Source organism: Corapipo altera, unplaced genomic scaffold (assembly GCF_003945725.1).
Source record: "Corapipo altera isolate COAL_440 unplaced genomic scaffold, ASM394572v1 2b, whole genome shotgun sequence".
Taxonomy (NCBI): Eukaryota; Metazoa; Chordata; class Aves; order Passeriformes; family Pipridae; genus Corapipo; species Corapipo altera.
The window spans coordinates 26,287,326-26,409,221 of record NW_020884874.1 but is presented as its reverse complement, the minus strand read 5'-3'; the positions used below and the strand labels follow the sequence as shown (position 1 = coordinate 26,409,221).

Sequence of the window (121,896 nt, the reverse complement as noted above, 5' to 3'; positions counted from 1 at the left end):
TTTCACTGGCATGGAATCAATCAAACCTGAATTTTGATAATACACATGTGCATGATAAATCATGAGACTATCGCCTAAGGAGATAATTGGACTTTCACATTTCAGTCAGTTCAACAACAATGATGGAGTAAGAATGAGCATCATGCTCCTGCTCAGTGTCTGCTGAGAGAGCTTACAAGCCTTCAAGATATAAAAGAGGAGTATAGTTATAAAACATTATCAATGCTCCTTGCCACCATATTGAACATATGCATGCTTTAAGTCTCTTTTCTTAAAAAAAAAAAAGGCAGTAAATTAATAAAATCAATCTTTTCTACCAGAATGGTTCTTAACAGTGATTTAGTTGCAAAAATCTTTTTATTTGGTTGTTCTAGCTTGTGAATGAGGCCAAACAAGCCATTCTAAGTTTTATTCCTGATGGTAAACTCAAAGGCATTTATAAGAAATTTTGCACCCAAACCTTGCCATAAGCTACATCCAGTATAAAAAGTCAGTCACCCTGCGGACCCGAAACAGGAAACACAAAGAGCCACAGATACTTCTTCATTGCCTCACACTTCTGAAAGTATTCACTCTTACAAGTGAACATTACTTTCTCCACCATGACCTTCCTTTTCCTAAGACCGAGATGTAAGAAGGCAGGCAGGCTGCAGCAGCCCTGGGACCTGCACTCACAATTTGCCAGTTCCCAGTTAACTGCTACTCACCTCTGGGATGGCCTTCCCCTGCCTAGGAAATGCAAAATAAATATGACCACAGCCTGAAGATGGTTACATATTAAACTAGATGAGATTTCACAAAATGACTCTGTGTGTTCCATAGTCTTTGGACTAATCTTATAAACTTGAGCAGTCCTAAAAGTCAACAGTGCTACATAAATGTATTCACACACTGAAAAATGCTTGCAGGACCAGGGCCTAAATTAAATAGATTCTACAGATCTCACTATTGTCTGGATTTACAGCAAATGATCCATTTGACTTATGTATGTTCTTTTTTCATCATCATTATCTTGAAGAAGTATTTTTATTTACATGCATGACTGGACAATCTGTGTTTTGTATGAATACTGGCATTCACCCACAGAGTTCAATAAAACATCTTTTTCCCACTGCAAAAGATTGTCAGGGAGCAGAGACACACACAGCTCAGCCAGGCAGTCAAATGTCATAAAAAAAACCAAACAGGAAACCATGGAAGCAAATATTTTATAAAGGATTTGTATGCCAGGCTGTTATATATTATCTGCTTGTTGCAGTGTTACAAACAAGATAATTTATACCATTTGGAATATTTTTGCAATCTATCTGAGATAAGAAAAAAGAGGGGGTGGAGCAGACTAGAAAATCTAACCAGCGTTAGTCATCACTGACAACACCTCAGCAGCCCAGCTAGCTGAGTAGTTACTGTGGTGTCCTCCTACACAGAGTCATAGAGACAAAAGCCTGATAACCCCACCAGTCAGACTGCAAGTGCCAGCTGCTTACACGATACTGGAAAAAAAGGTTAAATAATACAGCAACACAACACTGTTAGAAATTCCAGATGAGGGCTAGCCTTTTGCATGGATCCATTTGAAATAAATCTAGAGAATGTGAAATGAGAATATGCTACATAAATAATACATATTTTGGTAGTCACCATCTGCATGCTCACACAGAAGTACTCATCTTGGCCAAAACCAACAGAGACTGATGTAGGATCTGCCAGGGTTTCCAATAGGAGATGCTGCAGTTTGCAGAAAAGCACCAGACCTCTCCAGCTGTACCTCTCACATCCCCATATGCTCTGTGGAGGGAAAAGGGTAAGGAGGCTCTATCAGGCACATACCAAGCAGTATTGCATCCAAGAGAAAGACCTTTCCCATATAGACCTTCTGACCAGTGCCACAGATGAAAATGCTGCCAGGCACCAATGCTGGGAATTCACTTGGTGCCAATCTTGGAGGAGGGAGGTTCAGTGGTGGTACCACACTGTGCCTGTTTTCACCTCACATGACGATAGTGCTGTGTGGATGGACCCCGCAGACATCAAACTTTCTCCGGTTCAGGCTATCTTTCTCTTTCCTGTGAACTACAATCCTCTGGTATTACAAATTCAATTCAGAAAAATCCATTTTTTCTGTTCATTCTCATGATAGTTTCTCAGGAGAATAAATGGATCCTTATTAGAAAAGGAATTGAAATAAAACATTTTTTAAGAAGGTTAAGTGGTGTCTGATAGTCTACAATCTGTCAAGTTAAGCAAACAAAGAGAGGGGGAGACCCTATCTTGTAAATAAGGCAATTACAAATCTAGTTTCTACACTCTGGAATGAGGCCAGGATCTAAGTGTGAAGGATTGAGAAGAAAATCTGTTGCAAATTCCTTCAAGTGAAAGTCTCTATTTAAAAGGCAGAGAATACCAGTTTTAGAAAGGTCATGAAGTCACAGCAGTTTTTTTCAAAGCACAACTCTAAATGTCAATTTGACCTCTTTCTAGAAAGGCAGACACAGACACAGCCGAACTTGGAGTGCAGCTTACACTAGAAGAGAATAGCAGTGATCAATGATAGGTTTTGCACTGAACTTTGTGTAGACAGACATGAAAAGAATTAAATACCTACTCAATAGGCATCATAACTTCAATGACTGTGAAAATTTATTGTTGTATATTCTCAGTTTAAAAAAAAAATCCAAGAGAAATATATGTCTTAAATAAGCATAAAGTGACAAGTTACACACAAGCTGCATCACTAAAGCTTTCACTTGTGCCTGGTTTTATCCGCTTAGTAAGGGGACTTGCTGTGTGGACAGGGAAATATGGCAACAGCAGACTCGTGTGCCTTGACTAGAGTTTTTAAGTCTAATCTCTTTGAAAAAGTTTTCAGCAAAGGTAAAAGAGTGAGTCTGAAAGACAGAGCTGACAAGCTGTGTCATTACATCTCTGATAAATATTATATGAGTAGTTTAAACAGAATTTAATACATGGATATATACATATACTCAGACATATACACATGTAAATACTTACATACTTTTATAAAGCTCAGGCAAATTCTACTGAAACTAGGAAATCAGACTGGAAAATCCAGTTACATTACAACTTTGCATTTTATTCATCAATTAAAAAGACTGTGGGTGTTGTGACTAACTCGCAGATAGTAAGGTTTACCATGGGGTAAACTGTTGCTTCTCCTGATTTTTAATTGGAGGTAAACTTTGGCACACTCCACTATAAACAAGTCCTGGCACTAAAAACAAAGAGACAAGGAATTGTTTCATGGATGTATTCCCATAGTCTATCAAACATTCACCACTTACATCGCCCAAATATATTGTCAAGGTGATAAACACACATATCAATAACAATAGTCTGATATTCTGCTCCATTCCTCATCACAGAGGCACCCAATCCTGTTTTCCAAGGTAAGCAACAGTGTAGTGTGCAACTGCATTCAAAAAAAACAAAAGATCTGGCTATAATTCTCAAAAGCCTTCCTAAACAAATATAGCATAACACTGTACCTTAATCCTGGCCTCCATTTCTATTCACCTTACACATAATGGCACATACATACAAAAGTGACTATGAAGTAGATACAGAATGACCTCGCAATACTTCACACACCTCCTATAAGATACCAGAAGGCCTCATGGCCTTACTGCAAGAAGGAAGGGTCCTGGCAGAACACTGATGACAAATTCTACAGCAAAGCTACTATAGCCCCATAGGATATGCAGGTAGACTCTAAAAGTGACCAACTGGAAAGGCTGCCACATTTCAGGCAGTACATATTTAAGCGTCTCCAGCTTACTCAAAATTATACTGTGGTTCAAGCAGACATGAAGAGACACAAACATCTCATTTGTAGTTTTATTGAAAAACATAGGTTATTAGTGATTGTTTTTTAGCTTATCAGGCTGCTACTCTCTTGCATTAGTACTTTGCTTTTCATGTATATTATTCTTCCCAAAAAAATTAAAACACAACGCCCTTAATCACAGGTTGTTCTCACTAATAAATTATCTATTTAATATGTTTATATAGGCTCTTTTCCACAGTACGAGTCATGTTGAAAATGCCCTAATTAAAATATTTCCATTTATTTGCATGACTAATCAGTACTTATCAGTAACGTGGCACTTTATATCTTCAAAGCACTGTAACTACATATAAATGGATTATCTGAAAACCTACCAAGAATATATTTTGAAATCTGATGCTATTGCTTCCTAAAATAACTACTGGCTTTACATGTGCACTGAATTGTAGTGAGGGCAATAGTGACAGGTCCAAAGAAGCATATGTGTTACTTATGGAAAGAATAAATAGTCCACAGAAGAGATAAGACAGCAGACCAGACACTGTTTCATGATGACATGGAAAAGCAGATGGCTCAGTCCTTTGAGTGGTAGAAGAGACACAGTCTATCCCACTTCCCACCCTGTTTTTTGTTGAAGAGAGCTGTCGCACTCATGTGCAAATGAAGTCCCACATCCCCAAAACTGCTCACAAGAGACTTGCCACCATTCTTTCACTTCTTCCTCTTTGGAGATTTCAACAGACTTGAATGCCAAAATATTCAGGGCATCTGGTGCTGCTTTCTGGAGACTGGTCACTGACAAATCGCACTGTGTGAGAAATTAATTTCTCAGTATAATTCACTCTGTGTGCCTTTCCAAAGTTCATATCCCTGAGACACCCACTGATTGAAAGAAGATGAAGGTGGGTACTCTTTTGCTTTGCAGTTTAACAGGGAACTTATGTACACAAACAAGACACTTCCAAAAGCATAGAACTAACCTGTCTGTCCACAAGTTACTTTCCTTTTTAAAAATTAAAGATTATATTAGAAATGACAAGGTATGGGAATGTGTCTTTCAACCCTATCATCTCAAAGGAAGGAGTATAAAAGAGTAGATTTTATAAATCTGTTGTTTTCATTTTCAAAGGCTAAACTATCTTTTAGATCTATCAAAGCACTTTCCCCTAAAACTCAGAAGTGTAGTGGCATCCCTAACACTTTCCTTTTATTAAGGAGAAAAAACCCATAGTTCTTCAAAATAAATAGTTATGTTTTTCCAGTGTTGTGCAAGTATCTCAGCTGAAGGAATGACAATCATAATTGAAGAAGATTATGATTTCATTCTAGATAACTACAAAAACGTAAAATTAGTAATTCTGTATGTTACTGCTCGCTATCCTTTTTTCCTGCGTGGTGTCACTGAACTGAATCTTTTCATGCATTTATTTGATTGCTTCAATCTCCTTTAAACATCAAAACTTTACTACAGTTATGGTGAAGTGTGTATGGTGACTTTTATCCAGAAGGGCCTGAAAGTTCTTGATGAACTCTACCAGAATGCACTTACATGCAGCCTACTCACATCTCTGCAAACTCATGAGGTTGTAGAGACATCAAGAGATCACTAAGTCTGCTCCTCCCAGCAGGATCAATTATACTCAGGCTATTCTCGACAGAGGCTGCCTAACCTGTTCTTAAAGACATCAAATAATGGAGGTTCCATAGCTCCCTTCAGTATCTTAAACCAGCGCTTAACTCTCCTTGACATTAGTTTTTTTGACCAAATTCAAGTTCTCTGTTGTAATTTAAGCCTATTGTCTCCTGTTCTATAAAAACTGGTCCTATAAATTTCTTACATAAATCTTTAATGTTTGTTCTTAAGACACCAATGCAGTCACCTTTTCTTAAGACTATGCAACATAATTTGATTTAATATTTCCTCAAAGGCCAATGTTTTCTAAGCAAGGGGGCTGTTTCCCCCTAATTAGAACTACCTGTACTTCAGGTTATTGCAGGCATTGCCAGTCCTAAAGTGACACTCATCAAAAGGAAGTGCCCCCCTAGTAGAGTCAATGAGAAGCTCTCTTGAAGAATCTGCTGAGAACAAGAGCCCTGACCCTTTTTTTTTTTCTGTGTTGGTTAGAAATAAAAGTAATTTGCCATCAGTTCCCAGGTAGTTCATTTCTCTTTCAATCACAGAGTCTGGTATAGATTCAAAAGAAGATTTGAATGCCTGCTGGTTGTGTTCCTCTTCAGCTTTAGGGGAAAAAAATAACCAATCACAAAGAAAGAAAAGTCAGGCTAACGAGATCTGAGTAAAGCCCCTCTGCATTGTTTTTTTCATTCTGCTGCTCCTTAGACCCTTCAGACTGTACTATTAAATACAATAGAGGCCAATTAAGTCCCTGACCCAGCACACTCAGGAAGTTACAACTGCAAGATGTGGCTTGCTACAAAAATTTTTTTTCTTACAATATAAATAGGTAAGACAGACTGTTATAAAGGGATAGATCATAAAAAACCCACTTCTTCACCAGTGTCAATACAAAGAAAATATCCCATAGAAAAAATAGATACATCCTATATGTAGAAAACTAAAGATGTAGCTGCAGGGATTATGTGTGGGGGTGTCTGCAAAACTATTGTTCCCCCCCAGCTCTGTCACCTGCCTGTCTCAGACAGACTCCCAGCTCATTAGCTGGGATTTTTTCCAGCATTAAACAGCCCTTCACTACCATTGAGCTTCAGCAGGTAAACATGTAAATTGGGTATTAAAAAGTTTACAACAGGGGCAGCACGAGAGATAAATTGAGTTACCATTTTTTGGCTGCTGACTGAGGCACCAAATCTCACAGTTCACCTCCTGATTTCAAGAGGGGAGCAGAAGGCAAAGAAGTCATCCAGTCTGAACGACCCCCAGCCCTAGCACAACTCCCATCTCTTCCCCATGAAGCACTGCTTCAAATACAACAAGCAAATCATGCTTAAAAAAATGTATAAAGCATTATTACTGTAAAATAAAACGCTTTATAACACAATTGCAACGTATATTCCTCTTCAATTCCCTAAATATAGTTTTAACTTACCACAAATTTAGCGATCTCTCAGGAAAATCATAAAGATTGCACATATGAGCCAATAGGTTTCCCCCCCCACAGAGACTCCTGTCTTCCTTTTCCTCCCCCACCCAAGCCCCGAATACAGGAAGAGAGATCACCAGCTGCCTGCTGAAGAAAACAACTACTGAATAGTGTGCATCATTCAGATGGCTTGGATGATTCAGCTTTTCCATGTGAACTTTACTAAGTGGCACACAAATGGTGCTTTGTGCATTTCTGAAACAAATGTGTATTTAGTAGTCCAAGTACATAACCCAATTTCTATTCGAAGAACAACTTTTCATCTTAAATAAAGCAGTGTATCTGTTACCTTACAATGGCTCCGGTTTTCAAACCTGTAGATAGTTACATCTCCCAGTGCTTATGTACTGCAGCACCTGCAGCCTTTAAAAATCCATTTTATATTGTTCTCAAAAGTTGCACCAAACAGGACAATGAAAAGAGGATCTAGTGACAAGCTCATAATTGTGAAAGCCACCTGACTTGATGTGCACTGGTTTTAGAGTGGGAGGGCTGGGAAGGAACAGAAAAGCCAGATGTTGCAAGAAGTCTGCTCTTCCACAATACAACAGCACAATAAGGAGCGGCTTGATCATAAGTTTCCCACAGTTACCTGCAGCTCATTGTCTGGAAACTTGTATAAGAATAAGCTTAAGAGTTTCCAGAGAGTAGGCTGAGATAAAAAACTCACACAAATGCAAAACACATACACATTTACTTGGTGTATTTTATGTTTAACACTGCTCAAAGATAAAGAATTAATGCCTGGTTTTACTTCTCTAATTTCCTTGGCCTTTACTCATTTGTTCAAATGTTCACTTGAGTCCTCTTCATCAACAAGATCCTATTTTCATTTCACCCCTTCAGTCATAAATCAGAAACAGCTCTTAATAAACTAACCAGATTTGACACAAAAAGTAGAAAGAAGGATCAGACTTAGTGCTGCATTGGACAGAACCTCTGGACAGACAAGCCCTGCTAACTTAGCAGAAGAAATGTTTATTTATCCTCAAGTATAAAAGCAGCACAAGCACGTTGAACACAACACTGCCTTCTGCACGCACACAAGTGTGATAATGCAGAAACTCCTCTAAGGTGCTCAGCAAGGGCAACTTGAGCAAAAAGAAAAGCTGGCAACAGACTGAATGGACTGGTCATCACTGGAAGTCACTCAAGACATATAGGAAAATTAACAGAAACATTGCTTGGCCTGGTGCTTTGAACAACAAAGGGGGTCACCTAATGTGTCACTTTTCATTAGGGCACCACCTGGGACTTTGTCTTAGAGGTGCAAGCTAGGCAAGAGTACTGGAAAGCAACAGAAAACCATGTTTTGGCAGCATCTCTTCTTCCACTAATGGTTTTTGTATGTTTTTTGTGATTTTATAACTGACTTCCACTTCCTGTTAAGATGTAGATCTGTTACACACATCCAACTTGAAAAGTTTGTATCAAACTAATCAGCTTGATGCAGCTCTCACCTCACAGCTCCTGCCCTGAGTCAACACTACCAGAGTTGGCCACCCTTGCCAAGATGTCTCCTCTCACAGCCAGCTATGTGAGCAGTAAACACTGAGTGAGACCAGAGGGTGCCCAAAATCTTCTACATTTTGAAAACATCAAATATTTCATTGCAAACTAGACCAAAAATTCCCATTTGCAGGAGTGACCCATGGGAGATGTCATGTCCTTTGGCTACCGTGGGTGGTCCAGGTTTTCTGAACTTCAAATTTCTGATGATATATGTTTTCAATCCCTGCAATTTCTTAATGGCAACAGGAGTCCATCTCATGACGGCTCCCCATCACGCCCCCTGCTCTTTGGTCAACCACTGGGAAAATGAGTCATGATACCAAAACCTGAGCCTCTTCTACATTCTGCTAGAGGCCTTATTTCCCACACACAGACCACATCCATTCCAAGGACAGCAGCCAGCCCCAGGCAGTAGCATGTCAAACACACTTCTTGTGGTCAGATTCACCAGTGAGCAAGCACCTTAGGGTGTCTGCCTCACTGCCTGCCTCAGATAGGCCCAGCTTACTGGTCCACTTCGCTTTAATAAAAGCCTCTCTGTGCAGCACCAGGTGAAACTTGCCTGTGCCATACCTGGAGCTCATGTGCTGCCAAGCATTTTTGGTTTTTAAACAACAGCTCCCTCACATTACCTCTGCGGTAACACTGTGCAACACATTCATCCCTCCACAATGTTCCCACACTTCCAGAAGAAGCCTTTTATTCTGGTGGGTTTCTTTTTGTTTGGGTTTTTTTGGGTTTTTTTTAGTTTTCCAGTCCCAGATTCATTTGCTATTCAAGTACACCCTTAAGCTAGTTCTGACCTACAACTCATTGGGACGACAGCCACAGCAATCAAGTACAGCTTATCGACCACAAGAAATGAAAACCAGGTGTATGAGCCAACACAGGCTCTCCTCTCTCCCTGCTAATGGGAAAAGAGTCTCACCTGGCTCCCAGCTCACCAAAAAAGCCACACTGGGAGAGGAAGGAAATCCCACACTTAACTACAAGGCAGCAGAAAACTGCCAGTAAAAATCCAGCCCATCCCTGAACGAAAGCTACAGAGCTGCCCGAGTGACAGCAGGAGAGGGCGCCATGGAGCCTGCTGCTTCCAGGGTTAATGCCCAGCCCCACGCAGCAGCATCCCGAGGGAAACAATTAGGTCCACTTGATCCTAAACATTCGTACTTCCTGTCTTTATTACTTCTAAAAACATACCTGAACAATTACTCATCTCCTCTGTAACCAAAACCAAAACCTTTCTAAACATGTGTTTTGAGAGGTGAATCAGAGGCCTGTCACTCATCTCCTAAGCAGGAAGAAGAGAAGAGAGGGGCTGCTGCTTTAGCTTCTGGATTCCTCCTTGCCCTCTTGTCCCTCCATCCCGCCTAGCCACTGCACAGACAGCAGGAGAGGGTAGGCAGGGAAAGACAGAAGACCTCTGTGATAGGTCTGCATCCATCTCTCCAGTGTGACCTGCAAATCCAGAGTTAAAAAACTCCAAGCAAGGAAAAAACACAGACTTTTCTTCCTGTCCAGCGATAAACCAATGTGTTTGGACCTAAAAGGCCAAGGACTGCTTGGGGTGGTCTAACCAGCTTCAAAGCAGAGTATAAGCCAACAGTTTACTAAGCAGAGAGGAATTCTTAAAAGAATCAAGAGCTTGGAAATACTGTCTTGTGGGCTGTGCTATTTTTACTGGAAAGCTCTGGCCAAAACTATCTCAGACATCAAAACAAACTAGATTATGCTATAAATATTAAAAGGATTTATAGCTCTTTGTTTGTGCAATAAATTCCTGGAAAGTCCCTTGGCCTTAGTGTAAGGAGGAGAATGTCAAAGAGGAAGAAGGACATACAGAAAGGGAAATAATTAATTTTGGACATCATGTATTTTCTTCTCATCCTACTCACTTATAGCAACTTATATCAACTTCTCACCAGACACAAATGGTCAAGAACTATGTCAGATGGTATTAAGACTTCTGCATATTCAATGGCACATTCAGTGGGCTTGGGGAAGACAGTCTTATGAGAAGCTGCATTACACCTAAGAAAGCCTTTGATCAGGTTCTGTGGAGACACATTTAAACACCACAGTTGCTCTGCAAGAATCTACAATACCTGAACTATAGGCCTCACTTCCTACTATCATGTAATAAAATCAAACAAATCACCCACGATGCAGCCACTAAAGTCTGGCTGATCTTTCACCTGAGTAAAAATCCTTAGTTTCATTATTATTCATAAAGTTGTTATTCACAAGGTAGAAAAAGTGTTTCTTCTTGTGTTTTGGTTTTGAGGTTTTGTTTGTTTGGGATTTTTTTGTTGTTGTTGTTTTTGGTTTTTTTACAGTTTAAAATATTATGGTCCATTTGTGACTACTTGGAATTATTAACATTTACACTGGAAATATGGGAGGATTTCCTGAGAAACATTTGTACTGAAAACAGCTAATGGGGGATGGAAGAGGAAAACCCATTATTAGGTAACATTGAGATACATGATTACTTGGGGAAAGAACATTAAATACATATATCAGTTTAGACTGTGGTATTTTCTATGCCTCTCAGTAAATATTGCCTGAACAAAAAAGTGCCTAAGCAAAAGTCACAAGGTCTGAGGCTCATTACCTGCAAAGGTGTTCCCAGAGCACATCTAAACACATGGCAGCTTGGCCTCATCAGCAAGCACAGCCCACTGCTTCATCAGGATCTTGTTGTGTTTGCTCCACAGGTACATTTCAACAGTTCCTACCTTGGCCCATTTGGCTACACTTATGGAGACAGGGGAAGGGAAACAAGCAACCAATCGAAAAATCAAAATCAAAGAAGCCCAAACAACTAACCCACTTTGCTGAAGATGGCACAGTAAATTGGACTGGGCTGTTCTCTGATTCCTTGGCTGCTGCCTAGCTGCCAAACTGCAGCTATCACTATGCAATAGATGCATAGTGAACTGTTCATCCTCACCAGAGTCCAGGGAACAAACAGGAACCACAGTCTTAAACTGATCCCAAGAATTCTCCCAATAAATCAGCAGTCTCCAGCACTAGTTTTATGCTTAATTCCTCTGTCTCCATATCCAGTTAATCAATCATGTATTTGCCTAAGACAAGGTATCTTTGTCCTCTCCCAAAAAAATATACTGGGCTAACTCTACAACCACTTAAGGGAGAAAGTCAGTGGCTTACATTACCCTGAACAACTGAGGTGGCCACACAGAGAGGTTTAAAAAGAAATGTTTACATCTATGCTATGTCATGCTAAAACAAACACATTTCTCACACTGGCGAGAACTGGAGGACACCCAAATATCTGGAGTTTTTACCTCCACTGAATATGTAATCCTTATTTTTCCTCCTTCTGGCAAAGTACGTGCAACAGATAGCTCCTCCCTCTTTCATATTTAGTATGTATAAAAAAGAAATCCCAACTCGAAGTAATACTGGTTCAGTAATACTGTTTAAAAATTTGACCTTCCACTTTTGGACTAAGTCCAGAAAAACCCAAACTAAGCTTTCGGATCACTGCACGAGGCCTCGTGGGAATGACACAATCTCACCACTATCACAAAAGAAGACAAAACTGATGTTTAGGGACTTGCCAGAGAGCTGGGTCTGCATTGTGCAGGCAACTGGATATTTTAAACCAGATATTTTAAACTGGATATTTTAAACTGGACTATTTTAAACCGATGCTGCAGCAGTGTGGGCAGTAGAATTTGGTGAAATTACATATTGACAGCAGCTCTTCACTGCTTTTGTTATACATATTACAGCTCAAGTACCATGTGTGGAACTATATATTACAACTTTGAATGACTGTTTCATATTCTAGCATCATACAAATGTAGCAGTAGAAGTACATGTGTGCTGCACTTGTGTGAGTTGCTTTCTTTGAGAGTTACTGCCATGCAGCTGAAACAGTGTTCAACACAACACAGACCAATATATGTGGCTTAGCCTGGCCCCTCTTTCTTCATTCTACAAGTTGAGTCCTTTTGGAATGCTCTTTCTGTATTTTAGTGTAAGTCAATGGCTTTCTTGAGAGCTCTTGTCCATTATAAAAACCTTACATTCTGCAAGGTGACAAAAGCATTCACATGTGATTGCCTCAAAGAGCACATGCTCCATCACCACAGCATGTGCAAAGAAAAACTCAGGCTACAGAGAAAAAAGAAGCTACAGCTGTACAGCAGGACAAAGTCAGAGTACTCCAAAGGACCTAACACTTCTTTCCAATTGTACACAAGTATTTCTAACTCACACTCTGAGGTGGTGCACTAGAACTTAAAGTGGAAGCTCGGAGAAGTAGCTCTTATTGAAGCGCAGAAAACACAAACAACAAACACCTTCCTTCAAGATACCAATCCTGCTGGCAAAGGCATTTCTGAATATGCATGTACACAAGAGCCCTGCTGTCCATCATGTGTAAGATATTCCCAAAATTGACTGACGAATGCAGAAAAACTCCTAGGGAAGCAAAACCTCCCAGGGAAGTAAAAAAAGGTTTGAGCTCAAAGTCTAAGTTGAAGCCTGATGAGGGGTTTAACTTGGTTTATTCAGGATGTGGCTGCAGGTATAGTGCAGTTTGTGAAGGCTGTCTGCTGACATAAGATTTGGACAAAAAAAATATGCAAGAAGAAAATTCTTTATCCTCTCCAACTATAAAACTAGTCTTCATCATCTGTTTCCTCATTTGGCTAAGTTTTAGATTTTTATTTTTTCCTCTCTTTCTGTTCAGTGAGCACCCACCTTAGGGAATATGTTGTTTTTAAAACAAGCCCTGCTTATGAGGAAGAAAAGGTTATCAGTTAATTGATTAGCATAAAATTAGTATAATACAATAGTCTGTCCACCTCTTTTGGCCATCCAGAATTCAAACACTGATTAATTTAATTATCCATAATAATAGAGGAAACACATTGCTTGAAGAATTGCCCTGAACTCTGTCTCTACAAGCCATTAGTATTCATATTTATGTCTTATTTCCTCTTGCACATTACTATCTAAAATAGTATTTTCTTGCAACAGTTATGTAAAGGAACACTCAAGGTACTGCCTTGCAAATACTCTACAGACTAAAACAGAAGCCTGCTCTCTATTTCTGAAGTACACCTTCCTCACTATACATATATGCAGGAATACTAAATATTATTTTTTATTTTCATGGGGTTTATGATCTTTTCCATTTAACTGTGTTGTTTTGCCTCTGTGACAGAGTATTCAGAGTACTGTGGAGTGCTGTACCATGGCAGGATATCTGGATATGTATGTTGTACTAATTAGGGAAGTCAGTTTAGGCATAGTTTTTGACAGAATAGATACATGTACCTTTGATACCAAGAGATAAGCCAAGTTTCTGTATAATAGTAGTTTCTAACTTGTTACCTACATTTTTTACAGGTTATGCCAGAAAGATATTGACTGTGATTTACTCCTAGATCTGTGGGACTTTTTTTTACCCCTAAACTATAGAGCACTCTTAAACTGTGGAAATCAGGACACTGGAGATGAGCAAAATTTCCATTTTAAATGTCTTGTTTAGACAACATCTTTGATCTAGTTCAGTAACTGTGATTTACTTTAAAACAGTTCAGTCAATTTGAGGTTGGACTATACTACATCACAGTGCCCACAACATGGCAGTTTCAGCCTTCTTCTTGGAGGCAGAATCAAACCGTTCTGGGGTTCAACTGCATCGCAGCAGTGTTTGGTCACATCTCTAGTATAGACTGCCATCTAGGGCAGTGGAGAAGAGTGCCACAAGATGGACATATTATAATCTGCTTTGATTAGAAAGGTCCAAACCAGCCCCCACCTAAATCACCACTCACAATCAAACATAATTAATTGAGAAATGAAACACCCTGTCTCTCTCTGCGGGGCTGTAGCACAACTTCATAAGCTTGTTGCAACAGAATGGTCACATGTTCACAGTCAGATTATAGTGTTAAAAACACTCATGTTATCACATGTGATTCCTGCCCCAGTCCAAAGTAAAAACTAGTATTTAACTCCCCTCTTTACCCACCAATTATTAAATACAAATCCTTCTTTTCAGCAAGACCAAAGCAGTAAAGGCTGTTGGCAATGTATCATCTACAAAAATAGTTAGTCTTATAATTAGCAGGGAACACAAAAACTTTTCATTTGACTAAGCTGTGCCCAGTACTGAAATACAGGAAGGTACAAACAGTATCTGCTTAAGTGTAAAAAATATATACAACTATATTTAACACTTAAATTACTTTAAACTTTTTTTAAGTTTGCATACTAGCAGTTCTATGTACATTCTCTTTTGAACAATACCTCTTTAATATCATCCTCTTTTGTTAAACAAGTTTTATTTTCCTCCCAAAATACCCAATGCTATTTCAAAATTCTGAAGGTGTAAAGATTTGAGCTATATAGAAAATAGCAAATGTCTTACAATTGTAGTGTATGATAGCACATATTTTTCATAAAAACAACACATCATTCAAAAACTGAACCATAGTAAAAGTTCTCATAAGTCCAACAGGACTGTCTTTAAAAGGTTACTTTGGTTAACAGCAAATCATTCTTAAACAATTAAGGAAGAAAATATATATTCTTTTACCACCTCTACAGATGCATTTCCTTGGCATGTTGTAGCAATCCATATACCTTTACAGACAAGCACTGCAGTTGTTCAGTGCTCTTTATTTCTACTGTGATTTCAAAAAAATAGTTTACATATCAGGTTGGATTGATTTATAATTAAATTAGTCCAATTTCCTAAAATCTCTGAATGAGAGAACTCTCTTCCTAAGCCTTCACAGAATTTCTGGTATCAGAGAAAGAATAGCAACACTATTACTTCTTCCTCACAAGGTTGATCTCACGCAGTATTTGCAACAGCATCAGTAAGTTGCACAAAACCATTGTTCCTCTGCTTATCTTTCCTGGTCAGGAGAGTAACGCAGTGCAACTTGTGCTGAGCTCTGCTTACACTGACACCCAGCCAGTCACACCAGTCTCTGAGCATTCAGACAACTAAAGTGCCACTGGACTTCATGGTAACACAATTCTTTCTTCTGAGTCACTATGCACATTCCAGGTCATGTGTGGCCTCTATCTCACTGAATTCTACTTATTTCCATGGGAATAAATGCCTTCAGCTTTTGGCCAGGAAGAGGAACTTGATCTTTATCTTTTTTCCCCTCCTTGCACTATGGTACCCTCTGCTCTGTCAAAAGTCATGAAAAGGCAAAAATGTAAGGTTCTCCAGGAAAAGAATACCGCATTAGTCACTATCCGTCAGTTAAGCTGAAAAGTAGCGAAGTCTGATCGATGAGCAAAGGCACTTGGTAACAGCGTTGTGGACAATAGTCAGTGAGTCAACAATTTCAGTCTTGTGATCCAACTGACCAGCAGCGAGGGTTCTGCAGAGGAGTGTTTTGTGGATGATGTAACCGACGATTTTTTAGCACCTTCCTCTTGAAAAGGAATTGTTGCACTGTTGTGGAGGTCTGTATTCATAAAACACCTGCTGCCTCGAATATAATCCGTTCCCTTCACTAACTGCTTGTCAGACACTGGCCTGGAGAGGGGGTACTGCGTGGAGGGGCTTTCTTCAATGATTGGGGGTATCCTTTCATTACTGAAGTACCTGCAGAGGACATCTTCACCTGAACAAACAGGAGGAGGAAAACCAATTATTGATGACTTCAAACCCCTCCATTAACACTTTCTATTTTTCTAAAAAATATTCTGGTTACACTTCAAATTCCCCAGATTTTGGTTATTTTTCATAATCCACCTCAACATAAGCAGCTATCAATAGATTCATAGCTGTTTGCTTCTTTAATATTTTTTTTAAGTAACACAAATAACAAGAAAATAAATCCATACACAGAGAAGATACCATTTGACTGTTAAATTCCAGATTCACACACACTAAAAACGCTAGTGCAGACTACCATCATGCAAATCATTATCATGGGTGAGACCTAGCAAACTGTCTTGTAACATGTTATTCAAAATGCTGAAGAGACCAGAGTTGAATCCATATTTTTCTCAATGTAACTCATGAGTAACTTAAAAGATACAAATATTACTCTGGACAAAAGAAATTAATTTTGAGAATTGGTTTTGACCAGTGATTTGTGATGCTTTCTCTGTTTTTACTCTTCCTTAGGCAGTTGATCATGGCAGTTGTTGCTAGAGGCATCCTACTGGACTAGGCAGGCCTTTGGATGTGATTCAATACAGCTTACATACAAGTCTTCAGCACTTAGGTACGTTTCAAGTATTAAAAAAAGTCAACAAAAAACCAAAAGCAAAACTAAACAAAAAAACATACACACAAAACCAGCCCTGCCACCTGGTGATTGCTCTGTTAGACTTGTTACATAGCTTGCTTCTAATATCCCTCCAGGTTTATACTGCTTATGGACTTCTATTTTTGCATTAAAATAATAGAATTCAGCATCTATTTTATGCAGAATTACGCATTAGCTTTCATAACTCATTTCAAGAAGAAACTACTCATCCTTATTTCCCACTCTAAAAGTACTCAAATAGCCCTTCAGATGCAAAAGGAGATGGGAAGAGAAGGACAGTGTAGCAAGTAAAAAAAGCCACCCAACCTAACACCCAATGTTATGAGCTTCTGTCTCTCCCATTCAGTGATGTCTGCAGAATATGTTGTTTTCTAACAGGAGTCACATTAAAAAGCAACTTCTAAAAGGCCCTACATTTTACATTTAGAGAACAAGCTTGCTTGTACAACAGCCTCCACAGTGAGCTAAAGAAACAGAAAGACTTATTAAAAAAGTAGTTTTACAATCAATATTAAATGCAGAAGAAAGGAAAGAGATTTGCGTAAGAACAATACTTCTCTATAAAAAGACAAGTACAGATCTGCCCTAGTCATTCTAGCTTACTTTTAATGCTCACAAGAATTCCAAGAGGGGAAAAAGTTTGAGTCCCAGCACTGAATAGCCTCACAAATTTCACAACTACCATCTGGCATTCCTGCTAAAACCAACAACTGTCACCTTGGATCAGCTCAGCAATATGCAAACCATAGTCCTCCGTTCCTAATTTAAATGCTTTCATGCAGTTCACCCCAAGGAAATTTTGGAGAGGAAGGGAAGAGAAGGAGGGATGACACCTAAAACCTTGCCTTTTCTCCCTAATCCTCGTGGCCTAGAGAAGCGTTCTGCAGCTCCTATCCAACTTCCATCAGCAGGCATTGACAACGGACGAGGTTTTCCTAGAGGCAACAGAGAAGGTTATGAGGAATTACAAAAGGTTAAGGAAAACAATTTTTAAATTGATACTTTTCACAATTAAACAAAGGGAGAGATACAGCAATAAGGAGTTCAAATTGCAGAGAAAAAATATTTGAAGATACTTCCACTGGTGGTATCAATAATAAGAGATCAATGTGCTGAGATTGAACAGCTTTGATTGAACACACTTGCTCATTTACAGCAGTGGACATAATGTTATAAGCAAAACACACATGGAAATGGCCATCTGTAGCAGCAGAGCCCAGCTGAACGACACTCATTACAGAAATAACGGCATTCAGGTGAAATTATTTCAGATGTGTAATTTCAATTACGATTTGCAGAGAAGGCCCACCCATCAAGTCTAATGAACAGTTTTCTAACACAAATCACTTCAAACTGATCAAAGCACTTATCAAAACAGTGATAACGAGAGAGGAGTAAACTCACCATAGGACTGTGTTTTTTCCCTCATCTTGGCTGGTAGGATATTTACTTCCAGAGGATACCCAGGCAACTGATCTGAATCAGCAATAGTAAACCTTCGTCTTCGACTCTCCTGATCCAGAAAAGAATTGGGAGACTCGGCTCCCTTGGACCCAGTTAATGGTTGACTGTGTTTGTTGCCTCCTCCATACACAAAACTCCCCTTTTCATCTCTGAAAGGACATGTCACCTCAGTTAGTAACTTAAGAGTTTAACACTACAGACATGACTAGGTTTGAAACACACTTCTAGCACCCAGTCATGCTCATGACAACTGGCACTGTGCTGAAAACAAGCTGGAAAAAAAAAACAAACCAAGTCAGAAGAGAAAGCTACCTGCCTTACGCCATATTTACCGTTAACGAGCCAGGAATTTAACACACAGAGTTTAGAGGTTCCACTCATGCAAAAGATTTTGATAAATGAGATCTTTCTGACCTGAGGGCATCAAAGCCCCTGATTCACTGCCTGCTCAGTATGCAGCTGTGAATCGGGAGTGCTACACAAATTTATCCATCTCTGTGTCATGGCAACACCTCTGAGGGACTATGGTTTTCAGTCACTGTAGGAGACCAATAACTGTCACTGAATATTTACCACTTTCTCTCTCCCTCCTTGAGAGTTCCAATCATAGATTCACAGTGTATATATATACACACATACATACATACGCGTGTATATATATATATACACACCTACACACATATATACGCATATATGATTTTGATTAAATTCTGCAGGAACTCCCTTCCCAGAGCAATCTCTCATTCCCAAGGCCAGGAACAGCAATTTTTAGAACGTGTCCCTGCAAGTACTTTTACAAGAGAAGCTACCCTCCAACTTAAGATTTGCCTGGTTTGTTTTTTTTTTTTTCCTTTCCCTGTACATGCCACAATCCTATTGCTTGAAGCAACCATGAGCCCAGTCAGGCATCAAAGTACACAGCTGGTTGCCTAAGCACATATATACCCCAGTATTCACAGCAGCCCCCAGCCAGCACGTACCACTTTTCCAGCCCTCCACTAATGGGAAGGAGCTATTTATGGAAATTCAGAGACTGCAAATAGGACTCAAATGTTACATCACAACTGAATGTCTGTGGAGAGCTCTCCTACACCACCACCACGTGGAGACTGTGCCATAGGGAGGGAAACCAAACACTGCTCTCTGCCTCCCAGCGTGGACCAGAGAAGATCCACACCAGGAAGGGAAGGGAACAGGATGATGGTGAGGGGAGGAGAGGGGAAAGCACCCACCACACAAATGCACCACTGTTTCAAGAAAAAATCAAAACATGCAGAGGTCAAAATAAATAGCCAAACAGACAGTAGAAGAATTGCCCTTTCTCCTCTTCCTGCCTGCCACAACTTCCCACATTTGCTTTCTTTAAAAGTCAAAGTTAAGTCCCCTTTCCATGCATCATCCAGGATAAGTTTTACAGCTCACACTATTATTTCCTTCCCTGTCAACAGAGATTCAGCTCTAAAGGCATCTGAAGCTCAATATAATTTTGTGCCTCTTTAGGAAAAATAAACAAATTGAGCACATGCATGTAACTCACCAATGTGCTTGAAATTTAATGAAGAGACTAAGACATTCATCTGCTAAAACTATATGCTTGTTATTATGCCAAAAGATTTGAGGGTTTGGGTTTTTTTAAAAGAACTGAACATGTGTAACCATAAAACCAGGGAGAGAGCATGTCAAGGTGCATCCAACTTCAGTAGAGACCCTACCTTGGAGAAACTCTCCTCCCAGTCCTGCCCCAAAGACTGCAGTAATAGAACCTCTGTCTCTGTCACAGCCCTTATGTGACAGGAGGCAAGTGCCCTCCCACAAGTCCTGCAGCTAAAGGTCAGAGTTCCTGTGCTGGGCTGTCTACATGTAACCTAAAGTGTTGGCACAGGCCAGAAAGCATGCCTGCCTTTCATGTCTTGCCTGAAAACTTTTTTTTCCATCACCTTCCAAGATCAGCTAGCAGGGTTCTGGCATGAGTCAACATGGACTTGAGAACAAACAACAGTTAGCCTTACCATACACACCACCCCCCGCCTGCTGGGTACACAGGTCTGCACTTTTATAGCTTACACCACAGCATAAAAAAATAAAAGTTGATGTATTGACTCTCCCTTCCCTTCAGTGGGAACATTCCTGTTTTAAACAACTTGCAAGTTTAACAATTTAATGTTATACGCATCTTAATGTGACATTCTTTTCTATCCTAACTCCCACAACAGTTACTTAACCTGCTAGAAAAAAAATTCAACAGTGAAAAAGTTACAGACAAAATTTACTTCTTGCTGCGGTGGATTTAAACAGAACCTGAGGTGACATCTGTTTGTGTTTTGGGAACAACTCTGATCTGTGTGGCACACAATCTTCTAGCAATAAAACCTATTACAATCCTGGTAGTGTATGCATTTAAGCATAAGTTTAAGCAATACAATTCATTCAGGCAACTAGAAAAAAGTCTGAGATTTACAGTTTCGTCAAGCTAATCTGCAAAGAGTTGTAATAGCAAGCCAGCTCAGAAACAAGTGTAATGAAGGAGTTTTTTGTTCAGTAGTGCATGTTTATTTGCATACCGAGGAGAATATGGAACAGCTGGTGGAGGGGGTATGTACAGATCCAAAATGGCTGGTTTCTCTTTCTTCAGTGAGGCATCCATGGTGCTTTCTGGTGACTGAGTTGAAGTTGGTGGAGTACTGGTCTGAAACGTTAGACAGCTATCAGATATCTGAGTATTTATTTATCATTCACAAAAAGAGAATTTAATAATCAATAGTACCATTTTCATCCCCTAGTGAACTATTATCTCCATGCTGTATGAACACATTAAAAACTCTTAGAAGTTACATTTTCCTTCCCCCCCAGTTTTGGATAGCTTTGCAGTCCCTCCTACAGAAGTCATATCATGGGTAATCTACTGCTCAAGAATATTTTGCTCTTTCCAGTTATATTTTTCCTGTAAATTCCAAAAAAAGCAACTGAGACAAAATGTCTTATTCTATTTTTAAATTCATTAAAAGAACATAATTTGTTTAAAAAATATATGATTGGCAAACCTTGCAAAGCCAGCCCACGCTACCTTTATTCCATACAGTCCAAGGCCTGAGGCATAAACAGGAATATGGTAAAGTTCACCATAAATTGGATCAACAGATATAACTACAGTCAGGGAAGCAAAGAAAAAATAGATTTGGCATTGCTCATCTTTGTGGCTCACCTCTCTATTCTCAGTATCTTGCCAGGCTCCTGTCTGTCTCCAGGAGAGAAAAGTCTTCAAAGATCCTTTCACCTTTGTCAGGCAAGAGAACTGCACTCTCTATTTTTTGTAAGGACTGTCCACTTAGTTAACAGCACCCCTGCACAAGCACCCGCCTTTTACTGGTCAGTGTGCAGAACCCCAGAACGATCAACAGCCTTCTCCAATCTCTCATTCCCCTAAGGAAACACTGCTTGGTATAGCCTATATGACAGCCCACCTCAGCTCTTCACACTGGTAGCACATGTCAGGCATGATGCCACAAAAACAAGACACAGGCATTGGTGAAAGGAAAGATGAGAAAAGTAGTCAAGTACGCATCTTCTACTCAGTTTGAGAGAAATCTGCCTTCATCGAGACTTGTCATAGCCACTGGTATTTCATAGGTTGATAAATTATCCTCACAGCTGTAGGGAGACCTGCATCGCAACAGGAGTAGGAATGGGAACTCTCCCTGATTTTATTCATTTCACGTAATCACTTTAAATTCAGTTTGGTTGTCTCTTTCTATAAGCATTAAGCCTTAAGTTTCCTAATGCAAAAGCCATTCCTCAACATGGTTATTTAATAATTATTAACACACTTCCTTTGTCTGCTCAGTAGCCAATCTGGGAATCGCCCCACGGCCTAATCTTATGTAAACAAGTAGTTTAAATGACTTCTTGAAAAACACTCCAATCCTTCAGCAGACTAAAAAGAGGACAAATATATGGAATAATCTAAGTTATTTCAGCAAAAACTTATTACTGTGCTAAATAGAGAAAGCCTTTATTGCTCCATGCTGATGAATTCCATACATGTCATCAGATTCAGCAGTTTCTCCTCAGATAAGTTCTCCCAGTGACACGTAGACTGATTAAAATGTTCAGCACACCTAGTCCGTTTGTGTACCAAGAGGGCATTATCTGTTTTTAAGGAAAAGAGAGGGAAAAAAAAAAGAAAAAGGCAAGAACATTTTCCTTTTATCTAGAAACCAGAAAAGGACAGCCATTTCACCTAACCTTCCTTGATCTGTAGTTAAACTTGAGCACCTGGGAGCATTTCTGGGATTTCTCTTTTTCGAGCTGCAACCAAGGCATTCCCATCCTGAGATCAGAGTGGAGCTGGCAGCCTCTCACCTGCACCAAGGGTGGTTTCCAGCGCAGGTTCTTTAATGGAGCAGGAGTAAAATGGAAAGAGCCAGTAGGACGTTTTTTAAGCAGTAGCCTAACTCCAGCAGGATTCTCTCTCAACTTTGCCACCAGATTTTTTAGCTGCCATCCAACCTGGAAGAGAATAAAGACATCTTTTATTTGGCATTTCTTTTCTGAAAGCAAACAAACAAGAAAAACCCAAATCCCTCAAGTCAAACTGTTTTAATATGAACCTAGAAGAGATACACGAGATCAAAAAGAGTCAAAATTAAGAAAAAAAAAGAAAAGCTTCTTTTTTGCACGGTTCTTCATTTTTGTTTCCAAGAAAGTTCTCTACTTAAGCTGTAAACTAAACTGAGGTATCAAGCAATGCTCTTTATACCTCAGTTCTAGTCCTAGGAGGATGCATGGATGTGTTCAAATTGACTATTACAGGGATTCACAGTGAACTATTTTTGCCATATTTCTTTCTCTCATTGAAAGGCATTGCTTACCTGTGCGAAGCAAAAATGTAATCATTATATCCAAGTTCCCAGATGCAAATGATTTGACAATCATTTGCAAATGACTGGGAGTTTTTTTAGCTGGTTTTATCTGCATTTCAGTGGACTCTAAGAAAGCATTTTAAAACTGGTCTTAAATACAACATGAAGGATTTTGATATGATGCATACAGCATTTAAACATGAAATATTGCATATTTATTTTATCAAAATATTCCAAAGAATAAAATCCGTCTGGAAAACATTAAAAAGCCTCAAATATTTCATAAGGAAAACACCAGAACCACCTCCTGACTCCATCCCCTCAGCACCTGTGGGGAGCAAGCCTTGCAGAGCAAGGATGGGAAGGTTGGTAACATTGTTAGTTACTAACCACAGTTTGCCGATTAACCTGGATCACTTCATCACCAGCATGAATCTTCTGAGAGCGATCAGCAGGGGACTAAAAAGAGGAAAACAAGAGTCATGTGCTTCAGCGCTTTTCATCCCTCCCATAACAACCCCCACCATGCTAAGTCAAAGGTTGCATCAGCAAAGCTCTTCAGTATAGATAATTTTCACATCTGCTCATGACTTCAGAAATGCAAATTAATTCATCAAATGGTACTTAAGTCATGGAACAGTCTCTACTTTTGCCTCTAGTTTGTACCTTAGTTTTAGACAGTAGTAGGAGAGGACTGAAGAGGGTTTCTGCCCTAACACAGCAACTATTCTAAACAGCTTTCAAATAAATGTACACTGATTTAAAAAAAAAATACATTAAGACTTTGAATGTATAGAACAAAGGACCAAAACCCGTCCAATCCACAAGACAGATCCATTGCACTTTTCCTTTCTGTTTCCTAATGTAAATAAAAGCTTCCAACTTTAACGTCAAACTGCTTGCCTGCATCAAGGTCAACAGATAAAAATACATGTTTGCACACATCCAGTGTGCATAGACAAGTATTTTTCAAATACCTATCTAATAATAATAATACACCTTAAAATACAAGTTTCCTGGAACAAAACCTAAGCTCTGGGGAACCATCAGCAAGGAAGAGATAAATGTGTCAATATTTACATTTATCAAGAGCTGGTGCAATGCACCAGCTATTGCTGCAGTTATTAAAAACACTCTCACTGCTATAACACACCAACTCTGACCAGCCTTGACAACACCCAAAGCACAAAGGGTACCAAAGCACAAACCTTGGTATGTACTGCACCCCGTCATAGGACAAATCCTCCACCCATTCCCCCCACCCCATGAGTAACCACCAGCCAGCAGTACAGCTCTTCCTAGTGACTCCAGCACTAAGCACTGGGATTAAGGACTCATCACACCTTTAGAGCTCCAATAACTTTCTTATGAGAAAGAACTAAGAACAAACAGTGCAATAAGGGAAGAAAACGTGTGGGAATTTATGGGAGGCTCCAGCTATCATGAGTAACCCCATTTCTTAATTGTCTTCTTGCTTCCTCTGAAAGGAAATGCCTCTGTGGAAAGCTGCATATATACGAGTCAACCAAGATCATGAAAAAATGATGGCCCAAAATCAAGTTTAGGAAAAAATAAAGCTCATTTCAAGTTGTCCTTTGGGTGACCAACAGCTCATGTGAGGGAGGGTGGGGGACCCTTGAACAGAGAACTCTTACAACAAGTGGCAGGTCACAGCACAGACACTTGGATCACATGTGAAAACAGAGGAAAGAGCAAAGTTCAGATCTAGGTCAATGTGATACAGGAAGTCACATGTAAGATGGCACAACTCAGGAATACTCTTGGCTGACTGGTACGAAACAGACTTCCCCAGTCCTTCCACTGTTCAGTACTGTCAGTTTAGGGATGCAATTCCACTGCATTCCCATACACCAGCTTCTGGGAATAGCTACTAAGATACCATTCCAAACCTATGAAGAAAACTGAGCTAAGACCCAGCCTGGGTCATCTAAACAATACCATGCCACCATAAAGACATCGGTTGTTTGCAGATCTCAGTCACTTCAAGTTCTGTTGCTCCAAAGGAAGAACCAGTGTTGATAAAAAAAGCAGACATTTAAGTCAACACTCGAAGCTACAGAAGAAATACAGCCCCAAAAGAAGATCGACATGCAGAGGCAGCTTGTCAGCAGTCAACATGACATTTTCATCGGATGTTGAAATTGCTGTCAAAGTGGGCCTGGTCTTTGTGGCAGATTCTATACAGTTATGCCATGACAGTAGCATAAAAGCTATAAAAGCTATAAAAGTTTTCACTCTGCACTCTGAACTGCAAGCACAGATATCCATGCTCTCCTCCTGGTCCCTGGACTTGGCAGGGGTAACAACTAGAACCACTGGTTCTTTCCTATCCACAAATAAAAGCATTGCTGCAAAAGCCAAGTTTCTCTGCTCTTCCTTCTTTCAGTCACTGCTCCCATACAGCAGCATGTTTGACTGATGCTGTGATCCACAGCATCACTTGCCAGCCTCAGCTTCTGGCTAGAGGTCCACTCCTTCCATGGTTACCCAGAAGCCTTCAATGGACTCACAGTGTACAAACAGAAGAAGAAAAAACTAATTGCCTACCCTACCAACTATTTCCTTCCAGCTGACCACTCTTAAAAGTCTTACTTGTTCATAGTCTTTCTACTCTGCAAGGTAATGTTGTGCCGGGACAGCTCATTAATTTCATTACTTATTACTGAATTTAGCACACTACCATCTAAATGTTCCCATTAGGGGAGATTGTCTTTGCCAGCAGAGAGCAAACACATTCAAGACTGTTAGGCAAGATACCATAAGGGCTCAGAACAGCAGATACAATATCTTATTAAAGTAATTATTTTAATGCCAAGCATTTGAACTAACTCATGTAACTTGCAGAAACTGGTTTAATTTGACTAACACTGAAACATGCAGACACAAAATATTTACAAATTATGGATAAACAAACAATGCATCACACTATTAGAAGCAGTAATACCATGCAAGTCATATGTAAAACAACAAAAACTACTAAGTCAAACTAACTCATCAAAGCTACTGTCCAGATAGCCTGAGTTAATCTACATTTACTTCACTTACGTTTTCTGTAGTTCCAGTAATTACATGCAATCCATCATAAGTTGATTTTATGTACATTCCCTAAATATAAAGAAAAAATGAAAAACAAGTTTAAAGGCAACATAAACCACATAATTTATCTGATTAAACAACTCTTGGCAATAGACTCAAAACATTATGAAAACCAGTTAACAATTCATACATTTTCCCTAGAAAAGTGTGTGGTCTAATTTTACATTAAACTTCTTCACAGATCACTTTTACTATAATTAATTATAATATTTATTATAAAATAAAACACCAAATATATGGAATGTGACTTAGAAACACTGTTTGATTGGTAATACCAAACACTGCTCGTTTTGCTGCCTTGTCAGTCTTTGGTCTCAAAAAAAACTTTATTTCCTTACTACCCAGTCTGCACTAGAGAATTACAGGTTTTACTAGGTAGCTACTAGTTCTCCCCATACAAATCTCACTTACACAGATGGGTTACAAATATTGCAGACATATTCTTTTACAGCTTCTCTTGGCAAGCCAATACACAGATTACCCTGTAACCACAATGCTGACATAAGCAATAAAAGCTCCAGCAGAGTGTCTGTGGCTCAGTATGTTAACACTGAGTGTGAACACAAGGACAAACTCAGATGAAGTGGGTGTTGACCATAAGAACACCAAATTAAAAATCACAAGCCAGCTATTAACTAATAATTACACAGATTTCCCCACAAGAGGTGACCAGTACATTGGTTCCATCATTTATGAACAAATACATATCTACTTTTCCTATCTACATCTGTTGTTAGAAGCACTCACACTGAGCAGTATAGAACTGGATGTTATTCTGGAGCTAAAAGCAGCTTAGCTTAAAAGTACAAGGAAAAATAGAAGATTTTTTTTTTTTATCCTTCCTATCCAGCCAATTCCTTCCCTGTTTGCCTGTTAGTTTCCAATGGTGTGCACCTACCTCTTCGTTTCTTACTTAGTCCAAGCTAGACTGACTTCACTTTGTTGTAGCTTGCACATTAACAGAGGTCCCCATAATTTCAAGAATGCATGACTAATTCAGTCAAATCCATTGGTCTAGGTAAAACTATACAGCACAGTAAGACTGTGCAGTTTTCTCTGTAAGTGTTCATCTCTTCTGCCTTCAGGGCCAGGGGGTGAATACAAATGCACTTAAGAATTTAAATTCCCTTCAACTCATTCTAACACATCTGTTTGCTAGATAGAAAAGCCACTAAGATTTCAAACTAAGTTTCGCATAACCAGTACTCAGTTAAGCAGAATCCACTGAATGAACAAGAGTCAGTCACTGAACATTTAAAAAGGTCTCATTCCTGCTAAAGGTAAACCTCAAAAATTCTCATTTTCTTCTCAGTCTTGCTATAAAAACAAATAAAACCACATCTTTCAAAACACAAACATCATTTCTCATTACCTTCTCCCTCCCCCAGTCCTACGAAAAAAATAACTAGATAGAGTAACCTGCAAAAATAAAACTACTAATTTCACAAGCATTTGTAAATTCTCCAGTATCCTCATTAAGACAAAAATCTTCAGCAACTTACCATTAAAAATTATATTTGGGATCAAACCTATTAACATGCATACCTGTCTCTGGCAGCCACTCCAGTACACCACCTGACCATTAACCTTTAGAGTTCCTCCCCATGCCTCTTTCTTTTCTCCATAGGTTATTACTGGTCTTGAAATAACTTACTATACATAAACACTTGCATTGGCTCACAAGACTACCTTATAAAACACTGGGGACATCAGGAGACTCCAGTTCTTACCAGGCCTTCCCCAGGTTTAATGTTGGTTAAGTGAACCTCCTCCAGACAGGCACACTGGCTCATCAATGGATCTGTAGTTGATCGAATGGCTTTATCACAAATGCCATTTAAAGTCTTGGCCTACAATGAGAACACACAAAAAACAGTTAGGAAAATTCTCCCCTGGCTTCTTCCTCTTCCATTTCTCAAAAGATGTAAAGGAAATGAGTTTTAAAACCACTGAAATAGCAGTTTCATTTGTACAAATCTATTTTACAGTATGTTTATATTCTTACTGTGACACAGTAAAAACAACTTGTTTCCATTAGTGCCCCCTCACCATCGCTAAACAATAAACACCGAAAATATAGCAAAAAATTACGTAGGGGCTTATTCGCTTTAACCAAAATACAACCCACTAAAATATTGAAACATTTTGATGATTCTTTGTGGGAACAACTGACAGTTTTCATGTTGTTCTTTATTTCTGCTATGAGAATAAAATTGGCCATGTGCTGGCCACTGACTTAACTGCACAAAGCTTTACAGTATAAGGTAGGACACCTAGAACTTAAGTGTTTCAGCAGTACTTCTTTCCACTGTGCCTCTGAACTGACCTCTTCTGGAATGCTTACGCAGGCAAGGTTCACATTTCCTTTTGACTGAAACATAACTGATCCTAAGCCAACATTATAACTAAAGGCTAATTCTGACCTTGGCGTGTGTGTCAGTATAGTTAGAGGCAGAATGGCTTTGCCTCGTAGAACATTTAACTATTAGAAGGGCTAATTAAACATGAGGGGGGAAAAAAGGAAAAAAAAAAAGTCAAAAAATCTATGCCCTCTCTACACCCACAAATTTCATTACTTCTCAAAGTGTATTTTCCGTCTTGACATTAACGGAAAGAATGCTGAAACTCAAAGTCAGTTGCAAAAGCTAAAAGGGGAAGGGAGAGAGGATTAGTACAGTATAGTAGTTAGTTATAAACAGTTTGGGAACCAGCAAGTCACCTTTCACAAGGGGTTTGAATCCTCCAGTCAAAGTAGACATATGTAATTACAGGATGGGGGGAGCTGTGTCATAGGAAGACAGTGAGTTTGATTACAATGGTCCCTGGAAACAATAGTTCCAATGTTTTCTGTTTTGTTTTACGTCAGATTTATAGAGCAGCAATAAAATAAATCAAAACAATGTTTGAGTGTGAATGTGAGGAACTGCTCAAACAAGGGAATTCCAAACAACAATACCTACTTCCAGAGTGGGTGTGCACAAATGGAAAAAGAAAGATGCAGAAAACTCCCTTTTACGTGGTCTCAGTATTTATGGACAAAATTATTTTTAGTTATTTTGCTGCTAAATTCCTAAGCATCTATGAGCTACCGGAAGGCCTTATCAAAGAGCACAGCCTGGTTCATGTCAAAAGCAGGAAGCGATGATTAACTGTTACAAAATATAAAAAGCATTCCATTACACTCTGCATTTGGTCACAAGGCTGCTTCGAACAACCCTGAAAACTCAAGCTCAAGTACAAACAGAAACAGAACTTCAGCTCTGTGGCAGGGCAGTTCTTCAACATGAAGAAGTGTAATAAGGCATAGTGTCTACTTATTAAGGTACTAATTGCACTTCACAGGCATAATTGGTTTATTTAGCCTATGAACATTTTATAGTACTACTCCTCCCTTGAAAATTTGAGACCTAAATCCTCTTGGAAAAATAGCTGTGGAATGAAATTTGAAGGAATACTTGACTCCATACTATTACACACACTACCCCATCTGTTCAAATTTCATTGATTTCCTTTACAGTGAAGAATATTCACAAAACAACCCATAGTAATGTTTACTTGCATGATATGCTTGTACATTTGGGACTGAAAAGCTGTTGTCAGTACAGTTGGAATAGGAGCAACTGAAATAAATGTGAATGCAAACAGCTGAGTTTCAACAGAAACGTAAACTTACCACAGTCTGGACTTTATCTTCCATGTCAGCCACAGTGCAATCCTAAAAACAAAACAAGAACAAAAGCCCTGCATTAACCAATAAATATGTAAACAAATTATCTCTGAAAATGCTGCAAAACTGCCATTTTTACCTTGAATAGAAATAGTTATTCATGCTGCAGGGATTAATCAGATTAGTTTCACCCAGCAGGGCTCAAATAGTTGTTAAGCAACTATTTTCTGGCCCGGTAGAAAGCAATAATAAACCTTGAAAACTAAGAGAATGTGGGATTCAATTACAGCAGCTGACTTTTCCAGAGAAGTAGAACCCTGCAGAACCATGCAAAATAAAGTACTCTCAGAAGGCCAGGCAGATGAGTTTGCCTTACACTGGTAAGGCATTCCTCTGTCCCAGGCATCAAAATGTATATAAAACATATTGTTGAAAACAGAATGGAAAGTGATTTTTTTAAAATATGCTATTGATTACATTCCTGAAGAGCAGAGGACTGCACACAAGGCATTGTTTACACAGCCCAGGTACAAAAGTCTTTGAACTAAAACAAGTTCATGTAAGAAACCACAGAAGTTATCACTGTTTTCTGCAAAAAGAGCTGAACTGGAGAATAATATTGTGCTCATATTAAAAAGTTAATACAGCAGATAAATAATGAAACAAGATTTATAGGATCTATAAGGAGAAAACCCCCAAGCCCCAAGCATTTTAACAAGGTTAAATTCCGGGATATTTGCCTTTGACGTTTGTATTGGGTTTGCATGTCAAGATTTTGGTAACAGGGATACAACACGTGTGGCTTCTAAGGGAGCTACTAGAAGCTTCCCCTGTGAAGCTTACCCATGAAGCCAGTGCCAACAACCTCCAAGATGGACCTGTCACTAGCCAAGGCTGAGCCCGTCAGTGATAGTGGCAGCACCTCTGGCATAACAGATCTAAGAAGTGGGGGAAAAAAGCCCTGTGTAACTGCAGCCAGAGAGAGGGGTGAGAATATGTGAGAGAAACAACTCTCCAAATACCAAGGTCAGTGAAAGAGGAGGGGCAGGAGGTGCTCCAGGCACCAGTGCAGAGATTCCCCTGCAGCCCATGGTGAGGCAGGGTGTCCCTCTGCAACCCATGGAGGTCTGCAGTGGAGCAGAGATCCACCTGTAGCCTGTGGAAGACCCCATACTGGAGCAGGTGGATGCACAAAGGAGGCTATGACACCATGGGAAGCCCATGCTGGAGCAGGTTTGCTGGCACAACTTGTGACCCCATGGGGGACCCATCCTGAAGCAGTTTGTTTCTCAATATTGCAAAGTCCTACTGCTCCTACTCATTCAACCTTAAAGTTTGCCACAGAACTTTAAGGTTGAGTAAGCTCTGGTCCTTGAGTCTTTATAGCTATCATTAAAGTCAACTAGAATCTTCTTGCATTCCTGCCTTGCTTCATTATTCACCCACTTTTATACATCATTTATGATTATGCAGACCACCATTGGTTCCATGAGAGCCATCCTGGTCTCTTCTCCACTATTAGAACTGACCATTTGTTCCTATAGTTTATACTCCAATAAAAAATACTTTTGAAGTCTAAAAGCCCTCCTAAAAATTTTTCGATTGTGTCTCTCTTTTTCACATTAGTGGACTCCTTGAGACCATTCTAACATATCTGCAGTGTCCCAGTACAAAATAGTGTTGGTTCTTCCCCCATTAATGCTTTTTCTTGCCTGTACCAATCCCATTCTTTACTATAGCTCCTATCAAATTGGCAGAGAAGTAGTTTGATGCCTTTTAAAAGGCTAGGGCATAGTATTCACCAACTTCCATTCCTCTGCCATCAAAGGCTGACTTAACCAAAAGATTAGACACCATTTTTAGCAGTTTTATTAATATATTCAGCAATCTCAGTTCCTGTAGCACTTTTGGGTGAACACCATCTGCTGCTAGAAACACTTATTGTTCTGCTGCACAATCTGCAAATCTGTAGCTGTAAATCACTGATTTTGTGCATTTGCACACACAGTGCCCAAGCCAGAAGGGCATCAAGCAGCAGGACAAACCTGTGCACCTTAGAATTTACAGTACCCAGACACTATCCTTTGACAATGATACAACTGACATAATTGGGTGTCATCATAGCTTGACAACTCATAGGATATTTCTGTCCTTTGACACCATCCCTTCAACATGGGGAGAGAATCACACATGTCACAGGACATGGTCCTTCAGAGTTTGAAGAATATATGGCCATGGAGTAATGGTGACGAGCAAGTTTGGCAGTAACTGAAGTGCGCACACAGTGCTTCACGGCCAAAGCAGTGGTATGCTCTCAGAACAGTTTTGAAGACAGGCAGTATTATTCAGAGAGCAAAAAATGTCATTTGCCAAGATGCTACATATTGCTGCATGTCCTTTCAGCTATTATCTGTACAAGTACTCCTCACACAGCTGATAAATTAAAGTTTTGAAAAATACTGTGGTGTTGGAGTAGGGGCAGAAGCAGCCTGGCTAGTGCAATTTGTATTGTAAAGGTGGCAACTCCTTCCATTACATGCAGCATTTCCCATCTGATGGCTATACCACTCTGTTGTGGGACCAGACCTATGAAGCCTGCAAGCACAGATGTAAAAATCAATGGAGCCATATTTTTGTTTAGAGTTAGCACTGATAACTGTTTATGAACATGTTGTTTGGAATGTGAAGAGCTTCAAATGCAGATCAACTATTTCAAAAACTAACCCTCTTTCTCATAAAGCTCAAGGAAACATAAGTAGCCTTTAAACTGCAGTCACTTCAGATATAACCAGCAACGAAATTGGGGTAGGAACAACAAAAAACTCCCACCACTCAGAAAAACAAACAACTGAAACTGACCTTCATGGACCTTCGAAGTCTAAGTAAGCTCTCATTCCCAGATCTGCCTTTCATTAGCACTCAGCACACAGCAAGAACATTACTTCCCCAAACACCCCCTTTCCTTCCCTTTTGGAAAGCAAAAAGAAATAAGCTGACCTTCTGAACAGTAGTAGTGAGATCCAAGCAGAGTTGAATGATTCTGTTCTTCATTGATGAAAAGTCAGCAATACCTGTAAATGGGGTCCTGCAACAATAGAAAATTCCCCTTAGATCAAAGGGACCAGCTTTTCCAATCCTATCCTATCAGTGAGGAAGAGCATATGAGAGTACACCCTGAAACTCTGACATTCACATGGGTATGAGGATACAGTTTTACAACATAAGTATTCCTGACTGCACCAAAACTGGAAAATGTCTATCCCTGTGGTAAGCAAGTTCAGAGAACAGAACCAGAAGAAATGGTCAGTTTTCCAAACTACAGTTCTCTCTACTTGCAAGCTCAAGTCACGCTGTGTTGTAAAAATCATACACTTGGCTTTGCCAGTGAGTAGACCTCTAATTTTCTGACTGGACAAAGAAAAAAAAAATTCTCTAAAAGAAGAAAAATGGATTTTCACATTTTACACAGAGATACAGTGAGATTTAAGAAGAATCATTGTAGGTAGGGCAGCTTTACAGCCTGTAGAGTACTACCTCAGATCCTCCAGACAGCTGCAAAAGCTAGAAGAGGGGTTGAGAACTAACAACAGTGGGTTTGGAAATGGACAAGTCAGCAATTTTCCTGATGGTGATTTACAGAAAAAATCTAGGGTGAGCTGCCAGCAACATAGTGAAAGAAGAGGTCCAGGTGACAGGTACAAGCTGTTAACGTCACTGCCTGGACACAGACCAATTCCTTGCTTGAGAGCAGGGATACTGAAGGATAAAAGTGCTTCTTGCTGTCAGCTCCTGTGCAGTACTCCTTCTCAGGAAAGCTAGCAAGGGGTTTGAGAATTTATGTTCATCTGTTATCATGGACTGCATCCCTGCCAGCACTTGACCTGCTATAGCTGTCACAAAACAACTCTGGTTCTTTCCAGACAAAAAAAGAATTAAATGTCAAAAAAACAAACAAAAAAAACCCACAACAAAAACAAACAAACAAACAAACCAACCAACCAAAAAAAATCAGAAAACAAAACAGGCATAAGGAGAATCTCTCCCACTGCTCAGTTTTCAAATAACATAGCTAAGGCCATGATTTTAGCAGAACATTAAAAATTCTTTTAGATAGGGACTTGCCAACAGCAAATAATTTATAAGGTGGAAGGGGAAAAGAGAAGAAGCCACATGCATGAGAAATGACCTAAAAGGGAAGACTCCTACTTTTATAAATACCAGTTTGTGTGCAATATAATAGTTTTGCTGGTTTTAGCAAGAGTGGAAGTGCAAGAGTAGATTACCCCAGATTAAATTTGTTCACTAGAGGCCTTCTGGCAACATGAAAAAAGGAGTGGCTGAGATCAAGATCTTTACACCCAGGCATCTAGGAACTGTCCTACAAGGAGAAGCAATTCATTAGAGTAGCAAACTAAAACATAATGATTTTATTCTTACCTGTCCAACCATGCAAGCAAGGCTTTAGCAGCACCAATAAGCTCTACCACAGAAGTAAGGAATTCGTTGGGGGGCTTGCGAGAGGTATTTCCATCATAATTTGAGTTTTTCCTACGGCTGCTGATGTAATTTTGCAGGTTGTTGGATGACGCTCGCAGCTTGAGAACCAGATTCTTCATGTTGTCTGTTTCAAGGCCATAGTTCTGAAAGTAGTATTATTAAGCATCATAAATAACCTCATTGAGTTCTCCTGTTTATTTATACAATAGGTTGCAAGCTCATACAGGATGAAAAGTCTGAAGATTCACACAGTTTTCTTCTGTTTTTTTGGCAAAAGTACCTTCTAAGATTTGTTCCACACTATAGCCACTAAAGAATACTTTTGCCAATACCACCCCCAGTTTCTGACATTGAGATTTGAGGACACAATCAGAATGAAGTCCCACTGTCCTAACACATGTCATTTACTTGTTAATAACAGGACTGTGTTGTTTTTATTTTTGTCAAAGGAAAGCCAGTACTGTTTTTTTCTTAAAATGTTTTCTGTACTGTGGTACATAAACACTGAACTAACATTTCATTCACAACTAAAGATAAGTTAAATCTGGTAGGAGATAAAAACATCAACAGGAAGCAAATGTAATTCTGCAATCAAAATCTTAAGTAAATAAATATTTGGATCACAAGTTTTCAGGAACTGTGCTCTTTTACTACAACAGTGCAATTATTTGCACGTTTGAGGACTGCATTAAGACTATACATACTAATTAAAACAATTTTTAGACATTTTTCATTCAACAGCATCTTTAAAAAAATTTACAAAACCTAAAAAATTCTAAGTCTTGCCTATAACTTCAACTTTATAAATTCAAATACAACCAAGCCACATTCCATAGGACTAAACCCCAATTATTTTAAGTAACGCATTGATCATCTCATTCCAAACATGTCAGAAATGCTTCTCTCTTCTGAAGGCAACTCAGTTTTGTAATCAAGAATTTCTTCTTTTCACTGTTAGTGTGCAAATGTATGAATTAGGTAGCAATATGTATTTATCTTTGCTTCTGAGTTATTCCACCTTGTAAAACTTCTATGTAAGTCTCAGGCAAGGCTTAGTTCTTTTAGAATGAAAATTCTTTCTTTTCTTGAGAAAAGGCAGGGAAAAAACCTAAACAAAAGAAAAAAAAAAAAAAACCACACAAAAGCAAAAAGACACCCCTACCAGAACAAAACAAACACCCAAAAATGCAAAAAAAGTCCTGCCTTTCTCTGTTCTTTTGCTGCTGCAGATTCTTGCAACCAACCTCCAAGTTCCATAGTTTAGTCAGCTCTACTATCTACCCTTTCCCCTTCCCACTCAAAAACATAAAACAACTAAAGAAAATTTTAATTCCATTCAATACCTAGTTTCCAGGGGTTCCCAATATGCAGGTTGAAGGGGAGCTCTGGAGGTTTCAGACCAACCTCTTGCTCACAGCAGGCTCAGCTGCGAGTTCAGAGCAGCTTGTTCAGGATTTCATCCTGTCAGGTCTTGAAAACCTCCAAGGACAAAGACTGTACAACCTTTTTGGGCAACTTGATTGACCATCTAATTGTCCTGAGAGTAAGCAAATGTTCCCTTATATCCAGCCCGAACCTCATTTCAACTTCTGCTCAAAGTCTCTCATCTTCCTGCCATGCAAGCCCAGATCTGTCATCCTGCCAGCTGTGTTTCACACCATGGTAGGTGCTGGGGATCTGCTGTTGGGCCTCCCTGGAACTGTCTCTTCCCCAGGCTGAAGAAGTCCCAGTCCCTCAGCCTCTCCTTATGGGCAAGTACTCCAGCCCTGACCAACCTGATAGCCCTCCACTGAGCTTGCTCTGGTTTCTCTATATCTTTCCTGTACTTAGGGCAGGGGGCATATTCAGACTAATGAATGACTAGTACAGGGTGATAATCACTTCCCTCCCTCTCCCATTAATCATTAATGCAGGCCAGGATGCTGCTAATGCACACTGCTGGCTTGAGGCTCCATTCCCTCCACAGTCAAGCATCCATAAAAGCGTCTGGAATATTTTAGATTTAAGTAATTTACAAAAGAGGAGACAATCTTTGACCCAAAGAAACACACCAGTGTATGGAGAGGTTTCAGCTACACAGCTACCTTTAAAATGCCTGCTATGGATAAGATTCTAGTGGGTGTAAGCTACACAAGTGCCTCCCTCCTCCACCTCAGGGCTCTTGGCAAGGAAGTGCCCTCAAGTGCAGCCAGGAGTAGGGGTTGAAAGGATATGTCCAATTCAAAAAAATACCACTGTTGCAACAGCAAAGGATATCCTTAAATTTTCCAGGATCACAGAAAGGGAAATATCTGTATTACTGAACAACTTTAAAGTACGTGCACACAGTCATGTGTGAACTTATCACCTTTTAATTTTAACAACAACAGCAAAAGAAGAAAACACCACAAGAGCATTCTAATGCATTTCTTGTAGTCAGTTTTCTCCTCCTCACAGAACATCACATATTAGTCTATCATTGAAGAAATACTTTTTCACAAACAGGTCTGGATGTGGGGCAAGTTCCTATGACCACAAGAAAGTAGTCACACATCAGAAAATCCCCTCTTAAATTAGGGATTTGAAGGACACTGACCCCTCCTTCCTTAAAGGGGAAGAAAATACAAAATACCTTTTCTGTGCAGAGGTATAACCACCTAATAACTCTGATCAGAACTTGAGTATGCATATAATTATCTCCAGGTCTTTCTGTCATTCAGATGCAGAAATTGTGCCAACCATCTGCAGGTATTTGAGATTAGAGACGGCACCACCATTTAAGAAGACACATGTTGATATACCAGGTAAGATTTTGGTTTTGGCCCTAAAATATTCACATACTCCTTATCACACCTCTTATTCAAATTCCTTATTTACACAGCATTTGAGTCTGGTGTGACTTTCCCAGATGAGGTAGTTCTTAAATAAATCTGTCTACCTCAGTTTTGAGGTAGACTTCATCAACACAAGTGTTGCCTCTATAGATGCAGGGGCTGCAGCTCACAATTGCAACTGGTCTACCCAACAGACTATCAAGAGCACGATCACAGCCAAGCTCTAACAGTCACCCCTCTAAGCTCTCCTACAGTTTCCCCCAAAGAGCCTACAGAGTGCACCAGAGATATGTAAAACAGCAGCTCATGCTCTAGGAAAGGTCCTGACTAAGCACTATGCCTATCCAGCACAACGGGGAGCATGCAGCTCTTCAGTATCAGGAAACCAAATTATCCAACTATTGATCAGCTCTGCTAGATGAACTCCCCCAGGACAATGCATCATCACAACCCAAGCCACCCCTGTTCCAGGGGCAAGGCAGTCTCCTCACTTGTCTGTTCTAATAGGACAGAAAGCATTCTGCCTCTTCATCATATAGCAATGCTTCTATCCAAGCTGACACTGTCTTGAACACCTCACACATCACCAACTATTTCTGTTCTTTTTTTGCTCCTTCACTTGCAGTGTCCAGTCTGTTGGAAGGGCTGGTCTGGGGATCTAAACCGTTCAAAGGAATCTAATCCCTTTTTACCTTTTTACTGGTTTAGCTTCCTGAAGTAGCTCACTTCAGGGTCAGGTGAGTGCAAGTACAGATCACTAATCAGAGGACAGGAGGTGGTGGAGGCAGCAGGTGATTTGGATTAATTTAACTTTTCGTGGAACTGTAGCCTCGACTCAGGACAGATAGGAATGTTGATATGGTGGCAGCACACCAAACAGCCTTCACAGTGACACACAGTCAAAGCGCAAAGCTCAGCAGGCTTTTCTTGAAATATTTTTACAGGAATGAGGCTACAATAGTTAACAAATTATTATTTAAGCAACTAAAAGGTTTTAGATGTTGCTCATGAACGAAAGAAACAGGTTACATTTTCCTATCACTCCTGATTTAAAACATCAAAGTTGCTTTAATCAAAACACAGGCTGAATCTAGCAGTCAAGAGCACCCAATGTCAAACATTCCCAGGTTATTACTCATTAACCTGGGGAGCCACATGCAGGGCTGGAGCGAGAGGCAGCACCCACACGTGCACCAGAGAGCACATGCACACAAGAGTATGCTCTTTCTAAGTTCCCCCACATTTAATGAGAAAAAGTAATCTGATCAAATAATTGCTCAAGGTCAGGCAGCCAGCATAAAGTAAATAAAAAAAGTAGCTAACTAAAGTCAAAAGAGCACAGCAGTTGTGTCAGAGCTGATTTGGGCTGATACAGAGCCCTCCCACTGCCCAGGGACAGCATCTCCTGCCCTTTTACAGCCATGTTCATATCCCACAATGTGACGAGCTGGATCTCCTGGCTGATCCAACCGAAAGCCTGTTCTGGGAAAAAGATGAATAAAACCAGACTAAATGCCTGCTCAGAAGCTGATCCAAGTCACTTCATGCCTATATAAACACTAGAGTTAATGCAAGGTAATGTCACAGTCACTCATTCTTGCTTTTTCCCTTTAAAAATAATACATCCTAAAGAATCCTTTGGAGTAACAAATCTCCTAATAAACAGCACTCAATTTGAAACCTCTAGAAAACTGAAATCTCATGAGGCAGTGCACAGATATCCTCTAACAAGGATAAGTCATCATGTGTGCATGTTTTATGTTGTGATGTTATATTTTGTTACAGTGCAAATATGCTGGCAGAACATTACTATGAGTGAAATTATCAAAGGCAGAACTATGTTCTTTTTTGTTTATGAGGTTTCTAGTGGTTTTTTTTAATTGTATAAAACTAGTATCTCTTAATTCTGACCTCAAGTAAAATCCACTGCTTTTTTGCTTTGAAACTCTCACATCACACAGTGTAGGTAAAGATTCAAAAATCAAATCCAAAGAACACATTAAAAGTGAAAATATTTGCATAGTTTCCTGTTAACAAATATAAAATAACGCAAGCATTAAGCCCCAAAAAGTTTGTTTTCTGGATTACCCTCCCTGTTTTTGTGGTTTGAAAAGTATAGTTATGTATGTTTGCTCCCCCCTTCCCCAAATACTTCGGAGTCAACTCAGAAATGTCTTTCTTCCATCCCTTGACCCCCACCAAGCAAATACTGTTGACAAAACGACAGAGGCACTCAAGTTGATCATTTTTTTCTCCCTCTGGAGAATTCAGATCCTTTGATACATCCTCTAAATTCCTCAAATATGTCTTCAATACCTGTTCAGAAAACTCTGTCAAAACAGCTGGAGAGCAACAGAAATGTGTGCTCAGAAGAAACCTTCACTTTTTAATCCCAGTCCACACTCTCCTCCCACCTCTTCAGGATGTTGTGCGTATGGCCAAGGCTATGAGGAGATGAGGGAATGCTGTTTCATCACCAAAGCAGCAGAGAAAGACAAATTAATTTCTCTTTCACACCATAACTTCCAGACACATGTTCACCTTAGCACTGACAAATAATATTCAAACCCTATAAAAACTAAATAAAAAACCAGGCGTATTTGGTGTCCTTTCTCAAGGAAAGGACTACCTTCATACTTCATGTATTTTTGTGACTAATCTACTGAGGCTGAAACAGAGGTCTGTAAGGTGAATGCCTGAAAAGAATTCAACAGGAGAAAGATGTTCCAAATAAGCTACCTAACTGCCTTTAGAACCACATGTGTTCTTGTGGTGTGAAGGAACTAAAGCACTGATCTGAAGGAAATTCATTTGGAAAACTGCCAAGGCAAAACTTGATAAAAAGGGAAATTCTTTTTGAGAACGCCAGGTCTGGGGAACTACCAAACCCCCCCCCCTCAGCCCTTCTCTGCCAAGAACAACTTTGAAAGTGTGACCTCAGACTGGCTCAGCCAATGCCACATTTCCACAGTGTGAGCTAATACCACAGTGGGGGTGCTGGGGGACAAAAAGGAAAAAGAAAAAAAGATAAAATCCAAAAACAGTTTCTTTACTTTCAAGACCTCAAAAGTCATGGAAATATCACGATATGTACTCACACATACCCTAAATGACACACATTCCCACTTTGAAAGAACTAACACAGGTGGAATCCAGAAACCTTTATTCGCACACAAAAACAAGAGAGAGCAAAATAAAAAACCTGGTTGTCACTAGAATTTAGCGTCCCCTTGGAAAGAAAATCAACAGTGATTTTATACAATTCCAAAAATTCAAGGGGAGGGACATCAATAAGATGGCAAAGGGCATACCTAAAACATGGGAATTCTTTCTCCACCTCTGAAAAAGGGAACAAGGATGTTTCAGCTGTAATATGCAATAGCTGTCTAATGCATTAACTTGAGTTGCATTTCACAAAGGATTTCCAGAAATGGGTCTGAGGTCAAAACTTTTGTCTACAAAGGAAATTAGAAGGAAATTGTAGGAGATAAAACACAGCTTTAAATTCTGGCAGTTGTCCAGCTTTGTTCACTTTATTCTAATATTTTTGAAATAAAAAAGTGCCTTCAGGAACTGCCACATAGATTACTTCAGTCAGGACTATATACAATCCATAGTACGTTTATTAACTCACCGGACCCCTTCACTTGCCCAACAGACTATCCCCTCCCACACCATAAACTGCATTTCAGCCTAATTATGTTCTTCTATTAGATTTTCAAGTAGATGTTAATTTTTGACAGATCAAATACGTAAAGGAAATAAAATATTTTTTCAAATATAAGAGCAACTCTTTGCAAAACATGTAGATCTCATTAAATATACTTCTTTCAGTACAGGCTATCTAATTTGTTCCTGGTCACAGAGTAGGAATGATCCTTATGGCACCTCTGCAGCAAATAAAGTATATCACACAGATAGTAAAGACTCTCCATTTTAAGAAGAGTATGCTCAGTGCAGCAAGCCTTGCCTAACAAAGCAAAGACGAGCCAGTGCTGGCCAAAGAATCATTGAGTAGGCCTTCCCACCCTTCCCCTTGATGTAATTATATATATACCTCTGGTGCTCACTGACAGTATTACATCAAATATGCCTTCAAGACTGTGTCAAAACTACGGCTTTTAAATAAAGCCTCAACTAGCGAGACAATCCAAAACATATTTATCCTCTACAGAGTGTTTGTTTTAAAAGTATCTGCAGTGATATATCATGAGAAAGACAAAGGAACAGTTTAAGTTCTGAATCCAATGAGTGTTCAACTAGACTGTAACTGAGGTAGCAAAACATCCCTCATTTCAAGAATTAATTTTTCTTTACTTCATATGTTTTCTACAGAATTGCCCTAAACCTATTTCAACTGATGTGAGGAACTTCTGGCTTCTGTCATTTGAACAATATGCCTTCTATCTTCTAAGACAAACTCACTCTAGCAATTTTAATAACTCTGTTCACTAATAGGAGCCACAAGACCTAACAATGCCACTTGGACAACTTCATTCGTTGGAAGTGCAATCAAAGGAATTAAAGTTGCCTCTTATTAGGAAAAAGTTAAACAGCTATTAATACAAAACTTGGAAGAATTAAACAAACTCTTACTGCTTCCTTTTATTGTGATCTGTAACAGAAAGCAGGGAACAAAGGTATTCTGGTTTTATCAGTCTCGCCTTGGTTATTCACCCAAAAAAGCACTTGAAGAAATACTTTACATGTCAGTTCACCACTTAACTAACCAGTGCACACAGGAGATCCACAGCCTCTAGAACCAGTTCCTGATGTCCAATCCGTGAGATACCCAACTCTTCAAGGTCCTGGTGAGAAATCTGTAGGAGTTGTTCACCATTAATCTTTTCTCGTTCAAATTTATGGACATATTGCTGCAGGCAATCATCCAGGCCTAAAAAAACACAAAAGAGAGAGAAAGGGACATCAAAACCAAACAAACAAACAAAACAAAAAGAGAGAAAAAAACCCCACCACCCTAAAAAAGGCAGAAATCACAAGTTCATACAACATACAATGCGAAATTATGAAAGAATCTTGCACTGCACCTAAGGTTGTTGCATAGAAGGGGTATAGAAACTGAGCATATAAGTGATGTGGAACTTCGGGTCACCTAAGTCAATGTACAACCTTCCTGCTCCTTGTGGATCAAACTCAGCAGTTAAGAATATGCCTCTGGTGTCTGCACAGGCAAAGTGACCAAAGGACATACATAGAGTCAGCTACCAGGATAACCCAAAACCCTGAAGGGCATCCAAAGCAACAACAACAAAAAATAACAACTGACTAAAAAAAAAAAAATCCAAGTCAAAGCAAGAACAAAGATCTTATCCAAAGCCTAGTTAAACAAGCAAAGCAACAAAAGCACAAAATGATGAGAAAGAAAATGAAAAAAATCAAAGGCAAAGCAATCAAAATGATGTTTGGCTCAAATCTCATTATTCCCTTGATTCATGAGACCCTGCAGCTTCCTGAAGCAGCCATTCCTTCCCCTTGCTAAGGATCAACAACACATACAAACAAGAAATCTAATTCATTTTTCTATCTAGAAGTATTTTTAAAACAGCTTAGAGTATTTTGTCCCAGCAACATCCCCCAAATCCCCACTTTAAAATGTGATTCTACAATCCTGTTCTCCGCAGTAGGTTTTCCCCAGTGATTACAGAAAGGGTTTCTGGTTTTCATCTTATTTAACTAAACTTCATGTGTTAATTCTGTTTTCATGGGTATTCTGCTCATTTCCTCTGTTGTTAAAGATGCTGTGAGTAGCAACAATCTGGGAGGAAAATCTGGATGGATGTGTTATTTTAAAGATGATGCAGTGCTCTTGATGCTCTGTTCCCTTTCAACATATTGGCTAGAGCAAAAGGAACAGACCCAAATAGATCTGTTTTAAAGAAATACACCATGTTCATTGAAAACAGTTGACTTGAACAAAAATTCAGATAACACATTTGACATCTACTTTGTATCATCCACAATAGCTACATTGTTTCACCATTCCATTAAAAAAAAAAAAGGCACAACATTTAGCTCTATAAAGGATGTTTATCCATTATGCTTGTTCAAAAGGAAACCACTGAGATGGACAGGATATCGAACGCAGCAGATGAGAAACACAAACAGCATCCTGAACTACAAAGAAATGAGAGCCAAAAGAGAAGCATTCAGTTCCACTCATGAAGTTGCAGTGGCAGTCTGGAAAACAAGTACTCCCAGCACGCTCTACCACCAAAAAAACATTTGACGCAGATCACAGGGGGGATTCAGACCCACATGAAATATATTCACTTCATAACAGCAGCATGAGCAGTCACTGCTACCTTGCAGTGCCTAGTCACAGCAGATCCGCAGACGATGGACTCCAAAAGGCATGGGCTGACTTAATGTACATCACTTGCCTTTCAAAGGCTCACCCAGAAGTTAATAAGGACAGATGCCTCTTTACACGTCTTGGGCAAGCCTAATTATCACAGTAAATCAACATCTGGCTTGGTGAGTTTGACTCTTTGCCATGCAGAGCTACCAGTGTACACAGTTTGATTTTTAAGCATAATTATGAATGGGAAAACCCGCATGTAAGATAAGCAGAGTCTCCCAGGGCTACAGTTGTTTGGGGACACTCTTGTTTCTTCCCATCTGTCTTGGCAAAGCCGCATAAATTTTGAAAATTGAGTCCACTGTTCTCTTTCCCACAGGCACCAAATTCTGCCTTAGTCTATACAAACTCTTTTCCCAGGACAAATAATAAAAAATATCTGGCCTTCATTGTTTAACAATTTATTTTTTCAAAACAAATTCTCAACCAAGGCTACACACAGTTCACATATTTGGCATTCCCAATTTTTATTGCTGCCTTGTAGACCACTGTTTCCCATCATTTGCCCTTGTAAGCCCATGGTTTCCATCACAAATTACACAAACACCTAAAATAAAACACTTCATTCAGCATTCAGTGTAGTTTTTAATTTTTAAGTTTTTTCAATGCAGTGTGGCTTTTGCCTACTATCCTTTGTGTGTTGACTCAACTTTCTAGAACCTCATTCTCTGCTAAAACATGAGACTGAAATGTATGTATCCTCCTGCAGAAATACAGCTATGGCTTTCAGCTTGCCTGTGCTTTTTTAATTCATGCTTGCCTATACCTGAAGGTCTATTAAGACTTGAAGAGCTACCTCTAATTTTTTTTTTTTAAATAAGAGTCCTTAAAAACAAGACTGACACTATAGGACTATATTTTGCAATATAAAATATTACAAAATTGCACAAATGTTGACTCAAAACAGCCACCATAGTGGCACAGTTGCTCAGTTAGACATTTATTTAAGTGACCAAACTACGCAAAGCAGGAAGTGAAGACAGACCCACAAACTCATGTTCACTGATGGTTTAAGATGAGCTTACTAACATTAGCGCTATTATGTTTACTAAGGAACATATGGTAAAATATTAAACATTTTAATTGAGATTGCAAGCACATTTATAGCCTATTGTTTAGTTTTCCATCATATGAATGAAATGTTTAAATATCACACGCAAACAAAACTTCAAAAAGGGAAGGGAGGAGGGAGGAAAAAGGACTCATAACCCGGTTCAAGAAATTTTAATAATATTTAAATAAAGTTTTAAAAGTCAGCATTCAAAAGTCACTAGTAATCTAAATGAATTGCTCATTTTTTTCCTTCTTCTAAACATCTATGTTCTTTCCATGTATTTTCTTCATGAACTTTGGAACCTCATGGAAATTTGGTATTGCCCATTAGCACTGTCTGGATATTTTTGAGAAACTTAGATGAACTAAAGACTATAAAAAACAAGTCTACATTACTTAGAGAGACACTTTCTTACATGACAGATCATTTTCAACAGTGCAATATTAGCATGTTCAAGCAAGAAAGTAGTTTTCTCTATTTCCAAAAAAAATACAGTTAAGACTGACATTGGAAAAGGTATCTATATTTATTTCCTTTACTCACTGACGAGCCCTTCTGAAAGCTTAACTATTCATTTTATGCTCAAAGTGTGTTTAAAAAGCACTTGGTTTAACTGCATGTGCAAACTCTTTATATTATTTCTTGCACATACATCAAAACCATGCATGAAAGAAGGTCCTTCCTACCTACGTAATTGCTAGAGAACGAGGAAAGGTGGAAACAAATAGCAATTGCTGAATGTTACTCAGGTTTTACAACACTAGTAAGCAGTGATTTTTTTGGGAAGCAGAGCGAGTGAGAGAGAGATTAGTCTAGTTAGTGTTATTCATACTGTGAACATCCTTCCAAGGAACCACAGTGTAACTTGAACAAAACTCTCTCCCAAATTCTGGCAAGTGTAGAGATGTCCAATAGATCCTAAGAACTGTCTAGACTTTTCTGTCTAAAATAACCATCACACAAAGCACCCCAGAAGACATTCAATACCTTGCATTCATGCAAAAACATTAGGACAGAGCTTACACATACAGATTTGCACTGATACTAATCTCAGTCTGTTTCCAAGATTAAGAAAGTTATTTTGTGTAAGAATTGAGAGCAAAACAACTTTGAGGGAGTTAAGGGGGAAGTCTGAGAGAGAATTAGCATTTCTATTGTTGAGAGATGTCAGCCATTCAGCCAGGAAGCATCTTGCACCCTAAGAACTAGAGAAGTGTGTTTTATGAGTTGTTAAGCAGTTTCACACCTTTTGCTCTACTTGTGTTGGACACTACCAAATAATTTACCTACCATAAAGCAACAGTTAACTAATGTCTTACAGTTACAGGTCAAAAACCAGCTGACTCACCATTTCTTTTTCACTCCCACCATCTCACTCTTCCTCACTCTTTTCTCTTGTGATACCAGAGAGTCTACACAGAGTCTATATACTCCAACATGGTGGGGGCAGAGGAGGCAGAGAGCAAGGAAGATAGGGCAAGGAACCGAGGAAGGATTGACTAGGGGAAACTAGAACGGCACAGCACTACTTTCTATTTGTTCAGGAACTTGAACAGATTCTCAGGATAGCTCATAAAATGTCAGAAGCAGATACAAGGAAGCAGGAGTACAAGCCACTTGAAGAGAGGAAGAACTCATAAGTACAAGACCTTTTCCTTCACGTAGCACTAGCATAGGAATCATTGCTCAGTGTCAAAGATAATAAAGCCTTATTATTATGATCACGTACCCTCCTCTCTGTTGGGCAATTCTAACAGACAGCACCTGGCATCTCAGTGTAAAACCGAGGTTCAACTACAGCTCTTATCCCACTGAGGGGCTCCCTTGGACCTTGGATAGCTGGTTAAGTAGGACTGCCAAAGCCTTTTTTGCCTCATCACCTTAAAACTGGCCTTCCCACCTAAGTTCACTCTTATTCTGGTCTCCTCTTCAGGGTCTACTCAGTTGCCACTTTTAGTATTCAAAGGTTCCTTGCACACATCAGCTTCAATCCATCCTTCCCAAGCTTCGAAAGATCATCAGTTCTATGAGAATCTTTGACACACCCCACTGTACCTGCCATTATACTATCATTTATATTCCACATCATTTTACAACGGTTATTGTAATAGCTTCCTCCCATCATTTTCTCTATTTCCAGGAGTGAAAAAAATTAATCAAAGAAAAAGCAGAAGGGAGTCAAGGCAGCAAATGAACACTAGCAAGAGAAAATAGCTACTTCATAAGCAGATGAATCAACCTCTGAGAAGGTAAATGAAAGTAAGGAGAAAGGGTCTGCAAGGCAGCTCTGAAAAGCTGAAGTAGCTCAGTAGGACAGCTACAGGGTGAAAGGAAATACATTAAAAAAATTCAAGAAGAAAACAAATATAACTTTATTTAATATAGAATGCAGTGGGAAGGTCATTACACTGTAACATCACAGATGCCATTCTCCTCCTGCAATATTACAGACAAACAGAACCAGCGATGACTTTAACAAAGGAATTCAAAGGTTTTTAAAAGGATGGTAAACAAAAATAACTCTAGAGCAGTCAGTGGAAACTTATTTCAGTAATAATTTGAGCCTAGGTGAGAACTGACTTTCTAGGATCCACATGCCTGATTGTTTCTTAGCTATCATGCTTCTTAGCAATTATCTGTCCAAAAGTTTCCAAAACAAAAGTTTAGTTATCAATTGGTGTGAGCCACTTTTAGGGGTCAGAAAAGAGTTCAAAGGTCTTAAGCTTGCAAAGCAAACAAAAGCCTTCAAGAGAACTTCTCATTATCATCTAGTACAAAGGTAAAAAAAATCTTCCTCGTTCCATTTTTTTACTCCTGAGTAATTTCGCAGATGCTCATAACACTGCCACCACGTGAAGTATCAATTACTGTCAAAAAAAAAAAAATTCAAGAGCAAGAGCTGCTTCTTATCAGCATCAAAAAATGTCTCCTATATAAACCAGACTGTTTATAAAGTAAGTCCTCTACCTTTTTGTCTAAGCATCTGCATCCTAATTAAGTAGGCACAACCTGTTGCCTCACCAAGCATTGAGTACAGCTTTGCTGAGGACAGGCATTGCCTAGAATAGCCAGAATAGTAGAGAAGTTTCTTGTCTGTCTCCCACATCACACCGGGATGGTACCAGACAAATTGCTGGGCTCTGCCTGCCAGCAGGGATGCAAAGGGCAGCTCTCATTAAGGTCACAGCAGGACAGCGGGAAATGGTGAAGCCTTCAACCTTGATAATGAGTGCTTTACTGTCCCCTCTGTAATCCCTCTGACTGACAGTTGCACAGAAGGGCTTTTGCAACATGTTTCTATTTTCAGTATTTCTAACTAACATATTTAGCCTGGAAAAACAGGCTACATACACATGCATTCACGTTACCTCAAAATAAATCCATTCATTCCATTCAAATCCATCCATAAATCCCTTAGCTTTTTTTTTTTTTGAACACAAAACTGAAAGCTTTGCCTTGTAATAAAAGAACTCCCGGGTAAATCTGTGTTGTAAACTATCCTGACCAGAAGGGCTACAAAGACTGTTTAACCTTTAGTTGCTCAGTATAGATACAATCTCAGACTGACAGGCCTTGTGTTATGCTACACTTTTTATCAGTCCTCCCTACAAAGCCACTGATTGAGACCATTCTGGCAGTACTCATTATCGTGGTCCAGACAGTAAATCTGAGAACAACTGTAAACTTTAGCACTTTACAATCATGAAGTATGATCAGGAAGAGTCAAAATAGCTTGCTGAATACTTCCAATACTCCAAAAGTTTTATAAAGCAAGACCTCTCTCTACAAAAGCCAGAAAAACCTACTCGTATTTTTCCTCACAAAATATTTTCAGGAAACTTAGCAGACATGGGGTACATACAAGAGAAGAAAATATTTTGTGGAGAAGGACACGATAAAGGCCTATAAAGTCAGAAGTGGCATAGAAAAAAACAGAAAGAATACTGTATATTGTCTCTTGCAATACAGGAATTAGAGAGAGCCAATGAAGCAAGCATGTAATAGGTTCAAACAAGCAATAAAGGAGTGATTCTTCACCCAGCAGTATGCAATGAATGTTCAGCATCCATACAGGTTCAGGGAAAGGTGAACAGGTTCATGAAAGAAAGTGCCACCTAAGTCATGTCTGACTCTGAAAGACTCAAACAAAAATGTCTGAAGGCTTGAGGAAGCCTACAGAAGGAAACGCAATGTGTCACCTTTCCTATGAGACTGCTTATCTTACCTCTTATTGCAAACATTCAGGATGGAACACTTAGCTAGCTGGCACAGAACAAAGAACTTCTACAGCTGTGCCACACATAGCACCATAATGTACATGGCAGCTTCCCTTTTAGTTACTTTTAGAATCATAAAATGGTTTCAGTTGGAAGGGACCTTAGAGGTCATCTATTTCCACAGCCTTCCTTGTCCCCTCACTGCCATGGGCACAGACCCCTTCCACTAAATCAGGCTGCCTGAAGCCCACAAGCTGGCCTTTTCCTGGAATGGGGCATCCACAGCTTCTCTGGGCAGCCTGTTCCAGTGCCTCATCACTCTCACAGTAAGGGTGAGGTCTTATCCTAGGACTTAAGAAAACTGTTATCTCTTTGCTAGTGAAAGCTGCTATCAGTTTTACTGTAATTACTATTTATTTACTGCAATAGTGACACAAGATTTTCAAAAAAAAAAAAACCCAAAACTCTGTATAGAGTAATTAGAGTTGGAGGGGTAGTGGGAAAGAAGAAAAAGCAATACACTGATATTGAATTGTGGTATCAATTTCAGCCAAGGACACAAGCAAAGCTTTTGCAGACTGGTTAAAAAAAATACAGCAAAAAATAGACTCTAGTACTAAACACTAGGAAATAGATCACAGTGAATCACACAGCTGCTCCCATGAGTTTACTAATCCAGCTTGAGATATTAACATCAAATGGAAAAATTGCACGAGTAAATTAACTTAGAAATTGTACCTTCAGCTGATAATGAGTGAACTTGCATCAGAACTCCAAAAATACATTTGACAAAAATGAATAGTAGCATACAATAAACTGGGATAAAAGCTATCCTGTAATAGCTGAAAAGTTAATGGTATTTAATTCGAAATTTTCAGCTAAAACTCAAAGTTGAAATTTCTTTCTTTTTAATAGCTCTATTTCAGGGAATTCGTGAAAAAATTAGGGTGAGGAAGAGAAACCCATTTCTACCATTTTCCATAGGAGGGCTCTTATTATGACATAGCTTTAAGGCTTCAAATTAAAGGCAAAATTAAAACGTAATGATAAAGAAAAGCAAGTCGTGATGGCATCTCATGTATCTAAGAAAAAAAAAAAAGGGAAAAAATAATCAGGACACAGCATAATAACATACACATTTAACCAGAAAATCCTCCCCTTATAAAGGAAACACAAGCATGAAGACAGTAAGTCAAAATCACCTCACTACATTGAAAAACAGACCACTGTTCCAGAACCAAACAGAAAGAAATGAAAGCCTGGTCCAACTGTACAGGGCATTCCCCCTAGACATGAAAAGTAAAGTATACCACGAAACAAAAAACCTATCTCATTATATTCCTGATTTTTAGGCAGGTGTCAGAACACAAATGCAGTCATGTTTTTCTCCAGCAGAACTGGACTGGACATCTGTGTCAAGCTATGGGGCCCTGCTGCACTACCTAGGACATAATCCCATGTGGTTTTGCTGCCATCACTCTCACTGGTATCACCCACTTCCCTGAGAGAACACAACAGACTCCTCTTGGGAATATTCAGACTATTAAGTATAATTTGGCTTCTAAGGTTGAAATTTTGACTCACCTGGAAAAAAGAGGGAAGACATGAGACACCCCCTTGTTCAGGAATTACCACTCAGCCCCAGGCAGCCAGACTCCACAGTGGTACCCCAAATACTCATCAGGAGAAAAAACGGGTTTCCAAGAAGGAAGAATCAGAACCACAAAGAGGGGCTCATATTCAAGGTCTGGTAGCATGATATCTTGCTGGCAGAATTTCAGCTATAACTCTTTGCTAATCCCAGCTACCACCATTACAAGACTGCTGACTGCAGAAAGATTAAGGATGAAAAAAGAAGAAAACTGATGTACATAATTTTTTCCTGCTGGCTTTGGTGTACATTCTCTATATGCATCAAGGATTAAGTTCCATATGACGAAGTAGCTTCACACAATGCAACACTCAGGTTTTGGTTTTCTCTTTTAAGAATCAGCTCAATTGACCAGTTATGCTTTGCAAAACCAATCTTTCCATGCTTTAACAGATTTTGTTTGGCAAACTAAATGAATGAGATGGAAGTAAAGCATATCCATATGTTCTGTGCAGACAGACCTGGCACTCTTAAATTTCAACAGAATGTGTGATGAAAGTCAACATTCAGCAAATGCATGCAAACACATTTATTAAAATAGAGAACACACCTGCTGCAGGCAGACAAACCCAAACAGCTTCCTTGCCAATACCATAGGATGTCTTCAGGGACACTTCTGACAACATCCTCCCCGACTTCACAGTAAAAACAATATCCTACTTGTGGCAAGGTGCAACTTGTGTTTCTCTGCTGGGTGCTGAATAAGCAAGGAAATATGAACCAAATAAAATGGTAGTATGTTGTAGCTCTAATGAGGCGGTTTAGTTTAGCCAACACTTACTGCTCCAGTGTCACTTAAGAACTACTATAAACTCCAAACTGAAACAAGAAAACATCTCTTTGCCCAATACACTAATATGTGCAAAGGTGTGCTTATTTATGTGTTGGTTGCATTTAAAATACTGGTAATTAAATGGGTTTAGAATGGTTCTCAACTGACACAGCAGCGCTTCAGCAAGCAAGCATGACCCAGATCTTGTTATTCTTTCTCACCCTAATTTTTTACTACTAAATCTAGCAATCAACTTATCCCACCAAAAAAAATTATTTTAAATCCACAGAGCTTGGCACAGCATATTGTAGTAGACTACTGCATTGGCAGTAAAAAAAAAAAATGCACATTTTTTTAATAATTTTTTTAAAATAAAGATTGTTCTTGAGCTAATTCATGCAAATTCTTTCGACAGTCATCATGTCCAGTGTACATAGCCTAATGTTTGTCACAACCTAATAAAATCATTTTGGTAGTGAAGACATAACTGACAGGGTCAGCAAATACAGAGCTTTTAGCACAGTAAAAGAATAATCACTCAGTGTGACTTTAAAGTCACATACACGCATTGTGGGAGGCAAGAAAGACAACTAAGTGGTTGTGTTGAGAGACAGATGCAACAGGACTTAAAAGGTCTAGAAGCACTGTCAGTTTCTTCCTACACCCTAAAAAATTCTCTTCTTTAGTGGCTTGCAACTGATAACATGACTAATCCAAAGATGTTGTTTAAACAGGGCATCAACAAAAGTTAGTTACTTTAGTACACCAGCGTAGAGTGGTTTCATTAATTCTACCCAAGCAATGAGTGCACAACGGTTTCACATCCATCAGGATATATTAACATATCCTACAGGCTATTAGCAACATACTGCATCATCCTCATGTACTGTGTCAAAATTCTGACAATGAAAATTTCACCAAAGTTTCAATGGGGGGAATATGTTCCACTCTGGCCTTGAAAACCACACTCCTCTTGGATGCTCACACGTTGTTTCCCAATAGCTCGAAGAAACACAAAATCTTTCTCCAGCAGAAAATAAAAGCAAGTGGTAAAATCAAAACTAATGCTTTTCTTTACACTAAGTACACTTTAAGACCTCCTGACCAATACATTTTAAATTGTACTCAAACAGGAATTAGCAACTTCCGAGTCACAACAGGTCTGCTCACTGAAAAATTGTTTGTTTCATTAAAGTAAACAACACCTTTGCCTAGGCTCAGTAGGGGTTTGACAGGAACGAAAGCACAGTGGTATCCAGGTACTGAAAGTTGCAGTTGAGAAGAATCTACACACTAGACCTTTGTCCCTCCCTCCATACAGTGCTAGGCTTTGTAGGGAATCCATCCACTTCATGTGCTCTCTCCAGTACAGAGCACATGAGATGACTACTTCAGAACAAACCACCATATTCATACCACAGCATTTGTCTCTTCGGCAGCTAGGTGGCAACAGGAACTGAGGTGGGAGAACAATCACCATTTCATCTTCAGGCTGATCCAGCAGCCCAACTCACTGTGTGAGTAAACAGGCCACATGTAAGAGGACAACACAACCTCAAAACATTCACTTCATTGGATCCCAGATGGCACAAGGAGATGCATAGTTGGTTACTGGAAACTCACTTTTTTTACCCAAAACTGAGGTGGAGTTAGCCCACACAAGAAATTTTTTCCAGCCACCTCATATCAACATCTTTACAGCAGAAGGTAAGCCACACAGATGCCCCTGTGCCTCCATCACTGCAATAGGACCTTCAGAAGCTCAACTTCAGCAGCAGCTTCAGTTAGTAAAATGGGCTGTAAATTGCGAAAATATGTAGGAGGACACAAACCAGTCTGCCATCTCTGTTGTGGAATTACTGCAGACAGAAGACAAGGGCAGAAAGATGCAGGGGAATGGGGGATAAACAGCAGAAAATGGCATAACTATGGCCAGGACAGCTCCTCTGTCTGAGACCTGACTTGTACCTCGTGAGACCCCACACAGAGTTCTTCATTAGTTTGGCTGCAGACCCCACTTGGACACATGTATTTCCTCACAATCATTGATAGCTCCAAAGAGAAACCCAAAAGAAATCTTACTGCTGCTACCAACAGATACAGATATTTTCCCTACACTAATGCAACCGCAGAGGAAATGCATTTCCTAGAATTTTCCAACTCACACAACCATGTTGAATGTGTTGTGTGGTTTCTTTTTTTATACAACTATTCTAACACACACATTTCACAGGAAAACTTTTACTCAAAACAAGCCTTTAAAACACTTTACCATTTTGCTTTCAGAAGTATAAATAGCACTGAACATAAAATAGTCCCAATGCTAGCTGTGGAGACATTCACAAGATTACAAGAACCAGATTTTGTTTTTTTAAGGGAAACAATTTAATTTGTTTTATTGTTCAAGTGAAATACATAATGTAGTTTAATCCATAGCAGGACTATGAAATTGTTTCAGTCCCCAGAGGCAAAAACTCTGGAAGCTGTGGAAATTATGGAATTTGGACAGTCTGTAAATCATGACGTATAGTTGAAGACCACCTCCTTAGTCTCACTCTTCCCACTATCCACTTCACTTTTCTCTCCTGACCCTTATCTCCTTCTTACTCATCTCAGAATCACAGAATGGGTTGAGAGGGACCACAGCAAGGTGTTCTAGTCCAACCTACCTGCACCTTGCCAGAAGACATTGCAGGTCCTCAACAAAAGTGGTGACAAAGCAAAAGACAGCAAAACTACGGGTGGAGAGGGGGTCTCATCATGTGCTCTGGCTGTGCCTGAGCATATTCTGGGAGCCATGTCAGTGCACCAGAGAAACACTGCAATTAGCAGGCTGGACAAACTCCATATTGTGGGCCAACCATACACCTTCCTTGGCACACTCGTGTACCCCATGACAGCAAATGACAGCCTGCAAGGCACAGCTTTGGGCATAGGTTTTTGGATATGTATCAGAGATGCTCTATAAGAGGAACCAGTCAAAGGATTGTATTTGGCACCAGGGACTTCATGAATATAAGAGGGCACTTTAATGACTGATGGGACATTGGTCAAAAGACAGAGAATGCCACAACACAGAGAACAGAGAGGAATACAGTGTGGTGTGGGACAGAGGGTTGCACAGATAGCATGTTAATACATGGCCCTACACGCACAAGTTAGCTGAACAATCCCATTTGACCTTCTAAATATTTGTTTGGAAGGGACGACACACAATGTAGATGAAGAAAGTCTCTGCAGTGTCAATACTTGACATTAACAATAAAGTCCTTCCTGCATAACACTGCACTTGCCATTTCCCCTGATACAAAATATTCAAGACACCAAGTGCATTTACTGCTTGAGTGTTCAAAACTGGCTATGCTGTGTTCAAAACTGGCTATGCTGTGCCACATCAGTATCCCAGGCTGCTGGTCAGACTGGTCTTCTGGGACCCAGATGTTATTACCATCATTTTGGATAATATGCGACATAATACGTATAAAGTGTGAAAAAACATTTCACTTCTTAGCAAGGGGTATGTCCTTCAGCATGTTCAACTCCAACCCTCACATCTCCTTGCTCCGGTTTTCTAAGTAGCAGACATATGAAGTTAAACTTTCCAAGAGGCAACTCCCTACCACTATACTTTTCTGTTTTCCTAACTTCATTATTACTATACTTTAAAGTAATTCACAACCAAATTTAAACAACTTTCACAACAGCACTAGACACGGGAGCACTCATGGACAACTTAATGAGCCATTTCCCTTACAGAGGCTTGGTATTTCAATTGTAATTTTACTGCATTCACAGTAACACACAGTTTATACCAGCATCATCACAAGATGAAATTTCAAGGTGTCAAAAATTCAAAGTTGCCTGAAGAGGAAGTGTTTCTGTTTCACAGAGAGTTAACCTGAGTAGAATAGTCACCTCTATTTCCACCTATGTTATCTTGCCTACTGACACTTCAAAGCAATGCTTCTTCAGCTCATTATTTTCATGCATTTAACTATTCTCTCTGTCTACATGGCATCACTGATTTCTTAGGAATAATCAATTTTTCTTTGTACTGAGATTTTTCTATGCCACTATACAGCTGGGTGGGGTTTTTTTGTTTGGTTGGTATGAATTTTTTTTTTCTTTTAAGAAAAATGTTACTTTTAAAGCTTGTTTTAGCAAAATATCTTCTTTTCTCTATGTTGACTTTTTTTATTAGGGTTGACTTTCATACCAAACAAATTCATCAATTAAAAAAAAAAACGAACCACCATTCCCATCCTTGTCTCAGTTAACACAAATTCAATAGCTGAAAGGAAGAGAACTGGTAGATAAAGGAAACCCTTAGAACAGGCACAACCTGGTAGATACCTTCTAAAACCCAACAAGCTATTCATGCAGAAAAAGTGTTAACCCAACAGCTAATCCACCTTGTAAGCACTATATTTCTCCTGCATCCCCAAAATTACTGTTCTCTATTTCAGTTTGTCAAACTTCACACCAGTCAACCAACAGCTGTACAGTAACCATGGGGAAGGAGCCTCTAAATTGGATTTTAAGTAAGACTAAATGGATAACTTTTGTGAAAGTGGTACATAAGCATTTAACAGTCCCAATTCTAAAAGAGTATTAAGTGAACTATCTCCTCTTAAGGCTCTGAGTTCTGTATTTGCAAAACAGATGCACTAAGGGACGAAAATCCCATAAATGGTTTGCATTCTTAACGGCTGACACAATTTAGTCCTTTGGGAGCACACTACATGTATACGTGCGTGTGGGAGACTGCATGCAATTTTTTACAATAAGGCCCTGATCCTGAACCTGTAACATTACTTTAAACACCAAAATTAACCTTTTAATGCTGTTGCATTAAAAGCAGTGACCAAAATGTCACTTATTAACTTTTGCATCACTCATAGCTTTGTGGTTCCTTCTTCCTAGCAAATCCAGTTGTTCTTCCTCACTCTTCTTAGTTGCTTTCTTTATAAATAAATAAATAAATAAATGCCACATATACTTCTTGTACACTTATGTTGATGCTTCAGACCATATCAAAGTTTCCTGAATGTAGAACCTGCTCTAGCTTCCCCAAGAACTTAATCACAAGGATATTTCTATTTAGCTGAACATCAGCAACAGGAGATAACTCTTCAATGCAATGTCCCTTGTCTAGGTTATGAAGGCATATGAGAGAAAGTGCAAGAGCAGGGAAGGTATGTCAGAAGTCTCTGAAACACATGAAAAACAGACTAGAAACAGATGGATGCAAATGCTGTCCTAAAAACAATGGGTGTAATAATTTTTACACCCATTTTTTAAATCTAATATGCTCCACTTCCCAATTTCTATTTCTACGGTCACCTAGAAATTAATTTCTTATTTTTCTTCTACTTGCTGCTCCACTACTTACATTTCAAATAGCACTAAGTTTAAAAAAAAAAAGTCAGGTATCCTCTTAATGCTCAGATTTTTTTTTTTGCAAATCAATACCAAGACTATAAGTAATGAGAAGCAGTAAATACAAGGTTTTGTGTGAAACTGCGTTCCTTATATATCTCTGTGACTAACATTATACTTGAAGAATGGGTTAGAAAGAAGAATTAAGTTATATTTCATCAGCGTTGTAAAATTTTCAAAGCCTTGCTTGTCTGAAATACTGAATATTGGAAGAAACCTAGTCACTTTATCCTAATATTTGCATTATTTTTTAAAAATATCATCCAATGGGCATAAAGGTTGTTTGAAACTGAAGGGTACGGAAGCTTAGAAGGAGCAGTTTGCCCACTAATAAAAAGATATTATGTCCAAAGAAGAAATATCATCAGTTTTATTTAAATGTAGTTATTTGTTTGTTTTGACCAACCTAAAGTTGCCTGAGTAGCCTCTCTCCTGGATGAATACTGTGTCTCAGGTATTACTGCACCTTATTTCCAAGCTACCTAAAGAGATCAAATAACCTCTTTGACTCCACAGCTTGGACTTCTGCAAGTTGATCTGCCTCATGATTAGTACTGTGAGGCAAACTCCAGTCAATGATCAAATTTTCAAACTTCCAAACCATAAGAAACTGTTCACTGTGCCCAAAGTACGTATTTGGAAACAAATTCAGAAGTAATACATTAGCGTGATACTTTGTAAGGGAAGAGAGAACACGCAACCAGGTTGATCCTCTTTAACCTCTGAGACTATCCCTATTTGTTAACTGTCCAGAGATGGACTTTTAAGGTGGTGATCTATGGAAGCTTATTTGATCACTCTTCGTCTTTATTCTTCTCTTACAGGCACTGTAGTGACCTTATTTACACCCAAGTTAATCATTATGTCTTACAGAGGGTGGGGAATGGTGAGTGAAGGGAAGGGGTGGGGAGGACAAAGAGGGAAGGTTTCTTTTCTAAATTAAAGGCATTAGTGATATTTAGAACTTACTGAAAGAGCAAAGAAAGTGTCTCAGACAGATAATCTCTCTTTACCCAGAACTGGCTTCACGACCCCAAACAGAGACCACTACTGAAAGAATAAACACCTTCCCCATGTTCTCTCCACTAAAACTTCCTGAAAATGCACCAACTCTAGCAGTGCTCTCTGCACAAGTAATGGAGAGTCATAAGAAGAAAACTGTGAAGTAACAACTTATTTATCAGCCTGCAGAAGAGGAGGCTCAGAGGAGACCTCATCACTCTCTACAACTACCTGAAAGGAGGTTGTAACCAGGTGGGGGTTGGTCTCTTCTCCCAGGCAGCTATCAGTAAGACAAGAGTGCATGGTCTTAAGCTCTGCCAGGGAAGGTTTAGGTTAGATATTAGGAAGAAATTCTTTACAGAAAGGGTAATCGGGCATTGGAATGTGCTGCCCAGGGAAGTGGTGGATTCACTATCCCTGGAGGTTTTTAAGATGAGACCAGATGTGGCACTGAGTGCCATGGTCTAGCAACCACAAGGTAGTGGATCAAGGGTTGGACTTGATGATCTCGGAGATCCCTTCCAAACCAGCTGATTCTATGATTCTATTTGCTTACTGTCACCACAGAAGCCACTGGGCACTCCTGTCTTCTGTTTACTATTAGCTGGAAAAGAATGAGGGCTCCGCACACAAGGGTTAATGCCATTAAAAAAATTAAAAAAAAAAAAAAATTAAAAGAAGTTTAAAAAATTTTAAAAATTTTTTAAAAAATTAAAAAAAAAAAAAGTTTGCTGCTCTTTGTCACTTCTATAATCATGTTCTTTACTGAGGGAAAAAAGTCCAAAACCCTCTGAAAACTTATAAAACAGCCATGAGACAGTGAGACTACTCCTACCTAAGACCAATGTGACAGAATATCACCTGGCAAAGATCACATTAACAGGAAAATACCAGAAATAAAGGGAAATGTAGCCACAAGAGGAAAGACTATAAGATAATATTATTGAAAGTTTTCACTGGAGACATTCATCCAACAGAGGCCATTTAACTGACCTTTAAACAGTCATGCTACTTCAACTGCAGCAAGCAGAAAATTTTTTTTGCATTATTTTCCTCTCTTACCATTTATTTCAAATTGACAGAAGTAGCAGTATCTCAAAAGCAAGCAATCCACAGAAGGGCATTATGAGTATATAATAAACAGGGCAACATAGAAGTCGTCTTATTCTGAACATACTTTCTCTAGACATCCCATCCCATTTCACTCGTGAAATACAACATTTATTTTACTCCCAATGTTTTCAATTCAGATAGATATAAAACTGTCATCAACCTCTTGGTCTGCAGATACTAAACTTCAACTACTCTTTCCCTCTCTCAAGCACACACACTAATCCTGCTGAAAAGATGCTGGAATGAGAGCCACAGATACCAAAACCATGTATTTACTTGCAGACCAGAGCTGACAGCAACAGTTCAATCCTTCTTCCTAGAGGGGGAAACTGGTCAGGCCTGGAGAGCTTACGGACAGAGGGGTCAGCCAGAACCCCATCCACCTCGATGCCAAAACCTCCAGCAAGGGAAGCCTTTAGAGACGACTGCACAGCAAAACTTCCTGGCGAAGCAAAACTCAACTTAAAAAACAATCAACCTATCCCAGTTGGAGACAAAAAGTAAACCTTCAACCCATTTTATCTAGAGCTGGATCTTCCATTAGTCCATACATCTCATTACCAAGCCTCTGCCCATCTGCTTTACTGTTGAGAAGAACTTCACAGCAGCATGGATAATTACTCTTCCAAAGGAATAAAATGGAAGTAAGTATGAGCACAAAATTCAATCACATGCAATATTAATATTATTATTAATCACAGTATTCACACAATGACTACAGGCAACACAAAAGCACTGTCCCCTTCAAAACATGCCTCCTAAGGTGACTGCCTCCATGGCTTGTCAACTGTAATAGGTTATGGATCTTCCAGGAGGAATATAGGTCAACATCTTTGCAGCAGGAGTAATTTTTATACTCATTATCAGTCTTTGCTGGCCCTGAAACAAATACCATCCTTCAACAGGTCAAGCACAAAGTTACTTAATTTTCCAAAAGCAGTAACAGTACACTCTATATTACTTGTGTGTCTAGCACATGAAGCCCGTGTGCCCGATAACTTTATGTGCTTAATACAAAGTAACAACCCCTTGCCCAAGGCCAATATGTAATTAAGAGCTTGCCTTTTAAAAGTTAAAAGGTTTTTGTGGTTGAAGGAGTAGTTCATTAGTCACAAGAACTTCTTTTCTTGAACTCCAGCAATTAACACTCTGTTGCCTGTTCCCACAGTAGAAGAAGAAGAAAGATTGCAAAACTGCCTGCCTCTTGACTCCCAAGGAGAAATGGGGTGATGCCTTTAATCTGGTTTGGCTGCCTTCTCCCACCACCATGTGGAACTGTTTTGGCTGATTGCAGCAAGGTCCATTACTCACAGCTGCCTCTCCTTTGTGTATGCACCCTTGCAAACTCTGTGATTACTGCTACACCCATGAGTTTGTCAGGGAAGAGTCTGCTGTAGCGCAACAGCTGATGTAGTTGCCAGATAGCCAACCATTTGGATGACAACCTCCTACACTGTTATGAAACACGGATGTCTAGCATCTTACAATCCAACAGTCACCAGGGAGGAATACATATAGGCACATGAGAATTGCCAGCCATCAGCACCTGCTAATGACATTAATATGTCCCAGCAAGCTGAATGACATTAACAGAAAAATGCTGATGGTGCATACATCTTTCTATCATGGACAGAGTCACTACTGAATTCTCCTAGGAGACACTGCCATTACTTGGAGAATACATTACTTCACATTAAAAAGCTCCACAACATTTGCATCAGGAATTTTTATATAGCAATGAAAGTCCTTTCCAATGTGCCAGGATGTACAAGGAGCCTCAAGACCAAATAACAGAAATCCCAACTCTTGTCCAAAAGGAGCTCAAAACAAAGAGAGATAAACATAAGACAAATAATGACACTCAAACCCATTAGACAGGCAACCACTTCACTACACCAGCCATAGTCCTTCACCTGCAAAGGGCTATAGAGACTGATGCCACCACAGCTGACAGCTCTGGAGAGCTTCACAGCAATATGAAAAGGATTAAGCTTAAAGGTGTTCCACTAAAGTAGCCCTTGGGTTCCCAATAACAGGTAAGGGAGGATGTGCCAGGCAAGGCTAGGAGAAGGCCTAGTCACAAAGATCTCTGAGAGCAAAAGCAGCCAGTATACATTTGAGGCAATAAAGGTAGCAGTAGAGAGGGGGGAAGAAAACACTGATAAGATTAACATATCTAGCTAGGAAAACAAAACACACTGATAATGTTGTCCCAGTGACAGGAGAGACCTGCCTTGAGGCACCCAATACAACAGGCATTTTAAAGCACATCACAACTGAGACAAAAAACAAGGTTTGTCAACTGAGCAGTCAAGCACCAAATCTTGCAACTTCTCCATAATTTTATTATCACTTTAAACATCTAAAGCAATTGCTTCAAACAATTACCTGCCTGACACATTTTCATTATTCCACATTGCCTTTCAGCCCTAGTTATGAATCTACTTCCTAAAATAGCAGAGATCTCATCAGAGCTCAAGTGCAACACCCCAACCATAATAAAGGCATCTTAAGATCATCAGAGGCAAAGCTGACCAAGGGCTCTGTCTGAATCACACGTAAGTCTGAAATACCATCGACCAGACCAGGAGCCCTGCCCTGCCTTCTTCCTAGACATAAAGAACAGAGGAGGGCAGAGAAGAGCCCCAGCCACTCCATCTGACATCCTCATTTTTTGTGACGGTGAAAAGGCAAGAGTGTAAGCAGACAATCTACCCTCCTAATAGGGTGGCATCAAGATATTTCTGACCCTCTGCTAAGCTCCAAGCAAGTCTCCCTGACACTTTTAAGCCACAGCAAAGCACCATCAGATATTTGTAGGGAAGTCAATCAGTTTGACTGATGGATATTTGATGCTTTCTCACAGCTAAACTGGGTTTGGTTTTGGCCTTTTTTTCTTTTTTTTTTTTTCAAGATCTGTTACAGAATATACTTTTTTGGTGCAGCTTCCAGACAGTGCATAATTTCTAGGTGCCAGAAGCATTCCTAGGTGCTATGTATACATGGCTAACAAAGCTGCCAGGGGGATGCTGCAGGTAGAACAAAAATAGTTTAAATAGTTTAAATCTTAACAGAAAACTAGTTTTCAGAAGTTAACATGTTTTTGAGAACACCCCATGACAGGAAGGAATATTAAAGAGCAAAATATATTTCAGTAAAGCCACAAGAGAGAATTAACTAAGTTTCCAGATATTATTTCAACACTCTCTTAACCCTTGGAAAACTGAGGATGATATTGGACAATAAAATTATATGCATTATGCTCAATTATACATATTCTAGAAACCACACAATCCATTCAGTATTCTGCAGCAACCAAGACATATTAATTTGAGCAAACCTGTAAGTGTACATACAACCTGACAATCTTGGAAATTATTATTTCTGTGAATGACAGCTCAACAAAAGTCTCCAGTCATGCCTAGCATAGGACTGCCTCTACTGAGAGCTGGAATTCCTCTCCAAATATATCACCTTGAGAACACAGTACTAATCTTACATTAAAAGCTGACACATGTTGCTAGTAGTACACATTTGCCACATCCCATTGCCCAATTGTCAATTGGCTTGTTTGAAGAGAGAATTTCATACAAAGATGCTAACTAGCTTGGAACCTAGACACCATGATGGGGGTCTAAGAAGGCAAAATATTAAACAGCTTCCCAAAACATACAAGACTAGTTACTTCACCAAAGGTTTGCAGCAACATCAATAGAAAACAATTTTCCATTTCATTTCCCACCATGAGTAGCACTCTAAGATAGGGAGGGTTCTGCTGTAAAAAGATCCAAAGTAGACCCAGAAGACTGTACCAAGTGTTTATAAATATACCATAAAGATCTAAAAAGTATCAGCTACCCCCAATTCTACTATAATTGTTAGATGCCTCCTTTTCATGCAGTAATATGTGTTGCTGCTCATCCTTCTATGTAGCATTACAAGGTGGCCCACTGATTGAAGACAATGCACTAGAGCTATACAAACTAGAAAGGTCAGAAGTCATCAGTTACTATCACACTGGCATCTGCTATAACTCTCATGCAATTTTTTAAGAACTATGTGTTAAAATATACCAAATTTTTCATCAGATGATGAACAGCACAAGATGTAATTACAGCTCTGCAACATAGAGATTACACTGATTACATTCAACAACTCTTGTATATCAGATGCTTGTTGACTAATAGTATTCCAACAACGTTAAATGCTGCAATACTCTTTTTCCTCAAGCAAGCATACACATAATTTTTAATGAACCCCTGCACCCCAGCAGTTCTCAGGTGACTGTTGGAGAAAGGAGAATCCAGTCAATACAACACTGAACCAGGATCCGCAGGTTTTCTTCCTCTGCTGCAGACGTCATGGGATGGACCCAGCTGGAAACCAACACACTTGAAGTCCCAGGATACTTAATAGAGACCTACTCACCAGAGGATGATTCAAGTCACCCTGAAACGGGCACTGAACACAAGATCTGCTGAGCCATTCTCTATGCTCCAGAGACTATAACAGGAGCACAGACATCTAAATTAATCATGTCTTAATCCCCATTTGAATGTCATCCACTGTATGAGCAGTGGCAAATCACTTTCTTTCACCACAAGCCCCACAATGCAGAGCCATAAGTGGACTCTTGAAATAGCCCAAACAGACGTTTTGGGACTTTATAAGCAATGCAAGTGCATTAGGAGCTGAAAACAGCCAAGACAATCACACTGATACAGTTTCTACTACATAGATAACCAACTTCAGGTTAGTTGGACCTGTACTATGTAAGGTAGGTACATCCCAAATTTCTCACAAATTTTTATTTTTAAAATAACAGCAAATTCCTACTGAGAGATGTGATGAAAGAATAAAGACTCTAACACCAGAGACTCTGTGATGATGTGTAAGCTTAAATCAAGACAAGAATTACATAAGGCACCAAAAGAACATTTCATCAACCTTCAGAAGCTTTGTTTCTCAAGGCTCTGCTCCAGTCATCTTGTCCTGATATTTTAAAACCTGAATACAAGTACAACTAACCAGAATCCTACCAGTCAGCATCACTCTGGTACACATAGTCTCATAAAGCAGTAAGGAACAAAACATTTAATAAGCATGAAACTATCATAAGAGCAAGCACAAAAACAGATCCCCCCCACTACTCAAGAGTACCTACTGCCAGCAAGTACCTGCCAAGTAAGCACAGCATCCATCTCAGTCCATTTTAATGATCCAGCTTTGGCACTGCATCATCAAACCCACACCTACCTTTAGAAATAAGCAATGAAAACTCACTCTCAGTCAAATACCAATATCACATGTTCCTCCAAGATTATCTTTAAATTATAAACATAACAGAGGGCAAAATATGCTCCTAACTTTTTTTTTAATGTGGTGATGCCTAACATTATGATGAGGTAAAACATAAACCAGCAAGAAATAAAAATGTTATTGGCAGGTTTGATTTCCAAGTTCTTCTTTCAATCACACATAGATTTATCTAGTGTCATTGCCTGAAATAGTGTGAGTTAAGAGAAAAGATGAAGGATTCTTTTGAAATACAAGGAAAGATGACAATATTTTTATGTTGACACAGGGATTATATTTCACAAGAGGTGAAATATACACCCTCTGGTAAATACAGCCCAAGTCCAAATACTACATGAAATACTACAAACTTTGAAGAAAAAAATACAAACACACAGAATTTATAGCATAGTTATCTTTGGTCTCTTCTTTCTTCCACAGCTTGCCTGAGGAATGCCAACAATTTAGTAAAATCTAATGTTTTGCCATAATACTTTTAAAATTCTGTTTGGTGAAACTAACAGAATATAAACAGAACCCTACACTTTGCAAAGGATGGGTGAGTGAAGCATATCATGACTACAATACATATCATGACTAGAATAATCGGGGGAGGAAAACAAAAATAAAATAAAAATTTCACCAGGTTCCCACCTTTCCTCTGCAATAGTTTCTGGGCACAACTCCATCCCCTGGTCCCTACACATGTTTTCAGGACACAATCTTCAGGCACGCCTGAACTTGTTTTTAAGAGCCCTCCTTACTCAGGGCAAGTCCTACATACTAGGGCTGGGGAGAGGAAAAAAAGTCTTCATCCCTTATTTTTCCCTTCCCCCTTCCCCTCCCCATGGCCAAGCATACATCTTCTCAGCAGTGCAGTGCTAAGATACCTGTCCAGGTACAGCGTTCTGCCTCCTGCAGCAGTAGGATAGCAGCCAACTCTAAATTAAATTTTCAAGGCACTGAAGTTATGATACTGCTGTCCCAATGAAACGAACTGATAGATTTTCATTCTTTTATTTACATGTGTACTTGTCACCAAAGGGTTGCCTTTTGGCCATCACAGCAAGGACAGAGCTCTTCCACAATGCTAGTTCAGGAGGAGGAAAATAGTACTGCCAAGACCCGCAGCTCAGAACAAAGCATCTTTGGCACAGGCAATAGCAGCAATATCACAACAGAAGGCAGAAATATTCTCTTATTAGATAGGGTCTTTTACAAGCTACAGAAACTAGAAAGCCCAACAGAAGCCCTTAAATCAGTCTGCCTCACTGGCCCACTAGACTTGTAATATATCCAAAGGAGTCAAAACCTTGAGCCCTGTCTTTCTCTTCTGGCTTCGAAATCACCTGTATCAGATGAGGTATCTTTTATTTAATGACAAAATGGGCATATTGCAGACCTTTTCATAAAGCATTTACCCAGCGAACTTCATTTCAAATGAACAAGACTCTGTGAGATAAAGAAAGATAATGATAAAGGATGGCAACCTAAGCAACATTCATTTTGCACACACAAGACAGAGGCATCAGGATGATTAGCCTAGAAGCATGTACCAACACTTGCTTTAGCAGAAGCCTTACCCTTAATGAGCACTAATTAAGTTCTTCCCTTTGATCAAGGAGCAAGATAAGATCACACTTATGCCACAGACCTTTGACTGCAACAGCACACCATACACCTTGCTTACCTACACCTAACTACTAGTATAAGAAACAGTCAAAAAAAAAGATTGTCCTTACAGTGATAAAAAACATTCTTCATATAAAAGGGTATTTCAGAGAAACACATGTAAGAAACTACTTTAACACAACACGGATGCAGTATTATAACAGAATTCAGCCAGATGCTGAATGCATGACTTTAGACCAAAGTTGAAGGTCAGTGACTTGATCTCACCAAATCAAAAGCAGATGTTTGGTTTTGTCCGGCGTGTGTGATATTTATGGTATTATGAAATGCAGCTAATTTTCATCAAATATCTATTTTAATAGGTAGTGAATGTTTAAAGCCAGTGCAACAGATCAGGCTGATTCAAAGTACCTCCCGCAGATCCTCCAAGCTGCGAAATTTTATTGCTTGTACTCTGAAAAGTTGGAGGTGGGCATATGGAAACCTACAGGCAATTTCCTCATGCAGAGAAAGCATGGCCCAGAGATCTGAACGAAAGGCTCAGACTCCAAAGTCATCTCAATCGTGTAATGAGAGCTCAAATGACAAAAGGACTGTATAGCATGCCTAACATCAGTCAGAGATACGCGGTCAAACAGCATTTTTATTTTAATCTCCTATCTCTTATTAAAGTCCTGTGAAGAAACACACTAAAATCTTGGGCAATCTCACGACCACAAGCAACTGGGTGCTGAAGAACTACCATAAATATCTGAGAGGTTGCTGTAGAGGCCCCAGTTCTATTAACTCCTCAACTGTGCCTTGCAATCATCAGTGTCCCACTAACTCCTCCTTTTGACAGCACTTATATATTTGGGGTATGTGGAAGACAAGGCACGACCTGTGTGACACCATTAGGAAAACCACTATCATCACTTCTATGGAAAAAAATGAAACTATAATCAACTTTTTCAACTTAATTCACAGAGGCACTGTTTAGACTTATTCATTAACACACCTTCTGCGTGAAGCTTCCCTATCAGTGAAAATGTTGTTCTAAGCTGATACAGCAAACTGAAGGCCGAGCAGTTTTGCCACCTCTTCTGCAATTTCCTGTCACTAGTCATCATCTGTTTAACATCCATAGAAGTAGCTCTATTACTTAAATCAAGCAATCCAAAAATTTAGATTAAAGAAATCAAAAGGAACAAACACACACTACCCAAAAAAACCCACATACTTCTGAATACTTGATAACAGGCTATAAGCATACATCACTCATAATTGCAAATCATCAAGTACCATGTGTTGGGTAACAGTTTTTTGCTTAGGTCTTTTACTTAAGAAAACAAAACATCATTACAAATTCCAACATACTTTTCATCCAGTGTTCTGTACTTTGTCTTTCCTTAGCTCTTGCAGTGTGCTAAACAGCATAAAAACAGCGAAAGGCATGATTTGCTTTCAAGCAGATTTACACGCTGAAAACATGGGGTCCCAGGTGGAAGTACAAGGAATGAACACATAACAAGAGTTCCGAAAATCTGGAGCAATATTTCATCAAACATGAGGCTTCTTCTACAGAAATCTCCAACAACAGATACAAATTACTTCCTGTCCCTCAAGGAAAAGCTTTAAAGAAAGAAGGAAAAAAGCAACCTACTCACTGGCCAATCTCTGCACCTTCAGATAAACAGTTAGAAGAAATGTCTCTTCATGAGCATACCATCTTACAGCTTTTGTCGGTTAATCGTGAGCAGGCATCTCTGCTCTGAACACTGCATACCTAAAATTTATTATCAGAGTTTCACTACATTCTTCTATAAAGTTGCAATCAATTTTCCACTAATGCCCATTGTGATTTTAGCATTTAAAAAGTGTTGCTTTTCCAGATATTATCCTGACAGTATTCAACTTTTAGACTTTCTGATATTTAGTTAAAGTAGTTTGAACAGCAACTTAATGGCAAATAAACAGAGCTGACTGTGAACATGAAAAGATCAAGGGGGGGAAAAAATCACAACCCACAAGCAGCTCAAGAAAGTGCAACACAGCAAAAAACACGAAATCATGACCTAAACACGTGAACACAGTGGCCAACTTTGATTTAGTTTTTCATATGCATTCACTGATCTGAACAACAATGTATGAATAATTTTAAGACTGCAGTAATACAAGCTAGTTGTGCAAGTTTTTACTTTGTTTCAGCCCACAAATAAATATAAACAGATCTATGTAGTATATTCACCTTCTGCTAGTAGAACATTATGGGCCAGCTAGATTCAGAATTTCAGCTCAGATCTGCAAAGAGTGGTTATTCAATGCTATTTTCTGTTCTATTTAACAAACACTCATATAGAGTATTTTTTGAGTAACCAAGAAAACAGATGAAAGGGATTCTTCTGTTGCCCCAGTTATGGGCAGCTCTCCCTGCTGTTCCCCACTGAAAGGAAAATACTCCTGTATTTAAAAATAACCAGGAGGTTTCTTAGTGTTAGATTTTCCCAAATAATTTTAACCCCACAGCATTAATTTGAGAGTGCCTAAAAAAAAAAAAGGAAGGCTAAAAAAATAAATCCAATCCTAACCATCACCCATAGCTGTTTCTAAAATCCACCTATGGTTTGCAGCTCCCAGCCCACACAGTTAACACAACTGACCTTGCTGAAATCTCCCTGGGTAAGCAAGATAGCTCTAAAAAAAGAACACCAGGCCCTCACGATTAATTGCTAACTATTAATAAATTAGCATATTTTTCCCTCTTCTCCCAGGCATACCTATAAGTGTAGTTGTCCAACAGCTTTACCAGGAATGGAAATCTGAGTATTTCATGACATAATAGATGCAGGAATAAGTAATGTTCCTGAACTACTAAGAAAGGGAATAACTGAACCTGGAGTGCAACAAGGAGGCCAAAGCAGACGCGTGATCCCCAGCCAGCCGAGACTACAGCTACAGCAACAAAGGCCAGACTGTAATGGAGCCTCACAACAACAGAGGCTTCTAAACCACAAGCGCGTCAAACTGTTCTTACCGTGTAAAATTTGGCTTGAAGTTACAACTCACATAAGTATGTGAGGCCTGGGGGTAGGGGGAAGAGACAGATCAGGCTACAGCAAACAAAGAGGAGGCACAGGGATGTTCTCTAGTAAGAGTGACATTTCTCACACAGGAGGCTCTATGCCAAATGCAGCTTTTGTCTTCCTCACATCTTTTGAGGAATGATCATAGCTGAGGGGTTTCCAGCAGCCAGGGGACTCTGAGATCTGAAAAAGTTTCTCCGCATCATCAGATCCCTCTGTCTCCTTCAAATTCTTGCTGCACCAGTAAAACTAAGTCACTTTTGTGCAGTGTACTACAGATGTCCTACAACTTCCATGGCCACTCACCTGCTCCACAACCACCTGAATAACTCCTGGAATACCTCTAGAGGAATTCAGGCTTGTGGGCACTCAAGGGAGTGCTGCAAGATACAAGTGAGGGCTTCGAGTCCCCAGACATCTTAGACTGCACAGAAGCAAGACCACAGGTCAACTGCAACACCATCCAGATGTTAGCTTATACCTCAACAAGAACCACCAACTCAAAAAAAAAATCAAGACCCAAACACATCTTCTCATATAGTCAGGAAAACACTGCAGACAATATTGTTTAAAGAGCATAAACGGAGTCAGAAGTAAATCATCACAGCATCCTAGGCAAATACGTACCTTTTCAAGGCTAAATATGACCTCAAAATACTATCTGAATTTGTTGCACTGGAAGAGAAACCTAAAATGACATCATCACTTCTTCCAGACAGAAATTGAGGTGGTGCTTAAAAAAAAAAAAAAAAAAATCAGGTACAGTTTTCAAACATTGATGTTGTAGCTAAAAAGTTATCACATCCTTGGTCAAAGCTTGATAAATCCTTCATGTACAAAGAAAATTGCTACCAATAAAAGCACAACTCTTCCCCTGCAGCTTCAATTTAACTAGACCAGTTGCACAGCCCACTAGTGACCATATAGTGCACTGTGCCAGAAAAAACACCCTTGTTCACAAAAAATAGCAGCACTCTAGTCTGAGTTAGCAAGAGAAAACAAGCAACTGTGTTTTGTATCAGTTCTTGTTGGTAACAATGAACAGAGCTCTTTTTATTTTAAACCTGACTACAAATATATATTTATGTGCTGCTTACTAACTTTTGATAGGTTCTATTTTAAATTCTACATAAATGCTTTTTACAGTATTTTCCAAGGAGTGAACAGCTCAAAATCACAGAGCAAAACTCATCAGAATAAGAATTACCTTGTTAAAAAAAAGTTAGTTCCAAATGACTAAATAAAAGAAAGAAAAAAAAAAGGTAAGTTGACCAAAAGCAAATAAGCTGCCCAGAAGTAGTTATACAGCCTACTTTAGGATTTTACTTTCAGGGGTTTGTTTCATGAACAGGGGGAAATTTCCATACTTTTTCTGGTTTGGAAAAGTTATTAAAAAATAATTTATCAAAGTTTGACTGTAAAAAGATTTGGAAGGAAGGGAAAAAACAGGTCCTAGACAAATATTCTCAGTTTCACAATGAACATTAAAACAGATTGAGACCACTAATTTTCACCACTCTCTATATTTCTCCAAGATATTTTTTACCATTGTATGATAAGCAAGAATCATTATCTGCAAAACCAATCTCCCTACTGAGAGCTGGCATATCCCACCACAGTTATTTACGTCACGCCCCTAAAAAAGATCTCCATGGTACCACAGCACTAACTACTGGTAGTGGATATCACCAGCCAAACACTTTACCCTAGAGTTTGACCAGTTCAGTGAAGATCACGGTATCACTCTTCAGAGATGAAATGTGCCAGAAAGCAAATGGCATAAGCTCCCCTCCAACCACCTTCAGAATTAAATGTAGTAATCATAAGGTAAAATACAGAATATTGGTCTTCGTCAAACATGAAATCCAGTGGTTGTGAACTACATAGTAAAAAGCTATTTCAGATGAAAAATAAACTATGAAACATTGTGCTAATAAGGCTGTTAGCTAGCTATTAAAGTGTCTATTTTAATGTGCAGAGATGAAAGCAGAACCATAAAGAAAAACTTTCCACACCTCATTTCTTTATTACAGTCTTGCCATGCAGGGAGTGACATAAAATGACTCTGTGCACCAAAGAGGTCACAAGCTTACCCAGAAACTGAAAAACAACAGCACAAACAAAAGTCATCAGCGGTCTTCAATTTATTTCTTTACATTTCAAAGGACACGTGTTTCCATTAGTCAGAAGACCCACCTCCCAACTAGGGCCAGCCCTCAAATCATTCTCCATAACACTAATTTAGGGTCCAGCTAAAGAGTTACCTGTTCAAGGAACCTGTGAGTAAAACAAATTATGCAAGAAAGGAAGCCAAGCATGCTTAAATATAATAAAGGCTTTTAAAATGATTAGCAGGTTTACTCTTTGATCTGGCAAGCTAACCAACTTTCAGCACCCAAGAGAAAAAAATACAATGAGGGAAAAGCTTTACATAAATATTGCACATACCAAAGCAAAAGGCTTATTACATTGGAACAATGCACTCCCGTTTAAACCAATACCAAGCATAAAGGAAAAAGGAGAGAGATCTTTCTCTGGAAGTTATTGATATGTTAACGCATAACTTCACAGCACGTTTGTGTGGAATTCTCTCCTCACAAAGGCTACTTGGAAGGTCCCTCACTGGCACCGGCTCCTTCACGCACATGTGCACGTTCTCAGAAGGGCTGGGAGTATCCATCTCTCCCTGTCTGAAGACATGAGTCTGCTTTCCAAATTTGCCTCAGTTTTGAGCCGCACTACTGCCAAGTGCTGACCACAGGCATGCACTCCAATCAGCATTATGGTCCTGAGACAGAACAGTAATGGCTGCTGTAAGTAAATGCCGCTTCTAATGCGAGGAAACTTTCACCTCTGAAAACATTCCTAACTTCTCATCAACTTCAACTCCAGCAACGCCTGTGAAAATACTTTGTGTAACGTAAGAGGATCATGCTAAATCTAGTCCTACAAGAAAAGGAGACGTACACTTAAGAAGTCATAAATCCCTCACCTAATTCATAGCTTTATTTCCCTTTTGGTTCATTCCCAGTAGAGCGGGAACTGCAACAGCAATACCCCAATCGGCATTCGGAAAGCACTAGCAGGGTCCAACCAGCACTGACAGCAGGAGGATTAACCTGCCTTCAAAGAGAGACCCGATAACACCCAACGCCGCCGAAATCCCCACGGCAGGAGCGAGGACCCCTGGCCCCGCTGCCTCCGTCCCACCAGAGACTCCGGGGCCAGGACGCAAGGGGGGGCAGGCTCCACACATCGGTCTCGCTGAGGCTTTCGCAGCTACGTCAACACTGCGAACAAACCTCGAAGCAGAGGAGGAAGTTTTAGTAGGCGGGGGAGGGAGAGACACAAGCATACACGCGAGAGATGAGGGGTGGGAAGGACGGACGGACGGACAGACGGACGAAGGGGCCGCTATTTAACTCTCCGAGCGGGAGTCTAGCGTTTCAATCCCATCACCGTTAAACAGTATTAAGAGTTCTTGCTTACTTGAGCTACTTTAGAAACTTTCAGCTTAACTTACAAACCTGAAGTTTTTTCGAACCGTGAATGGGTTTTGCTTGAGAAGCTGAAAGCTGACTTACGTGGGGCTTTTCAGACCTAAACGCCTCTATGATTCCGCGATTTTACCTGCCTGAAGGAGCACAGTTCCCCCCTGCCTATGCAAGCAGGCTGGCCAGCATAAGCACAGGAGAAGGGGACCGAGCCATGAGTTAGGACCCCAGTGTACATACGCGTACCTCGAGTCAGCCATCCTCCCTGCAAAACTCGCTTCAAAACCTTCCCCTTTTCCCATGTCAAAAACAAAACCAAAACTAAACAACAACAAAACCACAAGGCGAAGCAGGCACAAGCGCACGAACAGGTATGGAGCCAAGGCAGGAGGGCGCGGAAAGTCGCCGACTCCCGAGCGCCACGCCGGGCAGTCCCGGGGCTCAGCCGGGGGCGCGGCCGCGCAGCCGGGGCCGGGGCTGGGGCTAGCGCTGGCCAAGGCCCCGCTGGCCCCGCCGGGCAGAGCAGCCGCGGCGGCACCGGGGCACCCCCGAGCCCACCGCCGGAAAGTTCCCCCGGCGCCCAGGGCCGGCGCCCTCTTACCCTTAGTCCAGTCCACCACTTGCTTCGGGCTCCACCTGGTCACCGGCTCCATGGCGGGCTCAGCCCCTCCAGCAGCAGCCCCCACGACAGACCCGCAACCAGCCTCCTCCGGCCGCGGACTCGCCCCCTGCCACTCTCCCATCCCGGCGGCGCCGCTCCGGGCCGCCCCCTCCCCGGTGCGGCTCCTCCCGCCGGCCAGGGCCGGGCCCGCCCCGCTGCCGCTCCGCCCCCAAGTGCTGTGACCCGCCAGCCCTGGGCCGGCTCTTTCCTTGGGAAAGTGCCGAGGAGAAACTTCGTGGGCTTCCCGCTCCAACAGGTCCGGAGGAGCGGCGGTTCGGGAGTCTCCCGGCATCCTGCCCCGGGAGCGGCGGCAGACCCGTGTGGTGGAGCGGCGGCCGGGCCCTTCACCCCGCCTCAGTGGTGGCTCTGAGTCACAGCCTTGTGGCAATTTTAGCAGCAACTGAAGACTGCCTTCCACCACGCTTGTCCCAGTGTTGGCATTTGGGGTTTTTATTTCTGAATCCCTCTCTTAAAAGCGTCTTTGGGTGTGGAGGCCGTTTCACCGTAAGAGATTACTTCTGTCATGCTGCTCTTGGCTGGGAGCTGCATTAAGCCATCAGCTGTATCTCAGGCTCGCTTTCCTCAAGGGAAATGTGTCACTGTGTCCTGGCCGCCTCCTGAAGCCCATGTAAGCCTCCACTGAGTGCTAGCCCCTGCTCAGAGGTTAAAGGGCTGACTTCCAAACTGTGTACCCAGCACACCAACCTCCACCGTTCTGTACCACTGAGCATGTAACTCTGCCTACAACCACTTTTCCATTAACAAAGCAGCGAGAGGAGACGTGGAGAAACCAGTTTTTATTGGGTCTACCACAATACTCTGGTTCAGCAGCAAATTCCAGCCTGAAGCCCTTTTGTAACATGCACGGTCTCACTGCTCCTCTTCCTCAGCGGGAAAAAACAGAGTAAACTCTGCTGTGACAGTAAGACTGCGAAATTTTAACTTGGCAATATTAGAGACCGAGGAAGCAGCTGGGATTTCAGCCTTTCCAGTATCACATTGTTTTCATCATTTCTCATCTCTATCCATCTGTTATCCCTAGTCATGTACTTGAAATGTAAGCTCTTTGGGACAGCGGCTGTCAGTTTTGTGCATGGCTGTGCAGCACCCAGAGGTGCAGTGCCCAGCTTTCCCACCATGGCACAAACAGCTGCCTTCTGACACACACTGCTGTGGGCTCCTGCACGGAATCAGGAAGAGTTTTAATTCTAGCTCTAGTTTTGGGAATTAGTAGTTTAAAAAAAATTATCTCTTTGCATGTATATCTAAAAAATAATAATTTGTTCATTCTTTTTGTTACATGGTGATTGAAAGTGTAATTTTAGTTCTTTATTATAAGGTCAACTCATTCTAGCTGATTTATTTATTTACTTTTTAGTTTGTGAAGTATAAAGCCTGTCAGATAACCTCTCTGCCTATTTGAAAGATTAAAATGCAATTCCTCACAGCTTTAATATTGGTGCAACAACCAGAAGTTTCCTAATTCCTCATTGAATTGTGTGCCGTTCATGCTTAAAGAACACCCGAAAAGCAACTCTCCCCCCTCTTAGAGGCCTGAGTAAACAGATGGGCCTTGCTGTGTGCCCTGCTAGAGGTTTCACAAGGGTTAATGTAACAACGCTTCAGTCTTAACTACACAGACGCTTCCCCGCTTCCCGACATGGCAGGTTGGAAAGCAAATGTCTCTCACCGTTGGTGTTTGGAGCAGTCATCTGCTGTCATCCTTCTCTGTCACACATCTTGAGCCAGTCTCTCTGCCTGATTTGGATCAGATAAGTACCATATTTACTGAGTAAGGCATGCTGAGATGGTCACTTGCTAGCAAATTGCCAATCCAACAATTCCATTATTAATTCTTAATATTTTTTGTAATTTTCTAAACGACAAATCCATTTATTTTTTTTAAGCAAGGCAACATTGCAGTGACTCTCTGTTCTTTTATTACATGATATCCTCCCATACCAACTGCTTTACAGCCTGCTCTGGACACATAAAATGGGACTGACAGGGGAAGGCAGTGTGTCAATGGTTACTCAGAGGGATTTGTAGCTATATTGCTTACCTGTGTTACTTTTTCCAAACCCAGACTGCAACTGCCTTTGAGTTGATTTTTCTCATGATTTCTTCATCTCAAACTTGTCTTTATTTGAGATGAGATTAACTAGTAGTCAATTGGCATGATGCAATTAGAAGTTCCGTTTATAGAATAAGGTATTTTTGTTAAAAAAAAATACTCATCGAGAAAAGCAATAATAATAAAAAAACCCCTCTGTCTGATTTCTAGCAATGCCAAATCAAAAAATAACACTGTTCCTTTGCAAGTCTTTAGATGCTCTGTGAGTTAGTCTATGAGTTCTGAGCCAGTATCAACTATTAGGAAAGATGTCCATTCCCTTTCCCTGTTTGCAGCCTCATGTGGAGTTCATTGCTGTGCCAAGGACCAGACTACAAGCTCACCAGAAGTGCATAGTTTTTCTTTTGTTACAATTTTGTAGTGGTAAAAGTGATTTGATTTGAGAAGGAGATTCAGACCAATTGTTTATTGACTCCTTATTTTGTTTTTTTCCTTCTCTTTATTTCCTCTTTCAGGACAGGTTTTCAAAGGGCTATCGGGCTAGTTTGCATGGGCAGCCTGACAACACAGAGCTCACCACGGACCAGGATCATGGTTTCAGAGTCACAGACACAGCACCCTGCACTCTCCCGTCACTCCAGCAGAATGACAAAGTGTTCATAAATCCACAGCCATACCCTGTCAGGCTGGTAGAGGAAGTTACACAGTGTTTGTCACCTTCAGGTTTCTATCCTGGCGGCTGATTAACAAAAGGAGGTCAGGTGATTCTTTATAACAGAAAATCTGCTGGCATAAATTATCCTTTCAAGAAAAAAAATTTTAAAAGTGTATTTGAATCATTGGGAAGGCTTAGATTCGTTTCAGCAGCTGGGTTGACTCTAGTCTGGCTTAACACTGCATTTACCGTTTTATCTAAACACAGTCTTGTTGACCCCTTCTCTTAGGCCATACTTTTCAATACCACCAGCTCATCACATAGATTCAAATTTTGCTTGATAGATAGGTGGTCACATTCTTGACAAAGTAACCAAAGTGGACAACAAGGATGGTATTCAAATTTTAAACTAGCTTGAGGGTGAGAGACTGTGGTTGATCTAGCACAAAGACCTGCTGATACAGAGCGAACACACCAAAATTCCTTGAACAGTTTACAGTTTAGTGAGTTTGGACTGGGTTATCTCTTCACATCCGTTGCTGCTTGTGTCTCCTGGCTACTTCATTGCAGTCTGCCTGTTGCCAGACTTACTACCACCCACCAGAGCTATGGCTCAGGTCCCATGGCATTGTACATATTTACACAGGCAGCAGCAGCACTGCACAGCTGCAGAGCTCCCTGCCTGCATGGATGCAGGTTTGAGTCTTAAGCCTCTTTCTCTGAGAGGTAACTGCTGTTACTCATCTCTAGAGGGATGAATAAACAAGTGTTTAGCCAAAGGTCGCATACCAAGTTCAAAAAGTGTGGTTTCTGTTCAGGGCCACAAAAAGTTATTTTTATTACTGAATCAATTTTTTTAGAGGGGTCAGCATATTGCAGTTCATATTTTTGAGTGGAAGAGATGATTATGCTGTTTGGCAAAGCGTGGTCTAAGAAAGTTTTACGCTACATTACATTACATTTTCATTACATCATTCGTGAAAGGCTTAAGATTTATTATTTAATATTCACAGATGAAAGCTGTAAAAATTGACAAATTTAAAGTATCAGGAACAAAAGCCAATATATGCTAGAAAATCCACCGTTTACTTCTATTGACAATCCACAGATGAGCAGTTAGGCCATCATCCCTGACCTTTTGTAGCTAGTAATTCTTCAGAGTCCATCAGACTATTTTCATTACAAAAGAATTTAAGATTTACATATGACTTTCCAAGCATTACCTTAATCACACACAGGGCACAGAAATCAGTAGGACTTTTTAGACAAGAGAATTTTACCCTACATAACTAACTGAAAGCTTCCTGGTAAGGTCAGTGAGTATTAAAGTTCTCTTGGAAATTGCAACAGGTAACTTAACTGAGTCAGAGTGAGTCAGGTTCAGAACAGGGTTTGGTTCTATCAGCACGTAATTAAAAAAATTCACACTAATGGAAAACTTTTGTTGCACAAGAATCAACACCCTACTTCTCTCCTTGATACTGGTATTGTTAGTGATGGATCTCTTCTATATGTGACAGCGTGGGAGATCTTGATGTAGCCTGATGAGAGAAATAGGTCTGCCCAGTCCTATTTTGAATACAATGTATTCAAAGGGAGTATTTTTCAGCGGATTGGGTAAGGAGAATAGCTGAGGGGGGGTCTTCTGGGCTTGAGCACTTACTTTGGAAAAACAGTGTACTGGCCATGGCTTCCAACTGTGTGCTAGAGAAAACAGACTGACCAAGGTGTAGTGTCATTTGATGTAATACTCTAATGAATTCAGGATGATTTTGATAAAACAATTAAATTTCCCCTTCAGTAAAACAAAAATAGTAATTTCAAATCGGACTAAGTGTATAAAAAGTCTTGCCCTGAATGAAATACTGCTTGCCAAGAAAAGGAAACATGAGAAAGGTATAAATTCAGGCCCCAGGGTTTGTGCTTGTTCCCTTGGTGACCTGGATCAAATATTTTAATCTCTGTATTTTCATCTCTTCACCAGACAAAGGTTAATAATCTTACATTGGTGACAAATACTCTATTTTTATTTGCCCAATATATCCTTTTAAAATAACTGAAATAGCTCTAACAATAAAAATAAATTACCAGCTCAAGTTACTGAAAATACTTCTAAGCCCTGGAATATTTTTAGGTAGAAAGGAGTAAGAAAAAAATAGATGAAGAGACAGATGCAAAGAGTCAGATGCAAAGTGGTTCTAATGACTTAGCTAAATTCATTTAACTTTATGTGTATCTACAGCTGGCCATAATACAACACATATCGAATAAAGAGGGCTATGGTTATGGCTGGTTTATCAGTAACCAAAGTTATGTTAAGAAGACCTACATATATTGCTCTATTTATAATATCTCTATCAGATTTATTGTATATTTATTATTTTTCCCCATAATAAGGTTCCTGCACTACTTGTTTCCTAAGAATAGAGCTGTATTGAATCCTGTACTTGAATTGTCCCTGTTTTCTTCCATTCAGTTTTAAAACAACCTACAAAAAGTTCCTAGTTGGGTGAAAGTTGCCACTGCCTGCTGCTATTAGTGTGTATATATATATGTGTGTGTCTACATATATGTTTGTATATATGTACATTGATCACACTTTGCTAAACTGAGAAAGGAGAAAGGTCTTCTCCTGAAGTTTTTCCTCAAAGCAAAATCCTATAAACTTTAAGGAGTATATTTTCTTCCTTTAAGAATTAAGAAATAGGACCTGAATTGCCATATATTTTTGCTTTTAATCCACTACGTGATTTTATTAAGTGAATCTCCAGTCACTGCACAGAAATCATTTCCTCTACTGCACCTTGTGCTAAGGTAGCATGTTTTAGAAGAGGATCGCAAACCTGTTTTGCGAAATATAAACGAATTAAAAATGTATTTTATAATTAATAGAAATTAGGTTATAAATTTATTTTGACCTGCCTCAGGTCCCTTTACCTGGCTAAGAAACTATCTGACTCTAAGGCAAGCAAAGCACAGAAGTGATTTGTGTAAAATTACAAAACTCACCTATATCAATGTATAAAGTGAAACTTAAACTCAAATGACAATATTTGGGTACAGAGAAAAAGAGAAATGATTTTACCTGGTCCTAATTTCGCTGTCCAAATGACACGCAAGAGGAAAGATTTGTCCTGAACAGTTTGGTCAGGTACAGAAGATTTACACTCCCAAACAACTGCTGTGAGTTTAGCACTAGCAAGGAGAAGTTTATGCTAGTAGAGCAGGGAAAGCACTTTGCAAAATTAGCAGGAGCAGCACCTGCCCCACCAGCTGCAGATGTTTGTCCAGCTGTCATCTATCACAGGCACACATAGTCTGGTTCACCCTGCCTCTTAGGCCATAGTTCATAGTTTTCAGTACCAAATCTGTGTGCCACCAGCTCACCAGCTTAGATCCAAATATTGCTTGACAGATAGATGGTCACATTCTTGACAAATTAACCGAAGTGGACAACAAGGATGGTATTCAAATTTTAAACTAGCATGAGGGTGAGAGACTATGGTTGATCTAGCACTGCTGATGCAGTGAGAACATACTAAAATTCCTTGAATAGTTTAGAGTTTAGTGAGTTTGGACTGAGTTCTCTCCACATCAGTTACTACTTGTGTCCTGTGGCTGCTGAATCACAATCTGCCTGTTGCCAGACTTACTACCACCCACCAGAGCTATGTCCCAGATCACAGAAGGACACAGAAACAGAATCAGACCCATTGTTGCCTGATACCTAGAAGGGTGGAGAGAGAGATGTGGTACAGTCCAGGTGAAGTAGACATGGCAGAGCCAAGTTCCTGGTTCAGGAGTAGAGGAAGAGGCTGAAGCACCATTCAAGCACCACACTACTCCAGGCTGAGGAAGAGTGAGGAGAGAAGCTGCGACAGCCGGTGGTACAGGAGGAGAAGGGGCACCAGAGCAGATGGGATGTCCTTACCATTCCTGAAGTGACACAAGGATGGTGGAAACTTCCTCCTCGTCCTGCTGAAGGGCTACATGTGGGCCAAGGCAGGCAAGGCTGTCTCTCATATGTCAGTAGTGGCATCCTCACAGCCTATTCCACATTCACCTGGAAACTTGCTCAAAATAAGTTCTAAGAGCTATGGATTTACAGAAGGAAAACCAGAGTTATTCCTACACAGAGCACACTGATACTTCTTTGTATATACTATTTAAAGACCCTGATTCAAGAAGCCTATGTTCTGCCTAAATCACACTAACTCTTCCTCCCCCTCTTACTTTAATCTTGAGACATGAGGAAGCAATAGCCAAAGGGACTTAAAGCCAGGCTGGCTGAATGTGCGCATGCAGCAGTGGAACTACGAACTAGAAACATTTTTCTTTAAAAGCTATGTGGCCTTAACAAGAAGATAGAATTTCTTACTCCCTTTTGCAGTCTTCCTCTTGCTTCTTCTTTTTCAAGGATGCTAGGTACACAAATATTTGAATCTGACCTTTTTTCTTAATAGCCTAAATTTGTCTGTGCACTCTGAAATGTAAGAAAGATGTAATAGCTCTAGTTGCTAGAGCTTTACTTGAAATAGAAACTATTTTTTGGAAGATAAAAAGAGTAATAGGAAATAAACAATTAATTTGAATATCCGCTTAGCTTTAAATATAATACCTGAAATCTGAACAGAAGGTTTCATTTTTATTTATTTATTTATTTTAGTTATCATGTATTTAAAACTTTTAAGTAGAATTGGCAGCAGTATCACAGTTGGTTACTGTAATTAAGAGAATCCAGCTAATCAGGAATGAAAGACCCCAGTAAACTTGAGCAACAGTTTCTCTAGAAAGCTGAAAATCAAGCTACTGTTGTAGTATCTTTTATAGAATTCTCAAATCTTCAGATCTTAAAACACGCTGCAAACATTAGTAAGCAGTCTCACAAAATACCTGTGGTCTTGTGGTTAAGACAGCACAACACAGTTTCAAAAGAAAGAGGTTCAAAGCCTTGCTCTGTCATAGCCCAGCTCATGCAAGACTAAGAAAGACTCTGATCCTGAAGTGCTTTATGATTAGGCATGAGACTAATTCTGATAAATTTAGTGAGAAGAACATGCTTAAATGTTTTCAAATTAAGGGAATTTAAGGGTACCTTTGGGTTCAAAGTCCCAACAACCCTCCTGCAGCTGCTAATAGCCTCATCTCCAACTGTCCATTGGAGCACCTGAGGAGCTTCCAAAAATAATTCCACATACTTCTTGCAGAGGTAGGATCTGTGGCAGAGGATCTGCTGGAAGAAACAGAGCAGGGGTAGGAGGGAGAGCAATAGTATCATAAAGCATGACTGTTTAACTACTACCACAGCTGTCTTGTCACACATATGCCCAGGCCCTCAGTCTACGCTTGGCTAAGCTCTACAGAGCAATGACTATCTTTTGACCAAAAGCTTTTCTGGGTTCAGGTGCTAACTTTGTTCACTTTCCTTTGGCACGTGGGGATTCTGAATTAATAGGCATATTCAGAGTAGCTCTGATCAAACCAGTTAGGTGAAAACATTGGGGCTTCATCCACCAACTGGGTGAGCCGCAACCTCACCCAGGCTGTGGGGCATCTCAGTTCAGCTCCCTGCTTTGCCCTACAGGATTTCGATTTGCTTCCAGGGCCCGTTTATAGTTATAGGTTTCACCTCCCCAGTCTAGCCCTAGCAATATCTCTTAAAGGACTGGCTCAGCTAGTTCTCCCAAAGCTTTCTAGATTTCGTGGCTTATAGCCTGTATGTGGCCAGCTTCCCTCACGTGTTGTCTGTGCAGTCTGAGGAGAAAGCACATGCCTCTTGTGGCCCTTGCCCTTTCAGCAAGTGCTGTTGGTACTGGCAAAGTACCGCTATTTTAAATCACAGATTGAAAATGAAATGGTAAATCACACTCAACAATTTGCTTTGAAAATTACAGCTTTTTTATCGTCATTGCTGAGAAGTGTATACCTGTCATTCCTCCATCAAGGAGCAGCATTGAAATATTTCCTGTACATTCACCACAAGCTCATTCCTTTAATAAATTACTCCATTATGTATAATGCTTCCTTAGACTGTATATTACTCTTGCTTCTGTAGCGCTTACTCATTGGTTGTGTTGAACCTGGGGTGCACAATGAAGCCCCAGGGAAAAGAAGGAATGAGGAATGGAGAGGAAAAAGAGGTCATTTAATCCCCTGAAAATATAGCTTTCAGAGACCAAATAGTAGGTCTGTCCTTTGAATTAGTGACTGCTCTGAAAGCAATAAAATCACAAACAAATGTTGGTACCACAAGTGTTGGAAGACCTTATAAATCATATGAGAAAAGTTAAAGCAACTATATGACAATAGTCCTTCTTTAAACATACTGATTTTCAAAAAAAAGTTTACAGCCTCCCTTCTGGACGGTAATCTTCATAGCAGAAGTCTAACAAAAACTTTTGGAAACTGCATTCTGTAAGTATTCTTTGTCTCCACTCCAAGGATAGTTATGTTTCCTTTCCTTTGCTTTCAGGATTTTTTCCTCAAAATTTGATAATTTAATTAGAAAGTGTAGCTACAAACAAGGAATTCACCAGACTGGAATTGCAAGTTTCTGCGAGAATCATGCCTATAGTCATCTTTTACTAAAAGAGAACTTTGTTCACCTCTTCCTCAGTAATGGCATCCTATACATGAAGCTGGAAAACTTGAGAAAGGTACAAAAAAAGATGCCAGGGCATATGAAAATTTGAACATAACCAAAAAAAAAAATCAAAAGTCATGGAAGCAGCTTTAAAGCAGCAGATTCAGTGGACAGAAATTAGGCCAATACATCAAATATACGTTGTTTGTTGTTGATGCCTGAGGCCACAAAATTATTTAGAGTCTTTGGCTTTCTGTGTGTACAAGATGATGTCAGAAACCAGAAAATGAGCTGATGTCTGTTCTTCAAACCCAACCACTAGATGAGTGGGGTTGTTGCTTTTAGGTATTTAGTGTTTTGTTGGAAGTCTGGCACCTCTCACATGCTCCTAGAAAGAGAAATAGCACTACAAGAATCCGAATTTGGCTCTCAGTTTTTCATCCCTCACACACAGACAGAGCTATTTGCAACATACTAGTTTGGAACCTACTTTTTTATTGTGATTTAGGTTCAGCTTATGAAACTATATATTTTTCATGGTCATGGGAAGATGTAGAGACCAAAAGTCCTAACCGAGTAAAGCACAGAAAGATATGGTGTGATGAGCACAGTGGGAGCCTTTGTCACAGGTTCACATCAAAGCTGTTTTCGTTACACAGCCTTGCCAAAGCACCACAGCCCTGCAATGTACAGACAATTATTTGTAAAGGCCTCTGCTTATGTTTTTCCCAAAATGACATACCATTTCAAGGAAGCAGAGGGGAATTGGTCCAGCCACTGGGAGATGATCATTTTATTACCAAATCCTATGTGAGCATCTGAACGTCAGTATTCAAAAGAAGTCCAAGAGAAAGACTGATCTCACCTATGGTCAGCCTTTCTTCATGGCTCCCCTCTCTTTCTGAAGTCAAGGGGAGAGATCACCAGCTTGCAAAAGTGTTGTTTGGAAGGGAGTGGAATGAATTCCTCCTCCACTGGTTTATATACAAAATTTCTGTCAACAATTAGCAAAATTTGTTCACTTAAGACCTTCCAGTGTTCTTGAAATACTTCTCTTTAATTTACAGCTCAATTTGGGACATTTTCTGATGGTTTCAAGGGAGAACTAAAGAGATTTTGATAAAAATTTGTGTAAGAAGAAAGTGAAGCTGGTGTTCCTCTACGCTCTTGTGTTGTTTATTCTGTCCTCCATGACTGCAAATGGAAAGAGTGAGCAGATATCTCAAAGGTGAACACCTTCAGTTCCCTTGGGACCAAATCAGAGGTAATTTTAACCATGATCAAAAAGATACTACCAGATTTAAACACTAGAAGTGGAAAGAGCATATTTCCTTGCAGGATTCCCATTAGCTTTCCAGGGTCAGTTGTGGATATGGAGGCCAGGAGCAGCTTCTCCAGTCACTGACCCTTTGCATGGTTAGGATTTGCCCTATAAAGGCCTAATAGACACTAACATGAATAGATTCTTAATTCACTGCCTACAGCAGGTTTGTATGAAGCCTGCCTCCTCTGGAACCCTGGCAATTTCCTCTGCAGTGGGTGCGTCGAAACACAAACCTCTTCTTAAAAAGGTGAACATATATACTGCACATGAAAGCAATCAACAGAAACCTTTTTCCCTGAAAAAGCAGAAGAGACGCAGGCAGCACTGTGCATCCTTTGTTTATGTTCTGAAAGGAGCCAAATTCAATGGACAAATAAAACACATATCCCAAAGGCTTCGTGACTCCCTTTCCATTCAGTGTCATTGTACTGAAAAATTCTTCTATATAGCAAAATTTTACTATTTTTTGACAAAATTCTACCTTTATTGTGATCGATTGCTCTGGTTTTATTGCACTGTTATATGTTTGGTATCTCAATCTGTAGTTAAGGCTGTTTAATGTTTTTGAACAAAATAGGTTTAGAAATGTACCACTTGACTGGTGAGGCTTGAGGTTTTTTCTATCTCTTTAATTATCTACTAATAGACAGAGTTTCACAGTACCATATATTTGGCTGTTTATGACTAGGCCCTCTGTTTCCTGTCAGTTGAATCATGGAGTTTTCCCACTAATTTTCTTGTTTTGAAGACCTATGCTTAAAAAAGAAAAAAAGAAAAGAAAACTAAATGTGATCCAGAGCAACACAAGTCTGCTAGTTTTGCTGAAGTTGCTGATTCAACAAGGTCTCTCAGCATTTGTAAATTTGGGGGCATGCCAGATGGAGTTATTTTTGAAACAGTATCACTAGTCATACCTTTAAAGCTATACTTGTGTGTAAGTACTTTGTGAAACCAAACCTAAATCTGTGGGTTAAACTGAGATGACTCATTTAAGGGAAAACATCATATATGTGAAAAATATTCTCACTTCCTGATAAGTCATCAAATAGTAGCTTTTATTAAAATTCCAAATATGAACTTCACTTAGTTGACCATACAATTTTAAGTCAAGAAGCACAAACCTCAATATCATTAATACAAGGTGTAAGAGGATTCAACCCCATAAGCAGAATTAAAACATGACCAATGTAAATTAGAGATATCTTATTAACTTCTCAAGGGAAGTCCTCTCATGGCTGATTAATGAATTTATCTAACTTCAGGTGAACAAACAATTCTGGAAATGTAAGTTCATAGCTTTAAGTGACGCAGGCCAAGCAGAAAGTATTGATGCCAGACAATTTTTCCTTAAGTCCATGAATTCTGTAAACATAGTGTAGTGTTGGGTGTTAGGTGCTAAACATCCTGAAATCTTCATCAGCAGTTTGTCCATTGGCAGGTAAATTTTTCAGATGGTCTTTAGTTGATCTATTATGTTACTCCTAATTGCAAGTTCCTCCTCTATATCTTTTCTTCTCTGCTGCTTCTGTGTGAAGAAAGGTAAAGTCTTTAACCGTCTTATCTATTAAGCAGCTGGCACAACTTGTGTAAACAATTCTTAGCACTGCATTTGAAAATGTTTACAAAATTGATAAGGCTCAAGTGGGCATTTTACTCTTAGTATTTATTTTTCTATACAAAATATTTCAGAAACAAAAAGAGGTAATGCAATCCCAGCTCTTTCTGACTACATGTTTTTTCCATGAATGCCATTTACAACAGGTAGCTCTTCCTAACATTGTAGCTGCAGGAACAAAAAGTGCAGATGAACAACAGCAACAATAACAATAAACACAAAATGGAACAAAAAAAACCAAACCAAAACAAAACAAAGAGAAAGCTGCCTGTTTAAGTAATACTGTCTTCCTCTGCCAAGTAAACCAAAGTCTCTAATGGCTGTAATTTGGGGCTATTTTTCACAAGCCTCTCTAAAAAAAACCAAAAGTACAGGAATGTGTCCGTGGAGCTAGTGGGATTTTGAGTTTAATTTATCCTTTCTTTTTATAGCAGAACAATAGCATTTTATTTCTTTTACCCTCTTCAGTTCTTTCCTTATTTTTTTTATTACCTTTTAAAATTCTACTTCAGAAGATTTGTTTATAAGTGAACCTATGGAGTCTTTATAGATATTTGGAACCTTTGAGTGACTTCTTGTTGATGTATTTAACTGACTGATCTAACAGAAATAAGATGAAATCTGCTGAAACTCAGATAAGTCTTCCCCAAATATATACCACTACATTAAATTTTCCCATAGTCCATTTAAACATTCAGTGTTCTTGTGCTTGTACAGGCAGTTTTGAAATATCATGTGTGGTTTATGGCAACTTCTATGTAGAGTCCTTGGGGTATCTAGATTCCTGTCAAGACTATCCTGGGTATACAGACCCTTGTTAAAATACTAAGCAACTACTGTTTCTGAAGATCAATGGCCTTATTTGGATCCCTTTAAATTAACTAAGCCACATTTGGTGCTAATCTCAGATATCCCATGTTGGTCTTGGTATTTGCCAAAATCCGCTGAAACTTAGCCAAAACTGTAAGTAGTGATTGTGACATTTGCTGTCACAATTTGGGATAGTGCATACATCAGTATTTCAAATGCTGAAGTAAGGATATTTCATAGTAGTCTCTGATGACACAAAAGAGTGTTTTGTATAGAAAATCAGTGAATGATCTCTCACTGATTTCAAAATAAAAAAAATTAAATTGAGGAATTTGGACTTCAAAAGGTAGTTATAGCCAAATAACCAAGTTATTAAGAGTTTATATTGTGAACTAAATGGAGCCTCTGAATATTTTGGGAATCTTTAGCTATCATTGGTTAATTATCTTTATGGATTTCCCACTTATTTATCTTCCCCATTTAACTCTTTAGTCTTCTGGTAGCTGGCCAATAAGTGATATTAAAACCTTCCAAATCTATTGAGATTTTGATTTCACTTTGTCTGTGATGTATTGCTTTTGTGGCTTTAACTGTGGTACAGAGTTTGCTTCTATTTACAATCTTTTTCAGCATGATTCTCCAAAGGGCCATGGCAGACCTTGAGGATCAGGACGGTATCTACATTCGTACTGATGGAAGCCTTTTCAACGTAAGACAACTGAAGGCCCACACTAAGACAAATCATCTTGTCCAAGAGCCGCTTTATGCTGATGACGCTGCCCTCGTTGCCCACACAGAAGCAGCTCTGCAGCGTTTAACATCCTGCTTTGCAGACACTGCTGAGCTCTTTGGGCTGGAAGTCAGCTTAAGGAAGACAGAAGTTCTCACTCAACTGGTACCTCAGGAAGTCTTCCATCAGCCCCATATCACCATTGGCCAGTCAGAGCTCAAATCAGTCCAGCAGTTTAATTACCTAGGTAGCATCATCTCCTCGGATGGTAAGATTGATGGAGAGATAGACAACAGGTTAGCAAAGGCATATAGTGCCTTTGGAAAGCTCCATAAAAGAGTTTGGTGAAATAAACACCTGAAGAAAAGCACAAAGATCAGTGTTTACAGAGCCATTGTGCTGTCTACTCTTTTATATGGTTTCAAATCATGGGTCATCTACCGCCACCACCTGTGACTCTTAGAACACTTCCATCAACGCTGTCTCCATACAATCCTAAACATCCACTGGTCAGATTATGTGACCAATACATCTGTTCTAGAACAAGCAGCAGTCACAAGCATTGAGGCCATGTTGCTGAGAACACAGCTGCGTTGGGTAGGGCATGTCTCCAGGATGAAGGACCACTGCCTCAATAAGATCTTGCTTTATGGTGAACTTGCCACCGGCTGCCGCAAGAGAGGAACCCCGAAGAGAAGATACAAGGACTCCCTGAAACAACATCTCAGCCTTGACCATATTGATCAACATAACTGGTCTACTCTGGCCTCAAATCGGGAGGGCTGGAGACACACCATCTATAACGCTGCTGATGCCTTTGAGAACGCACACAGGATCACCCTTGAGGAGAAAAGACAATGCAGAAAGAATCGTATCTTGCTGAATGTACCACCTAAGGAGTCTTTCTGCTGTGCCTTTTGCAATCGGACATGTCTATCTCATATTGGCCTTATTAGCCACCAGCATACTTGTAACAAATGTGGATAGAGCCTTTCCCAAATCTTGGTTCACGAAGCCTAGCCATGACAGAGTTTGCTTAAAACAGGAGGTGACAATATTTACCTCAGTCTTCTTGGTGGCTTCAGCAGGGACATGGCAGATCTTTTTTAGGAGTTATATGTAAGTGACAGCATCTCTAGTCAGACAGTTCCTGTGCAGTCCTGATATGTTCTTCTTATCCAGAAGTCTGTAAAGGATTGATCTGTTTTTATTTGTCTAAATATCTGGCTATTCACACACCTCAGAGAAAGAAAAAGAAAGAACTTGAGGCAGACAAAGTATCTCAATGACTCAATCAGGGCAAGCAATGTATATGCAATCTGTACTCAGCTTTGAGGAGCTGGATGAACTTATATTCATTTTTTATATATTTTCTCCATACATGTTAAAAATCAGTTCAACTTGACTTATTCCTCTTCCTTCAATATGACTCACAATTTCTTAAACACTTTACTTTTGTAACCTGCAGCTTGAAAAGATTGTAACACCATAATAGTTCCTGATTTTTGTGGGCTGGTGTTACTTTTATTACATAGTGCTATGTGCCAGTGGTGTATTTGAGCTGATACAGATAGCCTAAGGTTACCCTGTACCTCAAGGTATTCTTCTAACCAGACCAAGAGAGCCACCAACTGCAAGAACTTGCCTAGCATTGCAGTAGAGAAGTCATGTTTTCCTGAGGGTGGAGGTGTCTAAAGAAGAAGGCAGGATTGTTCAGTTTAGGTTAGTACACTGGAGCTGGTACTGGTACCTGGTAACATTTGTGTGTTTTAGAGAAGGAAATGAAGGCTCATGGGGTTGGTGATCACTGTAAAAGGGTGTTCTGGCTGCCAGGGACAGCAGGAGAGAGGAATGGAGAAACTCTAGGAAAAAGAGCAGCAGGGTCAATGCACTAAAGAGTGTAAATAAAAAGCATGTAAATAAAATCACAAATACTGCAGAGTAAATTAATAACACCTATAATAGGGCACCTGGGCCCTGCAATGCCTGCTTTTTGGCAACTTAAATTTCCATGTCTCTCAATAGCTGCCCTTTGTCCTCCAAATCTCAAGCAAAGATAATGTAAAAGTTAGCCTCCAGAAAGCTCCCACTCATAAGGAGTATGAGGAGTGAACAAGTTACCCATTTGGATTACATCCCATAATTCTGAAAATGTGTGAAAAAAAATCTACAGAGAAAGAAAGGAAAAGAACCACAGTAAGAATTTGCTTTTTGATAAAGTAGATAATAGAATAATGTTGTCTTTATCCTTGAGCATTTGTCTATATTCAGTTTTTTCTCAAAGGTCATTTTGTCATATTGGGCTCAGCAATCCTGTGAAATATAATTAGCTTTGTCATTTGATGCGAGACAGAATGTGGTCCAAGTTTAAATAGAAAGACAATGTCTTTTATCCACTTTTTTTCTCTCAAAATGCATCAGCAGTGTTGACACAGACCAAAATCTGTACTGCCAAATAAATACATGGAATTCCTTATGCTAGTGGAAACTGAGCAGGCAAATTCTTATCCAATAAATTGAGATGGACATCTGTATCACATGTATATCAGCAGAGAAGAAAGAAGATTCATATAATCACAATGTCACATATATTTTAGTAAGAAGAAAGAGGACTTCGGTTCATCTGTTTTATTCTGACGTTACAAACATGAAGATCATCTGCTGAAATTAGTCCTTTTAGCAGAACATCAACTTTATTATTTTTATTGCTAAAAGATATTTCAAAAGCATTATTGCAAAAAGCACTTTGAAGTCTCACTGTCATTAGCAAAAGTTTGGTTTCCAAAGGAAAGAAAAAATATAATGATGATCTTGTGAGGCAAAGGTAAGCTGAAAGAATATGTCCCTTTCACTGAATTATATCACCATACTGCATTTTGATTTGTCCTTGCATAGACTTTCACCTTGGGAACTCAAGGAAGTTCACGAATAACTGAGTGGTAGAAGGAATCACTTTCAGTTCCTTTCACTGAATTATGTCATGATACTGTCTTTTGGTCTGTTTGTCCTTGCATAGAGTTTCATCCAAGGAGCTCAAGGAAGTTCACAAATAACTAAATGAGTCTCAGAGAGTAGAGAGAGTGATAAATATTGACTGATTCATGCACAACCGTTCAAAAATCAATAGCAGAGAAAGGCACAGAGCTCACATTTTCTGGCTGCAGCAACAACCATGTTGCTGATTCACGAACACACTGGAGATTATGCCTGGTTTCAGTGTGAAAGTTCATTTTGAACATCAGGTGCTCAAAGTAGAGAAAATACCTAAGCACATTTCTGAATCATGATCTAACTTAATTGACTAGGGAACCTCATGAACCTTGCACCGCAACAGACTTCCTCACCCATTCAGTCAGCAAAAAAAAAGCTTCAGGCTCCGGCCTCATCCAAGCGCAGTCATGACTTCAAGAGACCAAAGAAGACAAATCATCTTTCTTTCATGAGAGTGGTCACCATCTGCTGATGACTATAGGTAATGGTTTAAATTAGGACGTTGAAGTGCGTCTCAGCCCTAGTTCAAGCCTTGTTCGCTCTGGAACAGCCCAGGCACAAGCACTCAGGAGGCATGGCAAGTTTGCAGCAGATTAGATAAGCTCTAGAAAGGTCCAGTGGATGGCTGGTGGGGGGACACAGAAGGGGAAACAGGTTTATTCAGTGCAAGGCATCTGTCAGAGCCTTAAGTGAAGACTGGAAACAGGGAAACTGATGATAGTGTCAGTCCCAGAAGTGCCTCACAGGGTGCTCTATAGGTTTCATACAGTTAAAAAAACCCAGTGAAAAATGGGCTAAATAGTGTTCTAGATTCCTAGCATCCTATACAACTGTCTTGTTTTAAGCTTCAGTCTGAACTTTCCACTTGTGTTCTGTTTTTGTCAAAATAAAATTTCTACGGTGATATATGCAACGCAGTTCATTTAAATCAGAGATTAGTTGGTAGCGGGAGCTGTGAAGATCAGTTTCTTATGTCTGTGTATGACATGTGATTTATTTCCTCTGTAACCAGTGTCTGATCAGAGCAGTTCCGAATTTCCATCATCTGTCTCCCATGTGGCATTTTCTGGTGGCTGGTATTACAGTTGAGCTCCTTTAGAGAAACTACCCTTAATAGGGGCACAAATTTTCCTCTGCTGTACCAAATAACTTCAAAGAGACTTTGCACGTAGATGAGAGGTTTATAACAGAGACTTGCATTTTCAAAAGTACTTACCTGTCTTGGTCAATATTTTATTTTCAATCATCTGCCAAAAAATCAGTTTGAGGGTTTTTTGTAGCAACATCTGGAGTAAAGTCAAGCAGCATTCTGATGCTATGACCTTACAACACTACATTATAATACTAAATACTAAAATTCTTCGTGTTCTCTTAAGTATTGCCTATTTACAAGAACAAGCTAATTTTGTGAAGACAAAACAGGTCTTTGCATGTCATAGAAGACTTATTTTAAAATTTACTCAGTTACATGGATCAGTTTGCACCCATTTCCATAAAAAATAATTGAAAAATATCATCAGACAATTTGCTCCAGATTTGTAAGCCCTAGGGAACTAGATTTCAAGGGGAAAAAAAGGATAATGAAAGTAAGTAATATTACAGATTACACTGAGCCAAATCTGTTTCCACTCTGTTTCCAGATTTGCAAGTGGAGGGGGAAGTAAAGAGTTTCCTTATTTAATAATTATTTAAGTCCTAATTAGTTTCAGGAACCTAAGGAAGGGAGTAAACTAAAATCCTAGACAGAGAGGAATTTATGTAGACATTTTCAGTAAGGTTACTAACAAACACGAGTAAGCATTGCAGGAAAAGATTAATTTGTGTGATGTAGGTAGAGGACCTACTTCCAAAGCCCTTCCAAAGCTTCCAAAGCACTTGGGGAAGTACCCTCTCATATCTGCAACTATCATGGCTCTAGTAATATATTGCTGCTACTCCTGTACTAACAAACAGCACTGGCAATACTCTCTATTTTGTTTTGAAAAGACAGTTATTATGCTTACCTGTAAAAGATCCACCTGCATCCTACAGCAAGAAAGTCAGAATCTACACTGACACGCTGTATAGCATCAAGACAAAAGAAAAAAGACATCAAATTCCATTTTTTTAACTAATCTGAAGACGGCGACAACAAAATATGTACCAGTCTGCCTTGGAGTCCACTACATTCATACAAAGGACACATTGACCAGGCTGGCATAAGAAATTAGAAGAGTAGTTCTATCTTCACAACAGCTGGAAAGGAAAAGGCTAGGCTGACATGGTGGTTTAGTGAATTAAAATTTTACCCCATTAGACCCCAGTGGTATAGCTGGGTCAGCACTATTTTTGCTGTCAAGTCAAGTCATGCCCACATAACTTCTGTTTCTGGGAAGGAAAAAATATTTGCATCTATTCAGCTTCACACCAAGAAGCAAAAATTCCCATGAAAACCATGAATGACTTGTTGACTGACTTTAGCAGCAAGAATGCCTAACTGTGAAGTCAAATGTGTTGCACAAATTTGTTTATTTCTCCAGGTTCACCCTGATTTCATTTTGCATTATTCCCTGAGGTGGACAAAATTCTAAAGTTTGAAAGTAAAATTAGGGTCAGAGTAGTATACACAGTCGTTTGCATATGGATCCAAGTTTCACAGAGTGGAAATCCCAGCTGGTTTGAAAACAAGATAGAAATACTACGAGAACAGATTATTTTTTGACTATTGGGTGTGTTTGTTTTATCTCCCTGGGGAGAATGTGGGTTCCCTAAACCACACTCTGAATTTGGATTCTCTACCAAGAAACCCTAGAGAGGAAATTCTAAATTATAGCTTTCTGCTAGCTGTATTTGGCAGCTGCATCTGGGAAACCAGCAATGTCTGGGGCTCTCCCTGAAGCCAACAGGATTTCCGCAATGGATTGAAGGGATTTCCCACCAGGGCTCAATGAAGATGTTACCAGTATAAGTTATGATGGACAACTCTTATTCTAAGCATTCTCCCATGCTTCTGTCTTACAAACAAGGAAAAGCCACCTAGCTCATTTCAGGAAGAACAAGCACAATGGCATTGATACAGGTTCATGTATACCTGATCAGACCAGGTGTAGAGATGAAAGGCTTTAGATAGATACTATAATTTCCCTCAGTGATTGTGCATCCTTTCTTTATGTTCTTCACTAAATACAATGAAAGTTGGCAATATTTCAGCTTGACACCTTCCCTTCAGCAGTTTTAAAGAAACAAATGCTATTTTATTTCTGATTTTAAAGGGACTTTGGGTAAATCAAACGCAAAATTCCAATTAATTCAGAAGTGCTCTGACACATCTCAGCTTTCAACTTGTTGAAAGAGAAGCCTCGATGTTGACTGGCTACCTCAAAAAACTACTGCCCTGTAGACTATTTTGTCATTTGATTTGATACCTGATAACTCATATTTTTAGGTAGCATATTCACCTGCTCTTCTTCATAAGATGTGTATATCAAGAGAATCACAGAATCATAGAATCAGCTGGGTTGGAAGGGACCTCCAAGATCATCAAGTCCAACCCTTGATCCAACACTGCTGCAGTTACTAGACCATGGCACTAAGTGCCACATCCAGTCTCTTTTTAAAAATCTCCACGGACGGAGAATCCACCACTTCCCTGGGCAGCCCATTCCAATGTCTCATCACTCTCTCTGTAAAGAAATTCTTTCTAATATCTAACCTAAACCTCCCCTGGCACAACTTGAGACCATGCCCTCTTGTCTTGCTGATAGTTGCCTGGGAAAAGAGACCAACCCCCACCTGGCTTCAGCCTCCTTTCAGGGAGTTGTAGAGAGTGATGAGGTCTCCCCTGAGCCTCCTCTTCTCCAGGCTGAACAGCCCCAGCTCCCTCAGCCTCTCCTCATAGGACTTGTGCTTGAGTCCCTTCACCAACCTAGTTTCCCTCCTCTGGACCTGTTCCAGGACCTCAGTATCCTTCCAGAGGAGAGACCCTGCCTTTCCTCTAAGACTGTGTGATTTTTTGAATTACTTATAAGAAAACAGGAGCATGACCGTGAGTCATCTGCTGGAGAATAATGAACGATAATTACATACATCAATATAATCATCAAGAAACATCACCTGTTTAAAAGGTAAGTCAAACTCAGTCACAGATGGAGATTAGAGATGAAAGGTAGAAATCAGAGGTAAGTAAGAAGATTTCAGTACATAAATTTGCTTCACTTGAGCTCATTTCTCTCCGCTATGCAAGCTAAAGGTTGCCATTGGAGTGGGGCTGTCGCTCTGGACACCTTTGGTATTCTTCTGAAACATCTGGACCTCTGCAGTGTGATCTGCCACAGTTGAACACCCTGCAGAGCCACGGGAGTTCTCCTGCAGATCACCACACAGTACATGCATCCTCAGTGAGGTGTAGGCTGAAGTTTTACCTGAGAGCTGTTGCCATGTGATAATCTCTGTTTCTTCTTCTGGGAAAGAAAGGTCTGTGGGTCCTATTTTGTGGCAGAAGTCTCATTTATTTGAGCACAGATGAAAAGCTGAATGAAACTAAACTGTGTTTAGGAGCATTAATATAACATGAAAATCAATCAATGAAAACATACAGGAGTCAACTTTTACTTATGCTAGTTTGAAGTTAGTGAATAGATCAAAGCTGTTAAAGTAAAAATTATGACCTACAAAGACTAATGATAGAGAATAAGAACCTGTACAAAACCAAATAAAACACCTGCCTGAACTTGAGGGTGGCAAGGGAATTACCCACAATGAAACATATTTCCTGAAACATGTTTACATGAAAATTGCTTGGGGGTTGGGAGCACAAAGTAATTAGCTGAAAAATAACTAGCTGGGTGAGGTCAGAAGATCTGTTTGTCTAGTCAATGTTTTAGGTCCAATGCAATGGGAGCAGAGGAAGGGAAAGGAGGGCACTGCAGGTAAAAAAAAAATAAATTAAAAATAAAAAAGGAGTAAAGGACATATTTTCTTACTTTCCAGAATCAGTAATACCCCATAAAGCTACAGTGCTTAAATTATTAGAGCTGATCAAGGATCAGCTGTACATTGTACTCTCAATACATTTCCAACAGAAAATGCAGTTCCCATAAAACTGTTGCTTTCCAGAGGAAAACTATATTTAAATATAATTTTGGAGGAAAATAGTATTTTGAGTTGTTGAACTGACTTGAGATGTTTCATTTTAAGTCAGTTAGCTAAACTGTTTTTCCTTCCTATGGCAAATTGCCTCATATGAACTCTAGACCAAGAACCTTGCTGTCTTAGGTCTGTGCTGCACGCTGAGGTTTTACAACATCTTCAGTGATGCAAAACAGCCATTACCTGACTGTATGACATGGTGCTTTATAGAATTCACTTGTACAGAGTTTTTCCTGAGAAGTATAACTTAACTAGAAAGTTTGACCCTTCAAAGTGGAATGAATGTCAACTATCATGAGGCAAACACAAGGTTCAGCTGCACCACACTGTGTTGGTTACATACCATACTGAGTGTTTATAGGCTGGAGTATTACAGGAATTATGATCAGAGCTCCTGCAACACTCAGAAAAAACATCCATAAAGTTTCTGAGATTCAAACACTGACTGTCACATATGACAATAATGGTCACATGACTCTGCCCTTTCAAGGCTGAGTTGAAGCTTTTCCCTTGTGAGTTTTCCTAGCAAACAACTTTATACAAGAATATGTTATCCTAAAAAGGTAGCCCTGATAAAGGCATTGATGGCATTTTAAGAAACATCAGTTGCAGCCTTTTTCATCCCAGGCAGATGTCACATCATTTTTCATGCAATGCTGTTGTATACACCCCAGTCTCCTGGAGTGTTGTAAGCTTGCAGACATTTGAGCAATTTCAGGCAATGTCACAAGAGGATAAATGACATAGAAGTGTGTGATATAGGTGGCATTTCCCATCTTCTAGATACTGCTTTTAAGGCCCAGCCATTCTTTTACTGACATGGAATGAAACTTTTCTTTGCATACTGTTCCCTGCCTACAACTAATCTAGTCTTTATTATAGGAACACATTAATTATTCTTATAGTCTTTACTATACAGCACCTATGCTCTTACACTGAAGTATGTGTTTGGCAAAACATCATGAGAGGACAGCAAGTCTTCTTCATCCTTTGGTGACCACACTGTCAGCATTTTTCCAAGCAACCACACTGGAAACAGGTCTCTTCCCCCCTGTTTTTGGCCATTTCCAAATGTCTGCTTGGAAACCCAGTGATTCCAGGTGCAAGAGCTAATCTCAGTGAAAACTGGTTATATTTTCTTTCTGAAGACTAGACAGCAATGCCATGGCTTAGCTAGAAGGAATGAAACTGCTAGCAAAGTCCCACTAAGGAAAAAAACCATATGCTTGAACTCCACTGACTTAATTTTAAAGCCTTCTTACTGTCCTTGAAGGGAAACCTTTCCTGAGCAGGGGTTTGATACTTTAACTAACTTACATTGCTGAGCTGGGTTAATAGGCTGCATAGAGTCCCTGGAGATGACTATAGGCTGTGAGTTTAACATCCTTTCACCATAATAGAGGTCTTCTTAGAAGCTGACCCCCTTCATCACTATTTGTGGCTATTCTCCCCCATTATCATGATGCCATGTATAGGGAGAGTGCACAGTTAAAGAAAAACAAATAAATGAAATTGCCAACTGATGGCAAAAATCCAGCCCCATGTCACCATCTGCTAACCCCACCCACTGATAAAATAAAGTCCTGGCATTTTGCCAGGAATGCTGGCATAAGAAGTGTGAAATTAAGTATTTCTGGCTGTGCACACTGAAAGTCAGAAAATCTGGACCCTAATGGTAAAAAAGAGGAAATGAGTTAGCACCCCAGGGACTTTCCACTAAGAACCTTCTGTTGTAGCACCTGGAATTGAAACCTGAGGAGTAAGGCTAGAATCATCCCAGGAAATATTATGGGCTAACCCAGGTCATATGAAAGGAGGGACGCTCCGAGTCCCTGAGATTGACACCAAAAAAGGTTGAAATACCTTCCCTGAGTTCCTGGAGGAAATCAGTTAGATACAGGGGCAATCAGTAGTTTACGTCAGTGAGAGCACCTGGGGGTTAAGGCTGTGGGAATTTGTGGTGGACAAGGTCATCCACTTCTCCTTTCACTTTTGGTGTAGAGTCTATCCATAGACAGAGCAGATACCAACTCTGTCTCAACCTGCAAGGACAACAGCTGTGTCAAAGGGCAGACAGGACCTGTAACTCCACTGTGACAGTCTGCAGGGACAATGGTAGCAGCCTTTCACAGCAAGTCTCACAACACCAACTAGGTCAAGGCAAATGCCCTTAGTGCAATGTCCTGTGGTGTCAGCTCCGGCTCCTTCAGAGGGGAAAGCTGTGAATGACTTTGTGCATTGCTTTTCCTTCCAAGTAGACTTTCCACAAGTAGTGACAGGGATCATTCAGAGCCTGCAAAGGCACAAGCAATCCCTGTTTCTGCATCACTTTTTTCTTTTGATAGCCAAGCATCAAACATGAGTAGAACCCCAGAATATTTTTTCTATCCATCTTTCACTCTGCTGTTTTACATCACTGTAAAAAAAAGAGCAATCAGACCTCCCATTTCTATTCCATGTATGACAATCATCATCTAAACAGAAAATGTATTTGATACGTATAGGGTTCAGCTATCAACTTTATTTTGCACTAAGAAGAGCCGCTTTTAGTTGTTACCAGGAATGTGTGTCAAAGGGGAAGGAACCAAAAATAGCTCTGGACGCAAAAAAAAAGAAAAAAGAAAGGCAGCACCATAGCTGCTATTCTAGCAGCACATGTATATCTGTTAACCTTAAGGACTTGCCAACAGTAGGGGCACGTTTTAACTAGCTATAAAATGAATATGCCTATGGGCCAGATTTTTATCTTAGTTATAAGTATGTAAAACAGAAATAAACTTCTTTGAAGTTGTTGGATTTATTTTGGATTTAAAGTACTCTGAGATCAAAATCAGAACTGTGTTTTAAATTGAGATGAGCAGAACAATGAAAGAGGCATAAGATTCAGATGGCAATGAATACAACAAGATCTCTAGCATAAAGCTCAATTTTTCTGTGCACAGTGTAATGAAGCAGGGGAACATGGCTGGCTAGATGGCTAGTATTACTACATAATGTAGTTAGTATATAAATTATTCTATGCAGACACATACACTCTTACATGCTATTTCCCTGGCTTGCATCTTCATGAGTTTCTTTGTTCTGGAAAACAAGTAATAAACCAAAATATAAAAGTGAATAATATGTATCCAAATACATACATATTAAATATTTGGAAGCATAATGATTATTTTTTAAATCTCTTTTCCTTATTATGTTCATCATAGACTACAGAAGACAAACAAATACATATCTTTTCCTTCTTCTGAAAAAAAAATTCCAAAGCCTCTCTATTCCAAGAACCCCAGAAATATGTAAAATTCTGGTATATGTAAAGGGAATGCCTTCAGCCAGCATTTCAGAACATCATAGTACCAACATGGTGTATGCCTTTTGCTCTTTCCCATAAGAAAATAAAATTAATTAATAATAGGAAAGTACTGATGATCAGTGAAGCATCCCATGTAATACACTGACTTTGTCAATGTTTTGAGATAAATACAGAAGCTAAGACGAACACATAGAAAAGACCATAATTAACAATAGGTGAAATGAATTTTAACATTCTTTTATATAATAATGATATATAAAAGCACCCAAACAAAAATTCTTTGTTAAAAAATATACCTCTTTGACTGAAATTCACACCTCTGGTTATTTTGCTCTTTTAGAAAGAAATAGCTGAGAAGCTGAATATTTCTAGTTCATTTAATGGCATCTGAATATACACAGTCCTTCAAAGACAGGCTTACTCTGCTAAGGAACTATGGACTCAGAAAAGCATCTTTTCCTCTGATAAATGTACCTGACTCCTAGACAAGTAACTTTTCACTCAGCTTCCCAAAGAAGAAGCTTGTGGCATACAGAAATAATGACATCAGAAATGCAGTGATGTCCTGTACCTAATGCACATTATTTGTCAATTCCCAGTGTCAATTCCCAGTGTCAATTTGGGTACTTTAAAAAAAAAGTCTATTGAGGAGATACAAAACCATCCCGGCAACCAGGTGGGTTGTTTTTCATTCAAACAGCTGCCATACCCTTATGTTCTGCCAGGAAACTTCTATTGGTGGGTACACTACTTTGGAGAAACTCAACCACAAAATGCATATTGTTTTGAAAAGTTCATATTTCTGCTGTTCGCAGGCAACTGGCCATGGCACACACTGTTCGTAAGGAAACATCTGTCTGTGGGTTTTCACAGTTGCAAGCATTTTAAAGCATAATAATGATTCTAAGAGCAGATAATGAAGTCACATGGAAAATTCATGTCATCGGTGAAATGTCAACATGCTGATGCACAGGAAGACAGAGAAGAACATCCAGCCCAGTAACTGCTTTGTGTTTAAAGGCCAGAAAGGTACTTCTGTGCAGCAGAGAGGTTCTACCTCTATTTGACAGGTGTAGGGGAAAAAAAAAAAAAAAGCTCTTAGAAAAGGCAAATAATTTGTAGGAAGATTTTTTTTCTAATATTGACCTAGACAGTTTTGACCCAGAACAGATAGAAAGAATGGTAATTATACAGTCAAATTCTTTTAGCATCAACTGTACAGCATTTACACATCTCGTGTGAATCTGAGTCAGTGAAACTCAGTTTTGGAAAGTAAAAACACTTATTCCAGATTTTGACACAAAGAAACTAGTGTTTCGGACAAATATTTTTTGGGCTCTAGACACAGGGGTGCTAAACACAAAAATGTGAATGGAAAAGTAATTCTTCTGTTTCAGTGTGTGACATGCACAGCAAAGCAAAAATTCAGCTTCAGCAACCATAAAGTTGTTAGACATTGAAATTAAACCACAGATCAGCAGAGTCCCCAGTTTTTAACTGCACACTGGGTGTGTGAGACTTGCAATACTATTGCCCACCCCTCAGCCCACAACCCCATAAGGGGAAGTTGAGTTCTGTTCTTAAAAATGTACTGAACATCTATGTTAGATGCTCCATTCACCTCTGGAGTCAACAGCAGTCCAAGGCATACAACACTTCACAAGGCTGAGCCCTTTAATAAAAGCTTCCTCCAGATTAACAAGTAGCAGTTATGCATCTAGTTACAGTCATGAACAATTCATGCACCTAGAAGAAATCATCAGAGAAAAGCAGTGTAATATTTAAATGGAACAATATCTCTCATATATATATATATGTATATATATTTTATACAGCAAGGAAATCCAGCATAACCCATGTCTGTGACTTATGTTAGACATATACAATAGACATGCATTCTAATTAAATATGGCAAATAAAGAAAATATTAATTCTTGATTCTCTAAGTTTACACTTCCGTAGTATCTTCAGTCACAGAATAAGGCTAGGTTATAGCATTCTACTGCCACCATCCCCATTATGACTTTATTCAGTCTTAGAGATTTTCAGTAGTCTCCATAAGAAATATGAGAGCATAGATAATTTAACAAAGATAATTTGAAGATGCAGGGTTATTTCTGCAAGGAGGACTGGTTGATCTGTGTACGTGTGGTGGGTTGACCTTGGCTGGACATCAGGTGCCCACCCAGCCACTCTATCACTCCTGTTCCCAGCCGGACAAGGGGAGAGAGTAAGGTGGAAAACAACTCGTGGGTTGGGATAAGGTAGTTTATTTAAAGTGAAAGCAGAGTGGAAGCTTGCACGAGCAAAAGAGAAACAAAGCAAAAGATAGCAGGGTTTATTCTCTACTTCCCATCAGCAGCAATGGTCGGCCACTCCCAAGAAGCAGGGCTTCAGCACGTGTAATGGCTTCTCAGCAGGCAGTCATTGGAGACAACGAATGTCCACCTTCCCGCTCCTTGCCTTAGCTTTTATATCTGAGTTGACATCATATGGTCTGGAATATCCCTTTGGTTAATTTGGGTCAGCTGGCCTACTTGTGTCCCCTCCCAGGATCCTGCCCTCAACTGAGGAAGAAATGTTACCGTGCTGATGCTGTGCTCAGCAGTAGCCAAAACACTGGTGTGTTAACAAAACCCTTCTGGCTGCCAATGCAAAGCACAGCACTGTGAGGGCTGCTATGGGGAAATGAACTACTGCTCAGCCAGACCCAATACAGTACAGTAGGGGTGCTACAGCTACACAGCAGCAACTGCATAGGGCAAGTACAAGCACAGGTGGAGGAGGGACTGTATCCCTTTGGAGCCATTTGATATAGGGATATCTGACTGCAGAGTGAGAACATAAAATTTACTGCAATGGCCTATTACACTGTATTTACAACTAAACCGCATCTGTAGTAATAATCACCATGGTACGAGTGCCCAAATAGAGTGATGGACATTTGAACAGTCAAAAAACCAAAGACCCTCAAGTGCCATGAGTGCATCTCTCTCACAGCCTAATCATAATCTTGATCATTTCGAAAAGCTTTGAACCTCAGAAGCAAATTGTCAAAGTGCAAGAATCTTGTTAAAGTACATCAGTGTTGACACTCAAAGGGTGATAGCAACAATTCTTCAACACCCACCCTGGCAAATCAATCAGTGCCAAACCATTTACCTCCTGTCACCTCTTTCCCAAGTTAAACATAGCAGAACAACTATGAGAACCCCAGGAAGGTGACAGGGAGTGTTGTGGGACACATAAGGTTTTCAGAAATATCCATCAATTTTCTAATGACTTCTCTGCCAAGAGGTGATCCTTACAGTAGCTGCTAATGTTGAATATCTACTTCCATGCTTTACTGATGCTATCACAGCCACACGGGGACATACAGAAGCTGCAGAGTTACATTACAATCTTAAGAAATCAAATAAGCTGGCACAGCAACATACTTACCTGAAAGCTCATCAACTTGAGATACTTCAGTTTGAATTCTCTCACTATCACATGAGAGAGCTTACAGGCAAATTAAACAGCGTGGGTGAGTGTTGTGTATCTAGAGGATTGCAATCCCTAAGCCGTATAACATTGCCGTAGAAGAGGACCTCTACTACAAACACACTGTCTGTGCATAGCCAGAAGTTACCACAACTAGATTTCATTGTTCTTTCTTTCCTGCCCACTGAATAGTTTCTTAACATATCAGATTATCTTGAACTACAAGTACCTGATAACAATAACATACAGGTAGAGACAATATTTAGACAGATGCTAAAACACCTTTTTGTGCGTTGAAAACCATAGCAAGTACTGGCATTCTTCCTCATTTAGTAGAAAGGACACATAAGTAATACCATTTAAGTGGAATATATCTTTTCAACCCCAAAGGTGGTCCAAAACAAATGAAACTCACTTGAAATATAGTTGCCTGAGGTTGTAAGCCAGATTCAGCACATACCAAACATAACAAGAGAAAAGGTGGGAAAGAACATAAGACATTATTTTATTTTTTTTCTCCTTAAAACTATTTATTTGGTTCCTTACATATAAGCTAAACTGGATTTTAAACCTGAATCTTACCAGAAAGATTCCCAGCCACTACATCTTTCTCAGAAGATTGAAAGGCCAATGTGGCCATGCTGTAGGTAATAGAGAGCAAATACCCCCAAAAGTGTAGCTAGATTAAAAAATTATTCTTACATCTAGGGAGCTTCATCACTGTACACCTCTGATGTAGATACGGAGTAACATGAACAGGTATTTGCTCAGTGTAGTTGACCTCTTCTAAAACCCTGGAAAACTTTGATATCTGTTTGGTTCTTAGTGAATTCCATTCAATGAGGAAAATACAATACCCTGCCCTCCTCAAATACACACGTCTTACTTCCCTGGTATTTATTAAGAGTTCATGGGAAAAGAAGACTCTTGGGTATACAGTGAATTAGAATGAGACAATATCATAAAGGGAACTTCAAACAGGATTATTTTAAAGATAGTCCACTATCTGTTTTTAAGTTTACAGCACTGCAACTCAGTGAAAATGAATTGTCATTGCTTTTACATGAAATAGCTGAAACTGGTAAACATTCAACATTCATCAGGAATTTAGTTGTTGTAAGTAGCATGTATGGCCAACAAGTGAGGGTTAATTAATTCCACCTATAATATACTTCTAATTCATTAACTCAAAATAGAATATAAACCATTTCTGAAATCAAAATAAAAGTAAAACCTTAGTTTGTACTCTTTACCATAAACATATGACAATGCAAAAACCTGTTGAACAAAAGAAAGTAAAAATAATTACATTTAGGTCTGCTTTTATATATTTTCCTAACCTTATTGAGTATATTATTATCAGGTGCCTCTGCTATCAGCCGTGATATTATTCCAAGGCAGAAACAAACTCCTTCTGACCTTTTGCTAGGATTTAATGTTTAGACATAAATCCTTAAGGATTTGTAGAACAAGCTGTCATTTTAATCCATCATGATGCAATTTGCCTAGTGTCTGAAGAAACTTTACCCGTTTCTTTCTAGGTGAAGTAAAATATGGTGACCGTCACGTGGGAGTGGAATCTCTGCTCACTTCTGTTGCAAGAAAATTCAGATTTGGATGAACCAACCATCTCTTCATATTTTTTCCTATATACTGCAAAAAAGGACAGTGCCAGTCCAAGCAGGTTTGTCAGTAGCCTGGACACAGACTTATTTTTAAGACTTTAAGCAATTGCAAGGATCAACAATAGTTAGACTAGTGCACCCTTGCACAGATAAGCACTGGCTTTCACGAGAAGATCAACACAGGATGTAGAAACAGAAGCCCAGTGTCTCAGTGTTCTCACTTACACAAGGGCACTGTACCAGACACATCACCCATTGTATCAACTGTGGCTTCTCTGAAGCATTCTTATACAATTCCTACTGAAAAAAAAAATGTTATCCATGTCACCACTAAGATTAAAATTCATTTTTCTATTCCTCATCTTTACATTTATACATTTTGTTTGTGAAATTAAATGGATTAGTAATCAGCCACATTTTATATATTTGTGACATAGGGAGCCAGACGCTGTTCTCAGCTCTGCGACTTAACTTTGAGCAACTCTTGTAGTCTCTGTCCCAGTTCTTGCAGACATCAAATGATGACAACAGCTACTTCCCTGACAAGAAAGTTGTGAAATACTTTTCATTAATGTTTGTAAGGTTTTAGAATGTCATGTAGAAGCTTTTCATACAGATCTTTTGCAGGTCAGTATTATCACAGTATCAAAGTCCTTCTCCTTTGCAGAACCTGTCTCATTAAAGAGGCAAAAAATTACATTCAGATGTTAACAGTTGCATTGGAGGGGTAAGAGAGGATGATTCAAGTAATAACATTTTTGCCCTTACGCTTTCAAATGACGATTTTACAACACTTTATTGTCTCAATCACTGAGGGGAGAGCCTGCCTATGGAAGCAGATGAAGCAATAAGAAACAGTGAATTCCTCCCTCGGCTCTATGTTTGAGAACAATTGAATGTCCTCTCATTATGTGGTGATAACTGTTCACCCCATGGACTCAGGAAGAACCCTGGAAAATTTAGGTTAAAAAAGTAACAATTGTCTGTGAGATCTTCTTCTTTTCCCACTTCCAAACAGTGGCTGAACCCCACATCTCTTCATGGGAGGAGCAGGGAGGCTCTAGTTATTCCCAGTACAACTTTCTGTGTTGCTACTTGAGTTCACTTCACAACAAAGGTTTTTTGTGTTGAGAAGGTCACAAGTTCTTCACGTGCTTGATCTATGGCCAAGCCAAGTCTTTGGGTTCAATGACTGCAGAGGACTATAACCCTTTCAAAGCAATGAGACACTTCCACATAAAAAAGGTACTTGGAAGTGCTATGCTCGAGTCCAAGGTTTGCACACTCTGCAGTTTGCTATCCTACTCCCCGTGTTCTGCTGCAGGAAACAGGCATGAAACAAATAGGTTCATTCACAGCCTGACAAGTTGAGGTCTGTGTCCTGAGCTCTACCCAAAATCCTCAGCTGAAAATAAATACTAGGATGTGTCTCTTAGTGTATTTTTTTTCTTGTCTTTTAACCCCACAAGTATCACAGGACAATTGGAAGGATGATTGAAAATGCCATTATGGGCTTGTTTTGAAATGCAATTTCCATCTGTCTCTCTCTATTTTTTAAAGGGATTTGTAAACCTCATCATCTCTCAATTACAATGGGCCGGTAGAAAAGTTAGGAACTGAAATCTGGGTGATCGTGGTTTTCCTCATCTGCACTGTCAACCGTGGGGTGTGCCTGACTCAGCAGCGCCCTTCAGCTCCTTGTCTTTCTATCTGACTTGGCTATTCAAATGACAGGTTCGTTGGAGATACTGGAAGTGTGAACACTGTTGAACATAATACGGCCTCCATTAGCATCTTCAGGAAATACTGTATAATGTATATTAACTATTTTGCTAGCAGTTCCCGAACACCACCTAAAGAAACAGATTGAAGACTCTCTATTGGATATGAGTGTGTATCATTTCAGTGAGGAGTATCTGAGTGAATATGCTTTTTGCTTTCCTTTAGTAGATGCCCAGCAAGGGAAAAAAAGAGAGTTATTAGATAGTTGGAAGGTGAGCATAAATGTAACCCCTTTTCTTCCTTAAAGAAATACAGTATCAAGCATAGCACCCTTGAATCCTGTCTTCCATCCTCTGTCACTCAAAGAGGTATCTAAAGCCCCACAAGCCACTGCCACTGGATGGGAAGTAAATCTGAGCTTCCCACAACGGGCCTGATCTTATAAAAATGTGAAGAGGCTATATCAGCTTGTTCATGTTCTGTCCCCCTGAGCTACACTAATTAAGAAAATCAAGTCAATAAAATTGACTAGATTCTCAAAGGTGAAAAAAAGAATAAACTGGCAATTTCATTGCACTCAATTCCCTTCTCATCTGTCAGTGAAAGGATGGGATGTTTCTAATGCCTATAAATAACATGACTAAGTGTGCAAATGCAGGCTTTACAGACTGCAAATAGGAAAAAAGGACCTGCAACAGCCGAGATAAAAACGAGTCACAGGATGAATCATATCAGTGGCTGTGGGAATGGATTTCAGGATTTTTATGAAGCTATGTGACCTGGCAGGAGCCCAGGTGGGGTGAGGGAAGAGCTGAGATAAAGAAGATTTGATTGAGGAAGACTTCAGTGACGTGTCTAGTATTATATATGAAAGTGGGAGAGGTTGGAAATAGATTTTTAGTGTCATTGTCACAAAGGTGGCAGCTAAATCTATGGGAATAACTAAAGTAATCTTACTTATTCATTTATCTACCCATACACGTACACATCCTTGCTGACTTCCTACTTAATGTTGCGGCCAGGGAAGAAACACTGAATTCAAAGAGAGGCTATTTGTATTTTATTTCTAATCCAGCTGTACCCAAGAAGTGCCAGGAATCTTGTGAGAAAGGCTCCTTTCAAAAAGAAATTGAGCTGTAATTCAGTGTGAATCATGGTCCTCCGAAACTTCCAGTCATTCAAAAAGTACATTTTTTGCTCACTCAGGCAGCATGGTAACTTAACCTGATAATGTGCTACACTATCAGATAGAGCAATTTTTTAATAATTCCTGCACTGTAATATTTTTGAATACCAAAAAGTGAGGATTTTATTAAGAGAAAATGGCTGAATCACATTTTTTTCTTTTTAAATTTGCATTTTTCCAGGACAACTTTTTACAGTTTAGCCTTTCTGTTACCATTTAACTTACCCCCCATCTCAAAAACCATGCTCTGTCTCTAATAGGTGTAGAGGAGCAGGAGGATCATGTCTGTTCTGAGCTGTCTCTGTGTTGGCCTGCTAGCTGCTACCCATGTCACTATTAGTCAGTGGACACGCTTATGCTCCTTTTCCTCAACAGCGACACCCCTCTCAGTCTTATTCCACTCTCCAAACACTGGCTTTCCTTAAATGTGTAGAAGTTTCATACCTCTGAGATCTTTATGCCTTTTTTCAAAGTGTCTGAAATGGCTCGAAAGTTTTAGAAGGTCATTAAAAAATACACAAAAGAAAATAAGGAAAAGGTAATAGTTTCGTTGAAATTGGAAGACTTGAGTTTAAATGTCCCGCCTGGTTCATGCCCTCACCTTAACAATTATATTAACATGTAGTTCTTAAGAAAAACAAAATGCAGTTATGTCATTTTTTAACTGAAATATAGTTCATACTTGTCAGGTACCCCAGGCAGCTACACCATAAGACAGTGCCTATGCCATGCCTTCAGGGTACATAAGGAAGCAAGTACTTCTGTTTGATTTCAATATTAGTTTAGCTTACATAGTCTATTTTTTTTCCTATGGTAAAGAAAAGGTAAGTATGCATCTTAGATTAAGAAATAGGCCATGCTTTAGTGGGTGCAGTCACAGGTCCTTCTTGCCTAATAATTAGCATTTATCAATCTCTTGTCAGATCTGTATGATCTGCTTTACATGAAGTTAAGTCCTCTTCTGCCCTGCTAATGCCAGCTCTATAGTGGTGTGTGTAAGCAAGGGAGCACTCGTTCATCACTGACAACTGATCATCATCGACAACTGATCCAAAATGATCAGCACAAGCTTTTCATTCCCTCAAGAACTAATAAAGGTAATTCAGTGAAATTCCAGGGTTTATTTTCATACCTTCTCAAGCACTCTGTTTTATTGAAAAGACTTCCATATTTAGCACTAGAGGATAATTGGAAGTGTCTGATACAACATAGTCGTTGCCACTGAGAAGGGAATGGCTGTTAGGCTACAAATAATGGAGATGGCTGTCTAGCTTGCATGGGACTGGAAGCGCAATCGTTTTTCATCTCTTTTGGACATTTCTGGTATCTTGTGACAAGTTATTTTGTTTGTTCCTTTCTTTCATAATAAGTGTAGCACTACTCCAGCACCAAGGATTTTCACAGGAACTGGGTGTCCAGAACCTTGGCAGCTCCCCATAGGGGAGGCCATGCAGGACTCGGCAGTCAGGACCCATCCCATTGCCCCAGCCAGGAGCAAGCATCCAGAGGCACCAGGGCAGCTATAGGCTCAGGCACTGGACACCTCCCTGGGAAGAAGGATGGGCTGTGGCTGGCTGGGACAGCAGGTTCTACCTGTAAGCAGCTTGGTAGAATTCAACTACAATATTGGTTACTAAATGGCTTCATCTATGAACTGTATTCTATAGTATTATTCTGGATATTATAGTGTTATTCTGGATATTACACCTTGCAAACAGTGTATGAAGATGTACAGAAATTAATTTTTCTGGTTTTACAACTTCACTGTATTTGTTTATTTACAAATGCAATTTCCTGTAGCATTCTCTGCATAAAAATCCAGCTTCTCAACACAGAGACTGTTTTCCTAAGAGGTTTCTCTTCAAGACATTATTTATGTTTGATTAACCAGAGTCCTTACTGAGCTTACAGCAGCTAGCTTGTTGCCATTATTTTCTCCAGAAGATTCCTCCAAACTGGAGGAAGAGGGACCTAACTAAAAGCAAGCTTTGCCAAATTTTTCAGCTGGACATTTTGACCCACATTAATCACTATGTATTTGCATATATTTTAAGGTATCAGAATGTAGAGGGAAAAAAAATCTAAAATGTTTCTGCCTCAGTAAACTCTTCTGTTGAGTACAGAAATAGAAAAAGTAGATTACTTCATTAATTGTTCCTGACTTAACAGGATTAACGTAGCCTGTGTCAATATATTCTGATCCAAAGATGCTATTCTTGTTATTAGATGTCCTGCAGCTGCTTTTGTTAAAAATCTCAATATTTATGCTCTGGGAGGTGCCAAAGTGAAGTCTTGCTGAAGTGCAGTAATGTAAAAAACATTATACCTCCCTTCAGCAGGAACTATTCACACACCTGTCCTTTTTGGAAGAGTTTCAGTTTGCTGTTTTTATTCCCCAATGCTTGTGAACCCAGTAGGTTAAGGACGGGGGGGGTTGTGTTTTGGTTTGGTTTTTTGGGATTTTTTGGTTTTTTGGTTTTTTTCCTTTTTGATACATGTGCCAGCTACACCTTTCCTTTAATCCTTACTTAATCTGAGGGTAGGCGTATCTAATCACAAGAGCGTTCAAGGACCTCAGGGTATAGTGAATATTTTGCATACTCAACCTATTTCCACTGTGCTAGCTGCTGTTATCTTAGGCATAACTATTACCTCAGAGGTGCCAAGTATTAGGTATGTGACATGATGCATATTTTCCCACAATGTCTTGCTCTTCCTCACAGATGTTAATATCTCACTCAACCGTGGGAAATACTTCTTTGTGCACTGGCATATTGAGGATAGGAGTGAATATTGTAAAATTGGCAATTCCAATTGCCTGGAGTCTCCACATTTCACTATAGCACAAGTCTGACTCATAGCATTTTGCTTTGTCCTTCTAGGATTTGCAGATGTCCCCACTTTACTCCCCAATATGTCTTTGCAGGTGAAGGTATAGAACAAATTGCAGGGTGGGGCTGGTGGTCCATTCCATCATCCCTGAGTTGGCACTTTTTTCCGTGGTAAAACCAAAGAGTCACAAATTACAATAGATTTTATTTTAAAAAATGCTTTCAGCAATGAAATTTCCCGACAGCACAGTTAACTCCAAGTATCAGATCAAATCCAGGCTCCTGCCTTTTGGGGGTCAGCTTGGAGCCACTCAAACACTGAGAGCACTCTGAGACCTCTCAGGTTTTTGACACTTCTCACCATCACTTGGCAAGTACAGGCTGGCACAGGGACATTATTGCTAGTGCAATAATAATACACTTGAGTATTTTGTAAAGGTTGTGACATGTCTTTTGTAATATATTTTGAAGCTTCCATAAAGACAGTAAAGCATAAACATGCATTGTCATTACTGTTGAACCCTAGAAACAAAAAGTTTACAGTACAAACTGTACTGCAGCACATGGTAAAATCCCACCAATTCACATCTGTTGACAGAAACAATGGGGCATATCAGTTCCCTGGAAATGGAAATATTTTCTCCGTGTTGTGAGAGATACCTGAAGACCAGGACAAACCTATGTGGCTTAGAGCTGGAACTGTAGCAAGGTGACTTCCTCAGAGTCTCCCAGAGATAACCCAGCCACCCTCTTTGCCCTGGAAACGCTCCCTACATTTTTCATAGTTACCTAATCTTATGGTAAAGGATTATTGCAGTAAATATGCAGTAATCTTATTATTCTAAATTTAAGAACACTACATGATCAGCTTTAAGTCTACTTAAAGCAAAGCTTGTAGTATGTCTCTAATTCTTCCCTTGCCAGTCAACATCCCTATGTTAGCAAGTGATATAAGCAGGGCTTTGGAGACCTTGCATATGACAGATGCACAGGCAAGGCACTAACTGAAGATGCAAAATGTCACAGTTTTCTAACCAGGTTGGATCAATATCTAAAATGCTCTAAATTCTGTCACTGAAAATTGGTTATAGCAAAGCATAACCAGGCTTAGATCATTACAACATGGATATGATATTCTCAGACACATGGTATGGCTCTTGGGGATGGTACTGTGCATGGCTACGGGTTGGACTCAGTGATCCAACTTGGCATATTCTATGATTCTGTGATGCTTACAACATACAATTCTGTTACTTAACAGTCATGAAAGAAGAATTATTTACAAGTGATGAGCTGCCCATCTAGACAACATATTGGCAATGTTTTAAGTTAAGCACTGGAAACCATCTGAACTTGGTTTCTGTTACTGCCACCAGTGCTAACACCACTGGAATATTAGCTGGAATTGAGGCAGAGGAATTTTTCTCGGGGAAAAAAAGAGTTATTGTTGGCATAATTCTTACATTAGGAGTGAATGTAAATTGCTAGAAAAATATTTCTCATATCCCTTGTGAGACAATGAACAGCAGCTCTTACATGCCAGTTCTGACACCTTTACTGAAAGACCAGTAAACCCAAACAGTTTTCTGTAACTTTATCACATAAAATAACTAATTTCTGAAGATGGATCTTCTGATTATTATCATGATTTACAAATAATAATGGATAATTAAAATTGGTTTACCTCTAAAGTGATAAGGGGAAAAAAAGTATTTTCTTTAAATTATATTTCTGCAAATCAGAATTCACTGTATTTTTTTCTGTACAGAGAAAGGAAGTAAATAAATAAACAATCCAACCAAAAACTGAAATATCACTGAGATGTTGTCCCAGTGGTATCTTCTAGAAGGAGAGTTTGAAATTGGCAAACAGAAAACTTTCATAAGAAACATCTGCTAAGATCAGCTGTTAGGTCTAGTGCTGAAAAAACATATTTTGCTTGGTGTTTAAAATTATTGACAGAGAAGTTTCCTGACACAAGGAGGGAAGGAAACCTTTTTAAAACTGTAACTGTCTGACAAAAAAGTTAATATTAAATGATTAAGTATAGAATTTAGCTATCAGGCCACTACCACAACAAATTTAATCCACTGCAGACTGTAAAGGACAACTGTAAGGAATGGGAGAATGGCATCTTCCTCCAATTACCAATAATGGTTTCAGAGTATCAATAAATTCTGAAAGAAAAATTCTGTACTGTACTGATTTGGGACCGCACATTATAGCAAAGTGAGAAATATTTAATATATAAATAATATCTAATGTGTCTATATATACAAACTCATGAACATACAAGCACATCCACATGGACCCAAACTGAGTAACACTCATCACTGAAAACTATGAAGAATATTTGAAAAGAGATTGATTTGCTGCTGCATGCTTCCCATCTTATGCCCCTTATCGTTCTCTTGTCTAAGCATGGGACTCCTATGCTAGAGTGGAATTTATAGGAGTCTAGATATCTCAATAGATGTCTAAAATGCTTAAATCTCAACAGCTTTGCTACAGGTTTGTAGTTAATGTTTGGGCAATCAGGAAGCCTAAATGACTGTGCAGTTGCTCGGAAACAGGGAAGCAGAAAACGAAGATCAGGACATCTTAGCTCTTAATGAAATGTATTCCTAATTTCACTTTTAGATGTTTTTAAGATGTAGCAAGTCTCTTAACTTACCTTCGTCTTATCTACATGCTGAGAATAATGCATGCTGTACACTGACCTACACAAGGAAGCTGTCCTGACAAGAAACGTGTGCATCACAAGATGCTGACAAAGGGCGTCTTCTTTCTCTGTCAAAAAGATAAACTAAATTTTGATCATTTGAAGATAAAATGTTAGTTAAGGCATTTAAACAACCCTTATTCTGCTTCGAGTTTTTTGGGGGTTTTTTGAGGGTGGGGTCATTTAAGAATCAGCCTTTGCTGATCACCATATCACACTTTCAACTTTGTGTTCAGTTTCTAGGAAAGCTATTTCTTTTGAACTATAAAATAAATAATTGTTTTATTTGTTATTTCTGTCCTTACTTTTTTCTTTTTTAAACATCAACATGAAAATAAAGCCCATACATTAAAATTATAGTTTTCCAGGAGCAGCACTTCAGTCACATTTCAGGTAAGAATTATTTTCTTCTCAGACAAATTACATCACCTCATAAGTGATTTAAAATGCCAGCAGAGTCCTGAGGTAATTTCCTTAGAACCAGAGGGCAATCAGGAGCTAATATTCAACAGTGCTCCCTTAGGGTACAAGTTTTAGTTACATTTTAGTAGGAAAGCAAACTGTAAAAAAATAGATTAAAACATTGTTTTCCAAAACCTATAAACTTCAGTCACAAGCTAATTACTTAAAGCCTTGCTTCAGAGACTAAAGCTGAAATTATCCCAAGGTCTTGCAATATGTTTCATTCCCCCATAAGCAAATACTGCTCTGAGGTTCCAAACAAGCATAGTAAACTTGGTATAGAGCAATTACTGACTACAAGTCAAGGTATGCAATCTCTTTCACAGCCAAAAATTATTATTCCATTGTGGTTTTTTCTTCTTAAACTTATCTATTCTTAGAGTGTTATCATATCCCCAGTGGGTTTTAGTTGCCACCGGGGCTCAAGAAAATTCTGATCATCCCCTAATACCTCAATAAAGTAGGGGTTTTTAGACTTTCAAGGGACCAAGGGTGGAAGCATTACCAAAAAAAATCATGACTCAAGCATTCCTAGTGTCACAACTTCAGGGAAGTAGTATGTAAATGTCGCAAATACTATTTTTTTTTAATAATGGGCATACAGAATTATACTCTGTCTATATAACAACTATATCAGGAACGCTAAAATGCCCTAGATACTCAACTAAATGTTTTCATATATTCTGTGCCCAAAACCAAATAATGAAAAAAACAATAATGAAAAGGAAGCAAATAAACTGCATTTTTTTAAACTACTGGAATATAAAAAGAATATTTGCTTTCATAGTCTGGCCTTAATGCTTAAAAACCAAAAGCGTAAGCAATGAAAATATGCCAAGAACAATAAATGAATGAAAAGGCAAATGCTGGGAAAAAAAATGAACCTGCTTTTCCTTCTAATAATTGAAATAAGGTTTTTAATATGATGAAGCACTCCCTCAAAAAAAATTATAAGCCAAGTATCCAAGGAAACTATGTAAAAGAAAATAGTTTCTTAATGACTTATTAATTCATTAACATGCGTCAATTATCTGTAAAGCATAAAAATAGTTTTGGGACCTCAAATGTATTATCACCAGTAAGTTGCTACATGCCTGTAGTGTTTCTTTCTCAGTCACCTGAAGGATTTTAGTTTACCTGTTTTCTCTATTTCTACTTCCTTCACACATCATGTTTGGTTATCATACTGAATAAACAGAACAGAAAACACAAGTCTTACCTTTCCTTTTATAAATTCAGAAATATTTCTAAAGTTTGGTCCTACAGATTTCTGTCCCAAAGCTTCACAGGTCTAGGTAGGCATTGCAAGAAGAACCTAATGAACCTGCTTTTTTTTTTTTAAGCTGCAGCCTCTGACCTGCTTGCTTCACAATGTGCAGAAGTTACAATTGTCAAAGCAGTTCCAACAATACCTGTATGACTTTTCAGACCTAATTTCTCCATGTGGAGGAAATGGTATGTTTTCTTTTAGCAACTGCATTTTTTGTACTATGATTAGTTTTATTTGTACAGCGATTAGGAATGGCACTCTAACTTCCTAATTAAAGAGGGGATGTTTCTTCTCAGTTTCTATGCCTATCAGTGATAGCCATAAATGTGGCAGTCAAATACGCAGAATTAGAGTCTGTGCCTATCACTGATGTGAAAGTCTTTTAGAGAAACCTTAAATACAGAAGGGTGATTTTTGTCTTGTAAATACCTATGAGTAAGTTCACACTCCTGGGTGATTCTGATTTAGTCATAGCTCTTCTTGCTGTGGTCCCATGAGTGTCAATGCTGTGTGAGTGGAAATGCTACTTACTGGGGATTTCCCAGGGACAGCTATGTTAGCAAACTTGTACAGACCTTTTACAGATCTAAAGGACGGTACAAAGAGAGAGTTCATCTGGCTCCATGGCATTTACAGGAATATAAGTATAAAGAGGTTCAGTTTCAAGAGTTTTTGTTGTTTACATGGTGGTTTTTACATCTTTCCACCTATCTTAAAAGTAAGAAAGAGAGGCATTGCCTTTTTTTCTTACATGGCTGGGTTGAATAAGAAAGATATGTACAGTTTTGCATGTATCATGTAGGTCTTATTTTGTCTGCAGTATCTTATTCTTGCTCTGCACCAGAAACTAAAATGCAATTAAGCTGTTAATAAGTGAGTAAGAAAGAAGATGAAATGTGAGTGCCTCTGAAGAAAAGAGGTCTACTCCAGGCTTACTCCTTTCAGGCAGAGAGCACTGGTGCTTCTTCAGGCCAAGAGCTGAGGTCAAAGTGGATTTTATACATTAAAGATGCTGACTAAGCAAGAAGGAGGGATGAGCTGCCACTAACAGTGACCAGAGAGGAGCTCTCGGCAATCAGGCAGTGTAGCAGGTATCAGGCTTCCCTACCAAGCTGGGGCAGAGCCAGACCTACAAGCAGGTCAAGCTAAGCTATGGTGCTTTGTTGCTTAGGCCACTTCTTTGGGTACTCTTTTGGCAAATAAACATTACTTTGTTTTGGAGAAGCTGTTTTCTGAGTCACTTCAATTAACTACTGTCACAACAGAAATAAAGGGTGTGTATGCGCCAAATCCAGTTAGACCTGTTGAGTTAACCCTGCTGGTAAGCAGGAAAGTTGAGATGTAATCTGAAACTGGGAGCACATAGGGTTCCCCCAAGAGGGACGAGGTCTCCCAAAGGGAACGTTAATGGGAGACAAAAAGAGGTCACCTTTCTGGATGTCCACAACTGCACTAGGGAAAAGAGAGACCTCTTGCTGTAGCCTTTAGGCAGGAGAAGGAAAAAAATGTTTCCTCTTCTTAAAGGGTGAGAAGTTCAGGAGAAGACTATGTCTTCTCCTGCCAGCTGGAAAAGGAAGGCACGAAGAGGTGTTTCTATTCGTCTGTCAATCGGTTATTAAAATGACAATCCATTGTGATTACATCATGGATTATTGTCCTAGAAAAGAAGCTTTTGCAGGTGTCAGCAACATAGGGTGTGTGAAGAGGAATCAGCATGGTGTGAACCAACACACTACGCAATGAGAGTGAGGACAGGTGGCACAAGAAAGCAGGAAGCTTCTGTCTGACTCCACTGCTGCCGCCTTTTAGAATTTACTGGGCTTGTCTTGAAATAAAAAAAAAGTTTCGCAAAGATGAAGTCAAGACGAACTACTCCAGAGAGCTGACCACAGTTCTATGTACTACCACAGGAACAAGTACAGTTTTTTCCTCTCTTTGTCTTTTCCTGATACATTCCTCTGTCCTGTTAGTGACATGTACTTGGACTTTCCCAAGACCCGAGACTCTGTGCATGATGGTTGGACCACTGGAGCCATTTGAAATATATGCAGATTATTTCTACCAAACAGTTGTACAAGAACTGCCAAGACCTTTGCCATCTCCATGGAGATCAGCAACACTCATGAATGTTTGACATCTCTCCCAAGGAAGTTGATGACCCCACTTTGATGTTTTCATTTACAGAAAGGAGGCTGCTGGTTTTCAGACAGCTCTGTGCCTTCTAAATTCTATTAGTGCCTCTCTGGTCAACCTCACAAAAAGTTAGTCACCTTGTCTGGGACAGAAACTGCGTGAAGCTTTTCAGTTGTGTAGGCAAACACGAATTTTGCAACCTCTAGTGGGAGGGACTAAAACTACTTCTACGGAAAGAGAAGAGGTATGGGGAAAGACACAGAAAACATAGGGAAACTACAGTGAAGTCAAGAAAAGGCAACGAAAGGAGAACATCTGAAAGCCAAGATTGCTGCTTCTCTTGTCACAGAGGGTGTGGAGGAGCTGAAGGTGTCAAAAGGTGTAACCCTTTTGACATTACTGCTTCCCTAGATCCCCTGATATTTTGCCTGGACAGCAGCAGTGCTAGCGTGGCTTTCAGGTCTCTAAGCCAGGCACAGCACCCTATCAGTCTGCAAATGCAGCAGCCTCATTTGCCTTTGCCTCAAACCAGTCTGACTCTCTTTTTACCTCAGCACCTGCCAGCACGTGCTCCTTGCTACTGATTTTTCTTCTCTTTTTTTTTTTTTTAAATATGATTCTCTCATAACTGGATTTCAGAAACTGGGGCTGTTACAAGAGGCTGATAGTATGACATTCACAACAAAGCCTAGTGGGTTGGCAGTTTTGCTTAGACTATAGACTTAATCCTATGCAGATGTCTTCTAGTGGGCCCAACAACTGATTTTCTTAGATATGGCTTTTGGGAAGGGTTAAAACTTTTTTGTTTCAAAATGACATTAATTATAAATGATTAGTGCTGTTAATTGTCACTGAACTGCCATATGTAACTATGCCCAAGCATCAGTCTCTAATTGTTCAAGCCTATGCTTCTGCAAATTTGTGTTGTTTTGCTAATTGAGCTTTGTCTTTATTTGGCTGAAACTTGTTGTGACATGAATGGTTATTCCGGGACTGTACAGAAGCCAAAATATGGAGGCTTGATTCCAGCTGGGAACTATAATTGTTGTTATTATCTACAATGCAAATAACTATAACTCAGTGTACTTCCTCTTTAGTAGGTTTTCCTTGGTAGGATGATTTGACCCTTACTGCTGAATTATTCATTTTCACCCCACTTAAAATACGCAGTCCATTTCTTTATTCCACTAACATGGCAGTCTATTCAAAAGCTTAGCCAAATAAGGCCCAATTCATGTATATTTTGAACCTGTATAAAGCATCTCTCCTCCTCATTGGGACCTGCATTGTACAAAAAAATTGCTGTCAAATTTTGTAAACAGATAGCAGATTATGTATTAACAAATCAGTTAATCATATGAAGATGACAAACTTGGTATAATTTGCCAGTAAACCTACTGTAATCTGAATGCAAACAAACTACAAGCGAAGCACAAACAAATAATAAATCTACTTGCTAGGTATAAACAATCTTGAGGTGAACAGACTACAAATTAGGCAAAAAAGAGGAGTACACACGGGTTACAGACTTAGGACTAGTAGGAAGACAGTATGCTCACCTACGCATTCACCAGAGCATTCGCCTCAGCAGCACCTCCGCCACCGCAAGCAGAGCTCAGAAACTGGGTTGCAGATTGCTCCTGTAGGGTGAGCTTCATTCCTCCTGGTACAGAGAGACAGCATTGCCACTTCTGCACGGAGACGGGCTCTCGTTATTTGGGAAGGCAAATGTTCTCAAGAAAAATGACAATTGTTAGTGCTACAAAACTTTCTTCTCTGAGTAATACTGGCTTCATTAAAACCAGTAAAATTTGCTGAAAACTAACTAGGTTTTATATTAATTGACATTATTGCCTTAGGTAGTGTCACTGGGTAATAGCTGGTCTCTTCACAGAGTAGGAGGTGACCTCAATACAGTGTTGCAAATGCTTGTAAAGCAGACTTTCTCCTTCCATGGGCTCAGTTTTAGCTGTAGGAATCTGTCTGAATACAGGGCATTTGCCTGCAATTTTATTTCCAGTGAAATAGAGATTAACCTATATAATTTTCTTAGGCTGCTTATAGACAGTCTGGGGAAGGAGAAAGAGGGTTCCTGTTCCAATAAGTGAGGGATATTTTGCTGTCTCTTTTTGTTTCCATTTGCTAAATCATCTGGTTAAACTACATTTATATTATAGTACATACTATATACATACTAAAATGTATCTCTAACTTTTTACAGGGAAGTCAGCACTCTTCTAACCATAGAGATGTTGCATGATTGAAAACTGATTGGACTGCCACACTACTGAAAGTAGGAAACAGTAAGGGGGGTGGTGTCCTTCAGTACTGCAGAGAGACCTCAACAAATCAGAGGACTGGGCAATCACTGTTTCAACAAGGGAAAGTGCTGGATTCTGCAGCTGGGACAGGGCAACCCTGGATGTGCATGCAGACTGGGGAATGAGATGCTGGACAGCAATGCCATGGAAAGGGACCTGGGGGTCCTGGTCAACAGCAAGTTGAATATGAGTCAGCAGTGCCCTGGCAGCCAGGAGGGCCAACCATGTCCTGGGGGGCATCAGGCAAAGCAACACCAGCCGGTCGAGGGAGGGGATTGTCCCTCTCTGCTCTGCACTGGTGTGGCCTCACCTGGAACATTGTCTGCAGGTTTGGGCACCACAATGTTAGAAAGACATTAAGCTGTTAGAGAGCGTCCAAAGGAGGCCAATGAAGATGGTGAAGGGCCTTGAGGGGAAGCTGTATGAGGAGCCACTGAGGTCACTTGGTCTGTTCAGCCTGGAGGAGACTGATGCCAGACCTCATTGCAGTCTCCAACTTCCTTATGAGGGAAGGAGAAGGGGTGGGCACTGATCTCCTCTGTGGTGACCAGTGACTGGACCTGAGGGAATGGCCTAAAGTTGTGTCAAGGGAGGTTTAGGCTGGATACTAGAAAAAGGTTCTTCACCCAGAGGGTGGTTGGGTACTGGAACAGGCTCCCCAGGGAAGTGGTCACAGCATTAAGCCTGACAGAGTTCTAGAAGCATTTGGATGATACTGTCAGGCACATGGTGTGACTTTCAGTGATGGTCCTGTGCAGGGTTAAGAGTTGGATGTGATGATCCTTGTGGGTCACTTCCAACTCAGTATACTCTGTGATTCCATGAACTGAGAGAACACACGAAGAGCGCTTCAGTGGGTATCCCTACCATCAACAAGAACAGATGTTGAAGGGAAATTTGGCTGGATATCCTTGGTCCTCTCCTTCACTGCAAGTTCTTTACATTCCAGGGAGGCTGGTTGCAATGCCCTGTCTCATAAACTCCACCTCCAGCTTTTCATGTCCCAGAGTGACCAAGAGATCAAATATCACCATTGCTCTTTCTTCTTCAGAACCTCCCAGTATTTCCCAAACTGAATATTCAGGTTTGTACTCCTTTTTTTTCAATGTTCCTCCCATATGCAATCTCACCATCTCTGAAACTCCCTTCTCCAACCCACCCAGGCCTAAGTTTACTATGGACCCCATACATGCTATTTCATTCTCCTTGCTGCCCTAATGCACTTCCACTTTTCAGCCCCCCAACTCCTGCTTCATTTCTACTTTTTTTCTGACCTGCTCTCCTTGATCTTACCTCAAAGTGCCTCCCATTCACAACTCCTTCTCCCCTCACAACTTTGGGCATTCCTATTTCTCTCAATTCCCAGGTCCTTCTGTTCTGTTGTAAGGCTCCCAGATGGAGCTTCTGCATTTGCAATATGTGTATGAGGTGTTCATCTTCAACCTGCTCTATGACCCCTAGCCATCAGTGCTTCCTCCTACCTCCTATCTATCTGACAACAGCCTGGCATTCCCAAACTTGCTTTGCCTGAGTAAGACTGTCAAGCAATAACAAAAAAATAGCAGGCAGGGACTCAAGTATTGTTACCCCCAAGGGGATATAAAGGATAGAAAAGGAGGTTCTGCCTGAGAAAAAAGGGGCTATGTGGTAGCCACAGGAATTGGAGACAGTGGCTCATTTCATCATGAATTCTGCCTGCTGAAGCAAAATAGGGCCCCTGAGGTGTATGCTTCAGGGAAAGAAAACAGCTGAGGAAAATAGCTCCTGGTTACATATCAGTATGTATTAGTTTCTAGAACACCAGCAAGTCAGAAGCTATGCTCAGGTTTCTTTGCGCAATGCCAGCTCTGAAAGGAGCAAGGGTTTGCTTCTGCATTTCTTTTCTTGTTGTACTAAGACATTCTTGCCTATGAAAGCCTTCTCCTGTGATGGACAACAGGAAATATATGCAAGATATGAAAGGGAAAGACTGGGGACTTTCCTCCCTCTACCATTCATGTTGTAAGGGCTGTGCCTTCCTTGAATCTTTCTGCTTTCACAGGGGAGGCCAAAGAATTAATGCTCAAGTTCCCCTTTTGGTGGCTTGCCTTGAGGATTCCATTTCAAGGTTTCCCTCTTTTCTTGGCCAGAACAGGTTTCCTCATTCGTTTTTCTTCATGACCTGCCCTGCCAGGTGCTGGACATTTGTGCACAATGAAAGTTGAGGACTCTGTCAACAGCACACCCAGAATATCTTCCTGACAGATTTGCTAAGAGAAAGATGTTGCTGGCATTACTGAGCTGGTGGTAAACATCACCTATGCATACCACAAATTTCTAGTCAAGCTGGAGCTTTTACAATCAAAACTACAAAGAAAGAAAGGCCATTAGCTTTGCAGAGTGCTTTTAGTGCCACATGCTAAGACAAACAAGTGCACACCCTGTTAGGTTTTAAGTCTTATTGGATCATTAAGTCCAGCTATTAGAGCATCTGAAGCTATATTAGAATATACTTCTCCTGTGAACAACCAGCTGGATCTCTTCCTCTGCAGCAGTCTGAGATCAGGCCTGCAACAGTGTTAGAAAGCAATAGGTGAGCATTTTAGCAGTTTGCAGGTGAAATCAAGGTTCAGAGGGTCTTCATGGGATGCATAGAGAAAGTGAATAAACGTTCATCCTCAATTTCCATGTCTAAATTCTGTCACGTGAAATACCATAACTCTCCCATGGATCCATCATCACTCCTGACAACCTTTAGTTAATAAATTTGTTAAGATTAATCTTCTGTAATTAATCATTTCAATGAGTGATGAGGTAACTGTACTACTGAGAAATACCAAGGCACCTGGAACTGGCAGAATGTTTTGAAGCAGATTTTTAAACTTTACGAGAGTCTGTTGGACAGAAAGAAACAGTCAAAAGACAAAACACCTTAAAGAAACCCAACACATATATCCACTGGGAATGTTATGCTCCATCCCAGTCTCATTTCATCTTACTCCTGAAGGAATGTTTTGAGAGTGGGAAAAAGGCATTAAAAGTTTAGGGGTGGTTTGAGATAAGAGAACAGTAACAGACACTGGGATGGAATAGCACTTTTGAGTACAAGTGCTATGCTTCCCTCATAATAATCTCACTCAGTCTGTGTTTGAGCACATTAGACTTATGAGGGTTTCATACCCTGCATGCCCATAGTAATCTGCATTAACTACCTATGAGTAAATTTCATCCCAATTGTACATAAATGCTAAACAAAAAATGCACAGAGGAAGCACTTCAAGCAAATTGAAAAATGGTTTGGGGTAGGAATTGCCTAACCCGCAGGAATGAGAGCCAGGAGCAAGAAACACTTTCTTCTACAAAGGCTTTAGCTGAAAAGGCAGAAACAGAGCATTCTTCCTCTAGTAATCATTTTGGCTCTAGTCTTCCAAGCTTGACCTCAAAAGAGAGGGCAACAAAAGAAAAACTAACCCAATCTATTTCTCCATTGGTAAATGACTTACTCGTTAATGTTATAGTGGAAATAACTGAGATTGTTTACAAAGAACCAGCACCACAGATTACAGTTTTTTTAAAAAAAACAGATTCCATTTTCTAAAACAAGCAGAGTTTCGTGGCATTTGGCCAGCATTTTCAAGATCAGGTGCCTGATGGTAAGCACTTAATACCAGGGGCCTGGTTTTCAGAGTTGTTGATTGTTTCATGAATCTCACCTATGTCTGTAGTTTGCTATGCTTTTTGCCATTCCTGGAAATCAGACTGCTTGTCTATATACTCAACATTGAATGTGGGTCTCTGACCCAAGGTCCTTAAGTTTGAAGGGGGTTTTTTCCATGACTTCAAGCCTGAAAAATCCAAGGATGGGAACCAGGTGTACCTTTCTCCTATACAAGTATGTTCATTCCCTACCTTGCTAGTTTGCTTCCAAAGCTTATTGAAAATGTACCTGCAGTTCTGCAGTTAGTGAAATGCAAGAAGGTGCCACAAACCTTCCAAGGGCTCCAGCCATCCAAATCACATGCCACATG

General features: G+C 39.6%; 1 protein-coding gene across 1 annotated transcript; it reads right to left on the bottom strand.

Moving 5' to 3' along the window:
• Positions 1–14,379: 14,379 nt before the first annotated feature.
• Positions 14,380–73,005, bottom strand: CNKSR3 (CNKSR family member 3). The gene is made up of 13 exons (XM_027632412.1): positions 72,856–73,005; positions 41,875–42,038; positions 34,272–34,474; positions 32,832–32,919; positions 29,841–29,882; positions 27,898–28,017; positions 26,117–26,176; positions 23,441–23,509; positions 22,551–22,697; positions 20,753–20,877; positions 18,132–18,340; positions 17,573–17,662; positions 14,380–16,073 (listed from the first exon to the last, which is right to left on the bottom strand). The coding sequence occupies exons 1-13, from the start codon at positions 72,995–72,997 to the stop codon at positions 15,775–15,777; spliced, it is 1,758 nt and encodes a 585-aa protein (XP_027488213.1). The 5' UTR covers positions 72,998–73,005; the 3' UTR covers positions 14,380–15,774.
• Positions 73,006–121,896: the final 48,891 nt, after the last annotated feature.

Excerpts from the sequence above, each read along its gene's own strand:
- CNKSR3 (XM_027632412.1), bottom strand. The coding sequence starts at position 72,997 with ATGGGAGAGTGGCAGGGGGCGAGTCCGCGGCCGGAGGAGGCTGGTTGC. Across the intron at positions 29,883-32,831 it reads TCACTACTACTGTTCAGAAG|GATTGCACTGTGGCTGACAT; the intron begins GTCAGCTTATTT and ends TTTTGTTTTTAG. Across the intron at positions 23,510-26,116 it reads TTACTGGAACTACAGAAAAC|TCCCCTGCTGATCGCTCTCA; the intron begins GTAAGTGAAGTA and ends TCCTCTTTTTAG.